We start from the raw sequence: 144,179 nt of genomic DNA on the forward strand, positions 1-144,179 counted from the left end.
GCTGCTGAAAACTTGTTCTTCTATTGGTTCAAATTCAGGGCTTATGGCCTCCCACTAATTTAGGACACTGCTCCTGGAAACAGGTCTGCTCTTTATTCTGCTCTGAGTAATGTGACCCACAACTGGATAGGGTGTGACAAAGCTTGCCAGGTAGCACCTATTCCCATCATGGTACCCCAGTATGGGTGGAGGACTTCCTCTCACCCAGGTGCATAGCCTTTTCTTTGTGCTGGAGTGCTCCTTGTGGCCATCTCCTGACCAGGTCCCTTCTCCAGTGTCCATAGATCTGTCTCCATACGTGGACCTGGGCTGGAAAAATGACTCACTGGTTCTTTCTTGGGCTTCCCCTCAGGATTCAGTTTGGTGCATTTTCTGGATATTTGTTTTGGCTGGGCACTCACTGTATTTCTTCCTGCTACTCCACCATCTTGGCTTTGCCTCCCTTGATAATAGATATTTCATGTTTCAGTGGGGGATGATTCAGAGTGTTTTAAAATGAAGTGGTAAAGGGGGAACTCATAGCAAATGGCTTCTCAAACTCCCACCCCTTAGATCCTAAGCTTCTGATTGGCAAGTATTCACTTTATGTTGCTCAGACTCACTTCCCAGACACCTCCATACCATGTTACCTACCACTCACCCATTCTCCCTTCCTTTCCTAACTGTAGCTAGTTCTGAGAATAGTAATATCAACCTTGTTGCTCAGTCGTGTTTGACTATGTGACCCCATGGACAAAAGTCCATGGGGTTTTATTAGTAAAGATTATTAGAGTGTTTTTTCATTTTCTTCTCTGGTGTGCCCCCATTTGACAGATGAAGAATTGAGGCAAATAGGAGTTAAATGACTTGTCCAGGGTTACACAGTGTCAGAGGCTGGATTTGAACTTGGATTTTCCTGACTCCAAGCCCAGTGCTTTATCCACCGTATTACTTAATATCAACCTCACCATTTCTTTTTTTGGGGGGCTTTTTTTTTTAATTTTGAAATTTTTTTTCCCAATTACATGTAAAAATAATTTTTAACATTAGTTTTTTAAAATTTTGAGTCCCAAATTCTCTCCCTCCCTCCCTCCCCTTCTCTAAGACTGAACAATTTGATATACGTTATACACTTGCAATCATGCAAAACATTTCTATTAGTCATATTGTGAAAGAAAACACAGACAAAAAAAACCACAAAAAGAAAGTAAAGAAAGTGAAAAATAGTATGTTTCCATCTCCATTCAGACTGCATCAGTTCTTTCTCTGGAGGTGGATAGCATTTTTCATCAGTCCTTTGGAACTGTCTTGGATCACCGTATTGCCGAGTATAGCTGTTATTCATAGTTGATCATTGTACAATATTGCTGTTACTGTGTACGATCTTCTTGTTCTGCTCACTTCACTCTGTATCAGTTCATGCAAGTTTTTCCAGGTTTTTCTGAAAGCATCCTTCTTGTCATTTCTTATAGCACAACAGTATTCCATGACAATCATACACCACAACAACTTCACCATTTCTAAAAAATAGGACAATTGATCAGTTGCCTTACGACCATTTCCCTCCTCCCCGGCCACCTGTCTTCCCCATCACCCCTAGATTTTGTTTTTCCTATTAGAATGTAAGCTCCTTGAGGGCAGGGAGCACTTCCTCAGTGCTTGGCATACAATAAATGCTTAATAATGCCTTTTCACCTATTCATTCTATTTCATTATAGTGTTGAGTATCTTGTTGACTTAATTAGGCTTGTGATATTAAAAGTAATAAGTCAGCTCACCTTCAAATACCAAAAACATTTATTTAGGAACACTTTCCCCCTTTTCCCCAGCACATATACACGCAAATATATACACATATATATACACATGCAAACACACAGCCACATGGGCTTACAGTAAAACAAGTTGGCATTAGAAAGATACTCTTCATTGAGGACTGTAAGGTGGGTGCTCTCAAATTTGGCCTGATGGTCTGTGTTCTGAGGTGAAGCTATCCAGGCCAGAAATTACACAGACTGGAGATCACTGGCTGAACAACTTCAAGAAGCTGCTATAAAGCTGAGTGTACATAGTGCTCAAGGAGGCTGTGACAATTCTTAATCGATCCTTCAAAACATTGCAGTTTTCACCATTTGTTGAAACAGAACAACCTGACCCTGAAGAATCCTAATGCAGGTAATGTAGGATTCCTGGTTGATGGGGGATAGGGCTGTTTATAAGAGGGGAGTGATGGATAAATGACTGAATGGAATTTCCCCATTGGCCAAATTGAGTATATGAATGTTACAAGCATTACATCAATAGAATGTACATGACAACCTTTGATTATTATCACAGTCCCAATTAGAGTTACCTACTCACTACAATGAGACAGAGCTCTTCATGTAACAGGCAATTATTGAGATCTATTAACCTAGACACTAAGGATAAATGTCCTAAGAGAATATTGCCATCATGAGTTCAAAGAGGCCACTGGAGAATTCAGATTCACAGGTGATGAGAGAAACAAACACTTAAGCACAATTGCATTATTGTCCAATTTATAAATTAGATCATACATGTTTTAGGATATGAACCATACTCATTTGGAGGAAGAGCAGTTAGTTCTTAGAATCATAAGTCTTCCACTAAAGGTTTTAAGATCCTTAGAATTATGATTCTTAATGGCTTAAGTCCCATTGGCATTTGTAGTGCCTAATGCTATGCACACAATGGGCATATTTGTCGATAATAATGTAATAATTCAAAATTGAGTATAGTATCATAGGTGAAGAAGAAAAACTCTCTTGATAATTACCTTTTGCCCTTCTTCCTCCTGTTGAATTTCTGAAGGCCATCATAGTGTATGGTTTTTCATTTGAATAATTTTTATTACAAATACAAATATAAGCTTTATCCTTCAATAGTTTTTTGGAGATCCATCAAGAATAAGCATAGTTGAATAAATATCATATACTGGCAGGTTAACACTTAGAAAATAAATTCAAGAATGACTGGAAGATACAGGTTGGTGAGTACAAATGCAAAGAGTAAAAATTCTCATCAGCTTCCCACTCTTGCTGCAGACTGACAATTGGCAGCAGACACTTAAACAAATATTTAAGTAGCCATGAATACTTTTTTTCATAAAAACAAAAAAAGACTTGGTGCTGACATCTTAAGAAGTGAAGTATTCATATGTAACATGATAATTAGCATTTCTTCTTCATTCAGTGGAAGAGATAACAGAAGCTTTTTTTTTGTACTTATCTACAGCTTCTTTAATATTTTCCAAGAAATCTTCAGCAATGAATTCTTCACACTCTTTGTCTACTTTAACAATCTGATCCTCAAGATGCTTCTAGAAGAAAAAAAAATTAAAATTGTCAATAATCTAAAACAATAAACGAACAAAAGAAAAGCAAATTATATCCCTAAAAAAGATGCAGTGAAACTTTTACTAATATCTTCAGTTATAATGGGGGAAGACAATACCCAAAAGGGAGGTGAAAAGACAGGGGAAGGTGAAGTCAAAAGCCCAGTTGGGAGGGGAATGAAGGATGGCTGGCCTGGGTTTCTCTACAAAATAAAGGCTCTAGAAGGAAATCAGTTTTTCCTTTTTTGTTTCATCCTTGAAGATACACAAGTTGTAGGAGTCTTACTGATACACATTTTGTCTTGTAGAACAATCAGTTAAAACATGTTCTCCAGGACAGAAGGAGAAATGGAGCCTGGTGTGTAAAATCATATATAGAGGCACAGTGTGCTATGCAGCCTGGGCCAAGAAGGAAGAGACATTAGGGGCTATATACAGTTTAGAGAAATATGTTTTACTTTAGAAGACAAAAATCTTCCTTGAAGAAACAAAGTCTTAGATTAACTCTAGTTAGATTCCATATAGGTCAATGAAAAAAATATTTCCTAATAGGCTTTAGAAATTTATTTTGCATTGGTAACTTTTACAAAATATGTCTATGTATACTGGTTGGTCAACCTTGGACCACTCATGTTGATTTCACAAAACCACAGCATTGGTGGTTTAAGGCTACCTAGTCTAACTTGTATCTGAACAAGAAAACACACTACAACCACCTACCCAAGAGTTCATTGGACCATGGCTTGAAGACTGCTAATGGGGTGGGGATGGAGAATCTCTACTACCTCCAAGGCAGCCCAACTTCTAGGAATTTTAATGCATAATTCTGCTTTCTATGGGTAAAGCAGAATAGTCAGATCCCTCTTTCAGGTAATAGCCCTTTAAATACTTGAATGGTGGACATATTCCTCATTTTTTTTTCCTTTCCCAGATGAAATGTCTTCTATTTCTTCAAATGATACAATTCTCTAGATGTCCTCCACTTGAACAATGTTGTTCATAAGAAGTTATGTGCCAGGAACTAAACATCATACTCTAGCTTTGGTTTGATTGAGACAGAGAATAGAGGAATTATTTCTTCCCCAATCCCATATTCCATGCCTGTTTTAAAGCAATTTAAGATCATAATTTTTTTTTTGGCTCCTTATTACACTTTTGCCGCAGAGTAAATTTTTAGTTCGCTAAAACTTCCAGATATTTTCAGATGAACTCTTATCTAGCCATGCTTATGCCTATTTCTGTATTTCAGTAAAAACAGTAAGTTCACAAATGAGGCTTTATTACAATCTTACTAGACTTTGTCACTAAAGCCCTTCCTTATAAGCTGATAATGAACCATCAGTGACAGTTCACTGATTCCAGACATTCAAACCCTTTTGAACCTACTTAACTGTATGACTGCTTAGGAGATAGTTCTATATTTTATCCTTAAGAATAGTATAAGGTGGGGACAGCTAGGTGGCGCAGTGGATAGAGCACTGGCCCTGAAGTCAGGAGGACCTGAGTTCAAATCCGCCTTTGGACCAAACACTTGACACCTACTAGGTGTGTGACCCTGGGCAAGTCACTTAACCCCAATTGCCTTAAAAAAAAATAGTATAAGGTGGCCTCAGACACTTGACACTTATTAGCTGTGTGACTCTGGGCAAGTCACTTAACCCCATTGCCTAGGCCCCTCCCCCCCCAAAAAAGAAAAAAAAAAGAATAGTATTAGGGAGTTTGCCAAAGGCTGCATTAAAATCTAAGTAAAGTATATTTACAGTTTTCTTGGGACCTACTAGTCTAGTAACCTAGCTTTTTTTTTTTTAAAGGAAAATGGGTTTAATTGGAAATAATGTTTCTGAATGAAGACATAGTTCGTAGTTAACTATTTTTATCCTTAGTTTGTTCTTTCTCAATAAACTTAGGATATATGGATGATCTCAAAAGATTTGAAATTCATGCATTTAATTCAGCATTAATTAGTAAAACCCCTAAAAGTTAAATTATCTTTATATACTAAAACCCAGTGATCTGCTACTGCTGGATGTTGTTTTTGATGCCTATCATCGTGCAGAGAGATTATTTTGAAAATGTCTGTAATGTTTATGATTACATTTAAAGCCACAGACATGCACAGAATCTAATCTAATTAGTGTAGAACAAAATTTTTGCAGAAGATTAAAAATTAGTTTTAAGTGTTTTTAAAATAGGAAAATAGAGCTTTAGCTGAAGGAATTTAAAATTAAGAAAGATCTCAGTGTTTCTAACAAATTTTTACTTACTTCAACAGATCCAACATGGGTTGCAACCATTTCTAGGAGATGCTGCAAGTTATTGCTCACTTTTCGTCTTTCTTCAGTTGTCCTTTGTAACACCAGCTGGTATCTGTGGAGTAAAATTTTTGCTTAATTCATCTAAGAATTTTCACCAGTTCCTTGGAGGATGTAAGGACTTAAATGGATAGTTTGAATCAACAAAATAAAAATGATGCTCCCTAAATAAAGTTATTCTGTGTCAATTTTTAGTTATTTTGTGCCAATTAAAATCCCAAAAGAATATTTTACAGAGCTAGAAAAATAATTTAAAAATTAAAGTGGAAGAACAAAAGGTCATGAATCTCAAGGTGTAAAAACATAGCAATTAATATTTCCTTTGAATTCTACTGTACTGATTTTACAATGTAATTGATTTTATGCTGTATTGATTTTTATAATGGCTGGCATCTGCCTCAACTTACCCAGCTCAAATACGCGGCCTCTCTCAGTCTGAATTGGCTTAAAGGGGTGGTTGAAAGGTAGTGTAGCTAGAAGCTCCTGGAACTAGGTCCTAGGACATCATTTGCTAATCAGTTTAATTTGGGACTTCTGTAAACAACTGATCAGCTTAAACTGGAGCCCCTCCCCCAAAGACAAGTCTTCTATCCTCACTAGCCCTTGGGTAATTAGGGAAGGTTTGATCTTCCCCAAGGGGACAACTAACCTGGTGGTCCTGATTTAGGCAATTCTAATGCTAGTCTGGAGTTGGGTGAGTCCCATAAAGTGAAGAACGTTCCTTTAGGTCAGCGTAGGGCATGAATAGCCACACCTGAAGGCCAACCCACTTTCCCCAGCTTCAGCCAATCAGAAGCCTCCCCAACTACTTTCTAACCACTCCTTTCCTACAAATGCCGTTTTCCTTCTCATGAGGGTCGCTGGACTGCCTGAGGGGGCCAGTCTGACCCACTTTATTAACAGTATGTGGCACTATTAATAAGCTGATCTTGCTTAAAGATAGGTGCTTCAGTTTCCCTCTTACTGCATTTTACTCCCAAAAGAGGGAAAAAATGGGGAAAAAAGAGTGAGGAGGAAGGAGGTTTATCAGTACCATATCTTAAACTGTATTAAAAAGCAGTAACCATTAAAAGGACTTGATTTGGTACACGTTAAAAATTTGGGAATTTTTTTTGCCAGACTATGTAGATAATGAATTGAGGGATTTTTTTTTTCAGGTTTGTTTTTATATTTTAATTTGCTTAACAGAAGACAGCAGTGGGACAGATTCATAAAAAATATTTGTTACTTGAAAAAAAAAGGGAGGAACTCATATCAGTATAGAGAAAAGGTAGAGTGATACCTTCAAATGCCCTTTTAAAAATTATATTTTCATATTGGCTTCCATTATAATTTATTAGATTCTTTCTACAGAAATAAATTTAGCCATATCATATAATAAAACCACACAAATATTCACTTTTGATTCTATTAAAGGGATATGTATGTATATGTGTGTATATTCTGTGGATACACACACACACACACACACACACACACACAAAACTGGTTTTGTTGGTTTACTTGTGCAAAGCTTTTTAATTTTATGTAATCAAAGTAGCTAATTTTACTAAATCATTTGTTGGTGATAGATGCATCCCCTAGCTATAACTGAGAAATTAATGAGCCATTTTCTTTCTAACAATTTTTGGCTTTAATATAGCTAAAAGAGTTTTATCAATAACTTTTATTTTAATATCACAGTGATTTCCATATTTTACCTCCAAATCCCATAGTGAGCCTTCCCTTGAAGCAAAGAGTTAAGTAAAATCAAATGACATGATGATACCATTTCTCTTAACTTTTTAACAGTATGACTTTTTATATGAACATTCATCTATTTGGAGTTGGGGTATGTGATGTGAAAATTATATTCTGAACTTAATATTTGCCAGATTGCTATCCAGGTTTTCTGGCAGTTTTTGCTGAACAAAAAAGTCCTTTACCATTATCAAAGAGTTGACAGCATATCTATTTCTTTCTAAGTCTTGTTCATCTCTGTTTCACTGATAAACTTTTCTTTTTATCTAGTAATAAACAATTTTATAATTGCTGTTTTATAAGATCTAGTAACAGAAAAGATATTTCATTTGTATTCCTTTTCTATTTTTCTCTATATAGTCTTGACCTTTTGTACCTCCCAAATTAATTTTGCCTCCTTTGCATTTAATGTCTATCCTGTTAATTTCTTTTCTTGATTTATTGCTAAATTCATCTATAGTAGTATGTTAAAAAGTAATGATGATAGTGGCAATCCTTCCTTCTCTTTATCTTACTGAGAAAGTTTCTAGTTCTTCTGCATTATAAATAATGCTACTTCTTGGTTTTAGATAAAATTTTTTTGGCTTACACAGCTACGATTGTGCTATAAGAATTTATATTTTTTCTCATTTATGCAGTCCTTTAAGGGTTTGCAAAGCTCTTTACAAGAGCTACCTTATGGAGTAGCTAAGTGACCCTGAAGTCAGGTGGACCTGAGTTCAAGTCCGATCTCAGACAGTAGCTGTGTGACCCTGGGTAAGTCAATAAATCCCAAATGCCTGAAAAAAACAACCCCCCCCAATACTATCTCATTTGACTGTCACAACAATCCTTGGACTTAGGTGTTATTAATATTCCCATTTTACAGATGAAGAAACTGAGGCAGATGGCAATTAAGTTACTTGTTTATGGTCATATAGCTAGAAAATGTCTTAGGTAGGATTTGAATTCAGGTGTACTTATATTCCTGCTATATTTTTCAGCACATTTATTTCACACACACATTTATTTGAGCACACATATTTCAGCACATTTCACAGGGATTATTTCCAGTTTCTCTTCTATTTGGTCAATTCTCATGTTTGTCTTCAAGAATTTTCCTTTGCTGTACCAAGGTGATCTTTTCAATCTTCCTTAAGTTCAGGAAGATTTGAGTTCAAATGTGACTTCAGACATTTACTAGCTGTGTAACCCTGGACAAGTGACTTAACTTCTCTCAGCCTCAGTCTCCTCAAATGTAAAATGAGGATAATAACACCACCTATTTCCTGGGGTTATTATGAACATCAAATGAGATAACATTTGTAAAGCACAGCAGGTGCTTAATAAATGCTTGTTTCCTTCCTTCCAAAACTTCTCCAACCTTCCCATACCACCCATTCTCATCCCTGTAGCCTCTCAGCTGAGGATCTTATTTATTTATTTCTTTAACTGAGAATAGAGGCCATTAAGTGTTAGAACTTTGTTTTTGGCATCTCCAACCTCCAGGACTCTATTCCTCTTTTCTTTTCTTTTACTTCAGTAAATCAACAAGTATATATACTTCTTAAACATTTGCTATATGCGAGGCATTGTGATAAACTGGGGCAGAGAAAGACAAAAGCATAAAACAGTCCCTGCCCTCAAGGATCTTGTATTCTAACAAGAGTTATGCAGAAGATGCATGCAAAGTGAAACTAGGTAATCTACAGGGAAGATTAGAAATCTCTGATAAAGAGATGGCTCTACTTGCCTAGACCAGTCCCATTAAATGTACCCATGATTCTATCCCCTCCATTTTCTCCAGCAGATTGTCACCTCAGTTATCTTTCCCTCTATCTATTCCTCCCCCCTTTCGTATTTACTAGTTCCTAATTCCTTCAAATATGCATGTCTTCCCTATTCTTAAAAAGTAAACAAACCAAAAAAACCCCTCGATATCAGACCATCCTCCAAGCTATAATCCTCTATCTCTTCTCCCTTTTTTAGCCAAAGTGCTAGAGAATGTTATCTACAAAGCTACCTCAATGGCTTCTTCTCACTTTCAAACCTTTGTAATGTAGCTTCTAACCTCATCACTCCACTGAAATAGTTCTCTCCAAAGTTATCATAGAATCTCTCATATGCCAAGTCTGATGGCTTAGCTTAGCTCTTAGCTCTCTTTCTCCTTGGTACCTTTGAAGAGCTACTGACCACTTTTTCCTTGCTTCTCAGGGTTTTCATTACATGACTTTCTCCTGGAGTTCTCCACCTACCTGTCTTATGCCTCTTTCTCATCTCAGTTTTCTTTGCTATCTTATCATCCATATCATGCCATTTAATTGTTAGTACACTTAATTCTCTACACTTCTTGCTTGGGGACTTCATCAGTTCTGAAGAGTCAAAAATCCAGAAATGCCTCCTCCTTGGCTCCCCAAAAGTTTCAACTCCACCAAAAATTAAGTCCATGCTCTATATTCCCTTTTTCAGACAACAAGCCTATTTGACTTCATTTTATATACAATACTAGAAAGTCTCATCTTCTCAGCAGCATTGTTGGGGTATCCCTGGTAGACTGAGTTTTTGTAGATAACCTTTTTATATGATTAAACTTTTAATTGCTTTTTATGACAAACCTTTTTTTTTTTTGGTAAGGCAATCAGGGTTAAGTCACTTGCCCAGGTTCACACAGCTAGTAAGTACCAAGTGTCTGAAGTTGGATTTGAATTCAGGTCTTCCTGACTCCAAGGCCAGAGCTCTATCCACAGCGCCACCTAGCTGCCCCAATAACAAACTTTTAATGTTATATACTTTTTTTTTTTTGCTAGGCAATGGGGTTAAGTGACTTGCCCAGGGTCACACAGCTAGTAAGTGTTATGTGTCTGAGGCCGGATTTGAACTCAGGTACTCCTGAATCCAGGGCTGGTGCTCTATCCACTGTGCCACCTAGCTACCCCCAATGTTATATACTTCTTGATGGATGGACAGTCATTATGGTCATCACTAATACTTTGCTTATGATAGTGATGTCTTAAGAAGGCTGTTGAGGTATGTAAGATTATCTGCCCTTATATTTGGTGGTCTGCCCCAGGCTTCTGAGCAGTTCTGAAACCTAGGACTATCTGTTTTACAGTTATATAAACATGTTCTTGTACAATATAGTAAGGCGTCTGTGTCTAGGTTGTAGATGAATCTTTTTTTGGTGACCATACTGTACTCCATAGATACTTCACACACTGTTTCAGCTTCTGTAGTTTCAATTTCCCCTAAATAATTTCTATTTCCTTGATGGAAAAAGAAGACAACTGAAAGTTGCCAGATGACTCCAGATGAAGAGAACAGCAGAAGAGGGAGTTCACACCGAATGACCTCAATTTTCTCAGTAAAGTAGGAGGTGGGGCCTCCATTGGAGAGAGAGAAAGAAGAGGTGGGAGGCTTGAGGAGAGAAGGTTTTGTAGGGAGTGAGATAGGGAAGTAATTAGTGGAAAATTAAAAAGATAATTTTGATGCAGTGAGGCCCCAGACAAAACTGAATAACATTTATACTTGGAATGTCTTACCTCCACCTTGTTATCTACACTCCCTTGTTTACTGGAAAAATTAGCTCAAAAACTACCTTTTACATTAAGTCTTTCCTGATTCTCCTAACTAACTGCTAATGCCTTCCCTCTTGAAATTACCTTGCATTTTGTACGTATGTATGTATGTATGATCTTGTCTCCACCGGCAGACTCTAAGCTCCATGATGACACAGAATGTTTCATTTCTGTCTTTGCATCTCCAGTGCATTGGACATATGATGTTTTGCTTTGAGGTGTTTTATTATCTCTTATTGTGATTCTAAAATACATTAGAAGACTTTGTGGTAAATGCCCAATTGTCTCCCAGCAGTGTAGTTCTTTCCTTCTAGAGACTGCTTCTTGCTCTTTATTCATTATATTAGAGTCTTTTTTGCTTATCCATTTTGTCAGTTTTTCTTTCAGTATTGCTGAGGGTTTTTCTTCTTGCATATGTCATTACTCCACCAGTTTAACAGAAATGGCTGGTGTAACTAAATTTTTACTCATTAATAATTTAAATTGTTTTAATTAAATGAAAATTCTCACATTATGCTTAGATACCATGAGTTATCTAAGAAATAATTAGATATTTTTTCTTGACAAATATCCTGATAGTAGTAAGTAGGAAAGCCAGCCCAAATGCTAAATAAATGGGTTTAATATTACATTTTCAATACTTTGCTTGTTACAAGTTTCCTGCCCCCCCTTCATATCCATGCTATTTATCAATTTAAAAAGGTTAAAAGCTTCATGCAAATTTGAATCCTTGTCTCAAAAAACTCATTTGAATAAAAGGTGAACTTACTGCTGTTGAACGTCATCCAATTCACTCAAGGCTTCGCTGAGGCCCTCATTAACTCCACTTTCAAGTAAATGTTTATGTTTATCCAGGGACTCCACCTCAGTGGTACATTTTCTGTCTTTCTCTTCAGCTTCCTTCAAGGACAAAGTCATAATTACAGTGTTTTAAATTGACAGGCATTTTACATATCTATTCCAAGTAATTCTTTTAAAGAATTAAAGACTTACAGAAATAAAAATATTTCCCTCGTGCCTGCCCCGGTTATATATTGTTATGCTTTTGATAATGTTGCACATATAGGAAATCAAACTTTCTGCTGGGAATTCTACATTCTAGAAGACTAGACATCTGATCCTGGTATTTCATTATAGCAGGACTGTCTAATATTTATTCAGTGGTAAGTCCAGTTTCTAATACTAGGAAATTGTGTGATACTTGATCTAGAAGTTAGATGTTTAATTTTCATTTGCAGATGATGGAGTCCTATTCCACATAGAAATTATTTAAATAAAAATTATAGGGTCTTAAATGTAAAAATATCAGATATGGGAAGCAGTTTGCAAAGTATACTACACTTGAACTCAGAAATTCCAGAATTTGAATTTAATACTTATTAGTTATGGGACCCCCTGGGTAAGTCACAAGCCCCTTGACCTTTATTTAATCTATTCAATTTTCAAAGTGTCATGTCCATGGCTATTCCTGCATCTGACCTTACAATACACTGTCTTTCATGACTATATTTTCTAGTATGTCATATTGTACTCTCACCTTGGGTACTGAAATTCCTGGCTGAGTTAGGTAGATATTATTTCAAATTAATATTAGAAATCAGAATATGAAAACATAATAGTATTGGCATAGCAACAACTGGGATAACAAGCTTAGTTTTAACATCTATTTCTATTAATTAAGGTAAAGAAGAAGCTATGTATTAATGTTTACTCCCTAGACTAGTGATATTGCAGATTCTAAGCCTGGCTCCCACCGGTGAAATATAAGACTTGCAGAAAGAAAAATATATAATCAATGCACTAGTGGCCTCTACTCAAGAAAAAGTCTCCAATTTCATATGGAAAACTAATGGAAACGATTAACAAAGGATTAACAAAGGTAGCACTGCAATGGATGTGCAAGTATGGATGTCTTGGGATTTGCATTTCTGAAATGAAGACTTGCATTGATGAGATCAAAGATCCATATACATAGATCTACATATGTAGATATGTGTATATATACTTATACATGTATACCTACATGTGAATCTATGTTGATATCTCTATCTATAGAAATAGAAAGACAGAAAAGTAACATAAGTTTACTATGTTTTTATTTTCTAATTTACTTTTCAGGTACTAACATATATCTAGCCAGCCAACTATAACCTAATTTTGAGTGACAGGGACTGAGCTTGTGATTTCAATGATATGGGGAATTCCCAGATGAGGAAATTCCCTGTACCCATGCAGAATTTTAGGGAATTGTCCAAAGCACTGAGAAGTTAAGTGCCTTGCTCAGGGTTGCATAGCGAGTATGTGGAAGAGGTCTGCCTGCCTCAAAGGCCAACTCTATCCACTGCTCTATGCTGCCTCTGTTTTGAACAAAGTCTCTCTAAACAGAATGGGACATTTGTTCTTACCTTAATTTTTTGTTGTTTAAGATCCTTCAGCTTTTGGACTTCGTCGTTTAACATTTTTGTACTCCTCTTTACTTCTGTCACCATTGTGTTCACCTTGAAGAATAAATCTTGGGTTTAAAAATTATCAGAACTACCACCACAAGATGCTAACAATTAAAATTTTTTTAAATGATTAACCAGTTAACCAGACAATTTCTGTCAAAGGTACCACCATCCTTCAGTCTCCCAGGTTTGCCCTCAATTCTTCACTCTCCCTCACCTCGTATACCTAATCAGTGATCAAATCTTGCCATTTCCACTACCACAACATCTCTTTGCATCTGACCCCTTCTCTCTACTCATATTACCTGAAAGTACAACAGGCTGCTTCAAGAAGTGTCACAGTGGGGATTCCTTTTTGTGGACGAGTTAGACTAGATGGCTGCTCTCTCAAATTCTGTGATTTTCTGACTGTTCTATAGCCATGTTTTCTCCCATCCTTTGGATCACCTTTTTCCCCTGCCCCACCAACATGTAATTTTCTATTCTGGGGTAAAAACTTCTAGTTTGCTAACTCTCTGATACTTCCCTGCCTGTGATGTCAGGGGTGGGAAATTGGACCTACTAGAACAGCATAGCGTCCCTCCTCCTGACACACCTGAGCTGCTCTGATCTCAGAGCTGCAATAGTGCCCAGGCTACTCTCAGGAATGGACTCAGGAGGTCTATATCACCATAGACTCGCTCTTCTTGCCATATATGACCTGAAGCCAGTTTTGCTAGAGGTTCCCTGGCAATAGCCCAGGCTGTATCTCTTTCTAGTTTTGATTTGTATCTGTTAGTTCTAGTCTGTGTGTGTAAAGTGAGGCGGGAGCAGTTGTTGGTGGCCTGTCCGATTCTGGAGGTGTAAATCCCAACCCCAGTGAGAGGGTCTCCCCGGGTAGCTACACTCATATCCTTCACTTATTCCTCCTGTGTCATGTTTCTTGGTGTCTCCTGTTAAGCCACATGGTCTTCCTGCTTAGGTCCTTCTTTAAATATGCCAAATAAAATGGCCTGTTGCTTTCAGTGTAAGAGGAAGTGTGGATTGAGAGCCAGGGAGACCTGGGTTCAAGTTCTTCCTCTAGGTAAGTCACTATATCAGACTCAGGCCACATTATAACTGGTTAACACTCCTGAGTACTGCTTGAAACAGATTAAAATATAATTGGGAAACATTTAACAAAAGACATAAAAATACAGTAACACACAGATAATAGTAACTTGCAGTTTTCTATGCTATTTTTCTTTTGAGTTTGACACTACTGCTCTAAAATGATAATTTATGTAAGAGGTGATGATATGCATTGGTGGAGAACATTTTCTCACCCTTTACCAATGTCATTAGGGACATGGTTAAAAAAAATTACTTTCAGAATTAACTAACTTGTTTAATCATTCATTTGAAGCCTTTTCTATTTCCAGCAACTGACATCCCAACCTCACAGGTTTGTAGTAAGTAAAGTAATTTGTAAGGCTTAAAGTGCAATACAGATATGAATTATTGCTATTATTTCTGAAGTCTTATCTTCTTAACTTACTTGTTCAAGGGTCTCTTCTGAACCCATTTTTTTATGTAGAACTTTGCTTATTCCTTCTTCATATTGGTTTAAGAATTCCTTAAGTGGTATCTATAAAACATGTGAAAAATGGCGTCTTTATCAAGTATGATTACAAAGGCATCAGGAAATTTCATTTTTGGTGTCTGTGGCAATCAGTGTCATTACTTTTAAGTGACATTGTGTCTATGGAAAAGCTGTTAACTGCTCAATATGTTAAACTCCAGAAACGTAGCATATTACAATACCCTCTTAAGCTAATCAGATTAATTTAAAATTGAGAAGTTTTTAATTTTATCACTTATTTTTTCAAACATAAGTTTATTTGAAAGGATTTGCTATGTATGCTAAAAAGTCATCCAAATTTATATGCTTGGGATGAAGAGTGACCTATTGCATTTCTCTACTTTTTCTTCTGCAGAAGAAATAAAGGTAAATTTATGCTAATAGTGTGAGAGTGTGTGAACTGAGAGTACAAACACCCTTAAACCAAACAGAAATAAAAAAGCCATTAAAAATCAAAACTAAGTAGAATTTTTATTTGAATAGTTATTGCCTTTATCCAAATAAACATTTCTGTACCAGAACTAGTCTATGCCAAGTGTAGTATCTGTTGAATAAAGAATGAATATTCTCATAAATGAACTAACCAAAATCCATTAATAATCATTGGGGTAGATAGGAAAACATTCTTTAGATACCATTTGAAGATTAAGGTATAACCAGGGGAAAAACTTTCTCTGACATTCACAGATAAAGTAAAATTCTTCATTTTTTAAAAAAGGGTCATTACGAATCTCAATTAAAAAAAAGTGTTAAAAGTTAGTATATAAAATTTAAAAATCTTACATGATCCATACAAATATCAATACTCACATAGATTTGTGTTCTGTATTTGACATGATAGTTTGTCCCGGCTTCAGGATTAAATTTAATTTCAAAGTCATGACCTTTGGAATTCTCTGCACTCTTTGGAATGAGTTTTACTTTTCTAGCAAGTTTGTGGTATTCTGCCAGTTGTGCTTCAATCTAGAAGCAAAGCAACAATGTAACACAAAACAGCATCAAAATCAGCATTCTCTTTTCTTTTTTTCTTGCAAGACAATGGGGTTAAGTGACTTGCCCAGGGTCAAACAGCTAGTAAGTGTCAAGTGTTGGAGGTCAGATTTGAACTCAGATCCTCCTGACTCCAGGCACAGTGCTCTATCAACTGTGCCACCTAGCTGCCCCTAAAATCACCAATCTCTTAACTGGCTTGTAACTGCCACTCTGTTACGAGCCTTTTAACTCAAATAAGTAAATAAAAGTGCCACCAGCTACAAAAATACCCACGGCAAGAATCTACAATCATTTAAACCCATTCATGGATACTTTCACTACAATTATTAGTGAACAAATAATGTCTTTGCCTTCTTCAGTACTCTTATTATTTTAGTTTGCTGTCATATAATAGAAACTTCATTGAATGCCTATAATATACAAGTATTTATGTAATAATGAATGATCCTAAAAGGAAAACCATGCTAGAGAACTGTTTTTAGATGATTCATTAGCATCTCAAATGTATCAATGAAAAATTGTAATTTTTACCTTCTCTAAGTGCATTTTCCTGATAACTTTTTATGTACCAAAATTTTAAGCTGTTTTTGACAAAAAATTTAATCCTACACTTACCTGCCTTAACAAAAGTAATAATTTGCTGTAGCTATTTTGCTTAATCATCACTGTCTAATGAACTTATATTTCACTTCTTGTTAACTTTACCCATTATTTAGAACACTGAACATGTTAAAGCAGATAAAAGCAACATGTCAAGACCCACCCTTGGACTAGATTCTAGGAACATAGTACATCATAAAAGTAAATAGTTTTGTGATAGTAAAGAATTTGAAACAAAGTAGATGCCCATCAATTGGGAATGGCTAAACAAATAATAGTATGTGAAAGTAATGGAATAATACTGTTCTGTAAGAAATGACCTATTGATATGGATACAGGGGAACATGAAAAAACTTGTATGGGCTGATGCAAAGTGAAGTAAGCTAAGCCAAGAAAACAATACACACAGTAACTACAAAATTATAAATGGAAGAACCACACACCAGAAAATTAAGAGTGAACAAAACAAAATTATAAAGATCAAGTATAACTCAGATGAAAATATATGAAAACATCCTCCAACCCATTCCCTTCGTGGAGGTTGGAAGTCCATAGGTGTTACACCTTGCATATATTTTTTGACTTTTTCCCAATGTATTGATCGGTTGTGCTGACTTTTTTTTCCTACTTTAAAAAAAATCCTATTTGTTACATGGGATGGCTCTCCTGGAAGAGGAGAAAGGATACTGGGGATAACTATGGTGACATAAGAAAAAGAAGCCATCAATAACAATTTATTTAAAAACCAAAAAAGTGACTAGTATACTGTTTTATAACAGTGACACTCTCAGGGATATGAAGGTTTTTATAACTTTTACATAAGTTTAGACTTCTGTACTGTTCTAGTTGTTTGTCCTATGACTTCCTTTGTGGTAGCCTCAGTAATCTGCTGTCATTTCTTAGCTTATAAAAATAAACAACAACAACAACAAAAATAAACAACTATTACAAAGAACATGCCTTTGACTCCTTAGTGCCCCTCTCAAGGATGGGCCCTAGAAAAGCAGCAAACTGGGACACATGTGGTTTGGACCCAGTACTGCTCCCCTTTTTATAATCTTCCTTTATTCCCTTCACAGTTTTCATGTTAGTCTGTGACTGCCCAAAACTTTACCTTCCCCTGCATATGCCAAAATTGCCTTCTGCCAATCAAAAGTCTAATAGCTAAAATGTAAATAATCCTAGGTTGATAGAATAATAGAATTTGCATGCTAGCAAGGACTTTAGAAGTCATCCAATCTAACTCTTTACTTTTTATAAATGAGAAAATTCAGGCCCAGAGAGGTTAACTTGAAAAAAATCACATGGCTAATTTGAAGCCAAAACAAGAACCCAGGTGTCCTTATTCCCAGTCCAATTATTATTAGCTCCTTACTGCTCCTAGGGGGATCTGCATTTAAAAAAATAGTTGTTACCTAAATAAAATCAACTAGTGGAATAAATAATGTTAAACAGTATGTAGAAGAGATTGTTTGGGTAAGGAAGGGTGCCTTCCAATCTCTTAATGTGAATCTTTATTTTTTCAGATTCCTGAGTCTATCACAGACCCTAAAATCAACACATCAAGGCTCCTGTCTGTTTCAGGGTCTGTGCACAAAGTACAACTAACTTAAGTTTATACATAATCCTTGGTTATTAGGATTCCTTTGGCAACTTTCAGTTCTGTCTTCTGTTACTTTTAAGGAGGTAAATAATAGAAACATTTTGGGGAAAAATGAAACTACAGATGCAAAACCAGAAAGGAAATATCTATAGATAGAGATGGCCACAAAGATTCATCCACACCTACACAAAGACACCTTCCTATATTGTACAGGAACATATTTATACTCGTGGAAAATACAAAGAAGTAGGTGTCAGAACTGTCTGATAGCCACCGAGGATGAGCGTAAATAGCTTTATATACCTAGACAGCCTCCTTGAGACATTACTATGTGACAAGCCAAGTATTAATAATGATCATAATGATTATCTTTAGCTATCAAGAAAAGAATTATTATTCTCTCTCTCCATCCTATTTCCTAAAGCAGGGACTTAGTTTGTCATTAAAAAAAAAACTAAAAGTTTAAGCATATAAAAAACACAAATACAAAAAAAAATTCAGTACTTTAACAGTGCTGGAAAATGAGGTTTTCTAGTGTTGTATAATAAGTGAAGTTAGAGAGCCTACTGTCTGAAAAAAGAAGCTTTTATCCTTAACAAGTGTGGAGCTCTCCATTTTTGGTTTAGTTCTGGGCTTTTGGCTACTCAGAAGTTTGAGTTTTATCAATGGAAAAGTGAAATATTAGACGATAGTTCAGGGCAAAATGTAATTTCATGTATTTCCATGCTAAAGAGCTCTACCTGTATAACAAACTTATTTTAGTAGGGCAACCCCTTTCCACTGGAGAGCCTGGAAAGAGCAATTTACCCTCTCAAGGCCCTTCTAATTAGCTGCCAATTAGCAATAGTGTGACATACCGCCTCTTTGCTTCTAGCATATTTTAATTCTTCATTCCATAACTGCTTTTGTTCTGTCTCTAGTTCTGCGGTTAATTTTTTGATGGTTTGCTGGAATTCATTTCTTTCGTGATGTATTCTCTCGATGTCAGCAGTTGAATACTTTTGGATATCAATAATACTTTGCAGCCGGGCATTCTCTTGCTTTACTGCTTCTAATTCCAGTTCTGTATTAAGGAAAATATTGGTTAACTTTCCTGGATTCACCAATTAATAATGTCACTACTTACTCCAACTGGCACAATTCTCCATTTAGAGATATCTACAATTTCAAGCTGTATTTGCCCCTCACCAATGAAAAGAGCAGAAGAAAATGACTTCATTTTATGAGTCAGAAAGTGATGAAAACCTGGGTATCAAGCAAATACTTACGTACATATTGAACCATATCTTTCTACTCACTTTCAGAATAAAAATAATTGGTTCATACCTAATTAATTATACTTGAAAGGTCATGTGGCATGGTAGATTGAGAGCTGGCTTCAGATTCAGGAAAACCTGGGTTCAAAATATGCCTCTCCTACATACTGGTTGTGAGACCCTGAGCATGTCACTTAACTTCTTAGTGCCCTGGGTAACTCTCTAAGACTAAGATGCATCGAAGGTGCCAACTTATACTTGTAGAGTTTCCTCATCCAGGAGTTCCCAATAGCAGCGGAATCATAGGTCTAGTGCATCTCCCTAACATTATACATAAGCATTCTAATGTCTAAAAGGTATTCTGTATGCAAAGAAGTGCAGCTTAATGGAAAGAATATTGGGCTTGGAGTCAGGAGGGGCATGGTTTTGAATCTTGCCTTTAGCACTTTCTAGCTGTAATCATGGCCATGTGTGTGAAGCCCTGTAAACATTAGGTCTTCAGCTGGAAAAATGGGATCCCATCTCAGACATGGGGTTGGGAGCTAATGAAATAAGACATGTACATTGATTTGCAAACTTTAAAGTGTCTATCCTATGGTCAAGGCACTGGGGATACAAAAATAAGAATGAAACAGTCTCTGCCCTGATGGGGCTTATGATCTACAGTACCATAACCCTCTGTAATAAGTCAAATGGATAGCCTGTATACTCTTTTCACATTTAAATCAGAGAATTATTTCTCATTTCATTGAATTTTCATTGATTCCTTAGGCAGCTACACTGTTTAGACTCTTAATGTGTCAACTGACTAGGAGTCAGTTACACAAGACTTAGATAAGACAAGTCATAAGTGACCTATCTCTCATTTACTTCTAAGCTCCTTGTAATCGGACTTCCCTTCTCTACTGAAATTGCTGTTATTAAAATATTAAAGAGCTGTAAATTGCTAAATATGACTGAGTTTTCCAGTCTTTATCTTTCTGCATGATCCTCTTCATGACCCCTTATCCTTGCTTGTTCCTGGATACTCTCTTCTATTTAGCTTCCATGCTCGTTCCTTAGTTCTAGGCCTACTTGTCTGACTGCTTCTTCTTCTTACTCTCCTCTGCTGGTTTATCATCTAATCTCCTGTCTCTTAAGTTTGTGTCCCTTCGAGCTTTCTTTGATCCACCTCTTGTTCCTCTACTCTCTATCCCTTGGGGATATCATACGTTCCTATGGGTCCAATCATTAACTGTGTGATTCCCCAAACAGATATTTTCAGCCCTAGTCTCTATACTGAACCCTCTTCCTGCATCTCTAATAGCTTACTGGCATGTCCATCTGGATGTCCTATAAGCACTTCAGATTTAACAGGTCTAACTCAAAACAATTTCAGTCAGAAGGAGCCTCAGAGACCACATGGCTCAATCAGTACCTGACCAATAATTCTTTCTACAATATTCCAAACAAGTGGTCATTTGGGCTTCACTTGAAAACCATTAATGAGGGAGAACTCATGTCTCCAGAGTCCGAACATTTGACTTTTGGATAATTCTAATTGTTAGGAAGTTTTTCTTGTATCAAGTTTAAATATACCTCTGTTGACACTTTTAAACCTTACTCCTAGTTTTGCCCTGTGGGGCCAAGTTGAAAATCCTAATCCCTCTTCCACAACATAGGCCTCCAAATATGTGAAGATGGCAACCATCTCCTTCCTAAGTGTTCTTTTTTTTCCCACCCCAAGCTCAAGATTCCTCCTTTCTTGAATGGGTCCTTATACAGTACGATCTTCAAGCCCTTTACAATGTGTCATGGACTCCTTTAGCAGTCCAGTGAAGTCTCTGGATTCCTTCTCAGAATAACGCTTTTAAATGTATAAAATAAAGAGGATTACAAAGGAAACAAATTAGATGATATTAAAGTTTATAGCTGTTAGGTTTATAACTCCTGCTTTAGAAATCCTTTAGTTTATCAATTTCCTTCCCAAAACGTGGCACCTAGAACAGACTACAACATTATGTGTGATCTGACTAGAGACAGGGTAAAAAGAACTTTCTCCTCTCTCAACTGAATTCTCCACCTTCCCTTCTAAATTTACCCCTCTTCCCAATCACCCAGGCTTGAGACTTCAGTCATTTTGACTCTTCTCTACCCTTCAGCCCTTATATCCAGTCACTTGCCAAGGTTAGTCAATGTTACCTATAAACATCTTGTGTTTGTTCCCTTCTTTACACCCCACCCCCACCCCCACAGCAACACCACCACTACCACCACTCTAGTCAAGGTATCTGTCTGTCTCTTTTTTCCCCCCACAGTCTGGTTCCAACCTATATTTCTAGTTGTATTTCATATATCAATACCCTCCATAAATTCTATGTTTCAATCAAATTGAACTATCAGGTGGCACAATGGATAGAGCAGTGGGCCTGCAGTCAGGAAGACATGAGTTCAAATCTGACATCAGATATTCTCCTTGACACGAGAGCTCTGGAATTTGGCTATACTAATCCTGGGAGTTTTCATTTAGGGATATTTCAGGAGATGATTGGTGGATTCTTTCAATTTCTACTTTACCCTATGGTTTTAGGATATCAGGGTAGTTTTCCTTGATAATTTCTTGAAATATGATGTATAGGCTCTTCTTTTGATCATGGTTTTCAGGTAGTCCAATAATTCTTAAATTATCTCTCCTTGTTCTATTTCCTAGGTCAGTTGTTTTTCCAGTGAAATAGTTCACATTTTCTTCTATTTTGTCATTCTTTTGATTTTGTTCAATTGTTTCTTGATGTCTCACGGAGTCATTAGCTTTTCACTTGACCAATTATATATATATGTATATTTTTTCGCTTTTTGGTGAGGCAATTGGAAGTGATTTGCCCAGGGTCACACAGCTATTATGTGTCAAGTGTCTGAGGCTGGATTTGAACTCAGGTCCTCCTGACTCCAAGGCCAGAGCTCTATCCACTGTGCCACCTCGCTGCCCCTCCCAATTCTAATTTTCAAGGAATTATTTTCTTCATTGAGCTTTTGTACCTCCTTTTCCATTTGGCTAATTCTAATTTTCAAGGAGTTTTTTTTTTTTTTTGGTGAGGCAATTGGGGTTGACTTGCCCAGGGTCACACAGCTACTAAGTGTCAAGTGTCTGAGGTTGGATTTGAACTCAGGTCCTCCTGACTCCAAGGCTGGGGCTTTATCCACTGTGCCATCTAGCTGTCCTAAGGAGTTCTTTTTTTCATTTAATTTTTGTACATCTTTTTTTTTTGGCTTTTTAAAGGAGTTTTTCCTCTTAAGTGAATTTTTATGTCTCTTTTACCATTTGGCCTATTTTGATTTTTAAGGTGTTATTTTCTTTAGTAATTTTTTTGTACTTCTTTTACCAAGCTGTTGACTCTTCTGGCATCACTCTCATTTTATTCCCTCATTTTTTCCTCTACCTCTTTCATTTGGGCTTTTAAATATTTTTTGAGTTCTTCTAGGAGTTCTTTGTGGTCCTGAGACGAATTCACATTTTTCTTTGAGGCTTAGCATGTAGCTCCTTTCATTTTGTTGTCCTCTGAGTTTGTGTTTTGAGCTTCCCTGTCACCATAATAACTTTCTATGGTCAAGATCTTATTTTGTTGTTTGCTCATTTTTCTTGCTTATTTTTTGACTTTTGACTTTATATATATGTAAGTTGGGTTCTGCTCCTGGGGTGGAGAGGGCACTGATGAAAGCTTCAGGTTTTTTTGCTGCTGTTTTCAGAGCTAGTTCTGGGGTTTTATAAGTTTTCAGTTCTTCCAAAGTAGTATGATCTAAGGAGAGGTGTGTTTACTATTCTCCTGGCCTGTGCAATGGTCTGTGAGCAACCATAAATACTCTTTTCGGCCCTGTAACTGTGACCTGGGTCCCTGTTCCCCTGTGGCTGCCAGCTCTAGGATGCTAGCACTATTCTTCACCCTGGGACTACGACCTGGAACCACACATGGGAAATGCCACAGAGTCCCACACCCAGTGCCAGAAAAGGGTCTTTTTGAACAGTTCTCTGACCCCCTCACCATCTGTGGGCTGAGAGCTCTGGAAGCTGCTGCTATGGATTCAGTAGCCCCAAAGCTTGCCTATGGGGCACGGCCTGTGCTGGACTGCGCTCCACTCTCACCCCAGTGAGACACTCTAAATTGTCTTGGGCTGGAAATTGTTTCACCCTGTCCTTGTGTTGGTTTTGCCACTCCAGAATTCATTTTGAGATATTTTATCAAGTCAATTCCCTAACACTGACATGTATGACCTAAAACTGCTAACAGTATACCATGATGTTGGCCTCCATGTATTCTGAGTAAAAATCAAACACTGAACCTCATATTTATAGCAGAGAAGAACCAACAAGATATTAAATAAGTTGGGTTCTATACTAATTTAAAGAAATCATTTATTGGTATAGCACTTTATGTATAAATTACATGTCTCATCACTTAGTAACGTTGGCTGTATCTTGATTCCTGCTGTGAAATACAAAACATTTTTATTTATTCTTTGTCACTGATAGCCTTGAGTAAGTATTTCTGGGAAGTATTTAAAATGATGAAATATTTTTTTAAAAAACCTTGAAGACAGAGCTATAGAATTAAAATACTATTGATGTTGTTTAGTTGTTTTCAGTTATATCCAATTCTTTGGGACTCCTTTTGGGTTTTTCTTGGCAAAGATATTGGAGTGGTTTGCTATTTTCTTCTCCAGCTCATTTTTATAGATGAGAGAACTCAAGGCAAACAGGTTAAGTGACTTGCTGAGGGTCACAGTGTCTGAGGCTGCATTTGAACTCAGGTATTCCTGCCTCTAGGCCTGGCAACCTATCCACTGCACCACCCAGCTGCCCTCAATTAAAATATGAGTGGATCTCAAAACATAGACTACTTCAGTAGCGCAAATGACCCTCAAAGTCTATCTAAGCTACATGGCTCCTCTCTGCAAATAAATGCTCACCAAAATAATAGGAAGAATGGTATTATTTTTGAGATACCAATAAGGGATATGATTAAAATATGCATGCCAAAAAAGTATAGATATTTTTACAATAAGCTTCATACTGACTTAAGAAAACAAAATTACCAAGTGAGCTAGTATGTCATATCAAGAGTGATTAGCAGCTTTTCAGATTCAGTGAATAACAAATACTCCAGAGAGGTCATTCTTATATGCATAAATACCATTCCAGTCATTTCTTCTTCTTCTTCTTCTTTTTTTTTTTTTGTGAGGTCACTGGGGTTAAGTGACTTGCCCAGAGTCACACAGCTAGTGTTACGTGTCAGAGGCCAGATTTGAACTCCCTCCTGACTCCAGGGCTGGTGCTCTATCCGCTGCGCCACCTAGCTGCCCTTCTAGCCATTTCTTAAAAGGAACAGTCTATCCTTAACCCACTACAAAGGGGCCTAAAAGAACACAGCTGGAAAGTAAGAATCAGCAACAATGGAGTGACAGCCCAGCATGGCTTTTTGTTCCTCAACCCTCAGCAAGTATTTGTACCCTTTGGCTTCTCTCCTCTGCCTTACTTCTGGAACTGAAGGAGCAGGAGATAAGTATGTTGTCTCTGCATCTCACTTTCCACTTCCTTTCCAGTCTGCTGCCTGTGACAACAGGACAAGAATAAGAATACACACTTTCAGGCACCAGGATACAGGTGTCCACCCACCTGCCAAGGGCCATTACAAGTGCTGTTCTTTGTCTTGTTCTGCCCTGTGCTCAGGGACCTGAAATGGTTGGGAAGCAGTGGTAGCAGAACCTGAAACACCAGTTACTGCAGTATAAGAGAGGTGGATAGTCAGCAGGAAATCAGCCAGATAGAAGGAAAAATATGTTGGCCAAAAGAAAGCTACATTCCTGGACTGGAGTCTTGTCACTGAAAGAGTGAATACTTGAGTATTCACTAATTTGGTTACCTGTGGCGTCTAATTTGTGACCTTACCTCCAGCAGGAGCTTCTTCATTGAGACCACTTAATTTCTGGTCAAGAATGACGGAATGAGACTCCAAATTGTTCATATATGCCTGGTACTTCTGAACATCTGCTTTTAAAGATGCCTTCACTTTTCTTAGAGATATCAGACGATTCTTTAGGAAAAAAGAATATTAAATGTGTGAACAGAAGAGAGTTTATCTTAGTCCAAAATGATTTCAAATACGAATACTCAAAAGCACTGATTTTTGTCGGGGTAGAGGACCCCAGTGTGGGAACTTCAATCACTAAGGCAGATCACAACTTATTTAAGACTCAGGAGATGCCTACTAGAGCCTACTACCTGAGGCACAAAGAAAAGGAAGATGAATTCAACTTGGGTCTTCCTGTCTCTATATCCAACAGTATATATTATGCCAATATCAAAGTAATCATGCTTAAATCTATTGCTAGAAATAAGCAAATGTTGTGATGTTATAGAGTTATTTAGGAGAAGGATTTCTTAATAAGTAAATAATAAGATGAGGAACTTAAAAGTCAGGGAGAAATCATTTGAAAGTACTAATTTCCTTGGCACTTGAGAACTATATTATTTTTGTGAAGTCCATAGCCTAATTTTAACCTGAAAAATGTCTTGACTAGAAAGTTAAATACACACATTACAACTATCTAGATTAAGGTATCAAATTGTAATTATGTAATGCTTTTAATTTATATAAAGTATCCAGTATACAAAGTGTGATATTAAACAAAAAATAAATTCTTTTATTACTTCTTTTCCCAACAACCATCAAGGACCTCCAAACTGAGACGTGAGACTTATTTTTGGCCTTATGTAAATGTACATGAATCTTGCATCAGGTGACAGATCTCACTAGTTTAAGCTACATCACACAAGGGATAAACAGATTCCAGAGAAAATGAAACAACTTGCTTCACAAGAGGTTCAACCTTATGGTAATGAAAACTTTACAAATAAAATTTCTTATAAACACATCTCTTTATGAAAAAGACAAAGCACCAAATCAGGTGAAAAGGAATTGAGAGACTAAAAGAGTTTTTTGGCTCAAATTCCCAAGTGTACAATCTCACTAGAGACAGACATGTTTACCAACCGGTTCATTTTCTTTCTCTCGTTCCAGCCTTGCAATTTCTTCAGTTAGTCTTTTGTTTTCTGAAGCTAAAGATTCCAGCTTGGCATCATCTATATTAAATAAGTCCTCTGAAAGGAAATAAAGCCCCCCAAATGTAGTTAATATGAACCATTATTTATTCAAAAATCATTATTACATTTCGTATTAAATTGTCCTTATAGTATATCTACTAGGACATTAACTGCTCCCTACTCCCCATCCTTTCAGTAAATACTTTTCAAAATGATCTAGCTTGCTTTCTTCCCCACGTGAAGCAGTTGGCATAACCAGCCCAATGGCCAGGAAAGTATCTCTCCCAAGAGCAAGTCACTGTGAAATGGTTTCATCATTTTTCAAGAGTTTACCTGCTTGCTGAAGGAAACTTCTGGCATTCAGATTTATATTTGCCCTCTACATAAACTGGTTTTTCAACATAAGTAATGATAGCAAGTAAAAGAAAGTCACCGAACCTTTATAATAAACATTGTGGACTGAGTTTTATGGGAGTAAAAACAGACTTTTATGGGAGAAAAACAGACTAAGTCAGGGAACTTATGTTTTTATTTGCCAGAGAATATGTGAAAGACTTTGGGCAACTTACTTAATTATAACTCAGGGCATGAGGATACCATCTGTCCCCCAAGGGAAAGCATGAAGATCAATGGATAAGGTACTTTTAAAAAGTGAAATCTCTACACAAATAAGATGTATTATGATGGTATATTTATAATTTAAAAAGTTTTATTATTTCAGTATTTAGTACAAGGCAGCAAAATTTAACATATTAGAAATGAAGAATACTTACTTAGCTTTGAGTGTAACTCTGTATCTAAATCTTCAAAAGAATCAGCACCAGTCATGAAATTTTCATAGCATTTTACGGTATAGTCCAAAAACAACTGGAAAAGAGGGAAGTAGATTTTTTTAAGTCACAATTTCTTAGCTAGCTATTTTACTATTTTCCTTTGTGAAAAAAGTATCAATTTAAATTAATAAAATAAAATAGCAAATACACTAATTGGAACTTAAGAATACATAAAGAAAATTCATGTATTTCATCCATTTTATAGATTTACTCATACTTATGTGCTTTGATTTCTTAGTATAAAACGATACCAAAAGCAAGAATATGTTCCTTTGATTTAGTCCTTGGAATAATGGTCAAAGAAATGGAAGGTCATTAAGAAGTATGAAATGCTGAAGGGTAATTGTGTTAAAATGGACACACAGGGCAGGTAGGCCATGAGAAGGGAGGGGAAGAAGCATTTGCTAAGCACCTACTATGTGCTAGGTACTGGGCTAAGAGCAGCATACTTTGATCACCATCTCTCTTCAGACTTGATAGGGTTAGCCCAGGACTTGGAATGTAAGAGCCCTGGGAATACTGATATTAAAGAAGAGGCATTAACATTTGCTTTGCTAGGGGGCAGCAAAGTAGCGCGGTGGATGGAGCACTGGCTGAAGTCAGAAGGACCTGAGTTCAAATCTGTCTTCACACACTTGACACTTACTAGCTGTGTGACCCTGGGCAAGTCACTTAACTCCACTACTTAACCCAAAAAACCCCCCCAAAATATTTGCTTTGCTACTGAATCCTAAGGGGCATGGGACTTTTCCATCTGACTTGTACATAAAATTTTCCATGTGTTTCCCTTATTAGAATGTGAGCTGCTAAAAGCAGGGGCTATCTACTTTTCTTTTTGTATCCTCAGTGTTTAGCACAGTATTTTGCACACAGTTAATTGCTGCATTCATTCATTGAGTTTAGTATGGATTCAAAAGCAGGAAGTCTGAGCTCTTTAGGACAAGTCAGTGATATCTTGCAGGAATCAATACTAGATTAAGTATTTTTTTTTAAGGCAATTGGGGTTAAATGACTTGCCCAGGGTCATAACGCTAGTAAGTGCCGCCTAGCTGCCCTGATTAAGTATCTTTTTAACATGCTATTGGAACACATGCTTTATCTTTTATACGCAAAACTAAGGAAACTCTTTTGTTTTGTTTTTTGGATCCATAGTAATGGTGAGTTAAACTGTGCTATACTCCCCTGGTGACCATTGCCATATAAGATGCCCAGTTAGAATTAGAAATAGATACAGAACAATACTTCCCTTTAATTAAGGTAACTAGTGAGCCTGGCCTCATTACAGCTATATTGTGACCATTAAAGTAGATTCACTGAATTTGATGTGCAAAATGTAGGAAACAGTCTGTTATGATAGTGTTGATTAGGGCCACATTAAAATAGCAAAGCTAGTACTGGGTCTTGTCACTTTAAAATATGTAAAGATAATAAAAATATTTTCTAGTACCTAAACCATCATGTAAGCTTTTTGTGGTATATGGGAAAGAACAATGGAACAAGAGCCATGAGACTCTTTGAGTCTTGAATTTGAGCAAATCTGTGGAACATTACTTAACTTTGTGGCCATGTTTGGTAAGTTGTTTAACTATTTTGAGTTTAGGTTCTTATTTAATAATAACAAAACCTAACATTTATGTAGCATGCACTACGTGCCAGGCACTGTGTTAGATTCTTTAATTACATCTTTTTTTTTTAGTTTAATTACATCTTAATTTAATGTACATACATCAGAACTTCAGAAAGAACACAAATCCCATATTTACATTAATTTTTATGTGATGACACATTCAGTTCATTAACATCATGCCAACTCAAAAATAAAAAAAATTCTGTGAGGTTAGGGTACCTTATTATGCATTATTCCATCTTCACTCTCTCCTCCCCAGGGTTGTCCATCGTCAAATGAAGGTGAACTTTGTTTGCAGGCAAAAATGAGCTAAATAGCACATGGTAAAATATTTAGCTGCTCTCAAACACATTCCCTACTAACTGATGTATCTCTTTAAATTTTTTTCTGAAACAAAGTATCATATCTAAAAATACATTTATTCTAACATCGCTCTTTTCAGAGTACACTATGAGAAGAGGACTAAATTCATAACCCTGGCTTTATTTGCAATATTTTAATTAGTTACACATAATTATAAGAATTACTATCTTAACAAGGAATCCAGTGTAATTAAAGAAATATTACTAACAAGGGATAATTCACTAAATACCATGATTAACAAACAGAAACTCCCAGGTATGGAAAGATTCCTTAAAACATAATGTATATTTGCAACTTTCACTGAATAATTGTTTATTACTCATGCATCAAAGCACAATTAAAAATTTTAGCTTACTATCTCCTTCCCAACATTTTAGGAAATAACAACCAGCTAATGACCTAAAGGTGGCTAGTATTTGCAAATTTTTCATGTTCTTAACAACATAATTAAATAGAAGAGAATATATTCCCATATTTCTTCTCATTTACTTTTAGTGCCCCAAGTGATTAGCATTTTGTAGGAAATCCTTTTGAACTTTGTTTTAAAAAGTTAAGTTTTACCTGATACCTGTCTAGGATAGGTATCAGTGCATATTAATATTTTATGTTGATAACAGAATTTTCTCCTACATTATCAAACTTGAACATCTTTAAGCAATAAATGGAATGTATTAACACTAATGGAAGTCAAAAGCAATTGAAAGGATAACATAGTTCTAGGAAAATATTAATCATAGTAGCTTCTGGATTATAATCTGGATCTCTTGATTCAGTACAATCTTTTATCTACAAGATAACTTTCTTAATTTAAGATTTTTATTAAGCTACCAAGCATTTCTTTTCCATCCCTTTTTCTTTATTTTTAAAATTTTTTTATTAATTAATTAATTTTGATTTATCAATCATCACTTCCATAAGCTTTTGAGTTTTAAATTTTTCTCCCTCTCCCTCCCCAAGACGGCATGCAATCTGATATAGGGTATACATATACATTCCTACTAAACCTATTTTCACAGTATCCATCTCCTTGTTTAATTCATCATTTTTATCATGTCTCCTAATTATAGGTGTTCCCCAAGACTCTGTCTTAGGTTTCTGTTCTTCTCTGTTTATATTTTCTCTCTTGGGGCAGCTAGAAGGTGTGATGGATAGAGCACAGGGGCTAGAGTAAGTAGACCTGAGTTAAAATATGGTGTCAGACACTCACTAGCTGTGTGACCCTGGGGAAGTCACTTAACCTCTGTTTGTCTGTTTTCTCATCTATAAAATGGGGATAATAATAGCAGCTAACTTCTAGAGTTGTGAGCATCAAATAAGATAATAATTGTAAAGCACTTAGCACAGTCCCTGGTACGTAGTTAGTGATGTATAAATGTTAGCTGTTATTATTACTGGTGACCTAATTAGCTCCCATGGGCTAATTTTCATCTCTATGCTGATGACTCACAGATCTATATATCTAGCCTCAGTCTCTTCGAAGCTTCAATCACCACTGGACAGTTCAAACTGGATGTCCCAGAGATATCTCAAATTTAACAAGTCTAAAATGAGGCATTATCCACCCCCCAAACTCACTCCTCTTCCAAAATTTCCTGTTTCTGTTGAAGGTACCACCATTCTTCTAGTCTCCCAAATTCATAAATTTAGCATTATTTGCAACTCCTTTGCTCCTTCATTTCATATATCCAATGAACTGCCAAATCTGTTTCTACCTCTATAACGTTGCTCACACTTGACCCCTTCTTACATGGCTACCACCTTAGTTCAGGCCCTTCCCACCTCTTGTCTAGACTATTTCAATGGCCTCCTAACTGGTCTTCCTGTAATTTTCATTAAGGGCAGATCTGAAGATGTGACTCTGTTAATCAACTAAGTTCCTAGGGTGACTCTAGGATAAAATATACAGTTCTTTGGTCAGCTTTCAGAGCACTACAGAAACTGGCCCTAACTCATCTTTCTATTTTCATTGTACATTACTCCTCTTCCTCTGTGATCCTGACAAACTGGCCTTCTTTCTTTTCCTCGTACAGGACACTGTCTTTCCTTTGTTTTATTTATCTTACTTGTGTACTTAGCATGTAGCAGAGTGCCTGGCACAGAGAGGGTGCTTTGTAAGTACGTGGTTGATCATGTTGTAATGTTAACTTTATAATTTAGATAATTGATAACACTTGATAATTTAGGCAAAGTCAGTAATCTAGAACTCTTTTTGAAATTATAACTCTAAAATCAGAACCTGAGCCACTTCTCCAAATAATTTTTTCAATGATAATATATTTTAATGCAATGCTATATTTCTGTACAAAGTAGTGGGACTGAGCTTACAAAAATTTTGTTTAGGGGCAGCCAGGTGGCAGTGGATAGAGCACCGGGTCTGAAGTCAGGAGGACCTCAGTTCAAATCCGGCCTCAGACCAAACACTTGACACTTACTAGCTGTGTGACCCTAAAAATTGAAAAAAAAAAAAGTTTAAAAAAAAATTTTCTTTAGATGGATGACCTTGTCACTTGACTCAAGATACAATTTAATCGAACTATCTAGTTGAGAACTAAAAACCAGATTGAATTACAATATAAAAATCTTGACAACTTTTGGAGATATTAATCAGTTTGATAACATAATATATATAATTTTGAGTGGAAAATTACAGCAAATTTTCATTTAGGGCTTATAACTGTAACTTATTTTTATCCTTGGACATTTCATTTTCAGGGCACTAATTGTGGTCCTCCACTGAGGTCCTACTTCATAATAGCCAGGGATGGGATAGGGCAGAGGCGGGGAGGGTGGGAGGTGGGAAAGGGGAAACACTCAAGGCTTCCAGCCTATGAACAGACTCTGTATGTTCCCTGAGGATCAGAATTTGTGGTTAGTAACCACAAATAAGGTAAGGTTTGCAAAGCACTTCACATGCTATTTCATTAAATCTCCACAACAACCCTGTGAAGTACGTGGTAATATCATATCTATTTTACACATGAAGAAACTGAGGCTGAGAGAAGTTTTGATTTGCCTATGGTCACAGAGCTAGGTGAGACAGGATATGAACTTAGGTCTTTTGAAGACTCCAAGTCCAGCTCCTTGTCCACTCTGTTGCCTAGCTGCTGAAGTGCTAAGAGATTAATCGCCATAAGACTGGCCACCAGAAGACGATTTTTTCAGGAAATCATGAAACACAGAGAGATTGAGATATGGATCTATATAAGGAGTTCCCTCTGAATGAAACGACATGTCTATTAAAGTACTGATGTAAAGGAATTTCTTTTCCTCCCTAACATAAAGTTTATGTCACAATAACTCAGAAAAATTTAGTTAAGTATAACCTTTTAAACATGAAAATGAGAGAAATAGCAAGTTTTAAAAATATTTTGATGTTTAAAAAACTTATATTTTCCTTTTTTTTTTTTTTTTTTACAATTTTACAAAACTATTTACTATTAAAATAAATTACTCATTTGTGTAACTTCAAATTATGGTACCTATACATCTAGGTGGAAAATATTAGTTACTGTTACAGTAAAATAATTCACTTCTCGTAGATAAAGTTTAAATTATGTTTTTTGACAAGAGAATTTTGGAATAGAAGACTTTATAGGAAAAAAAATTAGTCATCTCAACTAAATGAGATGTGCCTTTTCTATTTAGTTTTAATTTACTTTTTTGGGGGCCTAAGCAGTGGGGTTAAGTGACTTGCCCAGGGTCACACAGCTAGGAAGTGTCAAGTGTCTGAGGTCAGATTTGAACTCAGGTCCTCCTGACTCCAGGGCTGTTACTTTATCCACTTTACCACCTAGCTGCCCCTTAATTCACTTTTAAATGAAAGACTTTTTTATTTTAATTTGGAATGAAAATTTTGTGATGCCCCTTGAGGTAATTAAAAATACTTCATGCTGAGGCATTGTGAAACTACAGTTGTGAATTTCTGCTTTACTTATTTATTTTTAGGCAATTGGGGTTAAGTGACTTGCCCAGGGTCACACAGCTAGTAAGAGTCAAGGATTTGGTCCGAGGCCAGATTTGAACTCAGGTCCTCCTGACTTCAGGACCGGTGCTCTATCCACTGCGCCACCTAGCTGCCCCTGCTTTATTTATTTTGGGGTGCAAAACATCCCTATATTTTTAAAAGCAAATGTTTTAATCTTACTTTATTCAAATCAGACAATACCTTAACACAGTCTATAAGCCAGTTCAAACCTGCCACAACATGAGGCCATGTGTGAGGTGCTCCCACTGTATACATGGAGCTTTTTGGTAAAGTAAACGGATACCTATAAAAGCAACAATAATATAGTTAATATATTAAACATAAGAGTGGATAAAATAAGCATCTCATAAAAAAATCAATTAATGAACAAGTATTTGTTAAGTGCCTACTATGTGCTAGGTACTGAGGATATAAACATAAAGAATTAACAATCTTTACTTACAAGTAGCTTGCTTTCTCATAGGTGAGACAAGGTTGCATGAAAATATATACAGTATAAAAATACAATAAATAAAATATAAATATATACAAAGTAGTTAAACACAAGAGAGTTTTAGAGGGAAGGTGCTAGCAGTTGTGGGTTTTAGGAAAAGCTTCATATAAAAGATTGTGTTTGAACTGTGTCAAAAAGGAAGAGAGGAATCTATGAGGTGGAGGTAGACGAGGAGTGTTTTAGAAATGGGGGCTGGGCAGTGCAGAGGCACAGAGAGAAAAGATATATGTTAGGAACAGAGAGATTGCCATTTTAGCTTAATCATAAAACGCTGTATAATGTATAGGGGCAAGGTTGCATATGGTAAGTTATACAGAGGATTTTATTTATTTTTTTTTATTTTGGAGGCAATAGGGGTTAAGTGACTTGCCCAGGGTCACACAGCTAGCTAGAAAGTGTTAGAGGTCAAATTTGAACTCAGGTCCTCCTGACTCCAGGGCTGGTGCTCTATCCACTGTACCATCTAGCTGCCCTCTACAGAGGATTTTATATTTAGATTTGGATGAGTGAAGAAATAACATAGTAAGAACTTCACTTAAGGAAAACCACTCTGGTAGAAGTGTGTATGATGGCCTAGACAGGTGAGAAAATTAAGAAAGGGAGATTAAGGGGCAGCTAGGTGGCGCAGTTGATAGAGCACTGGCCCTAAAGTCAGGAGGACCTGAGTTCAGATTGGACCTCAGACCAAACACTTGACACTTACTTGCTGTGTGACCCTGGGCAAGTCACTTAACCCCAACTGCCTTAAAAAAAAAAATTCTAAAAAAAGAAAGGGAGATTAATTTGAGAGGCCATCGCGATAGTTTAGGCAAGAGGAGATGAGGGCTTCAACTAAGGTGGTACCTGTGTGAGTAGAGAGAAGTCAAATGTGAGAGATGTAGAAACAAAATCTGGCAACTTATTGTTTCGGTATATGAGGTGAGGGAGACTGAGATTTGAGGAGATGAATCCCAAAAATGGGTGACAAGAAGATCAGGAGTATCATAATAAGCTCTGCTTTGGACATGGAGAGTTTAAGATGTCTCTGGTACATCCAGTTTGAAATGTTAATTAGTAATTTGGCAGTGAGCCCATGGGGAGAGGAGTTACAGAATCACTGGGATAAAGGTGGGAGGAGGTGGGTTCAGTACACTAGAACTACCATAATTTGGACTGAATGACTAATCAGCCACAAGCTTCCTTGTTTCTCGAATTAATTATTTGTTCTTTACTCAAATCCTCTTTATTGTCAAAAACTAATTTGAATAGATTAGCAGAGCAGAGTAAATACTATACCAATATATACAATGTAGTTTTAGGTAGAGGATGCTAGTAGCTTGTGGGTATTAGGAAAAGCTTCATGAGGAGGATTTTGTTTGAGTTGTATCAGAAAGGAAGAGAGGAACTTTATAAGGTGGAGGTTAAGAGGGGAGAAGAATCTTGGCAAATTATGGAAGCATCATGGTCAGCTCTGCAACCTCCTTTTGACCAAAAAATTATAATAGTATGGCATTATACTGCCCAAAACCATGAGGGTAAGCTGAATACAAGATAATTGTTGTAATTTCATCAATGTAAGGGACTCCCAGTACGAGAACTCTCTCTGCTGAGATAGTTATGTTTTTATTCCAGTTGCCCTGGATATGGAGAGATTAAACAATTTGCCCATGGTTATAAAGATCCAGGATGTTAACCGTAGTCTCAGATAAAAGCCCCCTCCCATCTACTACGCCTCATTCATAATTTACTTTGGTAAAAATTTTCTTTTCAACATTCCCATAGACTAACTATGTAATGATGTTTTGCAGCCCGATTTATTTTCATATTCTTAAGCTTTTATACTCTTTGGGTGCAAACGTATGCTCTATTTCTCACTCTTATATTTTTAGGCCCATGAAAAATTTAACATACAAACCCGAGATCTTTCAAGATTCTTGGAATCTCCTCTTCAAACTTACTATCAGGAAGCTCATAAGAAGGCGATAAGAAGTCAAAAATAAAAGTGAAGATCTTTAGGAAGTCTTTAACAGATGGACTTTGTAGAGATTTCATGTTTACACTGAAGGCATAGCCATTTTCTGTAAGAAACTATAAGAATTATTATTATTTTTTAATAGGATCAACTATTTGCTGACTGAAAATCTCCTAAGCTAACAGCTGGAACTTAAAACATCAATTGGCGGAATACCTCACAGAGTTGTCGAATATACTGTTGAATGAATGCTTTGTCATTAAGTGGTCTAGGGTCTTTGATTTTTTCAACACCTCCAAATATACCAAGCAGACTGTTCCGGGATCCAGGTCCACTAGTTCTGGAAATAAATAAAAGTAGTGAAAATAGTCTTTTCTTTTCCTCTACATGTATACTACCTTAGCCAAATCTAGATTATTAGAAGTTTACTTTGACCTTTAAAACTATTTCAAAAAGGAAAAAGTACAATTTTACTTTATTCTTTAGAAAAGGAATGGGAAGAGAGGTGTTTTCTTATATTTATAATTTCACAGCACTGTTTCAATTCCTTGGTGGTAGTTATTTTTTGTTTGTGCTGTTGCAGCCATAATACCGATTGTTTTCTTGGTTCTGCTAACTTCATTTTGCAGCAGTTAGTATGAGACCTGCCATGCTTTCCCATACTCACCATGCTCATTGATTATAATGGGATATTACTGTGCTGTAGGAAATGATATAGCAAAATCGCTTTAGCCATTTCCAAACAATAGATATCTACTTTGTTTCCAGTTCTCTGCTACCACAAAAAGTGCTACTATAAATATTTTGTTGTCTGTAGAGCCTTTCTTTTTTGTCAATGACCACTTAGCAGTAGAATAGCTAAGTCCAAGTATATGAACATTTTAGTCACTTTATTTTTAAAATTCCAAATTCATTATTAAAGAATGGTTGGACTAATTCACAACCCCACCAACAATGTACATACATACATACATACACACATACATACAAATGTATGTTAATCTGTCCACAACCTTCCATATTGACTATTTTCCTGTTTTGTAATTTTTGCCAATTTACTGAGTATGAGGTGAAACTTGAGGGTTGTTTTGATATGCTTTTCTCTTATTTTTATTGACTTGGAGTATTCTTTCACAGGGTTAATAGTCTGCTTTTATTTTTAGAATTACTTGTTTACATTCTTCAACTACTCTATTGGAGAATGATTTTTGGTTCTATATATCTTGGATATCAAACCCTCATGAGATATTTTGACAAAAAGATTTTTTTCCCCAGTCAACTACTTCCCTTCTTATCCTAGATCCTTTCTGTTTGTACACAAGTTTTTAAATTTAATTTAAACAAAATGATCTCTTTTATCTTTTGTAATTGCTCACATTTTGTTTATTTTCTGCATAAAACTCCACGACAGTTTTTTTTCTCAAATCAAAAGAGTTGGGTTGGCACTAAAATTATTATATTACTCCTCTTAAATCCTTTTTCCCCCTCCTAATCTCTGAAAATGTTTGTTTTTTTGACGAAGCATTTTGCAGTAGAATGGCTGAAGATTACTTTTTAGCCATTCTAGCAAACTCTACTTTCTTAATTGGCCAGAGATTTTAAAAAGAAGACAAACTCCCTATTGTTGAACCTCTTAAATATAATATTAGCTAACATTTTTATGGTGTTTTATGGTTTACAAAACACTTTACTCATATTGTATCTAATTTTATTTTTCTAACAATCCTGTACGGTAGGTACTATTATGATCCTCATTTTTAAATATGAAGAAACTGAGGCTGAGAAAGGTTAAGTGACTTTCAGTAAGCATCTATGATGGGATTTGAACTTGGGTTTCCTGACTTTAAATCAAATGTCATTATGACCATCATAATTATTACTATTATCATTATTAATAATAGCTAGAGTTTATATAGCACTTTAAGGTTTGCAAAGCATGTTACAAATATTATCTCTTTTTATTCTCACAACAACCCTGAGAGTTAGATGCTATTATTATCCATATTTTACAGATGAGGAAACTGAGACAGTCAAAAACTGAGACTCTCCATAACTTTGAACTGGCTGCCCACAATGGCCAACGAACTCCCTCCTTACCTCTGTTTCCAAGGACTCATAGTTTATTTCAAGACTCAGCTCAGGCGCCACATCCTATACAAAGTCTTTTCTGATACACCCTTCTCCCCCTTCCTCCAGCTGTGAGTGCCATCTCAATTCTGAAATTGCCTAATATTTACTTATCTTTGTTGATGTTGGTTCACCCTTGGACTGCTTTGTTTTTGACTTTGTATCCCTAGCACTTAGCTCAGTGCTTTACAGTCACTTAACAAATGTCTGTTGAATTGTTTTTTGAAGCTAATTTTTAGTTGAAAGTAATTTTATCCCTCATTTTCACTTGCTGCCACCTACCTTTCAGATATTATAGAATCAAAGTGTTTTAGAATTTTGGAAGGACCTTAGAAAGATGCAGTTTAGCATCCAGATTTTACTGATGTGGAAATTGAGAGGTTAATGACTTATCTAAAGTTATATTATGAGTAATAAAACTTGAACTAGAACCCAGATCTTATTCAGTCTGTCGTTATTTTCACTACAGTATAAATTCCCTTTTGTGCTCTTTCCTCTATTTGATCTCTTCTAAGTATCAATGAATATTCAAGTTTTTTTCTGTGTGCTACAAATAATACATTTCTTTCAGTAATATATACCAATACTTTAAATGAATTAATAAGCCAGTAATTTAAATTCTCAATTCCCAAAGAACTAAAAAATGAATTAGCTCTCTAGAAAACCAATAACAGATCTCTCTTATCTAGGATCCAATTCAAAAATTTCATGGAAGGCAAAACGTATTTCTTATTTCAAATAATTTTTTGAAACATACGATCACCCCCTCACAATAAAAAAAAAAAATTAAATGTCCTTTTATGAAAAACCATTATAACTTTGTTTAGACGCTACTATCTTTCATGCACTTACTGACATACTAGATAGGCAGCTAGGTAGTATAATAGATAAAGTGCTCAATGTGCAGCCTGAAAAGCCTTGGTTCAAATTCTGCTTTAGATACTTACCATCTATGTTTCTCTGGGCAAATCACTTAATTAATTAGTCACTTAATTATTAAATTAAGTAATTTAATCTCTTAGCCTCAGTTTCCTTATCTGTAAAATGGAATAATATCACCCTCTTCAGGGTTGTTTTGAGTTAGTATATGTTAAAGGGTTTTGCAAACCTTAAAGAGCTATACAAATGTTAGCTATTAACTACGGTCTCTGATCATTCTCTCTATTTTGGTCATTTTCAATTTCTCCTTATCCACTGCCTCTACCTTTGCTTTGTATAAATATGCTCAAGTATCATCTATCAAGAAAACAAAAACCAAAACTTTGCGACCTTACCACACTTTTAAGCTGTTCTCTACCTTTCCTCATTTCTGCAGCCAAAAGGCTGTTGACACTCATTTCCTTATTTCTTCACTTTCTACTCTTTAGCTCTTTGAAATCAAGTTTCTATTGTCTTCAAGTTTACCAGCAATCTCTTTTAATGATAAATCTAATGGCTTTTTCTTAGTTCCAATACTCTTAGAGACTTCAGCATTTCTGGCTTGCCAACCCCTATCCTGAATACTCTTATCTTTTCCCCGTATTTTTCATGATGCTATTCTCTTGGTTCTCTTCTTATCTGTTAAGAGTTTCTCCCAAGTTTCTGTTTTAGGGCCTCTTTTGCTTCTACACTCTCTTGGTGATTTCATTAGCTACCATGGTTTTAATTACTCTCTACATAGACAACCGGTAAAGCTGTATATCCAGTTTTAATTTCTCTCCTGAACTCCAGCCCTGTGTTACTGCTTGCTGATATCTCTGTCTGCATGTTGTGCAGGTTATCTCAAACCCAACATGTCCAAAGCATAACTAATTATATATTCCCCGCATCCCATTTCTCCTCCTTCTTTTTGGTTCTGTTGATGGGTATCACCCACCATCTTTCTAGTTACCCAAAGTTGCAACCTTGGACTTTTCCTTCTCTCAACATTCATGTCTAATGTGCCATTTATTGTAGATTCTACCTTTTCAATACCTCTCACCTCTACCCCTCTTTACTTACACAAGTTTCTTCCCTAGTTTAGGAATATATCATTTCAGTCCTAGACTGGCACAACAGCTTAATGCTATTTAGGCTCCCTGCTTTCAGTCTCTCTCCTTTCTTTTTCTTTTTGGTAGGCAACGGGTTAAGTGACTTGCCCAGGGTCACACAGCTAGTAAATGTCAAGTGTCTGAGGCCATTTTTGAACTCAGGTCCTCCTGACTCCAGGGCCAGTGCTCTATCCACTGTGGCACCTAGCTGCCCCATATCTCTCTCCTTTCTAACCCAAATTCTACATAGCTGTCACATTAATATTCCTAAATTGCAGGTCACTCTCATAGTCAACTTTCATGATCTCTGAACTGCCTTTTCAGTTTGAGATTTAAAGGCCTCCATAGTCTCGCTGCAATCCACCTTTTTAGACTTATACTGTAGGTTCCAGCTTAACTGTCTACAGAGGCTGTGTCTTATACTGCTTTTGGATCCTCAAAACCACAATACAGTGCCTGGCATGTGGAACATATTCAATAAATATTTTTTTGCTGGATTGTAAAGAAAAAAGCCAATATTAATATCACCTTTTACCAAAGAAGCTGATTTTCCTTTCAGAAGTGGATGTGCCAGGTGTAAGTCTACTTGTATTTAACTTCCCAAAGGTTGGTCTTTCTTTCCTTTAAGAAAAAAGAAATTATAACTCTATAAAACAAAATTCTCTAGAAATAAATGCAATTTCACTATTTATTATGATGCAACTGTTTTTACTTAAGAACACACAACAGACTGTCAAAAAGAAATTACATTAGCCACTTTTTCATTTCTGATATAATTTCAAGTTTTGTCTTTTGGAGGAACCTGTATTAGTTTTAAAATGACCAAAGTTTTGTTAAGAAGTTTTTTGCAACAGCAAACTCTAAAATAGCCAGAAGTATAGAAATTCTAAATGGGGAAAACAGAAAGTAAAACTTAAGACTGAATTAAAACAATCAATAACAAGTGAAGCTTAGTGTGAAGTACCATTTATCCTTAAGTGTTTGTATATAAAATACTTGTGAAAAGAAAGAATTTGGAGAAGGATTTTAAGTTTATACACACATATATATGCGTGTGCGTGTGTGTGTGTATGTAAACACATATATGTGAGTGTGTTTAATCAATATTTCTATTGCTTAGATCAGTGCTATTTTAGAGGTAGCTAAGTGGTGCAGTACATAAGAACTAGGCCTGGAGTCAGGAAGACAAGAGTTCAAATCTGGCCTCCGACACTCACTAGCCATGTGACCCTAGGGCAAGTCACTTAACTTCTGTTTGCCTCAGTTCCCTCAAATGTAAAATGAGGATAACAGCACCTATCCTGCAGGGTTGTTGTGAGGATCAAATGAAATACTTTTTGTCAAGGGCTTAGTATAGTGCCTAGCACATAGTAGGGGCTATACAAATTTTTATTCCCTTCCCCTTTCCTATTCTAATGCTGCATGGAAGCCATAGTGGATTCTTGAAGGCTCTGCAAACTTCGGTAAATTAGAAAAGCTTGAATACAGCCAAGAGACACACTGTGCTGTTGTTGTTGTTTGCCCTTTGTTCTTGAAGACGGACCATGACATTAGGGAGGTGATGCTATAACTTGCAAGTGAATTGGATTTAAATGAGGGAGAGCTGTGCAAGGTCACCAGACTCACTTTCTTCTCTAGAGCCCTCTGGGTCTAGTGAAAAGACATAGATCAGGGTGACTGGAGATGGCCCCTGATATACAGTGCTAGTGCTTTGAGAGATAGCCTAGCTAAGTTTGAAAAAAAACCTCATACCAGAATTTTGGCCTCCTGGTGAGTTTACAGCAATTTTTGCAGTTATGGCAACTTGTGAAGACTACTGTGGAAAACTATGATGAAAGGAACACCTATACTTATGAAACTATGGATCCTTAAAGGATTGAAGCTGAATAAGCTGAAAAAGCATTTTATACTAAATCATATATTCAGACAGCACTTTACAGTTATAATTGGACAATGGAAGTATTATCCTCATTTTTCTTTTTTCATCCTGAACGTAATGATATCTCCATTTCTCCTCTCACCCACCTCTCCTCCTCCTCCACAGTTTCTGCCTAATTTCCTTCTGAATTTGATGTTTTTTCCACACCAGATTTTGTGTTTGTTCAATACTCTTTTGCACAATTTAGGTGAAAGCAAGGTTTATATTAGGGTACAGGGAAGGGAATAAACATTTACATAGAGGCTATATGTGCCAGGCACTGTGCTAAACACTACAAATATGATCTCATTTGATCCTCACAACAGCCCTGGGATATAAGGGCTCTTTTTAACCCCCACTTTACAGTTGAGGAAAATGAGGCAAACTGAGGTTAAATAACTTGCCCTGGGTCACATAGCTGTTAAGTGTCTGAGGCTGGATTTGAACTCAGGTCTTCTAGACTACAGGTTCAGTACTCTGTCCACTGAGCCACCTAGCTGCCTGTTATACCCACTTCCTCCACTGTCTTCTTTCATACACCCGAATTATATGAAATAGCAAGTTCCATCTCCTGAGTGTATTTCCTATTCCTCTTATTTTATTTAAGATCACCCAAACTGAATAAAACCACAAGGCCCCTTGTTTTATCGAACACTCTGACCCTTGAAGACATCAGGATTTTGAGGGGACACTTGTCCCTTTCCTGCATATTAGAACGTGAATGCTTCAACATATAGTCCTTTCCAACTGATCCAATTATTTGCCTTTCTAGTTTTCTCTTGGCTCTTGTATTTGCATTTTAAATATTCTATTTAACTCTTGGCTTTTTAAAAATCAGGAATGCTTCAAGTTCTGTATTTCAAGGTTCACCCAATTCCTCCTTTGCCCCCCTAGTCTTGCAGAATAAGTTATTTTTGGCTGTAAGACTGTATCTTTTGCCTTTTGGAATACTTTATTTCAAGCTCTCCTGTCCTTTAAAATGGTAGCTGCCAAGTAGTATATGAACCTGACCATAGTTCCTTGGTATTTCAAAGCTGTCTGCAGACAATATTTTTCTTTAACTTGGAAGTTTTGGATTTTGATTATGGTTCCCATGATATTCCCGAAGTTTTTTTCCAGCATGAATTCTATTTTCATTTTGCCTTCCGATTTTAATAGCTCTGAGCAAATTGTTTTTTTTTTTTTTATATGAGGCAAATGGGGTTAAGTGACTTGCCCAGAGTCACACAGCCAGTGAGTGTTATGTGTCTAAGGCCGGATTTGAACTCAGGTCCTCCTGATTTGGGGGCCAGTGCTCTAGCCACTTCACCACCTAGCTGCCCCTCTGAGCAATTTTCTTTTATGATTTGTTAGAATATGATATCGAACATTTTTTTCTGATACATCTGATTATTCTTAGATTGCTACTCCTTGACTGGTTTTCTAGATCAGTTGTTTTTGATCAGAGATACCTTACACTTTCTTCTATTTTTTGTCTTTTGATTTCAATAATTCTTACTTTTTAACTGAATCACGTATTTTATTTATTTATCCATTCCTTTATTTATTTTAGCTCATTCTCAGGGAGTCTTTTACTCGGGTAAGAATTTGTGCCTCCTCTACTAAACTGTTTCTTCTCCTTCTAATTCTATCTTCTAGAGCAGAGGTGTCAAACCTGCAAGCCAACGAAGAGGCCTTCAGGAAACCAGATTAAAAAGTAACTGGGAAATGTTTAGCAAAATAAAAATGTAACAGAACACAGATGTTAATAAGTGATTTTCTAAGTCAATATGCAGCCACAGAAATCTGTTTCTATTTGAGTTTGACACCACCACTCTAGAGCTCTCATTTCATTTATAAGATTATAAGGTCCTTTTTTATCTTCTTTCATCTCTTCTAGGAATTCTAATAGACCTTAGGGGCAAACTATCTGTAGCTCTGCCAATCAGTACTATGCAGTGACTGCCTTGTAGGCTTGTGTCTTAGACATCTGTTTACTCATATTTCAAGTTTTGTTGCTATCTCCCTCCCTCCCCCACCCCAAGTGAGGGATTTTGTCAGGGCTAGGCTGCAACTGGCTCCATGCTAGGATGCAACGTAGGCTCTGTTTAGCTTTGATTCATATAGTCTGAGGTTCTGTCAGTGGCTCAACCCTCCAAAGGGACCTGCTTTGCATAAAGTACTGGTGGGTCCCAGGTTTACAATATCCTTTGGATACAGAGCACTATATCCGGAGCACTAAGCTCTTTGAGTTTGTCAGGGTTGGTTTTGTTCTGGAGCTGAAAACTTTTAGAATGCACACGAACCCCTGCCTTTTTCCTAGGAGTTTTGCTAGCTATTTTATTTACCACCCCTCCCCACACCCCTTCCCCACTAGAGTGCTCCTGTCTTCTGGCTAGGCATGCTTGATTGTCCTGGGGTCAACCAGGCCCAAGGGACCAAAGGGGACACTCAGAAGCCTCAGAAGAGGATCCCAGGCAAAATAAGTGGAATGAGGCAAGAGCAGCACTAAGAGGATTCCTTGAGGCTGTGGGAATTGGGATATTTAAATAACTTACTCTGCAAGACTTTCCTAGTGCTGTGCTTGCCTCATTCTAGTTCTTTTGTCTGGGTTCTCCTTCTTAGGCTTCTTCATGTCCTCTTTTGTGAACTGTGGTTGGATGACTATTTCTAATCATTATTTCGTTTGGCATACTTTTGTACTTTCTGTGGTACTTATATGGAAACTGGGCTGATCTGCTACCTTTTACTCTACCATGTTGACCAAAGTCCCCTGTCATTCCTATTTTAAAGATGAAGAAATAAATAAGTAAGTAAATTACTGAAGGTTACCCAGGTAGTAAGCGGTTGAGATAAATTCCATGGTGAATGACTATTAGAACTATTGTCATTGCTTTTCATCCTGGTCTGATTGTCAAATATGTTGATATGAAAAGTGTGCTAAATGAAAGCATGCCAATTTATTGCAGACCATATGAAAAAGGTTATCTAATAATTGAATGTAATATTGTCACAAGCCAAGTTTTCTAACTCCGGTGATCATATTTTTATAGAAAAGCAATAAAGAATGGTGTGATAAATAACTGAGATACTACTAACCAAGCTTGCAGAGTGGACTACTAATCAAAATTCAAGACATCCTCACTCACCTGGTGGCAGCTTTAGGAATTACAGGCATAACACTTAGGAGGACATAGGTAGTTTTTCTATGACAGCAAATTCCAGGTCTACCTTATAATAATCTAAGTGACATGGTACATAATTTTCTGATAAATTGCATCTTAGCAGGCCTTCTAATCCTGTGTCCCTGCCACTCATCACAATATAATCTTCACTTTCAGAATCTTCCAACTGTACAGATTTCTTTTCCTCCAACACTAACACAGACAAGGATCAATGTCAGTAATACTTACGTTTGTGGGGTATAAAGGCCTTGTTTATTGAAGTCCTGTGATCTCAAGGCCTGCAAAGACTGGCGGCCAGCAGCACCAGTGGAAACAGAACTGCGCTTCATCCCTGTGAGCTGAGTAAATGAAATTAATGTTATTGGGGCAAGGGGGCAAAGTAATAAGTATGGAAGCAATTACTAACCTTCTTAAAAAAAATAGAAAGGTCACTGCTTCTGTCAATGAGACTTTTATTTACCTAGACTCTCATGCATAAAACCTCCATCTAATTTTTCTTTCCTACTTCCCTTTATCAAGGACTCTTTTAAGATATTAAGCGCTGTTCGTTCGACTTCTGTAATGTCTCACCCTTGATCCCTCAGTGCTACCACTTTAGTTCTGGTGCTTATTGTTCTGGATTTGAGTTACTGCAACAACCTTCTAACTGCTGATAAGCGTGTCCCACTTCAATCTGTTCCCGATACTGCTGACTTTTTGCCTTCTTTAGGAAGAGATTTCAGATGCTTTTTTGGTCTAAATTCCTTAGCCAGGCATTCAAAGCTCTTTCCAGTATGGCACCTTTAGTCATACTATGTTTCCCCACATACTCTATGTCAACAGTTCTTTACCTAGGGTCTACAGATCCTCAAAGGCTGTGCCACCTAGCTACCCCAATTATCAGCTTCATAAGAAACACCATGTCCCTAGAATTGTGCTGAGCGGTGAGGATGATACAAAGATGGATAAGGCAAAATCCTGCCTTTGAAGAATAACATTAACTGACAGCTATATAGCACTTGAAAATTTACAGAGTTTACACACATTATTTCATTGGCTCCTTGCTTAGTACAGTCTAGTAGGAATTAAGAAACCTACTGTAACAGTTAAAATTAAGATAGACTGAGGCACAAACTTCCAAGCATAATCAATTTATTAATAAAGCACAAATTTACCAATAAATAGGATCTCAGCTTCCTGAGCAAAGCTAAGACCCTGAATGAGGGGACAGCTCTTCTTTCTGAAGCTCACCTTAAATCTCACAGGATTCCCTAGATATAAGTGCTCCCTTCTCTCAATTTACCTAATTTTTTTTTTTAAATGGCAGCTGGATGGTACAATGGTTAGAAGGCTGGACATGGCGTCAGGAAGACCTGAGTTCAGATTTGGATCCAGTTACTTATTAGCTAAGTGATCCTCACCCTTTGCTTCAGATTCCTCATCTGCAAAATGGGGATAACAATAGGGTTGTTGGAATGAGGTATTTGTAAAGAATTTTGCAACCCTTAAGGTGTTATATAAAAACCAGCTATCATTTTTATTAACATGGTGTTTATCCCAATAGAATGTAAGCTCCCTGGCACTCTCATTTGTCTCTGTATCCCCAGTGCCTAGGATCTAGAAAGATTTAAGAAATGATTGCTGAATGAGCATATGACAAGTCCAGTACTCTATCCACCACATAATTCTGCGTCCCAAGGTCTAGTCCCAGCTGACCACTGAACTTCCTTTGCCACCTTCATCACTTCTCACAGAGTCTCATGCAATAACCTCCTAATTGGTCTCCCTGTCTCAAGTCTGTCCTCTTTCCAAGTGGCCTTTAAACAGTAGCCAGAATGATTTTCCTAAAGTACAGACTATGTCACTCTGCTACTCAATAAATAAAATGCACTGCCTCCAGTACAAAATATAGATTCCTATTTGGTATTTAAAGCCCTTCACAGCATGCCTTCAATTTATCTTTACTCCCTTTACACATTACTCCCATTCTCTTACACACTAGTTATGCTAAACTGGCCTTCGTGTTCCTCCTTACACATAATACTCCATCTCCTATCGCAGTGCCTTTGCATTGGCTGTGCCCCTATGCTTGGAATGCACTCCACTCTCACCTTAACTCTAAGACCCCCTCCCTTCCAAAGTGCCACCATCTACATGAAACCCTTCCTGATCCCCTCCAGTTGCTAGTGCCTTTCCCACAAAATTAACTTGCATTTTGTATCTACTTATATAAGTTCTCACTGTCTCCCTCACTTAAACAATAAACTCAGGGAGTAGTGACAGTTTCAATTTTGCCTTTGTGTACCTAGGGTATTAATAGTAGGTACTTAATAAGATATTTGACAATTGATTAGTATTAATAATGTTCACTTAAATATTAGTTGAATAAAGCAAAAATACTTTTAGCGTTAGTTGTATTTAGCATTAGTATTTAATTTAGTATTAGCTGAATAAAGCAAAAAGACTTTTTCTAGTCTCCAGTTCTGAAAAGACTTTGTTCCATTTCCCTGGTTAACTAGGTAACAAATTTTCGACTAAGCTAACTCCCTTTTCTCACTTACTGTCCTGTGTTCTACTTTGAGGCGTTTGGTGAGAGCCAGAAAGCCTTGCAGCAGAGCTCGAAGAGACAGTGGTGATCACGTCGTCAAGACTCATCATGCACGGTGCAGAATAGGAAGCTGAGACTCAGGCAGGTGAAGCTCCAACGGGTAGTAAGTGGCAGATCAGAACTTGGACCCGGAGACAGAACACCTCTGGCTGCAGAATGCAATGGTCTTTCCCTTCCATCTGGGCCAAAAAAGCATCCATGCCCCCTGCAATCCATCCCCCCTCCCCCAGCTGTCTAAGTGACTTTCCTAAAGCACAGTTCTGACTCTATTGCTCCCCTTCTCAATAAATCTCAGTGGCTCCCTATTACCCCCAGGATCAAATATAAAATCTGCTTGGCTTTTAAAAGCCTTCCTACCTTTCCAGTCTTCTTGCACCTTAAGAGTAAGACAGACACCGGGGCTCGGAACGAGGAGGGCAGGGGCCGGGAAGGGTCCTAGAGCCGCCCAAAGCCAGGACCACTGCAACACCCCGCCTCCAGCGCGGCCACCGCCTACCCGCTTCGAATTTTTAAAATAACCGCGGCATCTTTCGTCATCACGTCACGACGTGCGCGCTCTACGTGCGTGCGTTCTCCACCCACTCTACGCTCAAGGGCCAAAGGGCGCGCTCGCCTAGTCCCGGTCGCGCCCCCGCAGACGAGCTCCTCTGCCACGCCCAATTAAGCAGGATCCATGAAATGCGTGCGGAGAGCCGGAAAAGGCCCCGGAAATAGCCTTTCCGTACAGCAACATGGCTGCGCCCATGATTAAAGGAAGAGAAAGAAATCTCTCGTCTTTGCTGTGAAGGGGGTGTTTGATTCTTTTCTCCGACTCCATTGTACGGTGATGCAGATTTCCTGAGAGAATTTAGAGGAGGATTATCGCCTTTTCTGGAGGGAGGAGAGAACGGGTGGTCCGATGGTATGGCCGCGCTCATGTTGACTTGAGGTTTAGGGGCTTGGAACTGTGATAGGTGGCGCCAATTTGTGTGTGTGTGTGTGTGTGTGTGTGTGTGTGTGTGTGTCTGTGTGTCTGTGTGTCTGTGTCTGTCTGTGTGTCTGTCTGTCTGTCTGTCTGTCTACACCGGGAGTGGGAGTCCATTACGGAGGCCAGGGTGGGGTGGGTGACAGGCGATTTACTCTCTGAAGGAGAAAGAAGATTGGGCCAGAGGCAGGTCGCCATACGACGCCGGGAGTTTCAGAGGCCACAGGACCCTTAGAGCACACTTGCACCAGTGTCTTCCCCAGCGCACCCGCTCAAATTCAGGACCACTCGAGATATTAGCATGTTTCACCCGAGGTGTCTCCTAGCAGGGAAAGAAAGGCAGGGGTGATGCAAATGCAAAGAACCTTGATTTGGGATTATGGGAGCCTATATTTAGAGCTAGGAGTGAGTTTAGAGAGATTGCAGTCCAACCTTTTTTTACGGATGAGGAAGGATCAGTGAGTCAGTCATTCGATAAACATTTATTAAGCGCCTACTATGTGCTGGACGTTATGCCAAGCCCTGGGGACACAACATAAAGTAGGAGACTTCCTGCCCTCAAGGAGCTCACAATCTAATAGGGAAGACTATGCAAACAGCTATGAACAAACTAGATACATAAGGAGAAAATTTGAAATAATCAACAGATGGAAGGTACTAGCATTAAGGGGAATCAGGAAAGGAGGTATTTTAGCTGGGATTTGGAGGAAGTCAGGGAAGCCAGGAGGCAGAGATGAGGAGGGAGAGCATTCCCTGCATCAGGAACAGCCAAAATGCCACGGGTCAGGAGAGGAAGTGTTTTATGTGAAGAACAGCAGGGAGGCCAGTATTAGTGGACTGCAGACTAAAGTGAGGGTAAGTAAGGTGTAAGAAGACTGGAGAGGTAGGAAGGGGCAGGTTATGCAGGGCTTTGAATGCCAAAAAATTTTCTATTTGATTCGGGAGGTGATAAGACTCCACTAGAGTTTTTTGGGGAAGGGGTTGTGTGGTGGTGGTATGCCATAATCAGACGTGTGTATTAGGAAGATCACAGACAGCTGAGTGGAGGAGGGACTGGAATGTGAAGGGAATATTTGCAGACAGACCAACCAGCAGGCTTTTGCAATAGACCAGGCTTGACCTGATAAAAGCCCTGAATCAGGGTGGTGGCAGTATCAGAGAAGAGGAAGAGAAAGAGAAGAGAAGGGAGCAAAAACATCTGTTAATCACCTACTATCTGCTGGGCATTCTATTTATTGCTTTACAAAAATCTCATTTGATTCTCATAATAACCCTGGGAGGTAGGTGCCATTATCCCCATTTTACAGAGGAAACTGAAGCAGATAGAGGTTGAATAACTTGCTGGGGGCCACAGAACTAGTAAGTGTCTGAGATCAGATTTGAAACTCCTGACTCCAGGCCCAACACACTATCCATTGTACCACCTTGATGTCTAGATGGCAGTGGGAAAAGGACAGTGTAGCTAGTGATAGCCTGGGAGAGAATTGAGGACTTGAGAGATTGGAGGTCATGAGGTGGATGAAGAATAAGATTTGGGATTGCAAAGAAGAAGAAAAGGTGGAATGACAATAGAGTGATCAGATAAAGGAATTTCAGAGTTCATGAACATGGAAATGGAGCTTTTATGAATTTGTAGGTGATGCAAGATCAAGGGTATCATCATCTTTGTGTGTGGCTGAGTTGGGGTGGAGTAGTAGACCATGTGAAATTAGCAGACTGAGGAATTATTGTATTTTATGCTACTTGAGGCAGTATCTATATGTTGAAGTCCTCTAGTGTGAGGTCAGGTGTTGGGGAAGAGAGGAAGGCTGTGAGCCAAGCACTGAACTCATTGAGGAAAGAAGGGAAGTGGCCTGGCAGTCTGTTGATAATCGCTATCAGAGTTTGATTGGGTGGTAAATAAGACTGAATGAACCTCCAAGGAGCTGAGGTTACTGATCGATGGGGTTAGAGGGAAAGCCTGAAAGCAGTGGGGAGCAAGGAGAATTCCAATACTCCAACCTAGACCAGTGAGCCAAGGGGGAATGAGTGAAGAAGGTACATCCAGTGTTGAAAAGGGAAGCCAAGGAGGCTGTCATCAGGAGAGAGCCTGATTTCAGTGAGAGCTGGAGGATGGAGGAAATTGACAAAAGATTTAAGATGAAAGCAAGTTTGTTGCCTATAGAGCAAGTGTTCCAGAGGGTTCAGTGGTAAAGGTTGGTAGTTTTAGAGTGGTATATTGGGGAAGAGGTATGTTGAGGGTAATGAGAATAAGAGATCAGATAGTGGGAGTGTGGGAATGGGGTTTGAGTAATGATCACTAGAGGTTCAGGATCTCTGGGATGGGGAGAATATGACTAGGGGATAGTTTGTTAATTATTGAGGAAAGAATTTAGATAGATATTCATTGTCTATTGGGGTTTGGCCTCAAGGTGAAGTCCTCTCTGGGCCTCACCAGAAAAGGCGAAGTCACTCACCTAAGATCACACAGGTAGATACTTGCAGTGGACTCCAAATGGAAGGATGCTCTCTCTATGCCATACTGCAGGAGAACTGAGTTCTAGTCTTAGCCTTCTTATTAGTTAGCAATGTGATCCAGAGCAAGCTGTCTGCCTTCCCTGGGAAGTCCTTTTCCTCATATATAAAATGAGGAAGATTAGGTGACTTTTTAAGTAGGAATCAAATGATTTGGTTGTTGGCACCTACCCCAAAGTTTAGGAAGTATTTTTAGGGAAAGAAAAAAATAGCATGTTGCTTGAGGACATTGGTTCCTAAATTTGGGTCATAAAAGGTTTACAAAAGGATCTTGAAAAGAGCACATCTAGCAAGTGCAGTTCCTAGATAGTATATATAAGGGATCAACTGTCAGTCAACAAGCACTTATTTTATTTTTTAAATTAACATTTTTTTCTCCCTCCCAGCTCGTCCTTTTCTCTCCTTCCCTCCAAAGAAAGACAAAGCCCTTGTAACAAATATGCATAGTTGAGCAAAATAAATATTTAAAAACAAACAAACCAAAAAAATCTACCTTGCCTCAGATCTATACCTTGGGCCTTATTATCTTTCTATCAGGGGGTGGGTGGCATTCTTTATCATGCCCCTCTGTAATCATGTTTGATAATTATCACAACCAAAGTTCTTAAGTCTTTCAAAATTGTTCCTTTTTTACAATTATGTTATTGTGGAAATTGCTCTTTGTTCTGCGTGATTTATTCTGCATCAGTTCATACAAGGTTTCCCAGATTTCTCTGAAATTGTCCCCTTCATCACTTCTTATGGCACAATAATATTTCATTACATTCATATCATCATTTTTTTTGGCCATTCCATGATTGACTGGCACTCTCTTTGTTTGTAGTTTTTTTTCCACTACAAAAATAATTACTATACACATTTTTGCATGTATAGGACTTTTTCCTCTTTCTTTGCTCTCTTTGGGGATTATAGTGTTATTGCTAGGTCAGAAGGTATGCACAGTTTAATAATTTTTTGAGCATATTTATAAGTTGCTTTCAGAATGGCTGAACCAATTCATAGGTCCACCTAGAGTGAATCAACGTACCTGCTTTCTAGCAGCCTCTCCAATATTTGTCATTTTCCTTTTCTGTCATTTTTGATAATCTAGTCAGTGTGAGGTGGAATCTTAGAGTTGTTTATTATGCATTTCTCTAACTTATTAGTGATTTGGAGCATTCTTTCCATGGCTATAGATGGAATTTCTACTCTTGAGAACTGCTTGTTTATATCTTTTAACCATTTCTTAATTGGGAAATGATTCTTATAAATTTGAATTAGTTCCTTATATATCTTAGAAATGAGACTTTTATCAGAGAAATTTACTATGAAGTTTTTCCCCCCAGTATTTCTTTCTTTTCTAGTTTTAATTTCATTGGCTTTGTTTGTACAAAAACTCTTAAATTTTAATATTATCAAAATTATCCTTTTTATCTTTTATGAACCTCTCTATCCATTGTTTAGTCCTTCCCCTACCCATAGATCTGAAATGTAATTTCTTCCTTGCCCTTCTAATTTTTTATGATATAACCATTTTTAATCTGGGTTATTTATCCATTTGGAGCTTATCTAGGTATATTGTGTGAAGTTCAACAAGCATTCAGAAAGTGCTTATAACGTGCTAGGCATTATGCTAAGTGTTGAAGATAGAAGAAGGGAAAGGAAAAGAAGAGAAGGGAGGAGAAGAAGCATTTATATAGAGCCTACTATATGCCAGACACTTAAAAATATCTCATTTGCTTCTTTCAGCAACCCTGTGGAGTAGGTGCTATTATTATCCTCATTTTACAGTTGAGAAAACTGAGACAAAGTGACTGGCCCAGGATAACACAACTAGTAAGTATCCGAGACTGTATTTGAGCTCAGGTCTTCCTGACTCCAGGCCCAGTGCTCTGTCCACTATGCCACCTAGCAAAAATTTCATCCTCAGCCTGAAGGTGTTACTCCCATTCTGATGAGGAAGATAGCATGTTAAAAAAAAACAAAACAAAACAAAAAAAAAAACTATGTAGATGCAAGATATGTACAGTCAAATTTAGTAAAGGTCCATTTCAGGGTAGAAATGTCACGAGTCTAAAAAATAGTCCTTCAGGATGATAGAATCTTAGAGTTGGAAGAGATCCCAGAGGCCATCTGGTCTAACCCATAAATAACTGAGAATCCCCTGTGACATCCTTCACAAGTGTTCATCCAGTCTCCATTGCTTGAAGACCTCTAGCCAGGAAATGTCTCCTAAAGCAGCTCATTCCATTTTTGGATAGCTCAAATTCTTGTTTTCCTTCATATTGAGTCTGAATCTCCTTCTCCACAACTTTAACCCATCATTCCTATTTCTACCTTCTGGAGTCAATGAGAATTATTCCTTTTCCAGTTCATATACTTGGACATATACTTCATATGCTTGGACAGTTATCATGGTCCACCTAGATCTTGAGAAAGGGCCATCAAATTTGACAGTTAAGAGATCATTGGTAGTTTTGAAGACAGAGGTTTCATTTGAATGGAGTCAAGGATAATGAGGAGTTTAAGAACCTAGGAGACTAGAAAGGTGGTGGTGGTGGTGGTGATAAAAAAAATTAGGGGTAGAGAGAGATGTAAATAGGGATGTTCAGAAGAAGAGGGGGAGTTTTTTGTTTTGCATTTTTTTGGGAGAAAACCAGGGTAATGAGACCTGTGGTGCATATTACAGCCTATTCATGTTTGTTCATCCAGTGCTACTCTCTCTTTCCTACTGAAAAAACCTCTCAAAACATGTGTGTGTGTCGTGAGTGGGGGGTTGTTAGGAGATCAGTCTGGTATCTTCATAAAGCCATACCAACCTTCTATAATCACTGTTTACTTTTCTTAAAAAAAAATTAATAGCTTTTGTTTTTTACTCACTTTCATTTGTGAATATGTCCCTCCCCACTTCCATACCGAGGAGACATTCCTTATAAAAGAATGAAAAAGAAAAGTGTTTCTTTTTCTGGAATAGGGATTCTTTTAACTTTTTTTTTTTTTTGGTGTCATGGTCTCCTTTAACACTCTAATGAAGCCTATGAACCCCTTCTCAGAATAATGTTTTTCAATGCATAAAATGAAATATATTATATTACAAAGCAAACCAATTACATTGAAATAGTTATTAAAATACTTAAAACACAGACCTTAGGTTAAAAATCTCTGTTCCAGACTGCTATTAACTATACCTTTAATAAATCCTAGAATTTTTCAAGGAATCAAAGTTAAGTTCATTGACTTATGGAAAAGAATCAACTTTGCCTTTTTTAAAGAAAATTCCCATAAAATCAATCTCTGTAAGTCCAATTCTAGTCACCAGAATAATGGCCATTGTACCACTGAAACTCTGCCTTTTTTTTTTAAAGGGGAAAAAAGGTGCTAAATACTGAACCATTGTGGAGGAAAACTCCGTACTTTGTGTCTATATGAGTCTGCTAGAAATAATTTTGTTAATTCAGATTAAACTAATTCTTAACATTTCTTCTTAGACAGAGATCCAAAGATGGATAGAATTACTACATACTGCTAGAAGAGTCTCTAACACAACCCATTTTGGAGTTGAAATTTGGGTGAGTTGGTGAGCTCCGATTGCTCCTTCCCTGTATTCCTGTGTTGCCCTCCATCTTTTAGGGTTAGATTCCCCACTATCTCTTCTCCACAACCCCCACCTTCCCATCCCTGCCCCCAATCTGCTAAGGCTAGCCCTTCCTTTTCACAGATCAAAAGGAGAATTCCAAAGAAGGGAAGTTATTAACTGGGAAAAAGAAATCTTTGTGTCATTTTTTTTAAAGCTTCTTTATATGCCTTCACAATTGCATTCTACTTTACCTTTACCACATGGTCATTGAAAATCAAAGATTAGGGGACTTTTCAGTGGGATGAGAGGTAGCAAGATGGAGTGGGAAACACTATTCTTAGAATCATGAGACTTGAGTTTGAATTTTGGCTCTGATATTTACTAGCTGTTTGACCTTGGGAAAGTTATTAACCTATATGAACTTCAATTTAATACAGTTATTTAATTTTTAAAATTAAATTTAATTTTACTTTCAGATCTGAATTCTCTCTGGTCCTCTCCCCTCCCCCACTCATAGAGAAAGTAAGAAAAACAATACTAATTACAAATATGTATATCCTGCATTAGTGAAGTCCAAAAAAGAGAAAAAAAGGAATGAAGCAAAAAAAAAAAATTAGCTTCAATCTGTACTCTGAGTCCATCAGCTTTCTGTGTGAAGGTGAATAGCATAGTCCTTTGGAATTGTGGTTGGTCATTGTATTGATTAGATGAATAGCAACCTTCTCATCTATAAAGTGAGTATAGTAATACTTTTACTATATGCTTCACAAGTTTGTTAAAGAAAGTACTTTGTAAACCTTAAAGTACTATAACAATAGGGAACTTATTAATATTTTTGTTTGAGAATGGGTTTGTCTTTTGGGATCTAGGATGGGGACTGAAGTGATGGAGAGATGAAGAAGATGGATCTCTAGAAATGGGGTGGAATGTGGCTTATAAAAGGAGGTTTTAAACAACCCTACATAGAATATGACTGAAAAACTTAGAATTAGTGAGTTGATAGGAAACTTTGGTATCAGTGGGATAGAGTTTGTAAGCATTAACTTGAAAGTTTTCCTTAGAATCTGCCACATGTGATAGTTTAATTTCAAATTTTCTTTTGGGTAGAGATATAATTTCTATACCATCATATTAAATTATCTCATATAAAATGATTTTTATATTTTTATTGAAATTCAGGAACTTTATAATTTTGATCTGAAAAATTATTTTTGAACTTTAGTTCTTCATTTCTAAAAGCCTTTCATAAGAAGAGACTATGTCTGTTGTGCACCAGCTGTCATCTGGATGGTTACTGGATCATCTTGCTTTCATCAATAACATTGATTACCAACTCTGCCAGCAGCTTGAACCAGCTTCCAGTAATGCTGTGTCCCTCTCATCTCCCCACTGTGATTCTCTTACTGTAACTTCTACATCTTCTATTGAACTTTCTGCTACATTGATGGCCTCTGAGACTGCCGCAAAACCAGAGACTGATGAAAGAGAAAAGAATAAAGCGTTACTGCAAAAATATACATTTCGAGCGGAACTGTTTTATGTTACTAAACCCCATGTGACTACAACTGATTGCACAGCATTCCAGCAAGAAAATAAAGTGGAGACTTCAAAGGATGGCAGTATCAATCATGAGAAACAAGAATGTGCTAAAGACCAAGGTTCTGTTTCGGCTGTTAGGAAGGTATAAAGTCTTCTAAGACAATGTGTTGTTTACACATTGAATAATTTACCATTCAAACAGCTCAAATAATTTCTTTTCACTCTCAAGAATAAATAAGCAAGGGAGAATAAAAGAAGCTAAGATGAGAAGTAGTGGAATACTGTGTAAAGAGGCCTGGATGTAAAATCAGATGACTATGTTTAACTCAAAAGCAACAAAGATTTAGTGCAGACTTTCAGAAAAGATTTCCTTCTTAATGAATTCAAATATCGAAGGCTTAGAAGTCTAACTTTTTTTTTTTTTTTTTGGTGAGGCAATTGGGGTTAAGTGACTTGCCCACAGTTACACAGCTAGTGAATATTATGTGTCTGAGGCCGGATTTGAACTCTGGTCCTCCTGACTCCATGGCCAGTGCTGTGCCACCTACCTGCCCCTAAACAGATTTTTCTTTTTTTCTTTTTTTGGCTAGGCTATTGGGGTTAAGTGACTTGCCCAGGGTCACACAGCTAGTAAGTGTTAAGTGCCTGAGGCTGGATTTGAATTCAGGTCCTCCTGACTCTAGGGCAGGTGCTCTTTCCACTGTGTCACCTAGCTGCTCCTAAACAGATTTTTCTTAGTAAGTTCTTTCAGGGCCTATCTTACTAATGAGGCAAAGTAGATACAATAATAAACATAAATAGTTTATTTGACTTTATTATAAAATCTCATTTATATTTCCAGCAAGGTGAGGTAGATTAGGATTGATAACTAGAATATTTTAGTGATACCAAGTGGGATTAGTATGTTGGATTTTATTAATATACATAATTTGTATGTAACTGTTAAACTAACAAATCGGGTCGTTCTGAAGCTCAAATTTTTCTTGATAGTGTTACTATGAAATTAAGTCTAGATATTTCATTGGCTGAGGAAAGAAGGAAGCTCAGTATAATGAAACTACATATGCTAATTGACAGGAAAGATTTGTGTTTGTTATAGTGCAATGCCTACTCTGCTTTATGCTTCTTCTAGTGCTGATATTGGTAAAAGAAATAGACTTATTGATTATTGCATTTTGTTAGGTACAATTTCTTAATTATATTTAAATATTTTATCTATACATCTATACATATATACATACATATAAAATGTCAGCTGGTGACACATTGGTACCTGTTTTTGATTTGTGCTATTGATTTTTATTCATTGGTTTTCTGTTTGAGGACAGCATACTTTAGCCCAAATTCTTTGCCTTTATTTAGCCTAAGTACATAGTTATTACCAGGATGGACTAAAATATACAATTGAAAAAAGGGAATGTGGCAACAGAAATTGCTTATACATTTTACAAGTCTAAGACATACTGATGCATTAGCTTAATTTTTTCTTGTTTTTGTTTTCTTTTTAGAAAGGCAAAAGATCTATTGCATTCAATCAAGGTGAATTGGATTCTATGGAATACCATGCAAAAGTAAGTTTCATATATTTAATAATCATAAAGGAAACTTTATGCAAAATAGACCAACAAATAGAAGAAGCATTTATTCTCCCAGAGTCAAGGATTCTGACCTGACCTGATTCTGAGTTGTCAGCCTAAATTTAGTAGAGTGACTCAATAACTACTTTGTAAAACATTCAAATGATGCTCTTCATTTCAGATTATATTAGTATTTGTGAATATTTATTACTATAGCATGAATGAAATGAAGCTATGTTAGTTGAATTACAACTCTGTTCTTTATTTTCTAAATCAGGAAATATTTGAGCAGAGGTTGGATGACCATTTCTCAACGATATTATAGAATGAATTCTTACATGGGTTAGAAGGTTAAACTAATGACCTCTAACGCCTCTTATACTTGAAATTATTCTTCAAGTATAGCTTGAATCTATACTTGAGCTTAATATTTCCCTTCCTCCTCGCTATTTACTTTCCTGACCAAAGTGCCTCTCCCTGTTTTCTATTCTCCTTTATATGTAGAAGGTAGAAGGCAGGTGGACTATGGTAGAATTTGGGGAATGCGTAGGGGAACACTTAGTATGTGTCCTCTCTGACAGATAAGGTAACTTTTCCCTCGTCCTCCTCTGTTCTTTCTATGGCCTTTTTATGTAAGTGATAATTAAATGAAGTACTGCAGTGTATCTTAGGAAAAAATTCTTATCTTGGTAACCATCACCAGAAACAAACAGTAAATAGATAAATAATAACTGACATTATATATAATGTCATTTATGACATTTATGTAACAGTTTGCAAAAGCTTGCAAAGTGCTTTACATTTGTTATCTCATTTACTCATCATAGTCCTGTGAGGAAAGTCCTCCCCTGGTAGAATCTTTTTTTGATAGGTGAGAAATCTGAGGCTTCAAGTAGCTAAGGGACTTGTCCATGGTCAGACAAGTAATAGGTGTTATAGGTAAGATTTGAACTCATATCTTCCCAGCTTGAGTTCACCATTTTGTTCATTACTCCAAATGGCTTCAAACAAAATTTAAAAGTTTACATAAAACTATAAATATAAATTATTAAAAATTTGTTTTAACAATCCCATGACCTTTTTGCTATGTATCCTCTTCTTATCTTTTTCTACAGTGTTTTTTTTTTTTTTCTTTTTAAGTTGCCACTAGTCTCAAGGGCCATAAAATGATCAAGGAGAATGAGAAGAGAGAAAACCAATTATTGAGTACTTACTATAAGCCCTTAGTTATGCTAGGTACTGTAGAAGATAAAGACATGTTTAAAGCCTTGCCTTTGTCTTCAGGGAGCATAAGAAGATAGCACTAATAGATAAAGCAATTAGAAAATAATTAAATATTAAACTATAGAGGACAGGTCCTGGACGTGGTTTTATTGGTATAGGGAACTCCTAGGTGAGAAACAAAATAAAACAAAACAACTCTACCAAAGCAGGTTAATATTTTCCTCTGCAATTTAGTCTTAGAGAGTAACCTAGTAACTTGCCTAGGATCACCTCCCATGCATTAGGGATAGCATTTGACCCTGGTTCTTCCTGGCTTTGAGGCCAGCTTTCTGAACGCTACATCTTGGTGAGTATAAAAGGCTATTGAATTTGTATAATGAAAACGGTTAGTGACCTTTATGCGGAAAGCACTTCCAGTATGTGTTCAGAGCAGAAACCACATTATAAAGAATTTGGAGACGCATGTGGTAGTAATGAAGTGGAAGTATTGAGGAGAGACCACTTGTTTGAGAGGTCTGGCAAAGGAATTAAAGAAAGAGAAGACCTCTTTAACTAAGCTAAAAGTATTTTCTCATTTGTTTTAGAGCCTACCCTGTTGCCTAGAAACTCTGCTGTGGAGACCAAAAAGCAGAAAGAGGTGGTAATGCAATACAGTCAGTGCATCATCCCATCAAACCTATTTTTAAGATTTTGTTTATAAAATATGGAAAAAATGCTAAATGAATAATCATAACAAATAATGTAGTTAGATGTTATAATTTCTTTGATTTTTGTCTTGTAGACAGTATTGCACAGGAGTATCAAATGAATTTAAGTAACTGATTCTCAATAATAAATGTGAATACCACAGTTACAAAACATGCCATGATTATAGAAATTTTCCATAAAAGGAAAAAGAGGGATATAGTTATAATAAGGAGAAGATGCTCCTCTAGCTCTGTGTTAATTACAGGCAAGAGTAGGCAGCCATTGTATTGACAGGATGTCACTGCCAGGCTCAGAATTAACCAGGTGGAAACTGAGCCAAGAGGGTCCTACCTTAGTCTTCCCAAGTCCTGTCCCGTGCCCTGTCTTCCCCCTGTATTCCCCAGGGCAGATATCTACTTACTGGTAGCAGTTCATAGATGTCACTCCCATTGGGCTGCTGGCATTATGGTTCATTGACTTAATGACATTTCCTGATGATCATACCTGGAATCAGACTAAGAATAATATCAATTATAGTCCCACAAGATTTAACCTTAAACAGCAGTTTCACTAATCATCGCTTAAGGCTGGATTAAGTTATTATTACTCCCATATTGTTGAGAATAAAAGTATTGCATTGTTTCTTGTTGTTTTAGTCATTTCAAGTCACTTCGTGTTGGTTTTCTTGGTGTTTTCTTGGCAGAGATGCTGGGCTAATTTGCCATTTCCTTCTCCAGCTCATTTTACAGATGAGGAAATTAAGGGAAACAGGGTGAAGTGACTTGCCCAGGGTCACCCAGCTAGTATGTGTCTGAGGCCAGATTTGAACTCAGGAAGATGAGTCTTCCTGATTCCAGGCCCAGCTCCCTATACCTCTCACACTACCTAAAGATCCTGATCAAGTCCTTGTCCTCCCACCCCTCTTACTTGTTCCTAGGGGGAGAGGTAGGGGAGAGGATACAGGAGGCAGCTCCTCGCTCCCCTCCCGTGTCCTAGCTTCCTCCTGTCTGTGGAACCTGGGAATGACCTGCTGCCAAATCTTATTACTCTAGTTTTTATCCCCAAAAAATAAGCACACAAAGTTCCCCATATCCTTCTTATTTCTACCAATATTTAGTAAGTACAAACATTTACAATATAAAAACATAGATGGAATTTAACTGTTGTAGAAATAACATCATTGTAAAAATCTGCTTCCTTAACATATTTTTATTATTCCCTTTCAGGTCAGGGGGCTGATTTTGGATGGCACCACACAGTTAGTTCAAGAAGGCCTGAAAAGTGGTTTTCTTTGCTCATTTTCAGAAAAACTGGACGATGGTAACAGGACTACTACTGTGGGATTTGATAGCTGTGGTTTGGCTGAACTATGTGACATGGCTAAACAGTTGCCTTTGGTGAATGAAAATGAACTTGATACAGTACAGTTGATAGATGCAGATATGTCTGTTCCAGAAAAGGATGTATTTTCACGAATTACTCAAAACAGCTCAAATTTTACAAAGATGATAATTCTGATGGGACAGAAATACCTATTGCCACCAAAAAGCAGCTTCCTCTTGTCTGATCTTTCTTGTATGCGGCCACTTCTGAATTGTAAGTACATGTATGGTCTTTTCTGAAAGGGATATCTCCTCCATTTTGTGATAGAATACAATAGCTTACAAGTTGAATTATAGCTTATAAAGTGGTCTACTTTGCATGAGATTGAATAAACGTCAACATTTGTGAAAAAGTAGGACCACAAGTATTTTTCCCCATTTTGAATTTTTCCTTTAAACTTGTTCTGAAGTTCTATAGGTAGAAACTTGAAAATTTTGATAGTTTCAGATGGTAGTTTCTGTTATTTTGGACAGCGTTACAAAGATTCTAAAAGAGTAAACTTCTCCCGTAAAAGCTGGTATTGAGTATAAATGATTATAAACAAGTGACTTTACTAAACTTTATTTTATAAGAGATAGAAATATTTTCAGTATTATTTGCTAAGCTAATAATCACCTTTTATATATAACTTTTAAATTTTTTTGTATTTTCTTTTGAAGCATTGGGGTTAAGTGACTTGCCAAATAGTCCGGTTTTGAACTCAGGTCCTCTTGACTCCAGGGTAGGTGCTGTATCCACTGCGCCACCTAGCTGCCCCTTATTTTCTTTATTTAAATAAAAACATTGTCATTTATTTTTTTTCCCCTCTCATGTTCCCCACTCCTGCTGGAAAAAAAAAACCCTCAAAACAAAAACACATGCGTAGACGAGCAAAACACATTTTTATATTGGCCATATCAAAAAATGTATATGTCATTTAATCCATCACCTCTCTATTAAGAAGTGGGTTGCATTTTATCATTGGTTCTCTGGAATTATGGCTAATCAGAATTCTTAATTATTTCAAATTTTTTCATTTTTACAGTGTTGCTGTAACTTGTAAATTAGTGATTAAGCAGTTGCTTTGAATTTCTTGAGGTGTTTCTGCATAGAGCAAAGAGTCTGGATTTTAAACAGCATTGTTTGAAAGTGATGGGTTTAGGAGCCAGCTGGAACTGAGTCTTATACATATTTATTTTTTCATTTGGCCATTTTAGAGGTAAAATTCTAAGTTATAAAGCAACTAGCACTTAGCCAAATAATTAAGATCTTTTCAAAATGCCAATTGGCAGTCTGATGTGCGCTTAATAATCTTACAAAGTCTGAGAGTTAAATTACAAAGGCAGTTTACTATGTATTTTAAATTGAAGTGACTATGCCATAACACTGCTGCTGAAACTAATGGGCCATCTAGAAATCACAAAGAAAGCAGACACTGGTCTGAGTCACTGGGTTATCAGCAGCAAAAAAAAAATCTTAGCAAAAGAGTATTTTTCTTCCTCTCCCTTATTTTCAATTCAGTAAAAAACGGAAAGTAGTATAACATCTCAGAGAGCATAACTGTGTAAAGTAACCATTGGCTTTTTAGATAAATTGTTCTTATTGTAGTTTATTAGATTAAGTGCTATAATACCTTTTCTGTTATATTTCTGTCTAGTTGAATGTGCGTCAGCTTGAGTATGACATTTGGCTTTCATGTTTATAATCTGTGATTACCACACAGGAGCTTTTCTCCTAAAGATGTGCTTTTGCTTTCAGATGGGAAAAAATATGATGTAATTGTGATCGATCCACCATGGCAGAACAAATCCGTTAAAAGAAGCAAAAGGTATATTGTACAAATTTATTTATCAAATTTACTGTTAAGATCATTTCAAGGCTTTAAAAAAAGTTAGTTATTATTTACTAATAGTAGTGAATATCTTTTCAAACTTTTATTCTTATTTATGCTTTTAGACTTGTCACTTTTTTGTATTTTGAATTTGTAATTTCATCAGAGTGGATACTCGTTTAAAGGATACACACCAGAATCCTTCCATATATCTGCTCATAGGATGTGATTCTTATTTATGCATTTTTTATAGTTCCTCCATAGAAGATCTAGTCAGTGTGCTGGAGCCCTTTCTTTTTTTGGTATCTCTGGGTTACTAGTTTGCCAATCAGATTTTCCATTTTTGTTTCATTTTCCTTACATAATCAGCCTACCTCCTTTTTCAGGTAGAGTCATCTTCCAAAATGCCTTCTTTGCCACTTCTTAGTTCCAAGTTGTCATTGATAATGTGTTTATGTCCATAATGCATTTTCCATAGCCTTTTGGATTATTTATAATTTTAATTCTTTTGAGAATTAAGGAGGTGCACCCTACTACAGTGGAAAGATCATTATTTTTAGAGTTGGAAGGGTTTGATTCCCATCTCTTTTTACTGCTTATGAATAAGTCATTGTCTCTCTGGATTTCAGTTTCCTTATCTATAAAATAACCTCTAAGATCCTTGCAAGCTCTAAATATACTATCTTATGATCCTATGACATTATGGTATTCCATGATTCACAGACATATATAATGAGAGAATATTGGAATTGAAATTAATTTCATGGAGTAGGTAGGGAATTTGCAGGTGGGAGAAATGTGTAAAAAATGACATGTGCACTGAACCTTGAAGGAAAGTAAGAATGAAAGAGAAGGAGGTGAGGAAAGAGTACATTCCAAGCATGGGAGTGGATGGGTGGGGGGAGATAGCCTGTGCAAAAGCACAAAGGTAGGCTATAGGATGCCATGTATAAGGGAAAAGTAAGTCAGTCTGCCTAGAATATAGAATACATCAGAAGGAGGACCATATATTGTTTCAGATGGTAGGTTGGACCCAGACCGGGAGTGGTTTTAGAAGCCAAAGAAAGAAGCTGTATTTTGTATTGTCTAAAGGTAATAGGGAGCCACTAGAGTATTTTGAGCAGGGAAGTGATTTGGTCAGACCTATGTTTTAGGAATATCAGTTTGGAAGCTATATGGAGGATGAATTGGAGAGCAAAAGCTGGAAGCTTGGAGACCAGTTAGGAACCTATTGCACAAGTTCAGGTGAGAGGTACTGAGGGCCTTAAGTAGAGTGGTGGCTATATTAATGAAGAGAAGGGGATGGATTTGAGAGATGTTGTGGAGGTAGGTAGGTGGTGCAAACTAGGCCTAGAGTCAGGAACACTCATCTTCCTGAGTTCAAATCTGGCCTCAGACGTTTACTAGGTGTATGACCCTGGGCGAGTCATTTAACCTTGTTTGCCTCAGTTTCCTCATCTGTAAAATGAACTGGAGAAGGAAATTTTAAACCACTCCAGGATAAACCTCAAATGGGGTCAGGGAGAGTTGGACATGACTGAAAATGAGTGAACAACAACAAATGTGGTTATAAGTACCAAGACTTAGCAACTTATTTGCATATGGATATAGAGAGAGGAAGGGCAGCCAGGTGGTGCAGTGGGTAGAGCTCTGGGCTTGGAGTCAGGAAGAGTTGAGTTTAAATTTGGCCTCAGACATTTGCTAGCTACGTGATCCTGGGCAAATCACTTATCCTCTTTCTGTCTCAGTGTTCTCAGCTACAAAATGAGCTGGAGATGGAAATGGCAAACCACTCCAGTATCTTTTCCAAGAAAACTGCAAATGGGGTCAAGAAGAGTTGGACACAACTGAAATGACTGAACAACAACAATTATAAAACTAGCATTGGCCTAGCCATTATGGAGTACAAAAGAACTATAATGTGTGGGCCTTATTTGAAAGAATCTTAGAATCTAGGTATGATTTTTGCTAGGTATGAGGAAAAGACATACATATATAAAATGGTGAATAAGACAGTATATTTAATAAAATCTTAAATTGAACTGTACAGACAACTAGAAGATAGGAAAATATGTAGTAAAGTAGGTCACATTTTATAAAGCACTTAGCATAGTACCTAGAACATAATAGGCACTTCATAAATGCTTATTTTCATCCCCTTTCCTTAATTTGCCCAATGTGCATAAGAGGTAAAGGAATTAGAAACAAGAGAGATTGATGTAGAGGATTTATTGGGGTAACCCCTCATGGAGGAGGAAGTAGGACTTGAACTGCGTAGAATATGCTTAGGCAGAGAAGAGGGGTAAGGGTTTTCTAGATGGAGAAAAACCACAATTGGTGATAGCATGGAGGCCAGGGTCAGAATGAGAGCGATTTTGCTGAAGTAGTTTTGTGTGGGGATATAGGAGGATATTACCCAGAATAGGCGCAAATTTTTTGAGGGCCTTGAAAGCCAAGTGAAAGAGTTTAGATTCAGTATTGTATAGTAGAATGTAATTGATAGTTCTGGAACAAGAAAGGCCAAAACCATAAAAGTGGTATGTGGGATTAATTGGAAGGAGGACCAGTGAGAGGCAGAAAAACTAGCTAGGAGACAAATGCAGTAGTTCAGGTGATAAAAGTTTGGCCTAGGGTGGTAATGGTACATACTGAAAGTCTAACAAGAGTTACAAAAGGAAAAGCAAAATTGATAGATATTTCAAAGGAAGACAAGATAGAACTTTGTGACTGATTGGATTTAATGGAGTGAATGAAAAGGAAGAGTGAAAAATGGTTCCAGTTTTTCCAGCTTGGGAGGCTGAGAATGAGTGTAGTTGTGACATTACCCTGAGTAAAAATTGCAAGATATTTTAAACTAGTTTATCCTTGTAAGAACAAGGGCATTAGTATTTTTTAAAAGTGCCTTTTATATGTTTCAGTAAAATTATTACAGTAGTTTTAGAAGAGATGCTTGCAACGAAGCCTGTCTATATTAAAAGGAAAGTGGATAAAAATTGTTATCTCTGGAATGTGTGTGTCCACTGGATGTCACTGTTGATTCATACTTAGCACCTAGAAGCCTTCTTTTAGATAGGCATAATTCTATACAGAGCTCCCTGTTTAATTCTTGTTTTTCACTTCCTACCAAATTTTCCTTTATTTGCAGAAATATGTATCTTTTTATTATATGTAGGTACAATTATTTATCTTCTTGGCAAATAAAACAAATACCTGTCCCCAAACTGGCTGCTCCAAACTGTCTTGTGATCACTTGGGTCACCAATCGACAGAAGCACCTACAGTTTGTAAAAGATGAGCTTTATCCCTATTGGTCTGTGGAAACACTTACTGAATGGCACTGGGTGAAAGTAAGTTCTAAAGTTGCTTGATAATTTATTTACTCAGGTGGCATCTTGACGATCATCACCAGTTATTTGTTGTCTCATTTAACTCATTTAACATTGTCTCGTTAAAACCTATTCATTTCTCAGTCTCTGGGTGATGGCAGATGTAGAGGGAGGATTGTGATAGTACCTCTCCCCCTTCCAGTCCCTTTTCATTTCAAGGCTTTCCTTGGTGCTAGGGAAGGTGGTGGTAGGGGGTGGAGGTAGGGAGGATGGTGGTGTAAGTGAAGTTGCTGGTGGAGGGAGGATGAGAAAAGAGACGAAGAAATGGCTAGATTTTTAAAAGTTCATGCTTTTGAAACCCTCTTCATTAAAATCCTTAAGAAGGACTTAAGATGTTGATTTTAAAAGTCAAAATAATGCACCCAAATAATTTCCCTAATCCCTTCTATATTCTAAGGCAAGTGAAGCGGTTTCTAATTATTTAATTATAGTTAACTTATTAATTTTAGATCAGTAAAATTATGATATATTTTATTTTTTATGTGCTAAATGCACGCTTTATAATATATTCAATCAATTTTGCCATTTTGAATTTTTTTGGAGGTTCGCAAGTTTGCTTTTGTATTGTTGGTCATTTCTATAATTTATTTGATCATGAGTTTTTAATCAGAAGTGAAATTATAATTGTTCCTAAGAGGAAAATATTATTAATTTTCAGATATTTTGCTTTAAGATTCAGTTTCTAGAAACTCATTGCCATAAAAAATAGAAACTATGTATGCCAGATTGTGGTCCTTTGGACTAACTATTTAGAAAATACTCATTTTTCTTTCCAGTACCAGAAAACATTTGTGGATTTATTTGACTTTTTTATTCTTTTATATCAGATCACCAGGTCTGGAGAATTTGTATTCCCGTTAGATTCTCCACACAAAAAGCCTTATGAAGGTTTAGTACTGGGGAGAATTCAAGGAAAAACTGTTTTGCCAGTAAGGTATGAGAAAAGTATTTTTCAAAGTTGGTATAGTATAAGTTTCTTATTAAGCAAAAGTCAATCTCACTCTTCATTTGTACATATTTGAAAACCTGGAAATTGAGAATGAGTAGAATAGATAACTTTCTGTTATAGTTTTCTGTCACATGTACTCTTATCATATTTGTTTTCTCCTGAGTCTAACTGTCCTTAAGTTCTACATTCTTGATACTTAAATATTTAATTGAAGATTTTCCTTAAATTTATTCTTCAGAGTAAAAATATTATCAATTCATTTCAGTCAGTCAGTAAACATTTATTAGACACCTACTATGTGCTAGGTATACAAAGAAAGCCAAAAGATGGTCTCTTCTCAAACAATTGTGTACAAACAAGCTCTGGAAAGAACAAATTAGAAATAATCAAGTGAGGGAAGGCACAAGAATTAAGGGGTGTGGGAACCAGGGAAAGATTCTTGTAAAAGGTACTAAGATTAATTGTGAACTGTTCCCTTCCCGAATCCTTTTAAACACACCCCTCAAGCTAAATTTTTATGATTTTTCTTCTCCATCAAGGCTGCCCTTGGTGGTAGTAGTGCTGCTGCAGCAAGGGGAGTCATTGGGGAGCCCACAAAAAAAAAATGAAAAAAACATGATGCCTATAATTTGTACATATAATCATCAGACTTGGTGATGTAACTTATTTTTAAATTCTCTTAAAAATAGGAACCCGGAGGTGAAAGTACTTCCAATTCCAGACCACAAATTAATTGTCAGTGTGCCCTGTACCCTTCATTCACACAAACCACCTCTTACAGGTATGTTTATATTATTCTTGTTATACTGTTTGGGCTTTCCTTAAATTCATAAATCACAAGTGGGCATTTAAATGGTTCAAAGATTTAAAAGTATTTAAAAATACTTTATTTAAAGTATTTAAATATTTAAAAATTTAAAAATAGGATAGGTTATGGTATAGTGGAGCATTGCATTTGGCCTCAGGGAACTTGGGTTTATAGTCCTGTTCTGGTAGTTACTACCAGGGTTGTCTGAGGGCCCCTTTAAATTCTAAAGACTTGCCCAGTGTCAAACATGTATTAAGAAGCAAAGTCAGGATTTGAACCCAAGTTTTCTGACTCAGAATCCAGCACAGTTTCTCCCATACCATGATCCTATGAGTAAACCCAATACTAAAAAGTCTGCAGATGGAGAGTTGATAAAATAGGGTCTGAAGGGACTTTAGGTCTTGCCTTTGTCTCTGAAGGCTGAATTTGAAATGTACTCAAAATAGCCACTAGAGAGGTGGCCAGAGTTGTCTAAATGTTCTGTAGAAGCTTTGGGTTTTACTTATTTTATTTACTGATTTTGAGAGACGACAGTTTTCTTGAGGTGCCTTTAACTGAATTGCTGCTATGGACTGTAGTCCCTAGTGGTCATAATGCTGCTGTGGGTTTATGATAATCTCTTTACCACTAAACTATAATTTACCAACATTTTTCTGTTCAGGCCATTGAGAGAAAAATAGCAATGCATTTCTGATTTTATACTTCAGATTACTTGGGAGAATGGGATTCAATCCACGACATTGTGCTTTACAGTTTTTTTTTCATGGAAACATATTTAACGAATTTTGAGGATATCTGTGCTGTAAAACAACTCGAGAGAAAACCTTACTAGGGGTTTGCATAATATTTAGTTCCTTGCATAGAGGGTTCTTTATGTATTACCAGGTTGCTTTTGAGATATAAACAGGTGACATCTGTCTGATTGTTCCAAACTAACATTGAGATTTTTTTCTGTGTATAATTAATTGCCTTCCTTTTTTCAGGTGATATAGGTTCCTCCCCTTCCCCCAACCCCCCTCCCCAAACACATACCTATGTGACTTAAAATGAAGAATAACTTAAAATGTATGGAGAATTTGATACAGATTTTTGTATTCAACCTAAAGAAATCTGATAAGTAGTTACCTCCTTTGGACTTTTTCCCTTAGTGGACGCTGGGAGTTTTGTGGTATATTTCCTACAGTTACAGTTTTACAAAATGAAAACTGCTGTGCTTTTTAAAAAAATCTGATATTTCTGAATCACTAAAGTAGTTATTAGTTTTAAAAAGTGAGCGATTGTAACTAAAAGTTTTAGGAGACTTAAAAATAGGGTATGCAGGTTAGTAATATAAAAAAAGTATCAAAAATCTCTGTGATGGCGAGGGATATAAGTAATACAGTGTTTCAGTGTTTCCAGTAGAGGGCAGCAGAACCACACTGATTTTTGAAAGCCTTCTAAAGTTGAAAGTTTTGTAACAATATCTGGATGACTCATATAGATTATATTTTGTTTAAGTAGTCACAATGACAAAAACATTAGTATTTATGGCTACTTAACTTATTTCGAGCTACTCGTAAAAGTACACATGTTAGTGTGTAAGTACTGATTTTAAGGATTTATTCTTCTGGTGAAGGTGCAAATTAAAGTAAGTCATCAAAAAGCAACATTCAGTTTCCTGCAGAGCATTTAACTATAGAATCATGACTGTAAGGTTTTGGATGATACGTGTTCCGTGTTTAGTGCTCACAGATTTAATATGTCATTGAAATGTACCTAAACTGTTTTATGCAAATTCGTAAAATGAAATTTTCTCACTCCAGGTTTTGATTCAACTAACAGCAGGTTTTTCTTTTAGTTTAATTCGTGATATCTTCCTTGAAATGGTAAAGATACATTTTCTTCTACAGGAGAATTGGCAGAATATTCTGTTTCACATGGAATACTTTTACTGTATTCTCAAGATTGGAATGTTTTCTTCTCATAGATTTAAAGATATCATGAATATGAAATATGAAAATGGTATTATAAATGCATTTTAGAAAACTTAGCAACCTTTTTAATCTACAGTAAAAAGTTTACATTGTTAAAAAAATTTGAATCACAAATATTTTTACTATTCACATTCTCCCTTATTTATGATGCTATATGCTTGATGATCATTTCCTCCTGAAAATGTTAAAAAAAATTAGATGAGGTATTAATTCAAAATGTGATAGGATTTATAATAGTATTAGATTTTATGTTACTTAAAACCAAATCATGGTTTAGTCTTTTGAGCTGGCAGTATGGCATACAATAGTGGAACTTAGGAGGGAGTAGACTTTGTTATCTGTTAAAATGTGAATTAATTGGGAAAACGTGGTTCTATATATGAAGTTTAGCTTTTCAGTCAGCTTGTCTAGAACGCATCTATTCTATACATTTAGAAATGTTTGTTCTTTCAAATGAGATCAGTTCTTTCTGTTCTGGAGTGTGCTACCCCAACCAGCAAGAGAATTTAGTCTACTGGTAAAGATACTTAGTTAACCCAGAGGGCTGAAGAAGATAAAGGTCACTGAGACCCTTGGGAGCTGCATAGTAACTATCATTGGGACTGACTAGTAATCCTTCAAGTGGCTTCTCTCATGCTTTCCTGTTTATAGTTTAAATGCCTTCTGGCCTTTTAAAATAATGGTAGCAAATAATTTATTATCATTTGTCAATTAAGGTCTAGTGTTTTCTCTACATTGTTTTTGTCTTGTTTGTTTTTCACCTGAGTTTAGAGCAAGCCAACAGAATAAAGAGTATGGAAGATGATGAGATAGACAGGCAGATCATGGAGTGAGCAGAGATGAGGACAGAGAAGACCTTCATTTTTTTCTCTGCCTCTAAGTACATTTCCAGCTAGAAATGAAGGAAGATGATTAGCTATTTGGGGATTATCTGTTAACTTTATAAGTATAGCCAACCAGAAGCATCTTGATTTTTTCCCCCCAAATGGTGCCATTTTGTAACTATGAATTTAGAATTTGAACATTTGAACTAAAGTTATATATTTCTATTAATTTTTCCTAATTTCTTCACAAAATTCTTAATGAAGTAAAAGACATGGCATAATAGCATCTGAATACTGTTCCTTATTATTTTTTTCTTATTTCCTATTGTAATGGAAAGGAAAAAAACAAAACAAAATTGTAGATGTGTTCAAAATGCAATATTGCCTAGTGGTCCAGGTGAGGGCCTGGGTGAATACTAAGTGGTTCATAGATTCTGATTGTGAGTATTTTTCCTTTCTAAGATCAGGTCTCCTTTCTCAAGTAGATTTTCAGCTTTTTGATGACCTGAGACTTTTGGTTCCTCACCTGCTCTCTTGACTTCTGGTGCAGGGTTCTTCACTCCATTGGATTCTCAGTTTAGTAAATGTGTAGACCGACTGACTCTGAGAAGATTTTGGGTTTTATTCTATCTTTGTACGAAAGAAAAAACCAAAAGGCCTGCTTCTTTCAGTATAACCTTAGACCACATTAAAGGTGACTGGGGACTGATAGGGCAAGGAATCCATGGGAAAGAAAATGAAAGAATGATAGTGTTATTGTCTTCTAGGCCTCTGGGGAAATCTCTTCTGAGGACAGCAGCATTTAATTGTTTATTTATGAAGAGACTAGAATTCTGCAAACCAACCCTTGCTAGATTGTCCTGAAACTTGAATCTCAGTTAAATCATACTCTAGGTATCTTCAACCTTGATTTAATATTTAATAGCCAGTGCTCAACCAATATCCCTCTCCCTATCCCCCAAACACTCTGACTCATACATCATGATATAGCAATTGGAAAAAACATACAACTTAAAAATCATTGCTATGTTGTTTTTAAAGGCTCAGATATCCCCAGAGTTACCAAGGGGATGCATAATCCTTTAACATAATTTCGTGTGTGTGTGTGTGCGCGCGCACGTGCATGGATGTAAGTACATATGCACATGTAGGCAGCTAGGTGACACAGTGGACAGAGTTCTGGACCTGGAGTTGGGAAGACCTGAGTTCAAATTTGGCCCTAAATACTTACTTAGCTGTATAACCTTGGCAAGTCATTTGACCTCTGTTTGCCTCAGTTTCTGTAAAAGGGGGTTAGTGATAGCACCTGCCTCCCAGGGTTGCCGTGAGGATCAAATACGATCATAATTGTAAAGTGTATTGCACAGTGCCTGGCACATTGTTAAGCACAATTATAAATGTCTTCTCTTCCACCTTATTCTCTTCTTTCATTCTTCTTTCTATTACTTCTCTTCCTTCTCTTCTTCGTATTGTGTGTCATTTAGTTGCTTGTATAGATTGTCTTCAAAGGCTTTCCCCACTTTTTCCCCCTTGTATGAAATTTGTTGATTAAAAAATAAATTGGCCTATATTCAGGAGATGTTGGGTTGACAATATTGAAAAATTTATTTTTTAAAATTTTTTAAAATTTATTTATTTTGATTTATAAATAATCACTTCCATATACTTTTGAGTTTAAAGTTTTTCTCCCCCTTCCTCCCCACCACTCTCCCCAAGACAGCACACAATCTGATATAGGCTATACATTTACATTCATATTAAACATATTTTCACATTAGTGATGTCGTAAGTAGAAATTAAAACCAATAGAACCATCAGAAAGAGGAAACAAAACTCAACAGAAGAGAAAAAAAATAACAATTCGGCTTCCATAGTTCTTTCTTTGGGTGTAGATAGCATTTTCCATCACAAGGCCTCTGGAGATGAATTAGATCCTTGTATTGCCAGGAAGGGTTAAGTTTATCAATATTAGTCATCGTGCAATGTGGCTGTTATTGTGTACAAGGTTCTCTTGGCTGCTTACTTCAGTTAGCATCAGACTGTACAAGTCTTTCCAGGTTTTTCTGAAGTCAGCCTGTTCTTCGTTTCTTATAGCACAATAGCATTCCATCACATTCATATACCACAACTTGCTCAGTCATTCCCCAATTGATGGGCATCCTCTTGACAATATTGAAAAATTTAAAAGTCACCTGTGTAGGCATTGAAATCTTCATTTCTCATCCCTCAAATGAAAGCCGATAAGTCAGGATTATTGAAGGCTCTGATGGTGTTGTCCCCAATCTCAAGGGCACTGTTTTCCAGTGACTTTCCAGCTATAAATAGTAAAGCCTATTGATGAAATTCTAGAAATTAATTTACTGTCCTTTAAAAAAATGAAACATTCTCTTATTTTCTTTTTTTTAACAGCTGAAAGGAAATTGATTTTTTCCCCCTGTAATCATCTTTGGCTCTTTTTTTTTTTTTTAAACAGAAGTTCTAAAAGACTATATAATGCCAGATGCCGAATGTTTGGAATTATTTGCTCGAAACTTACAGCCTGGATGGACTAGCTGGGGAAATGAAGTTCTTAAATTTCAGCATATTGATTATTTCATTACTCCACAGATTAGAAACTGAGAATAATCTTCTGACGAAAGTAATCATTCTCCTTGTCTCCTCCACCATTCCTTAATGTGGCCTACTTCATTGTGCCTTTTACTACCAGTTGTACACTCGGATATTTAAATAGGACTCAGTTGTTTTATAACAAAATCCACTGTAGTGACCAGCCTTTGTATTCATTGAGGGTGAGTTTAACTTCCACTTTTAACTCTGCAGATAACAGATTAAGAAGGAAAAAAGTGGGTTACTAATAACCTCATGATCTGTTAAAAAACAAAACTGTGGACACTTATCTCTGGGATACAATTATACTCTGAAAAGTGTTTTAAGAACTGCCAAATGCATTGAGGTTTATGTAATATTCTTTGTGGGTTAGATTGCATGTCAGGATCGCTTGTCAGTGCTTCTTTCTTTGGACTTATTTTAAGAAATATTTGCTTTTCAGAAAATAATAAACATGTTTTTAAAGAAAGTCTATGTCATGTATTTTTTTCAAAGCATAGAAAGAACACTGGAGTTGAGACAGAAGACCTGTATTCAGATTCGGCCCTTAGACACTTAATAGATGTGTCCCCTCTGGCAAATCACTTAACATCTTGGTACCTTAGTTTCCTGATTTATAAAATGAAGGGTAGCCTCTTGGATTCCTTCAAAATCTAAATCTGTGATTTAGATCTGTGAACTTTGCTCAGTTTCCTCATCTATAAAAATGGGACGAATAACATACCTGCCCTTCCTGTCAACCTCACAGGGTTGTTTTGAGGATCAAATGAAGTGAAGTGCCTTACAAACAAATGTAAGTTGATTTTAGTACTCTGTTCTATCTATTAACTAAAAACAGTGGGGGGTCCAGTGTTACAGAATTAAACAATATCTCAGAATTAGAAGGGCAGCTGGGTGACTCAGTAGATAGAGTGCCAGGCCTAGATGAGTCAGGAAGAGTTCAAATCTGGCCTCAGGCACTTACTGTCTATGTAAGACACGTCACTCAACTCTGTTTGCCTCAGTTTCCTCATCTGTACACAGTAAGCTGGAGAAGGAAATGGCAAGCCACTCCAGTATCTTTGCCAAGAAAACCCCAAATGGGGTCATGAATAGTCGGATATGACTAAAAAACAACTGAACAATGACCACATTCAGAATTGGAAAGGGTCTTTGGAGGTCATTGAGCCCAACATAGACCTGAATGACAAGTCTTCTGCAGAAAAGAGCCTCTCTTTTGATTACCTTCATACAGTGAGAGGACCCCCTACCCCCCCCCCCCCCCCCACTCCTAAGGCAGCCTATTCAACTTTTGAATAGATTTAGCTCTTATGGAAAATTTTCTTAAATCAGGCTAAGAGCACTTGAAGACATATGGCATTTCCTCTTTATTTCTTCTCTTCTTAAGGCTAAATGTCTTCAGTTGCTTCAACCAGCCCCCATATGTAATGACTTCTAATCCTCTAAGAATCCATCCTGTAAGAGTCCATTGGGACACCTCTTTGGTGTCCCAAAATATTTATTGACTGACTTACTGACTGGGCCTGCTTCAGGTCTCCCCCTACTGCAATCTATTGTCCACACAGATGCAAAAGTGATTTTCCTAAATTACAGTTCTGACCATGTCACTTCCCTACTCAGTAAATTCCAGTAGTAACTCCATATTAACTCTAGGATTAAATATGATTGCATCCTTTTAAAATGACTGTTTTTGTAAGTGTACCTAATTTTTAGCATAGTGGTACATGTGTACAACTTAAAAGCAAGAAATATATATATATTTTGGGGGCTGTGTGTTCAAATGTTTTTTTTTAACCAACGGGTATATATGATCAAAAGAGTTTAAGCAGAGACCGCTCATCTGATTCAACATCTTCATTTTACGTGATCTTAGATCTCACTTGACCTTTTTTCCCTGTAGCTAATCTTTACCCCACAGAGGCAGCATAGTAGAGCAGGAAGGTCAAGGCCACCTAGATTGTGAAAGAGGCAGAATTTGAATCCAGTTCCTCTAACTTCAAATTCAGTACTCTCTGTTACTTTTCCAGGCTGCTAAAACATCTCAAATGGCATGATCCTTATCTTTGCCTTTCCAGGTCTAAACAGAAGGGAAGCAGTTCCTTCAAGGGCAGGATTAGGGAGGATGTTTGGTGTAGTATTCCCAAATAGTAAATACTAAAACCAGCTTGAGTCAGGTTTTAGAACCCACCCACTGCCCCCTCCCAAACTCCATCATCGCAGATTTGGGTTGCTTTTCCCTGCTAAAACTCAGAGGATAATAGAGAATTTCTTCAAGAACTTCTGGATTTATGACTTTCTAACTTTCACTTTATAGTATCCTTTCTACCACAGTGTCTGTCAATACAATGTGACAAAAGTCACTGTAGAGACTTCTGAATAAACTTAAGGTATAATTCTTATGTTGCTTATTTTACTTTTTTTTTTTTTTTGCAACGCAATTGGGGTTAAGTGACTTGCCCAGGGTCACATAGCTAGTAAGTGTCAAGTGTCTGGTCTGAGGCCGGATTTGAACTCAGGTCGTCCTGACTCCAGGGCCGGTGTTCTATCCACTGCTCCACCTAGCTGCCCCCTATTTTACTTGATCTGACTAGAAGCATTGCTGAGTCTTTGCTAGGTCCTCCCTGGTTCCTTTCACTCCTCACAAACTCTCAGCTTCTCCCGTAACCTCCAGCTTCTTTTTTTGTTAGTTCACCGTTACCTTATTCATTAGTTTCAATTTGTTCCCTTCAGCTCTATTACTTATTATTGTAGGAGCCTGGTTCTTTCCATAGCTCTGGCACTCAACTAGCAATGTGGACAATGGTCAAATCACTTCCCTGAGCCTCAGTTTCCTTAAATGTAAAGGGGAGGGGTTTACTCTTGTAGTATCTGCCTCAGGGTTGTTACGAGAACTAAAAGAGATTAGGTGTGTAAAGCACTTTATAAACCTTATAGTGCTGTATAAATATCAACTAGTAGACTGATGATCTCTTCATCAAGTCTGCACTTATCTTTTTTGTTCATTTTCTCTAGGAAGTGAGTAATGGCTCATTTAAATATTATAATTTCCCAGCCCATTTACATTCTTCATTTAAAAATTATAAAGGTGAAATCAAGGCAGTTTAGATCATTGAGACTTTAATGAGATCTATAAAGGATTACAGAGTCAATTAAGGAAGGCTTAAAACTCCTGAATTTTAGAAAAGCTGAAGTATTCTCTCCTATATGAACAAACCTTAAAATAAATTTCTTTATTGAAAAGGCAACTAGGTAGTAAAATGAATTAGAGTTCTGGGCCTGGATCAGAAAGACATAAGTTAAAATATAGTCTCAAAAACTTCCTAGCTGTGTAAACCCTGGGCAAGTCATTTAACATTTGCCTGCCTTGGTTTACTCATTTGTAAAATGGATATAATAAAAGCACCTACCTCCCAGCATTGTGTGTATAGAGTGAGATAATATTTATAAAGAGCTTTGCAACCCTTAAAGTACTACGTAAATGCTAGCTCTTATTATTATTACTGTTAGATTAACAAACCACCTATGTGGAGACAACCTGATCCTTTCCATCGTTGACAAAGAACTGCTTAAAATGTGAGGTTTCAGTAATGTCTTCCTTTTTAACCTCTTATTGTGCAAAAACCTCGTTTTCAAAGCAATGCAGCTAAAAGTTTTCATACATGTCACTTGTATCAATACCACAACTATCCAGAAGATTTTTATCCAACTGATTGAACCCCGAGGCAACTTGACAGTTTCATTAACTTATCATTGAAATAGTCTTCATGGAAACTGCTCTGCAGATATAGATGTTACATGAGATAGTTTGGGTGACTGATAATGTAATTTTAGCATTAGTCAGTACATAGATTCAAAAGCTGCATTCTAAAATTAGTTTGGATAGAGAGTGCCAATTGTAGTATGAAAAATGAGCAGGTATTCCAAAGGTCTGTGGTACTTTAATAGTTTGGTGACCTACAGGTCTACACTAATTCATTCCACAGATATTTATTGAGTGTTTGTTAGATAGAAGATCCTGTGGTAGGATTTCTGATCACTCTGGGTCAAGAACTAAATGTAATAGGTATATCATATCTTGTTCTGTCATAACTAAAGGCAGGCCCATCAATTGAGGCAGCTAGGTAGTGCAATAGATAAGAACCTTGGATCTCAGATCAAATCCTACCTCAGACCCTTACTAGCTATGTGACTTTTGGCAAATCAGTTATCTTTTCTCAGACTCAGTTTCCTCATCTGTAAAATGGGGATAATAGCATCTACCACATAGGTAGTCAGTAAGTTAGGGCTCACTATATATCAGGCACTGTTCAAGTACTGGGAATAAAAATACAACCAGAAAGACAGTCCCTGCCCTCAAGGAGCTTACCCTGTAATGGGGGAAGAAAAGGAAGTAGAAAGGGGCATGGTAGAAAAAGTCTGACATGTAACCTGAAGAGGAATGAGAAGTGGCTGGCTTGGGCACCCTCCTTAATGGAGTTTCTGGGAGAAGCCATCCAATCAGAAGGAGAGGCCTCAGTGGTAAAGGGTACTTCCAATGTGTAAATTCCAGGGCTAGTATAAGCTTGTTATTGTAAACTTTTATCAATGCTAGCTATTTATGATTATTATTACCCTTCCATTTATCAACCCACCAGTCTACTAGTCTAATTTCTGACCTACCTTCTCTCTTCAATACGTTTTAGTAATTCTAGTTATAAATACATATTTCTGTGAATTGCTTATTTAGTCTCATTTTTTCCTGTGAGGCTATAAACCTGAAGGGCAAGGACAATATTTTTAATATGTTTCCTGCCTATTGTACAAAGCTATTTACTCTATTATTTTCATTGGTGAAGCGAGGCTCCAGTGAGTAGCTTTCTCTACCACTTCAGATTGGCATTTTCTCTGTAACTTCAAGACTTAAAGAGTTGCCTGGGAAACAGAAGGCAGTATGTGTCGGAGGTGGAACTTGAATCCAAGTTTTACTGATTCCAAGGTGAATTCCATCCCCTAAGTCACCCACTAAGTTGGGTATAAGTTGTATACCCAACATATGTGCTTGTTGACCCACTCATCATTCTTAGACAGCTATTTTAGCTTTTACATTTCTTTACCTTCTCCATTCTTTCATCCAAAGCCACTAAAAACTAAATGAAAATAAGATGTTAGAAAAGTGTGAAGGGTTAAAAAGAACCACAAACCTCACTCTCACTTCATGTTCTGAGACTTTTATAAGTTATTTTTATTTCTCAATTAACCAACAAGTATTATTGATTACTATGTGCCCTACTGGGTGCTCAATCTACAAATCCAACATGTTCCAAAAGTAACATTATCTTTACCATTGAAATGATCAGACTGAATTTTTAAAATTAATCCTATTTACAGTTAATTGATTTTGTCCTGTAACTGACCAAGTTACTGTTTTGTGTCTAAACTTAGTTCAGAATTCAGCTGGCCTATAATGAATTAGGTTTAGAAATCCATTTCTCTTGTTAATCACTGTTCTATTTTTTGTGTCAAGGATGTTTGGTTTGTTATCCAAAGAAGTCTGGTTCACTATCTCTAACTTTGTGGGTGAACTCAAATAATGAGCATTTTTTAGTCAAAGGAGGGAAGGAGAGAGTTGTTGCTAGCCCCTCATACCCAATTTCCAACCAATCATATTGTCCCCCACACCTCAATACTATAACCAATCATACTGATTTCGCCATCCATGATGTTGAGCTCTTTTAGCCAATCATAACTTGTTCTCTGCCTCTGAAGTCCTATTCTTTGTTTTATACTCCCCAAGACTATAAAAGAGAGCTGTCCCCCTCACTTGGGGTCTTAGCTTTGCTGAGGAAGCTGAGATTCTATTTATTGGTAAAAATTATACTTTACTAATAAATTGATCATGCTTGGAACTTTGTGCCTCAGTTTACTTTATTTTGACTATAACGCCATTAGATATATTTTGTGAACTATTCTTTTTGTCAAATGAAATTGGGTTATTAAGTTCTATTGTTTCTGATCTTTCCTTAGCCAGTCTGTTCCACTGATCTGCTTTTCTTTTTTAAAATTAGTGCCAAATAGTTTTGATGATTATTACTTTTTAAAATTTTATTCAGAACTTAAGAGATAAAACAAGCAGTTCCATAGCATAGTAGAATAGAAAAAAAAGATGATTGCACATGAAATTGCAAATCTATTAAGTACAACTTGCTAGTCCTTTTAAACACGTAGTAAAATCATCATGTAACTTTGTCCCCCCCTTTTTTTTCCTTGCCCCCTCCCTCCCCCCAACCCTGACTGTGGAGAGGGCTACCACTAGACACAAGTTTTATATATATATTCACACACACATATGTAAAACCATTCTTCTATACTTTTTTTTATCAGTACTTCTTATCAGTATTTACCATATTTCTAGTATCTTCCTTCATAGGTCCCTTGTAGTTAATTTGGGTATTTGTAATAATCAAAATGACTTAGTCACTCAAAGTTGTTCTTAAAACAATATTGCTGTTACAACGTTACAGTTAGCTGTTACAACGTTCACTTGGTTCTGCTCATTTCACTCTTCATTATTTCATGCAAGTCTATCCATGGTTTTCTAAGATCATCAAGCTCATTATTTCTTATAGAACAGTAGGATGTCGTCACAATCATATGCCACAACTTGTTCAGCCATTCAGTTCTTTGCCACCACAAAGAGAGCCTATATAAACATTTCAAAATATATATATATATTCTTCTCCTTTTTCTCTGATCATATTGGGAAACAGACCTAGCAGTGGTATTGCTGGGTGAAAGGGTATATAGGCAGTATAATAACTCTTTGGGCCTAATTCTAGATTGTTTTCCGAAATGGTTGGATTAGTTCACAGTTCCACCAATAGTAAATTAATGTCCCCATTTTTCTAATCCTCTCCAACATTTTTTGCTTTCCTGTTCAATCATTTTAGCCAATGTGATAGTTGTAAAATATCTCAAGTTTGTTTTAATTTGCATTTTTCTAATCAATAATGATTTAGAGCATATTTGCATATGACTATAAATTGTTTTGATTTTGTCACTGGAAAACTGCCTGTTTATATCCTTTGACCATTTATCAATTGGAAGATAACTCAGATTATTTTAGATTTTACAAAGTTCTTTATATATTTGAGATATGAGACATTTATCTAAGAAACTATCTCTAAAATTTCGCCTCCCCTCCACCCCAATTTTCTGCTTTCCTTCTGATCTTGACTACATTTGTTTTATTTGTATAAAAACTTTTAAATTTAATATAATTGTAATTATCCATTTTACACCTTACACTGCTATGTAACTCTTGTTTATTCATAAATTGTTTGCTTATCTATGAGTCTGATAGGTAATATGTTCCACGTTCTTCAAGTTTTCTTGTAATCTCTCTTTATGTCTAGGTCATGTATTCTTTTTGACCTTATCTTGGTAAATGGTATAAGATATTGGTCTATGCCCAGTTTTTGCCAGACTGCTTTCCAGCTTTTCCAACGGTTTTTTACCAAATCATGAATTCTTGTCCAAGGCTTAATTCTATACACTTGTCAAACAAAAGGTCACTATAGTCATTTGCTGCTGTAAATTGTATGTCTGCTCTGTTCCACTGATCTGCCTTTCTGTTTCTTAGCTAGTACCAGATAGGCGGTTTAGAAATACCAGATATTAAAGGTAGTAATTATCAAAACTATCTAGTATTGGCTAGGAGATGATTACTACTTTATTATATGGCTTAAGTACTGGAAAAGCTATTCCCTCTTCATTCCTCCTTTTCTTTACATTATCTCTCTTGCGATTTTAGATCCTTTGTTCCTCCAAATGAATTCTGATATTTTTTCCTCCTAGCCCTCTAAAGTAACCTCTTCTTAGTTTAATTGGCAGAACACTAAATCTGTAAATTAATTTGGGTAGTATCATCACTTTTATTGTATTGATACAATCAGGCCACAAGCAGTGAACATTCTTCCAATTTTTTATCTCATTCTTTAAAGAGCATTTTAAAAAATAGATATTTATTGATATATTTTGTTTTTACATTGCCTAGATTTCCCCCTGTATTCTTCCTTTTTTCCCTCCCAGAGAGTTATGCTTTTTAACATAGAATTTTTTTTTAAAAAAGGAAAAATAAAAAAAATTCATCAAGACTAATCCATTAAAAAAATCCAACATTAATTATATTGTTCAGTCCAGTGAATCCCCCATCTTGTCAGAGGAGCACAGGGAGGTGTTTTTTCATATCTCTTCTTGAGGGAAACTAATTCTTTAAAATTTTTAAATGTTCATTTTTAATTGTTTTTGATTTTTAGTTTTTTCCTTGTTTGTTGTAGTAGTCATTATGTCTATTGTTTTCTTGGCTCTGCTTACTTTACAGAGACATAGTAACTTCTTCTAAGTGCTTCCATGCTTCAAGGAGTGTTTTTAAATTGTATTTATATGTGTTGAAAGTGTCTTGGTAGATTGACTATTGCATATTTTATGCTTTTTCTAGTTATTTTGCATGAGATTTCTCCTGCTTTTTGTTGTTGCTGTATAGAAATGTTGATAATTTATCCTTGTATTTCTGCTGCTTTCCTGATGAATACATGAATGAATGAAAAAGTGTTTATTAAGTGCTTATTATGTGCAAAGCACCATGCTAAGTGCTTGGGTTACCAAAAGAAAAGTGAGGCAGTCCCTGCTCTCAAGAAGCTCACATTCTAATGGGGGAGACAACGAATAATAATAGGGGGTTTCAGCTGCAATTCAGATGGAAAGCCCCCAGAGTCCTTCCCGTTCAGCAGCAAGGCAGATGGTAGTACAACTCCTTTAATTTTTATTTCCACTGATAAAACCAGATCAGTTTCTGATGTTGGAGTATTTTACAGTGCTGTTGGCTAGATCTATCTTGTCTGATTCTCCAGTAGCTATGACTTCTGATAAGGCAGGGGCTCCAGCACTGTCAGAAATAGTTGCTGAGTTACATCTTCATAAGGATTGTTTTTGTGGATGATGGCTGTGAGGCCCAGGCTGAAAGAAAGGCTGGTGGTCTGAGGGATACTGCTACATCCTGGGCTATTTCCATTAGGGTTTGAAAAGAAGTGGAGGTCAAGGTGATGGCCTTGCCTATCACATATTGATTCTTGTCTGTCTCTCAGGGTGCCTTGCTTCTTTGACTAGGTTGGCTGGCTCCTTCTTCACAGTGGTTGCTTTCCTGGATAATGGCATTAATGGTTGGTTCAAATACATGGCCAGTAGTCTGGGAGAGAGGGTTGCTATTTCTAGGGCTCTCAGACTTATGGGGCTGCCCATTGCTAGCAGTTCAGTGGTTAGTCGGTTGTGGTGAGGATAGTGGTCCATGTATAAAGAGATTGATCCATTCAATGATGGCTTCAGGGGCCAATCTGGAAACAAGGCTATTCTCAAGGCTCTTGGGCTCAGTATCTTGGACTATTTCCATTAGGGTTTGGGGGTAGAGGATGGTTAAGGCCTTGGCAGTGTTTTGATTTATTTGGTAGAAACCAGCTTTTGTCTCTCCCTCAGAGTGTTTTACCTTGTTGCTATTCATTCTCCAAATCAGTTTCTTTATTGATTCTTTGGGATTTTCTAAATAATCCATCCTGTCACCTACAAATAGGTATAATTTCATTACTCCTTTGCCTATGTTTGTGTTTTTTATTTCTTTTTCTTATCTTACTGCTACTGCTAGCATTAACTATGTTAATTAGTTAACTAATTTAACTATGTCAAATAATAGTAATGTAAGGTAATATTCTTACTTTACTCCTGAATTTATTGGAAAAACTTCTAATATTCCCCCAATGCATGCACACACACACACACACACACACACACACACACACATATGATGACCTTTCCATGTCTATACTTTCTAGGTTTTTTTGTGTGTGTTTAAATATATATGTGTGTTACATAACATAAAATAATATGTATATACACACATGTATAAAGGCCTTTGACAAAATAAACACATTATTTTGTATATGTAAAATATATAAATGTTAAAATTATATATTTCTTTCCTATTACATATATAATATAAAATAGTTGTATGTTTTATATATAATCATGTGGTTTTGGTTGATTCTGTCTATTGCTAATCCATTCCCACCCCTCCATCATCTCCCTTAACAGTCATTTTACACTTTTTTTCATTATGGCCAAATAACTCATTACCTCATAGGCAGTCTCTGGTGACTATTGGTGATCACTCTTACTATAATTCCCGTCAGTTGATCCTAATTCCATCCTCTAGAAACACACAGGACAAATCTACTTTCTCTTCCACATGACAACTCCTAAGATGTTTTACAATGCCTATTCTTCTTTTTGGTCTTCTCATCCACAGTCTAAACTTTTCTAGTTTCTTCAACTGTAACTCCTATGACCTGGTTTCTGCTCTTCAGTGTAGCATAGTAGAGGCAGCACTGAAATTGGAGTCAGAGGATCTGGGTTCAAATCCTAGGTCACCTATATACTTTCTATCTCTATGACCTTAGGCAAGTCACTTAATCTCAATAGACCTCAGTTTTTGCATTGGTAAAATAAGACTTAGACAATTTCTAAAGTGTCTTCTGGCTCAGTTTTCTCTGATCCAGAATGGCTGAGCTAATCCACATCTTCACCAACAGTGCATTGGTGTTTCTTTCCTCCCACTGCAACTCCACAATTGTTATTTTCCTTTAATTTTTCAGTGATTCTCTCTATCCTGTGTTTGGACAAGAACTCGCTTCCGGCCCTCTTCATAGTTGTGAAACAGATCTCCTTCCCTGTTCCTCTAATTTGGTTATCATATGACTTTTTATGTCTAGATTGTGTATTAATTTGGAGCTCATTTTGGTTTGTGGTATGAGATGTTGATCTAAACCCTTGATTTCCAGTTTTCCCAGCAGCTTTGTTGAGTAGTGAATCCATTTGTTATATGTTCATATACTTCGACCCATCATCTATTGGGAACAGGATGTTGCTGTTGTATTGATACTTTATGAATTTTTGAGACTAAGTTTTTAACATATACATTGCAAATATTTTCCCCAAACTGGTATTTTTCTTTTTATCTTGCTTTCCCGACTTCTTTTAAGTTTCAGCTAAAACCACATTTTTTAAGAGAAACCTTTCCTGATCCTTCTTAATTCTATTGCCTTCTCTCTGTTGATTATCTCAAATTTCTTCTGTATAAATCTTGTTTGTACGTAATTATTAACATATTGTCTTGTACCATTAGACTGCAAGCTCTTCAAGAGTTGGAATGATCTTTTTCTTTTCTTTTTATTTCCAGCACTTAGCATTGTGCCTGGAACATAGTAATTATTTAAATTACTAATGCTAAGTAATTGATTCATTTGATTTTATTACTTTTTTTTAATGTGCATCTACCTAGTTGGTAGCAGTTTTTTTTTTTTTTGCTTTTTGGTGAGGCAAAAAATTGGGGTTAAGTAACTTGCCCAGAGTCACACAGCTACAAAGTGTCAAGTGTCTGAGGCTGGATTTGAACTCAGGTCCTCCTGACTCCAAGGCCAGAGCTCTATCCACTATGCCACCTACGCCCCTAATTTCTTCTTTCTACCCTCCAAAACTGAGATAAACATATTATTCCATTCTCTCTTAATTTTTATGAGTTTATTTTTAACTTTAGTTCTGTGATCCAGTTAGAATTTATTATAATGTCAGTTAAGGCTATCCATTTATTTTTCATCATGTTTCTAACTAGAGTTCTCAACATGTATTAAATAATGGGTCACCTTGTACACTTATTCTTTCCATGGGTTTGTCAAATAATAACTTTTGGTACACATTTGCTTCTACTTATGGGATCTTTATTCTATTTCCTTGGTGAATTTTTCTCTTTTTTGCCAAGTTATGTTTTATGTATTGGTAGTATGTAATAATAATAATAATAATAATAATAACATCAATAAAAACGATAGCTAGCATTTATGTAGTACTTTAAGGTTAGCAAAGTGCTTTATATGTATTATATCTTTTGATCGTTACAACAATTCTGTGAGGCAGGTGCTATTATTAACCCCATTTTATAGATAAGGAAACTGAGGCCAAAAGTGAAATGACTTGTCCCAGGGTCACACAGGTAGTAAGTGTTTGATGCCATATTTGAACTCAAATCTTCTTGATTCTAAGTCCAGCACTATGCATTACATTTTCTCCTTGCCTCTAATAATGTGAATGATTTTTGTGAGTTACCCTTAAATCTTGCAACCTTGCTGAACTCCTTTATTATTTCAATTAAATTTTTTTGTGTGCAGAGCAATAGATTACCTTGGTAAACAGGTCATGTCGTCCTCAAATAACATCTGTCTTTTTATTTTTGTATTTTAATAATTTTTATTTAATTTCCCCTTCTAATTGTGATTGCTGAGTAGAAAAGTGGTAGAGTGGATACAGGGCTGACCTTGGTGTCAGAAAGACCTGATTTAAGTCTTGACTCTAACCACACTGGTTTGTGACCCTGGGAAAGTAACTTTATCTTTTGGCTCCATAGACAACTCTCTGAGATTGTATTAGAGATGAGTTGCCAATCTACATAGTTAAAGATAGTTTGCTCACCAGGAGTTCCTTAGACTGATGAAATCATAGTTCTGGACCACACTTGCTTTCCTTCTCCTCTATGTCACTAATAAGATTGGCCTAAATTTTTTGTGATTTTTATGCGTAGTTGAAAAAAAAAGGTGCATTTTCTAGTTTTCTTCATAGATCAGTTGTAGCATATTAAAATGGGAGTTCATAGCAATAGTTTATTTGTTGCTGATCTTTTTTTTTTACTAGTTTAATAATATTCTGATAATGGAATATTAAATTCTCCTACTATTGTATATTTTATTTCTTCTAGGAATGCTACTCACCTTTCATTCATAAATTAAGCTAAAATATAATTTGTTGTATATAAATGAAATATTGCTATTGAATATTCCTTTCATGAAATTATTCTTGTTTGCTTCTTTTGATGTTTTCTGCTTAAATTTGACTTTCTCTATGTAAATCATGTGATTCCTGATATTTTGAACTTTCAGTTTCATGATATATTTTAGAACAACCTATTGATTTTCACATGTACATATCCTTTCACTTTAAATGTTTCCAGTACACAATATGTTGACAGATTTTTTTTTAGTCTATTCTTTAACTTTAAATTTTTTTTAATAGAACTCAGGTCACTCATTTAATTTTAGATATTACATTTCTTCTAGCATTTCATGAATTTTTTTGTTCTTAATGTTACTAAAGGAATTGAAATCAATCTTATTTTTCTATGACTATTTTTTACTAGTGAAACTATTTCATGAACCAAATTTTTGTCTTTTAAACTGTTAACTATGTGGTTTTTTTTTTGGCTAGGCAATGGGGTTAGGTGACTTGCCCAGGGTCAGACAGCTAGTTAAGTGTTAATGTGTCTGAGGCTGGATTTGAGTTCAGGTCCTCCTGAATCCAGGGCCAGTGCCCTATCCACTGAGCCACCTAGCCGCTCCTTCAACTGTGTTAAACATAAAAACCTCACTTTTCTTATTTTCCTTTCTTCTTTTATCTTTTTATTATTATTATTTTTGGCAATTGGGGTTAAGCGACTTGCCCAGGGTCACACAGCTAGTAAGTGTCAAGTGTTTGGTTTGAGGCTGGATTTGAACTCAGGTCCTCCTGACTTCAGGGCCAGTGCTCTATCCACTGTACCACCTAGCTGCCCCTGTGGAAATATATTTCTTTTTTGCAAGGCAATTGGGGTTAAGTAACTTGCCCAGGGTCACACAGCTAGTGAGTATTATGTGTCTGAGGCCGGATTTGAACTCAGGTCGTCCTGACTCCAGGGCCGGTGCTCTATCCACTGTGCCACCTAGCTGCCCCCTTTTAATTATTTAAAACAGATTTTACATGCCTTTTAAAATTTATGGCCTAAACATATTCTTTCTCTTTTTCCATTCATCCACATAATGTATTTTAATCTAATGTCCTAACTATTTATTTTGCAAAAAGATCATACACTTTTCTTTATATTTTTAATCACAGATAACAGGTGACTTTTATTGGGAACTGATCTGGATTTTTCCCATGAGTTTTGGAATCTTTTAACTGCGGGCTTTTATCAATAAATGATTTGATGCCTTTTTGGTTTTTAAATGTCATTCTCTGCCTTCAAATAAAATGTTCAAGTTTAGAAGGTGTGTAATTTTTAGAGCCAATCCTTTTAAAATAAATACACTTTTAATCAACTTTGATATCTTTTTCATGTTATCAGTGAAAAATCTTAGGACATTCTTACTGGAACTTTATGACATATACTTTCTTATCTTTTTCTTGAAGCCTTGAGAATTTTTTTTTTTTGTCTTTAACATTTTGAAGCTGGTTAATTATGTGTCTTGGAGATTCAAATTTTAGATGTCTTCATGCCAGGGTCCTGTAAATTCTTTTTACATTAATCTTAACCCTATTCTTGTTCATCTGGGAAATTATCCAACTATTCCTTCTAATGTTGTCTTTTTTTCTTTTTCTACATCTTCTGAACCCCAATTACTCTTATATTTGAATTTCAGTATCTGTATTCCAAGTGTATTACTTTTATCCTTCATTGCAACTATTTTTTTCCTCGATGACATTCTGGGCTTGTTCTTCAGTTTTTCCCCACATTATTTGTGGATCCTCAATTCACTACTTTTATGCTACTTCCATTTATGTGTTTAATTTTTTTTATGTTGCTTTGCATTTATGCAAGTTGTTTTTTTTAATTTCTTCTCTATTCTTTTTATTGCATTGGAATCTTTTTTTAATCTAATTTACTTTATCTTTTGGTATTTCTTCCATTACATCTGGTACTCATTCAATTTGCATTTTGTATTAGTTTTGCTCCTTGACTTTTTTTAATTGTAGAATTTCTTTATTAAATTAGAATTTGTCTTTTTCTTTTTCATTATCTATCATACCCCATTAGTTGTTTCTGTGGATCCTTGCCAACTCCCCCTGCCCCAGGTGCCTTAATATCTTGAGAACAGAAGCTTACAGATTTAGGATGAATCCCTCTTCCTATTCCTACAGAGGAAAAATGGAGGGAAAGAGTACTCTAAGCATTCCTGATGAAAAGACCAGAGTTGCATAGGAACTTTGAAGTTCAAACACAGGAATTAAGAGAAACATAAAAAGGTAAAGGTAAACATACATGAACAATCATAAGGGACTAAATAAGGTAAACTGTTTACATTGTATTATAGGGAAATGATTCACATGTCCCCCCCCCCCCTTTTTTTTGAGGTGATTGGGGCAGTGACTTGCCCAGAGTCACACAGCTGGTAATGTGTCTGAGGCTGGATATGAATTCAGGTCTTCCCGACTCCAGGGCCGGTGCTTTATCCACTTCGCCACCTAGCTGCCCCACATGTCCCTTCTTAACCATCTCAGAGGTAGGTCCTAGAGAAAGTCTTATTAGACAGGGAGTCTGGGAGTGGTTCTGTTATGTTTTGGTGTTCATGAAAGAGGAATGGAAATGGAGGGAAATAGGAATATTCTAGGTGAGGAAAAGGGAGAGGAAGGATGGGAAAATTATCTCAAAGAATCGAGGTACACAAGTAGGCATCCACATAAGCAAGTAGGAAGAGGGGGAACAAGTTACACGAACCTCATTCTCACCCGAACTGGTAGAAGGAGAGAAAAATACACACACATACACATTTGGTTATAGAAATACATCTGATTCCACAGGGAAACAGGAGGGAAAGGGGAGAAGGGAGAGGGAGAATAAAAGCGAAGGTAGATTAAAGGAGGTTTGGTCTTATGCAAAACAAACTAAGGATTTATGAAAATATTTCTAATGGTTCTCTTTTTGTTTTGGAAATGGTATATAAATGATGGTGATATGTAAATGGTATGTAAATGTGATGGACTACTATTTTGCTGTAAAAAATAGTGAAGGGGATGGTTTCAGAGGAACCTGGGAAGACTTGTATTAAATAATGAAGAGTAAAGTGAGAAGAACCAGGACAGTCTATACAATGACAACAGTATTGTAAAAATAAACAACTTGGAAAAACTTGGAAACTTTGATCAGTGAAATGACCAAGCACCATTCCAGTGAACTCAAAGTAACATGTTACCTGCCTCCTGATAGAGAGGTGATAGACTCAGAGTATAGATTGAGACATGATTTTTTGGGAATGGATAATTTGTTTTGTTTGACTATACATGTTGGTAAAGGGGACTGTGTTTTTCTTTTTTTCTTGGTTGGGGTGGAGGTGGGAAACAGAGAAGGTGAATTTTTGTCGACTAAAATTTTAGATTTAATTGAAAAATAAAAAAATTATGCAGTTCACAAATATGAGAGAGAATGTACTGTATTTATTACCTTCATTGTCTAACCATTTATGAAATGCTAACCCAGTGAAAATAGACTTATTTTCATTTAGAATCTTGGTACAAGATATTTATCTTGAGACTCAGCTGTGAGACGTGTATTTCCTGCCTTGATGCTAGACATGTGAATAAAGAAGCAATCTAATTAATTTCCTCTTAAGGAGCAGTCTGAAGCTTTCTTATTTAAGAATCAATAAGATGGCAAGATGCAGAATACAGTTAGGGCATCTGTAAAATCAGCTAACTAGCACCAATGTTATAGAAAATTTCAGTCTCCAACTAGATATAGTTACAGGGAGTTACCTTAGCAACATTTTATTTTATTTGTAAAAATCTTAATATTTTATTTTTCCCCAGTACATGTAAAAGCAATTTTAACATTTTTTTCAAATTTTGAGTTCCAAATTGTCTCTCTCCCTCCCCTCGCTCCTCATTGATAAGTTAAGCAATTTGACATAGGTTATACATATGTAGTCATGCAAAACACATTTCCATGTAAGTCATTCTGTGAAAGGAAACACAGACAACCCTCCACACCGCCCCCCCCCTCCAGGAAAACTAAAGAAAATAAAGAAAAAATATCGTTGATCTGCATTTGGATTCCACCAGTTCTTTCTCTGGAGATGGACAGCATTTTCCATCATAAGTCCTACAGAATTGTCTTGGATCATTGCTGAGACTAGCTAAGTTATTCATAGTAGATCATCATACAATATTGCTATTGCTGTGTACAATATTCTCCTAGTTCTGCTCATTTCACTTCGAATCAGTTCATGTAAAACTATCTTTTCATGGTTTTCTGAAATCAAGCTCATAATTTCTTCTTTTGGCTAGGCAATGGGGTTAAGTGACTTGCCCAGGGTCACACATCTAGTAAATGTTATGTGTCTGAGGCCGGATTTGAACTCAGGTCCTCCTGAATCCAGGACCTGTGCTCTATTCCCCAAGCTCATAATTTCTTAAAGCACAATAGTATTCCATCATAATCACATACAACAGCTTGTTCAGCCATTCCCCAATTGATGGGCATCCCCTCGATTTCCAATTCTTTGCCACCATTAAAAGAGCTGCTTTAAATATTTTTATACTCATAGGTCCTTTTCCTTTTTTTTTTAATTTCTTTTGGATATAGACCTAGTAGTGGTATTGCTTAGTCAAAGGGTATGCATGGTTTTATAGCCCTTTGGGTATAGTTCCAAATTACTCTCTAGCATGGTTGAATCAGTATACAACTTCATCAAAGTACATTAGTGTTTTAATTTTCCCACACCCCCTCCAACATTTGTCATTTTCATTTTCTGTCATATTAGCCAATCTAACAGGTATGAGGTAGTAGCTCAGAGATGTTTTAATGTGTATTTCTCTCATCAATAGTAATTTAGAGCATTTTTTTCATGACTATAGATAGCTTTGATTACTTTATCTGGAAACTCCCCATTCATATACTTTGACCATTTATCAATTGAGGAATGGCTGTAATTTCTTTAAATTTGACTCAGTTTTCTATATGTTTGAGAAATGAAATCTTTATCAGAGAAACTCCTTGTAAATTTTTTTCACAGCAGTGATTACCAACTATATATTTCCCTCCATCCTATGTTTGCCCTGTTTATCCTACTCTTTCTCTCCTTTTACTCTGTCAAAAGTATTTCGCTTCTGACTTTTACCTCCCCTAAAGTCATCAGCTCCCCTCACCCGCACCACATTCTGTTATCCCTTTCCTTTCTCACTTTCCTGTATGGTAAGATAGATTTCTACATCCAACAGGGTGCATATCATTCCCTCTTTGAGCCAATTCTGGTGAGAGTAAGGTTCATGTGCATTACTCCCTGCTTCCCCCATTTTCTCCTCCAATGTAAAATCTCTTTCAGACTTCTTTTATGACAGATAATTTATCCCATTCTATCTCTCTTTTTCCCCTTCTCCCAGTGCATTCTTTTTTCTTATCCCTTAATTTTCTTTTTTTTAGATAATCATACCATCACATTTATCTCACACTTTTGCTTTCTTTCTATGTATACTCCTTCTAACTGCCCTAATAATGAGAAAGTTTTTAGGAGTTGTAAATAACATTTTCCCTTGTAGGAATACAAACAGTTTAACCTTGTTGAATCCCTTATGATTTCTTTTTCCTGTTTACCTTTTTGTGCTTCTTTTGTATCTTGCATTTGAAAGTCAAATTTTCTTTTCAGCTTTGGTCTTTTCATCAGGAATGCTTGAACGTCCTCTATTTCATTGAATGTCCATTATACCGAAGAATTATACTGAGTTTTGCTGGGTAGGTGATTCTTGGTTGTAATCCTAGCTCTTTTGCCCTCTGGAATATCATACTCCAAGCCCTCTGATCCTTTAATGTAGAAGCTGCTAAATCTTGTGTTATCCTGACTATGGCTCCACTATACTTGAATTGTTTCTTTTTGGCTGCTTTGAGTATTTTCTCCTTGATCTGGGAGGTCTGGAATTTGGCTATAATATTCCTGGGAGTTTTCATTTTGAGATCTCTTTCAGGAGGTAATCAGTGGATTCTTTCAATTTGTGTTTTCCCCTCTGGTTCTAGAATATCAGGGCAGTTTTCCTTGATAATTTCTTGAAAGGTGATGTCGAGGCTCTTTTTTTGATCATTACTTTCAAGTAGTCCAACAATTCTTAAATTATCTCTCCACGATCTATTTTCTAGGTCAGTTGCTTTTCCAATGAGATATTTCACCTTTTCTTCTCTTTTTTCATACTTTTGAGTTTGTTTGATTGTTTCTTGATATCTCATAAAGTCATTAGCCTCCACTTCCCCAGTTCAAACTTTTAAGGAATTAGTTTCTTCAGTGAGTTTTTGTATCTCCTTTCCCAAATGGTCATTCTACTTTTTAAGAAGTTCTTTTCAGTGAATTTTTGTATATTTTTTTCCATTTGGTCAATTTTGTTTTTCAAGGCATTATTCTCTTAATTGGATTTTTGTGTCTCTTTTACCATTTGGCCTATTCTGGTTTTTTTTTTTTTTTTTGGTTTGTGTGTGTGTGTGTGTGTGTGTGTGTGAGGCAATTGGGGTTAAGTGACTTGCCCAGAGTCACACAGCTAGTGAGTGTTATGTATCTGAGGTTGAATTTGAACTCAGGCTCTCCTGAGTCCAAGGCTGGTGCTCTATCCACTGCGCCACCTAGCTGCCACTCTATTCTGTTTTCTTAAGGTGTTATTTTCTTCAGTATTTTTTTTTTTGTATGTGTCTCCTTTACCAAGATGTTGACTCTTTTTTCTTGATTTTCTTGAATCACTGTCATTTCTCTTCCTAATTTTTCCTCTGCCTCTCTTATTTGATTTTTAAAATCCCTTTTGAGCTCTCCCATGGCCTGAGATCAATTCAATTTTTCTTGGAGGCTTTGGATGCAGGAATTTTGGCTTCGTTGTCTTCTTCTGAGTGTGGTTTTGATCTTCCTTGTCACCATAGTAACTTTCTATGATCAGAATTATTTTCTGTTGTTTACTCATTTTCCAGTCTATTTCTTGACTTTTAACTTTATGCTAGAGTGGGCCTCTGCTTCCCAAGTGGAGGGTGCACTCTCCCAAGCTTCAGGTTTTTTGTGCAGCTGTTTTCAGAGGTAATTATTCCATGTTGGGCTGCCATACAGAAAAATATATGCAAGATAAATGCAACATGCCCTCTGCTGCTACTCTGTTCTTGCACTCAAACTTATGGTTTGGGGTCATTAAAGGGTAGCTTATTACTACTCCTCTAACCCTGAAGGGCTAGGGTTTTTAGTACATAGCTCCTGGTTACTGGAAGTACTTTTTTCTTTTTGTGGAATCATCAGGAAGTTTCTCTAAGGATAGCTCTCTGATGGGCTCTGAAGTCTGCTACCATCGTGAGATTCTGAAGTTTCTTGCTTTGGTGTGTCTCATTTGTCTTTGGTGTGTCTTTCAGCTCATGAGACAAGTGTTAGGAGCAGCTAGGTAGTGCAGCGGATAGAGCTCTGGCCTTGGAGTCAGGAGGACCTGAGTTCAAATCCGGCCTCAGACATTTAACACTTACTAGCTGTGTGACCCTGGGCAAGTCACTTAACCCCGGTTGCCTCATCAAAAAAAAAAAGAGAAAGAGAGACAAGTGTTGCCATCAGCCACTGCTGCTCCAAGGACACTGCTACTAGTTTTGTGGACACTGGTGGACAAAAGGACCTTTGGGTGTTCTGACTTTTCAAAGTTCACAAGGTCATAACCTGGTCAATTCTGTCTCTGGATATTTGATTGCCTTTTCTTGGGAGACCTTTTCTTTGTGCTTAGCATGTTTCCCTTTCTATTCCCAAATGGATACTTCGTCTTCTACTAGTGAAGACTGTCTAGTAACATGGTGAATTTTTTTCAGGTGGGGAAAAGGAAAGGAAGGTAACTAGATGGTGCAGTGGATAGAGTGCCAGGCCTGGAGACAGGAAGTCTCATCTTCCTGAGTTCAAATCTGGCTCCAGATACTTACTGTGTGACTCTGGGCAAGTCACTTAACCCTGTTTGCCTCAATTTCCTCATCTGTAAAGTGAGCTGGCGAAGGAATGGCAAACCACTCCAGTGTCTTTACCGAGAAAACCCCAAATGGGGTCATGAAGGGTCTGAACCAAACTGAACAACTGAAAGCAATTGAACAACACCCGCTCCCCCCAAGTTAGAAATTACCTTTGTGTCCCCTGACCTCTCACTGTTTTTTTTGAATCTCTCATGCACTTGTCACATTTAACCTTGATAAGACATAAGGAAGACATAGGAATTTGTGTCTCATCTTTCATACTAGTCTGCAAGCTTCTTGAGAGCAGGGATCAGATTGAACTACCCTCTATGTCCTTCTCAGGGTCTAATAGAGTGCCTTACACAAGTAGGTGTTTGGTAAATGTCTGCTGAGAAAATAAATTCCTCCTAGGGCTAAATTATTTCCCAGTGGTTTGGGCTTTGAAGGCAGTTATAATGGATGCAGACAGCTACCCTCTTTTTCTCACTTGAAAGTCACCTGTAACAAGCCACGGTAAGCAGAAGTCCAGCTGTTGGTCCTTCTGTCGCATGTGAGGTTGTGTTCCATTTTCTCAAGATTGGCTGGGTGATTTATGTTCTTCTTTGTGCTGCCTACTGTAAGTGCTATAATAACATTGGTGCAAGTGGAAATCTGGCTGAGTAAACTTGCTGTATGTGGAGACATGACCACATTTACGTGCTCCCAAATCTGCAGCCTAAGAGTGTCCCTCAAGGTGATAATGTCTACATAAGTAAATGAAATAAATTACTTTGCATAATTAAAATGGATGCTAATGACAATCAGGAGAATTATGTTGTATGGATATCTGTTTAACTCATTTAAGTCTGTAGAACAACAATGTGGTCTAGACTAGACCCAGCAACACGTTGTGGTCCACTTATCCATTTCAGGATCTCTGTAGTATTCACAAGCTGAAAGCAGCTATTTCTTGAAGACCAAGCACACACACCCTTAATTTTTAATGAACGCTTCTGGTTAATGGCTGACTTGTTTTCTTCAATTCACTTTTATGTTTATCTTTAGGCCTTCATTTGCATTTGATTGTTTTCCTTTAATTATAACAACACTTAAAAAGAAATCTATGCATGGTAAATAGTACAGGATTGAGAAGAATAATGTAGTAGTATAGGAATAATTTGCTTGGTGGTCTTTTAACTCTCATAAAATTCATTCATTCATTCATTTGTTCATTCTTCTAACAGGTACTTATTGAGTGTCTTAGATGTGTCTAATGCTGAGGAGGATTCAGACAGAAATATAAGGATACATCTGTAACTAAAGCTGTCTTTATAGGATCATAGATTGACTGGGAAGGCATTTAGAGGCAATCTAGCCCAACCCTTTCTTTTACAGAGGAGGACATTGAGGTTCAGAAAGGTAAGCATCTTACTGTTTAGGTAGTAAAGCAGCAGATTTGGAGTTTGAATCAAGGAACACCTAGTATAAATTCAAATCTATTCATTATACTACACTGTGTATTGAACCATATCTTTAAAAATATTTTATTTTAGAAATGGAATGAGTTTGCTCTTGCTGCACTCAATGCAGGCCAGCTATACCTTCCTCTCGGAGTTCTAGGTATTCTAAGGGATTTGGAAGTGTCTCTTCTCAAATATCTTTAAGTATCTCTTCTCTCTCTGATTCCTTGAACCCCTACTATTGTTATCCCCCAGGAGGGATTAGATTAGCGCTTCAGTTCCATCTGACCACTTAATATCAATTAGCTTTTACAAATGTATATTTCCTTTGAAATCTAATAAGAACTAAAGTACGAACATTTCCCCTACCCAGCACCTCAGAGGTATATTCTCCTTATCCCAGACTGGTCTCTGGAGAGCATGGATTCAAACTTAGTTTGCTTCCTACATAGCACTGGTTGCACCAAAATTCATATCCAATGGGCATTGCTGCTGGATGAATACTTGTCTCAGATAATGGTGGGCTGTCCTGAAATTTACTCCTGAAAGTAACTTTTTGCTCTTTGAGGCATTGATGCTATGTAACTACAGGCTACAGAACTCGCACTTTTGGAATCCAGGAATCACTCAAAACTACTCTTTTGACCTTTTGAAACTCATGAAGCCAGAGCCTCCAGATTAATCTCTTTCATCTAAAATGGAAGAACAAATGCTGAGACAGATAAAGAACCAAAGCCTGTTTTCTTGGAGCCTCAAGGCCTCAGAGACAAGAAGGTCCAAGGCTTCTCCTTGTATAGCATTGCTTCTCACCAGACAGTGTCAGTGAAGAAATCAGATCAAGAGAAAGCATTTTAAGACAGTGGCTCTCAAAACTTTTTGGCCTCTGGACTCTTTTATGCTCTTAAAAATTATTGAGGACTCCAGAGAGCTTTTGTTTATGTTGGTTATATCTATTGATATTTGTCATATTAGAAATTAAAACTGATAAATTATAAAAATATTTAGTAATTCATTTAAAAATAACCACAATAAACCCATTTCACGTTAACATACTATATTTTTTCATTAAATATGACTATTTTTCACAATAAAAATTTGGTGAGGAGAGTGACAAAGTTTAATATATTTTAGCAAATGTCTTTAATGTCTAACTTAATAGGTTAATAGCTGGATTCTCATATCTGCATTCAATTTGTTGAGATATGTTATTTTGGTTGATGCATACAGAGATATGTAGTTAGAAAAGGAGCAATATTTTAACAGGTCAATAATGTTTTAATATTATTATGAAAATGGCTTTGACCTCAAAGATGCCTCAAGGGGACTTGGGGACCTCCAGGGATGCTCAGACCACACTTTGAGAACTGCTATACTAAGAGAAAAAGGCAAAGGTCAATTAAGACCTTTTGAAGGTAGCTTTAGTCCTGGTTATAGAATTGTACCAATCAAAAAGGCTTCCCCTAACCATGTGGTTAGCAGACTGGAACCAAAATGTCTATGCTGCTCTGGTCTCTCCAAGGCACTTCCATTATACATTATCATGACTTTTCCAGGAGCAAGGTCCCTCCCCTCTTCCACATGGCAAATATCACAGATGTTCTGTACCCATGTCAGAATTCTATTACAGAAATATAAACAGAAATGTTGCCATTAGGGGTACCATTTCTCCCTTACTCCATGGTTGGGATTTGGTTGAGGAATAATGAGACAGCTATAGGGGCAGAAAGGGGGCCATGATCAGGTTAGAGAGATAAAGGGCAATTGTGGTAGCAAGCATCTCCTTGCTTAGGGCCAGAACTAGTTATGAATATGTAGAGTTTACTTCCAGTAATAGGATGGCTAGAATTGAGAGCAACACTGGCCATAGGAATATCTGTCTTTTCCTGAGTCAATATGAGTCAACAAGGATCCCAAGTTCCATTCCCCAAGTCATAAGTCTCAGGTTCGGAGTTTATTCAGAATTTGTGTGTCTTCATCTAAAGACCAACCCTATGAGAAACACACATTGATGTTAAGGGGACACTCTTTTTGTCTGCTTCTGGAGGGAGGAAGGGTGCAACTGTGAACTAAAACTCAAACTCAAACTCCTAGGTTTCAAGCAACTGTGGAACTTTTGGAGACTTCTGAAGAATGGTGAACTTGAAGCTTCTTGGTAGATGGTTATTATGCACTTTCTCTTATTAGCATGTACTATTTATATACTGATTGATATCATGATAAGAATAAGTGCTTTATATAGTATCCAAGTATGTTTGACTACTTCTGGGGAATCCTGGTTCCATTGGCTCAAGGTCACAAGACTGAAATGTAGAAAGGAGGTGGAGTTTATTAGTAGGTGGGTCTACAGAGCAGAATTCTAATTGGGTAAATTCACACCCTTCTTTCTGGCATCACTTTGCAGAAAGAGGCAGAGCCAAAGGACAGAACATTTACTGCCATCCTAGTAACTTTAGAGAGCTTGTACTCAGTACTTCTACTCAACAAGGCCCATGCAAATTATCAGTTTGAGAGTAGGAATTCCCCAGACCCTGATCGGCAGAGCTGGAAGGAGATTAGGTGAGTGACCATCAATGCCACCTTGTGGTTATATGTATTTCATAAACTATGAATACTATATATAATTTAGATACTGTAATTAAGGTATGTAGTCATACATTTTTAGTCTATAATGTCTATGAAATATAGTAGAGGCTCATAGTATGAAAAATGAAAATTCACTTTAGTTATTGCGTTCTCCTCCTGTAAGACCTGGCCCCTGATTTCCAGGATTTATTACCTGGTTGGAGAGATAAGAATACATACATAAAGCAGTTATGCAAACATAACTGTGAATGAGAGGTGACCTTGTTCCAGAGAAGACTTTAGTTCAGTACCTGATTAAGTGCTAAAATGAGTAGTACAGAAAGAAAACACAATAGGAGCTCAGGGAAGGGGATGTTTCTACCTCTACCTCATCACTGGAATGTACCCTCTTCCTACCACTCACAAAGCACGGATCTACCTAGTTTAGGCCTTTCTCACCTCTCACCTGGACTATTGCCAACGTCTCCTCATTGCTCTCATTGCTTCAAGCCTTTTCCTCTTCCACCTTAATTCTACCCAGCTGTCAGTGATTTTCCTTAAGTATGCATCTGACTCGTCACTCCACTACTTGATGAACCTCAGTGGCTTCCTATTGCCACAAAGAATAAAATATAAACTCATATTTTGGGCATTTAAACACCTTAACAAGGGGTTTAAAAGATACAGTATCTTACTCCCCTTTCTCCCCTTCCATTATTCTATAATCACAGATTGGGTGTTTTGCTGTTCCTCATATGTGGCACTACTGCCTTTGCTTTGGTCGTCCCTTGTACCTAGAACATGTTCCTTCCTCATCTCCACCTCTTAGAATCCCTTATTTCCTTCAAGACTTGGATTAAAAAAAAAACCACTCTCCACATGAAGCTTTTTTTTTTGATCCCATCAGATGGGATCAGAAGGCTACTAGTGACTTCTCAAACTCTCTGGTGTGCATTTTGTATAAATTCTGTATGTGCTTAGCACCATAGGATCATAGCTATTGAGCTCCAGGGGAACTCAGAAACAATTTGGTACAACAGATGAGGAGATGGAGGCCTAGGGATGTTAAGTGGCTTGCCCCAGGTCACAGATAGACTGTAACTTTAAAATTTTTTTTAAATTTTATTTTTTTCCAATTACATGTAAAAATACTTTTTTCACCTTTGATTTTTACAATTTTGAGTTCCGAATTCTCTCCCACCCTCCTTCCCCTGACCCTTCATTGAAGAGGCAAGCAATTTGATAAAGGTTATACATGAATAGTCATATAAAACATATTTCTATGTTAGTCATGTTGTAAAAGAAAATACAGACAAAAAAATCCAAGAAAAATAAAGAAAGTAAAAAAGCAGTATGCTTCATTCTGCATTCAGATTCCATCAGTTCTTTCTCTGGAGGAGGATAGTATTTTTCATCATAGGTCCTTCAGAACTGTCTTGGATTTTTGTATTGCAGGAATAGCTAATAGACTGTAAACTTCTTGAAGTCAGAGACTTTTTTATTTTTGTCTTTGTATTCTCAGCATCTAGTGCAGTGTCTCGTCCAATAAGTGGCCCTTCATAAATGCTTGTTAATTGTTATGAAACAAGATTTCTGAGATGTGAAGTGAGAAAATTAGAAAAAAATCATACTCTACAGTTTTGTTTAGTTTTCTTGGTTACTAAGAAACCAGACCAAGATCAAAAAAATCAATCTCAGCAGCTGCCAACATTTTATTTTTATAGATTGATCAACTTTTTCTAAAACCTAAGTTTTTTTTCCTTACCCTGATTTCCTTATTTTATATTAGAAGGTTGTGAGATCAGTGGATCTCTGGGAAGGCGTTTTGGTCCCCTGGTGTTGGAAATGTGAGTTTGTTGAAGGTATCCTAAAGTGCCCAACAGCTGAACTGGTTAAGGAGTAGTTCTCTGGGAAATGTTCTTTATTATTCTTTCAAGTCTTGCACTCAAAGCTATCTATGTAAGATTGCAACGGGAGACAAAATACACTGGACAGAATTTCTTTTCTCATACCAGGCACTGAGGGTTTCTTTTCTTTTCTTTGAAATAAAATACAACTAAGCATAAAAAGTACTTTTAAACCTAAAAATTGTTATTGATAACAAACTTGCAATAATCAAGGGAACTTGACATATACTAATGATAATATATTTATATTTCATGGCAATTAGGCAAAAATGACATGCAGTTCACATAAATGACTATAATTAATATTACTTTCCATATTCATAAAATCTTAGTGTTGGAGGGATGACCCCTGGCCACCTAAGTCAATGGATGTTTGACCGAGGATTTTTTTTTTTTTTAGTGAGGCAGTTGGGGTTAAGTGACTTGCCCAAGGTCACACAGCAAGTAAGTGTCAAGTGTTTGGTCTGAGGACCAATCTGAACTCAGGTCCTCCTGACTTCAGGGCTGGTGCTCTATCCACTGCGCCACCTAGCTGCCCCATTGACCAAAGATTTTGCCTCAGCAAATCACAATTTTTTCAGGTCTTCTCAGTTAGTTTTCCAGTACTTAAAAAGAGTCAGTGTCAATAGCTTTCATCTCATGCCTTATACAGTTTAACCTCAGCTTTGTTTATTTTTTCTTTCTCCCAAATATGCGTCCATTAATATATTATTAATATATTCTGAAAATTAATTTAGTCTATAAAAGACAGAGGATTTGGATTCAGCTCTCTAGCAGCTGGAGTTCATCATGTCTCTCCATTCCCCCCAACTCCCTTCTGAATGACCTGGCCTAGGACTGAATCTCATCTTCCCCATTGACCTTCTGGTCTTCTCACTCTCATTTATATTCCTCCTAGTTGAGGGGTTTGAGTAGCTGTCCAGCTGTTCTCTGTTTTGTACCCCCTGTCTCCATCTGGAAGGACCAGCCTGTAATGGACGTATAATCTGTGATACTTACATACAGGGACTGGCACAGAGCATATTGTCAAGAACACAGTTGTAGCTGATTTTGGGACAGATTCATTACCATTATCAGATGACATAAGCTGTCCCCAGGGAACACAAAGAACACAGGAGAAACATACCTATAGAAAAACAGGGAAAAATATCTTGGGACACCTAAACCTCTGATAACCTTTGGAAAGGTATCAAATACATTCACCTCCAACAATTTTGTGTAATAGATTTTCTTAGCAGTGGCTCTAACCTTCAGACCAGATTTATAGGCATCAGTGAGTTCAAGGACTGTCTGGAAAGAGGATGAACACTGCTCATAGTAGTTTAGATTTATTGCAACATTACAAAGGTAATTCAGACTTTCAGCAGTTCTCTTCAAAATGGTGGAAGAAGCCTTCCCTGGTCATGAGCCCTTATGGTATAGTTACTCACTGGCCAGCTTTCTTCTCAAGGGGATAAGTGCTTTTCAGGCATGAGACGACAGAAGACGCCTTCTACTCCTCATATTCTACTTTCTTTTCCAGAAGTGTGACAAACAGAGGTGGCAAGATCTGGAGTTCACAGTACCATATACCAGATAAAGACTTTTGTCCTCTCTCAGAGACTCAGAGCAGACAATGAGGAATAAAACTGGCCCAAGAAAAAGTTTTAAAATGTTATTAATACATTTTGTTTTTACATTATCTTCATTTCCCTACATTTCCCTTTTCCATTCGTGATCCAGAGTACCATCCTTTATAACAAAGAATAAAGAAGAGGGGGGAATGGAACAATTCAGCTAAACTAACCAGCACATTAACCAACTTAGACAGTACCTACAATCCTGGTCTTTCACCTCTGTAAAGAAGGGTCATAGGCTCATAGATTTAGAGCTGAAACAGACCTTGGAGGGCATCAATTCTAACTGCTTTGTTTACAGAAGAGGAAATTGAGCCCAGACAGTTGGAGTGACTTGTCTAGAATCACCTGGTTATTAAGTATCTGAGGCAAAAATTCAAATTCTGAAATTCCTGACTCCAAGTGCAGCACTATCCACTGTGCCACCAATGATGAAAGTGCATTCTCGTGTCTCCTCTTCCCCACTGAGCTTCATCATCGTGATTATACAGCATTCAGTTCTGATTTCTTTTTTGTTCTTGTTCTTGCTGTTTACATTGTTGTAGCTGCTGCATATGTTATTTTCTAGCTTTCCTTCACTTTTCATCACTTCCCATGCTTTTCAGTATTCTTCATATTTGTCATTTCTTAAAACTATGTTTTCTTAGTTTTTAGTGAGGTGCTGTAATACTAGATGGAGAAATGGCCTCAGATCTAAGAAGGCCTGAGTTCAAGGTCAACTTCTGACACATACTGACTTTTTGACCTTGGTCAAATCATGTAACCACTCAGTGTTCTAGAAAACTAGTGTCAAACTCAAATAGAACTAATCAATTAGTAAAACTGATCTTTACATAACAATCCATATGGCCACATATTGACTTAGAAAACTACATATAATATTATCTTTGTATTATTGTATTTTTAATTTATTTTGTTGTCCCCAAAATAAATTTTATTTATTTTGTTGGGGGCAACTAGGTGGTACAGTGGTTAGAGTGCTAGACTTGGAGACAGGAACACTCATCTCCCTGAGTTTAAATCTGGCCTCAGCACTTACTAGCTGTGTGACCCTGGGCAAGTCACTTAACCATGTTTGCCTCAGTTTCCTCATCTGTAAAATAAAGTGGGGAAGGAAATGGCAAATAATTCTAGTTTCTTTACCAAAAAAACCCCAAATGGGGTCACAGTCAGATATGACCAAAACAGCTGAATAACAAAATCGTAAATGTTAGTTATTATTATTGGAATTGTGCTTCTATTCTGGAACGTGACGATTCAACTAGCATTTATTTAGTATCTACTATGTACAAGGCACTTTTCTAAGGTCTGGGGATACTAAGACAAAATGGAAACTGCCCTTGCCTTCAAAGAGCGGCCACAAAGGCAATGACTAACCTAGTGTCACACACAGGAAATGGCAAATCTGGGTTTCTGAAATTTGATGCCAGCCTTCCTCTCCCCATCCCTTCCATCTCTGCCTGTGTTGTATTCTAATATGTTTACATTCTTCATTTCCAGGCCTGTGCCAATGTGCATCATTGCTTTAGTGTTTCATCTGAGAAAGCACTGTGAATGTTAATATTATCAATGAAAGATATGAATTTATTTTCATAATTAGAACCTTAGGGGACCAAGCATGGATTTGATAATGGGCCCTGGTGCTTAGGTATTTTCCAGCACACTGATTAGTACTGCCCTTTCAAGTGGAACCTAAGCGAGGGCAACCAGTCAGAGGTCTTCTTTCCAGAAAATTCATCTGAAATAATGTCATGTTGAAATCTGAGGCCTAAAGAAGGGGAGAGAAATATGCTGCAATTAAACTTGCCTTGTGAATTGAATTGCAGGTTGAGGCAGTGTATGATAAATATTTTGAAATAATTTTGAATATTTTATGCATGGCATATTTGTAATTAAAATAAATCCTGAGGGTAAGTGCATATTCTAATAAGATTATTTTAAAGTGGTGAAGTTACATTATTAAATATCTACAGGGCATAATGCTTATAAAGGATATTTAGACAGAAAATAAGAGATTAAAACTTGGATATTTCTCTTTCTGAACAGCTGGTTTTCAGGGATTAATGGCCAGGCACACCAACCAATGCAGCAAACTAAATTGATAAACAATAAATACTTAGACATATATTTATGGGGATCAATTAAGGGAAACATAACATTCCAACAATTTATAAACAATGTCTCCTATAAATAACTATGGTTTTATGTACTCAACATAATGATAAAAATCTATCCTATTTTTCAGTCTTGTGGAGTCTCTTTTGACCTCTAATACCTCTTCAATTACTCAAAGGCCATAGAAGCTTTAAAGGGAAAGATTCTACTTCTATAGAAGTGAGGTTCAGTTCAGGACTCAACTCTAGGCCCTGATTCTTTGGAGCAAAGGGATTGACACCTTTTTTGGTGTAGGGGGAGTCAGGAACCAAGAAGAAATTTTATAGCTTGATAACTTAGGGTATGAGGATGAGGGTATATGTAAGGAAAGAGAGGCAAAGGAAGGAGAAGTGAAATCAGTCAGTTATTCATTGGGACAAACCAAGCAACCAAATTAAAAGGGAGACTGGAAGGTGTGTGTATGTGTGTGTGTGTGTGTGTGTGTGTATGTATATACATACACATGCAATATGTATATAAATATAAATGTATAATTATATGTATATATATGTGTATATGTACATATATGTTTATATATATATGTATATATGAGTTCCAAATTTTTCTCCTTCCCCTCCTATCATCACAAAATGGTATGAAATTTGATATAGATTATACATGTGTTGTCATGTAAAACATATTTCCATTTTAGTCACATTTGTGACTAATGTGATCAAAAGGAAAAAAACCACAAAAAAAGAATAAAGTAAGTGAAAAGAGTATTCTTCAATCTATATTCAGAGTCCTTCAGTTTTTTGTCTGAATGTGGATAGCATTTTCTTTGGTGAATCCTTTGTATTTGTCTTAGACCATTGTGTTGCTGAGAAGAGTTGAGTCATTTATAGTTGATCATCACACAATGTTGCTAATACTGTGTTCAATGTTTTCTTGGTTCTGCTCATTTCACTGCATCAGTTTGTACAAGTCTTTCCAGGTTTTTCTGAAATCTGCCTATTCATCATTTCTTATTGCACAATAGTGTTCTATTACATTCATATACTACAGCTTGTTCAGCCATTCCCCAGTTGATGGGCATCCCCTCAGTTTCCAATATTTCGTCACTATGAAAAGTGCTGCTATAAATATTTTTGCACATATAGGTCCTTTCCCCTTTTTAATGCTCTCTTTGGGATACAGATCTAGTAGTGGTGTTGCTAGATCAAAGGGTATGTACAGTTTGGTTGGCTTTTGGGCATAGTTCCAAATTGCTCTCCGGAATGGTTGGATCAGTTCACAACTCCACCAACAGTGCATTAGTGTCCCAATTTTCCCACATCTTCTCCAACATTTATAATTTTCTTTTTTTTGTCATATTAGCAAATCTGATAGGTATGAGGTGGTACCTCAGAATTGTTTTAATTTGCATTTCTCTAATCAAAAGTGATTTAGAGCACTTCTTCATATGCCTATAGATAGCTTTGATTCCTTCCTCATATAAACTGCCTATTCATATCTTTTGACCATTTATCAATTGGGAATGGTATAAGATATTTTCTATGGGAAAAAATGAATTCTAGTTACAGACACCAGGAATATTCCTCCACATTTTGGCAGGAGCAATTGATATGTCAGATTGCTTCTAGTCATCAATAACTTGTAAAAATTCACTTCATCTATTTTCAGTCTCCTTAAGAGAAGGCTCTTGTGTAGGTTTGGAGCTTGCACTGTACGCCAATGACTTGGACTTCTCCACCTTTGTGTTTTGTTTTGGGTATTCATAAGTCAAGTACTGACTGTGCTGCTCATTTCTGGTTCTGCTCATTTCAAGTCAGGTACTGACTGTGTCCAGTGTGGTACTCTTATATAGAAATGCTGAACATTTGCTATATAGTTATTTCAAAGAAAGGTGACTATAGTTCTTGACAATCAAAACTATCATAGTAGGTTCCTATGCCAAAGGGAGGAGGTAGTGAATTCCTTCTCATTTATCCCCCTGATGCTATAATTTCTTCGCATCTTATCCAAGCGTGTCTCACAGTTGTGAATGGAATGAAGGTTCCCTTCAAGTGAAAAATAGGTATTTAACGTGGGAAAACTGGGATACTAATGCATTGTTGATGGAGTTGTGAACTGATCCAACCATTCTGGAGAGCAATTTGGAGCTATACCCAAAGGGCATTAAAACCATGCATATCCTTTGATACAACAATACCACTACCATATCTGTCCTTCCTTCCTTCCTTCCTTCCTTCCTTCCTTGCTTCCTTCCTTCTGTCCTTCCTTCTTTCCTTCCTTCCTTCCATCCTTCTTTCCTTCCTCTCTCTCTTTTTCTCTCTGTCTCTCTTTCTTTACTAGTCTTCTTGCACAAAATGACTGATATAGAAATGTTTTACATGATTGCATATGTATAACATATCAGATTGCTTACCATCTCAGAGAGAGGATGAGAAGAGAGAGGGATGGATAGAATTTGGAATTCAACAAATGTTGAAAATTGTTTTTACATGTAATTGGGGGAAAACAGTATATAATCATGAACAACCTGCCTGTTTATATCTTTTCATCATTTATCCACTGGGGAATGACATATTCTTATAAATTTGAATTAATTCTCTATATATTTGAGAAATGAGGCCTTTAACAGAGAATCTTGCTGTAAAAAAGTTCTCCCCAGTTTGCTATTTTTCTTCTAATCTTGGCTGCATTGGTTTTGTTTATACAAGACCTTTTTAATTTAATGAAATAAAAATTATCTATTTTATATCCTATAAAGTTCTCTATCTCTTGTTTGGTCATAAATTCTTCTCTTGTCAATAGATCTGACAGGAAACTATTCCATCCTCACTTAATTTGCTTATGTTATCACCCTTTATGTCTTAATTATGTAATCATTTTGACCTGATCTTGGCATATTATGTTATTATCTCATATATTTAGTTTTGGCCAAACTGCTTTCCAATTTTCCCAGCAGTTTTTGTTAAATGGTGAGTTCTTGTCCTAAAAGTCGGGATCTTTGTCTTTATTAAATACTGGATTACTCTGGTCGTTACCTGCTGTGTATTGTTCACCTAATCTAGTCTGCTGGTCCACCACTCTATTTCTTAGCCAATACCAGATTATTTTGATGATTACTGCTTTGTAATACAGTGTGAGATCTGGTACTGCTAGGCCGTTTTCCTTCACTTTTTTTTCCCATTAATTCCCTTGATATTCTTGACCTTTTGTTCTTTTAAATAAGTTTTGTTATTATTTTTTCTAACTCTATAAAATACTTTTTTGGAAGTTTGATTTGTATGGTAATGAATAAATAAATTAATTTAGGTAGAATTGACATTTTTTTCATATTGGTTTGGTCCACCTATGAGAAATTAATATTTTTTCCAGTTATTCAGATCTGATGTTATTTGTGTGAAAAGTGTTTTGTAACTGTGTTCATATAGTTCTTGGGTTTATCTTGGCATGTATGTTCCCAAATATTGTATATTATCTACAGTAAATGAAATTTCTCTTTCTATCTCTGCTATTAAACTTTGTTGGTAATATATGGAAATGCTGATGATTTATGTAGGTTTACTTCATATCCTCTAACTTTGCTAAAGTTGTTAATTACTTCAACTAGTTTTTTAGTTGATTCTCTAGGATTCTCCAAATATACCATCATATCATCTGCAAAGAGTGATAGTTTTATTTCCTTATTGCCTATTTTATTCCTTCAATTTCTTTTTCTTCTCTTATTGTTATAGCCAACATTTCAAGTATAATATTGAATAATAGTGGTGATAATGGATATCTTTACTTCAAGCCTGATCTTATTGGTAAGGCTTCTTGCTTATCTCCATTTTAAATATTGCTTGCTGATGGTTTTAGATAAATAGTACATATAATTTTAAGGAAAACTCCATTTATTCCTATGCTTTCTAATTTTTTTTAGTAGGAATGAGTGTTGTATTTTGTCAAAAGCCTTTTTCCTGCATCTATTGATACAATCATATGATTTTGTTGTTTTTATTATTGATATGGTCAATTACACTGATAGTTTTCCTAATATTGAACTAACCCTGTATTCCTCATATAAATCTCACCTGGTCATAGTGTATGATATTTGTGGAATATTGCTATCAACTTATTGTTTTTGGCCTCTTGTTCTAACTTGTAGAATCCTTTTTGGATCCTGAAAGCTCCAGACAAATTTGCTTTTAAAAATTTCTCTTTGCATCAAGGGAAAACGTTTCTAATCGATCAAGGAAGATACTTTTTGGGTAATACTGGTAAAGCTGAATTGTTTCATGAGGTTTTCTTTGATTATGATTCATGACATTTGTAGATTGATGTCAAATATTTGGATATTTGGTGCTGTAGGGTCCAAATATATGTGTGATGATTAATTAAAAAAATCTTTATAACTGATTATTTTGGGGCTGTGCAGTAAGTGTGTGTGCGTGTGTGTGTGTGTGTGTGTGTATGTGTGACACAATGAGATGGACAGACAAAGAGAGTAGGTGAGAAGAAATGTGATTCTTTTTTTCTTATTATAAATCTGGAGTTGCAAACAACACCACACAAGCATATACATTGAAACATTTTTCTTTCTTTTTGAAAAAGAGAGCTTATTAAAAATTCAGAAAATATAATATAAATTTAGAGTGGAAAAATGTAAAAGCCCTTCTATTTTCCCAACCTATCAAAAGAGATTTAAGAAAAAAATAATTTCCTTTCACATTATTTTCTTTTAAAGACGTCCTTTTTTTATTTTTAAATCCAGACCTTTAAAAGCTTTTTTTGGTTAAGGTGTTCCCAGGACAGGAAAAATGGTTATAAACAACACTTGTGGTATGTTTGTAGCAGAAACCGATATAGAATTTAGTGGGTGGAGGCTTTTAAGGATCAGTCAATATGCAGCTAAACAAATGTACTTACTTTCCTGAGAATATCAAGGGAACCTGAAAGGGGAGATATAAGTGGAGAGGGCCTCAAACAATGGAAACACAGGCCAAATTATGGTTGAGTAGCTTGTTGAGTGGCAAACACTAAGCTCTTTAATTAGGACTCAGCCTGTTACTTCTCATCGGGGAAGCAATGAAAACATTTTAAACAATAACTAAAGGGGAAGCCTTTGCCATGATTTATCTTTTTGTCCTAGGAAAAGGTTAAGAGTGTTTCTTGCAGAGCTCTAACTCTTTACACAGGTGGTTATCTATTAGTATATCCCAGAATCACATAGAGATGGAAGGGACTTTAGAGGTCATCTAGTCCAGCCTATATCTGAACAAGAATTGTCTCTGTAGTACCCCCAGAAAGAGATTGTCCAACCTCTGAATACCTTCAACGAGGAAAAACTCTTTATCTCTGGTGGCAGTCCATTCAACTTTTGGACAACACTCATTGTTAGGAAGTCTTGCCTTATATCAAGTCTAAATCTGCCTCTCTGTGATCTCCAGTTATTGTTTCTAGTCTGTCTTCTGGGCTCACAAATAACTGGTTTAATCCCTGTACTTCATGATGTCTTCTCAAATACTTAAAGACAGCTGTTACGTTTGCCCCTCCACACCACAAGTTTTCTCTTCACTAGGTTAAATATCCCTAGTTCCTTCAATCAGTCTTTGAGTGTCATGTCTTCTGTCCTCTCATTACTTGGTTGCTCTCTTCTGGACATGCTATAGCTAGTCTATGTCTTTTTTAAAATGCCCAGCTCTGAACATAGTATTTAGATAAGTCTGACCAGGTCAGAATATAATGGAACTATTAGATCCCTTACTCTGGACACTCTGACTCTCTTAATGCAGTCTAGGATGTTAGTAGCTATGTTGTTTGCCATGTCATTGTAACGACTGTGTAGTGGGAAAAATAAATTGCTTCCAAATGAAGCTTCCAAAATGTAACAGGTAGGGGTTGAGGAAAAAAGTCTCAGATGAGTAGCCCAAATAATGTGACAGTAAGGTGTGTGTGATGGCCACCCTCTCAATAGCAGTGCTTCTCACTCTACTCACTCTCAGGTTTGCTCACTTACTTTAACTTGTTTTCACACTAGCAGATCTAGGTTTCTAGAAATAGACTACTACCATGCAGTTACATTAAAATTCTTTCAGGGTTCTAGGGGATGAGCCTATTAAGGTAGAATACACTCTCTCTAGTCAGCACCTTAGGTTTTGAGCCCCCACTGGTGAGTTTCTATCTACACAAACTACTCATTCAGAATAATGACAATTTTAGATCTTAGACATAATCATTTACTTAGTAATAAGGCAAAAGGCAGGTAGTCATATGTGGGCACACTTGCAGGAACCTGGCAGCAAGGCATATGAAAGAGAAAAACTAATGTGCTTGGAATAACCTATAGCTCTGTTCTTTAGGTTTTGATGCCATTGATTCATCCAGGAACATCTTCACCAAACAAAATCATTTTCTGCTAGCTTCTTGTCCCTTATACTCATCATCCTCTGGCTTAACATATCCTCTTCTCTTCTATACTTGAACTGATGTTGCATTTACAAGTTCTTTCAATTTATTTAATTCACCCTTAAAAGAATGAATGCTTCTGTTAGCCCAGCCCAGCCCTGCCAATTTTTCACTTACCAGGCGCTCATGACAAATAGTTCAGACTGAGTCTTCAAGAAAGGAAAACAATCACAGTCAGCTCTTCACTCACCAGAATTCAGAGTATTGACCAATTAACATCTAGCATTAGTAAATCAGCTGTAAAACTTTTCCCCTCACTGCAATTCCTTTTTAAACCACAGGGAGTAGTAAATAGCAATGTGGTTTTTGAGAGGTTTCATCTAGGGGACCCATAAGAGTAATATATCAAATGGAATCTCTTGTCCAATGAGATTAAGCCTTTCTTCACCATCCAAGTATCACAGAATTGGAGCCTTCTTTCAACTGATCGCTCTTATGACTGTTTTGTTCAAACACACAGATCCAAAAGAGCTGCTTTTATGACCTCTTGCTATCTATTTTCTTTTCCATCAGGTTCTTCAATCTCTTGACCACACCAACCTCAGTCTTTGTCTCCTATACTTCCTATATATTTTTCAACAGCTTAACTCAGAACCTCCTATCTCTCAGTGACTCACCTTTTACTGAACAAGTAACAAATCACCAAATTCTTCCTAATAAAATGATAGTCCTTTTAAAATAATAATTCAGTCTCCAAATAGATATGATTTCTCATGTTTTTATGTGACCCTCTTTGATATTAAAATACTTATATGCAAATAAACTGAGAGTGCACATTTAATTATTCATTTTGTGTCTTCAAAATTTTTTTGTACTCAAGTTTTCCAACTTCATTAAATTAAAGTTTTTTCTCTTCCCATCAAAAAGGCATCATCTTATATCTTGCACAAAGTGATTTGTCTTTATTTTTATGCCACAGTTCATTTTCTTTCCCAAACTGTTCAAAATTCACTTGAAATCTATACTTTTTCATATACATATTCTAACAATTTAAAAAATTATTTTCCCACTCCTTTCAGGAATCAAAATGTTCATATTCCACAGTGACAATATCTTACATCTTTTTCCAATTGATTTTCTTGTATACAAAAGTACTTTTTTCTGCCTTTTCCAGCACTAAACTGTTTCATATGAAAAGGACCTAAAGTTCCTATTCAGTACCTTACATCATGTTGACTCATACTGAGCTTGCAGTCTACTGAAACCTCTTGATCTTTTTCATAGGAACTAACGTCTGGACACACCTTTCTCATCCTCTCCTTGTAAAATAATTTTTTAAACTCAAGTTTAGTACTTATAGTCGCTGCACTAGTTTGGTTCTGAAATTCAAAGAACAGAAATGTAACCATACCCATTTCTAATATAACTGTATTGTTTATTAATAGTATGCAAACTGCCAAAAGAATACTCATTCCCTAAAAAGGATGCAAAGAGGCATGAGATTCTGATTTATTGCCATCCTTCGGTCTTACTTTTGTTCTGGTTCAGGGGAAATTAAGGGGCGTATGTAACTGCAACTCAGTAAATTGGCTGTGTCCAGAATGATAGGCCAAATCAGAATGGACAGAGGTGAGTAGTAAGTAGACAGAGACCGGAGTGTTTTATAAATAGAAAAAGGGTTAGCAGATCCCAAGTACTTTTAAATATACCAATAAGTCAGAGAAGGACAGACATAGGAGTAGAATCCCATTAGTATCAGGGGATGTACTTGTGGCTTCATCAGTCATTGTAATGTTTTTGTTGATCTGTCCTTTACTTCCTTCTGTGGGAAGAGGCCTAGTATGGTGAACTTGCATCAGTCTTTATTAAGTTAAGTGACAAGAAAGATTGTCTCTCCCTCACCCCCTTACAAAAGGGAGCACACTAGACAGCTCTATGGCACAGTAGATAGAGTGCCAGGCCTGCAGTCAGGAAGACCTGAGTTCAAATGTGGATTCAGACACTTACTAGCTGTGTGACCCTGGGCAAATCATTTAACCTCTGTTTGCCTCAATTACATCATCTGTACAGTGGGGATAATAATAACACCTACTTCTCAGGGTTGTTGTGAGGACCAAATAAGATAATATTTGTAAAGAGCTTAGCACAGTGACAGTGACACATAGTGGGCAATTAATAAGTGCTTCTTTCCTTCCTTCCCTCCTTCTCTCCCTCTCTCCTTCTTTCCTTCCTTCCATCTCATTTGATCCTCACAACAACTCTGGGAGATAAGGGTTATTACTATCCCCATTTTAAAGATGAGGATACTGAGACTGAGAGAAGCTAAGTGCTCATGTTCACAGAGCTAGTTAGTGTCTGTTGAAACTCAAGTCTTCTGACTCCAAGTACAAGACTCTATCCACTATCTAACTTAACTGCCTCTATGAGGAAAGTCAGTGTGGAATAGTGGAAAGGGTACTAGACCTGGAATCAAGAAGATCTGGGTTCAAATCATGCCTCTGACACTTTGTGACCAGGGGAAATTAACCGTATCTCAGTTTCCTCATCTCCAAAATGAGCAGTTGGTCTCAGGGACCTCTAAGGTCCCTTATAGCTCTAATCTGGATCCTATGGATATTTACACTAACAACTTCAAAAGATTGTGTTGAGGAAAGGTGCTTTCCAAATCAACATTATATACAGGAATGTGAGTTTTGGTAATAATAACATTAGAGCAACAAAAATAATTCTTTATGTTTATAGTGCTTTGAAGTGCACAAACTATCTTTCTTGTATTTTCTCACTTGATCCTTTCAAATGTGCTCTTGTTGTCTCCATTTTATAGTTGCGGAGTCTGAGATAGAGAGATTAAATGAATCGCTCTAAGTCCCATAGCCAGTAAGGAGTAGGGTTGGATTAGAACTCAGACTTATTTATTCTGTGTTGGCCTCCAAGTCCAGTGTTTCGTCTGTTCCACTGATGCTGTGCTGGGCCCATGATGATCATGAAGGCGATAGGGGAATTTTATTTTGAGAAAATACTTACTCCTATTTTTTTTCTCTTATTCAAGTGCCTTTAGTTTGAGGACTCAAAGACCACAGGGCTTAAAAGTCTTATTATCATCCAATTTAGGGTTGAAGAAAAGAAAAGTCAGGCAGCACTGATCTGGAGGGATACAAAAGGATGTGAATGTCAACTAGCAGGTATGCTAGTTACTAGAACAACCTCCCATGACTCCCATCTGCTGCAATTGCATATAAGAGACAAGGTTCCTGTCTTTTTCTTAGTTTCATATATTCATATTCTTAGTTTAGTCTTCCTTTAATGTTTCTTTTATGCAATTGTATGTATTTAAGTAATAATATTACTGAACTCTATGAATGCATTTACATAATTAGGGTCTAATGGGAACAAGCATAAATTTAATGTGAATCTTAGTCTTTGAGTGTTTTTCAATTTACTGATTAATATTGTCCCCTCAAGTGGAACTTTGCCTGCCACAATGTGTTAGGGGGCCTCTTTTTGAGAGCATTCTATAGCTGGATTGATATAATTTTCAGTTCTGGAGGCTAAAGAGGAATAGATAAGTAATTCTAGTTAAAGCTATTTCCCAAATTGAATGAGATAGAAGTTTGGGCTTATGAATTTATGAAATCTTACAGTTTTCTACATCAATCTCCACATAAAGCCAAGCTTGCCAATTTTACCTTTAGGGCCATCCATTAGCCTAACTCAGCCCAATTGTCTATTTTGTCTCTATTTACTCCATTCCTTTCAGGCAAACCTTGCTACCCCCTTTATCATATTCTACCACTTTCACTCCCTTCTTCTTTTAATTCAGAAATGAGGAGCAGCTGGGTGGGGCAGGAGATGTTGGAGGAAAAGAGGAAAAATTCATTATAAAACTCCCAGTGTTATTGGTGACATGGTGAACCTGAAGCAACAGGGGACCCCAGAAGAAACGTTACTCTCACATATTTTGCTTGGAAGTCTTGATCAGAGCAGTGGAAAGAGTTGCTTTTTGTCTTTCAGCGTACTTTCATAACAATAACTTGCATTCATATAATGCTTTATGGTTACAAAGCAATTTTATTTTGAGCAAATGGAACCAGTTATGGCTCTTTAACTGATCTTACCAAGTGTTCTGAGTAGGCTGGCTTTGGATTGTTTTGGACACAAGGGAGAAAAAAAATGCCTCTTTTCATCTTCTCTTTCAATTCTCCAGCGTGTCTTGACATAATCCTTAAAAATGGAAAGTTTAGTAACAAGTTTAATGCGCTGTTCTTGGGGAAAAATTATGCAAGTATGGCAATGAGGACCGCCACCTCTCTACATGAAAATTCAGATGGCTTCCTGGGTCTACTTGCGGCAGTAGAGATGCAGTAAAGCCCTCACAGGAAGGCCATGCTCTGCCTATCTTTCAACCAAGGCAAAGTACTTCTGGGGCACTGAGGTATTGTTTAGATGCCTAAAATAGTTACTGCAGTTTCCAAAGGTGCCTGACTTGTGATCCATGAGTAAAATAGACCCTGAGAGAAGCTGGCTCAAAAATGAGTAACATGAATTACACAATAAAATTCCCTTCAGCTTTACATGGGGCAATGGTTTGGTACAAAATTAATTTAATATTTTCTGTAGTTAGGCACTTTAAATCCTTCTGAGCAGAGTACTTTTCTGGAGATCTATGTTTGTCAAAAGCAGATGGTTCAGTTAATTCCTTGCTCTAGGACAGATTTGTGTGTGTGTGTGTGTGTGTGTGTGTGTGTGTGTGTGTATGTGTGTGCATAAGGAATCCATGAAAAAGGAGACACTTCTATCTCAAAAGGCTGAATAACAAGTAATTAAGTAAAAACACTGGATGATGAATGTGTAGAAGTGAAAACATCCTGAATTTTGAAGAAAAAGCACCATATAAATCTCATGAGTAAATGTTTGCCAGAGGTATATAGGCTTAGTTCGGTAGAAAAGTCAAGCATAACTTTGCTATGAGTTCTCACAAGAGCCAAAGGCAATTTATCCACTCACCTCTATCCCCCTCAATTATTTGGTATATTTTTTGGCTGAGGTGCTATAAAGTCAAGTACTCACTGAATAATTAAATGAAGAGGTAATGGAAAATTTCTGACATCACCATCCAGTGTCTAGATTTTGGACTGGAAGTTAGGAATCTTATGCTTTTCCTTTTTCTAATAAAATTGGAAATTGGGAGGGTTAAACAAATAAGGATCTGCCAAGGGCATAGCTGGGGGAGGAAGAAGGGGAGTATGATTGGAGGCCCAACAAAGGGAACATTCTAATACTATTTTTTTATGAATACACGTAATTTTATGTCATGGGAATTCAAGCACAATATCCTATGACCCTGAATGGATGAGCGTGTAGAGCACTGAATTCTTATCTTAATGACTAATGGCAGGGGCAAGAATTCTTGCACACAAATTGCAGAGCACAGAGTCTAGTAAGTGAATGACCAAAGCTAGTTAATCATTAGATACTGTTGATTTTTTTGTTTTTTTACGCACCATTTATATGTACCCTATTGAAATTCTAGGAGTCCTTATGACAAATTTTACTTGTGCTTAAGTAGGTTGGGTCCCCAAATTGCTCCTTGCTATGTCTTCTCCTCTGAGTCCTAGAGGTACTGAGGGGTGTCTTTCTAATTTTATGGGTTCAAGCTTCCAATCATATTTATTTGCCCCAATATCAATCTTTAGTGACAGTTAGTATCTCCCCTATATTATTGACCCAGTAATTAACACCCAATATAATTTAACCAATTAACGTCAATTAGATTTTACAAAAGAATATTTACTAAGAAGAAAAGTCAAGAATCAAAGCACAAAAACATCTCCCCTGAACCAAGAGCACTCTGAATCCTATACCACCTTATTTCCTGGGAAGAGTAGACTCAAATGGAAAAAATTGCTACAAAGCATTCACTCCACCAAGCTCCTTTTGGGATAGCTGTTGGACAAGTTATTTTCTTGTTGCAGGATAAACTCTCTCAGCTGTCATGCTGACAAGCTCCTGGGGATGTGATGTTCTTCAGTGGGTGTGGCGGACTCCTGTTCCTGGGTTCTTGGTGGCTTTCCTGACCTTTTGAGGCTTGCAAGATCAGAGCCCTTTCTCCCCCATAGAGGGGGGGAGGACAGGGAAATGGGAAAAGAGGGAGTGGTGAAGAAAATTTGGAGAGTCAGAATGAGGCCCAGAGTGGAATGAAGACAGCGCTAAAGTTTGGGCGCTTTTCTTCAAACACAGATTCTGGGACAGATCTACTAATCAGAAGAAGGGGCTACTGGGATGGAGTGAACTTCCAGGGTAAGGAAACCACAGAGACAGAGTGAACTTCCAGTGTGAGAAGGCTGTTCTCGCATGGTGGAGAAAGTACAGAGAGTTAGCAGTGTAACTCAGAGAATAATGTCTTTACCTGAACACAGCCGAGGGGAGAGAGAGAGAGAGAGAGGCAGACAGAGACAGAGAGAGACAGACAGACGGAGAGAGAGAGAGAGAGAGACAGAGAGAGAGAGACAGAGACACGGAGAGAGACAGAAAGAGAGAGACAGAGAGACAGAGACAGAGACACACACAGAGACAGAGAGAGACAGAGACACACAGAGAGAGGCACAGAAAGACAGAGACAGACAGAGAGAGAGAGACAGAGACAGAGAGACAGAGATAGAGAGACAGAAAGAGATCCAATTTGGTTGGTTGAAGCTTTTTTTTATAAAAAGTCAGTTCTGGATTAGCAGCTAACCAAAAGGCCTTTTTTTTTTTTTTTACCATGTAGAAAGCAGACAGGAAACAGTTACTGAATACCAACACATACTTTGAAGTGGATAGCCAGACTCCTTCACTCCACAACATCATGAACTTGTAGAAGAGGCAAGCACACCTAGTCTTTATGTAGGGTATTGTATCAGGCCAAGAATGCTCCTGAGAACTGGAATCTCTTGGGCCATTTTCCCATTACATATATCTCAGCATAATATACTTACATACCTAGAACCAAAACATGCTAGAACTGAGAGGGACCTTAGAAATAATTTGGTTCAATGCTGTCATTTTACAAATGATAAATACAAGATCCTGATGCTGTGGTTTCATGGTGTGTTGTGGCGGCACCATCTCAAAGAATTCAGAGTCAGACCACCTCTACTCCAAGTTACCGGCATTTACACCCCTCAGAGGCGGGCTAGTTTTCAAGAAGAACCACAACTTCAGAGAAAGCAAGATGGATTTTTATAGGGTAAAGATGCAATTACATAACAGAAATTATGAATATTAAAAAGGTAGGAGAGGTTTGTCAAGGGATTAGGTAATAGGGGAAGGGTCCCTTCTATGGTTCAGTGGTCAAACATCCTCGTTGTGCTGCCCTCCAATGGGCTAGCTATTGTGGTCATGTCTGGTCAAGATGGATAGTTAGGTATTGTGGTCCTGTCTTGGACTAAATGGATGATGTGATTGTGGTTGAGTACAAGAATATACTTGTTCAAATATGTGAATTGGATTTGGGGGCAGTGGCTGTATTGAGTTGGGGACCTGTGGCATGGTTAAAGTTAGATTGTGTAGTTAAATAAGGTCATGCTTGCTGTTCAGTGGGACCCATAAAGAAGTTAAAATATTGGGGCTGGGGGCAGCTTTATTAGGATTCCTAGTTAGTTACAAATCTAGGATTAAACTCAGATCTTGAGCTCTACCCATCTAGCCCAATGCCATTTCCAAAGCACCTTGCATTGCAAATGGTATGCTGCCTCTCTGTATCATTTCCAGGTTTGCAGATTTTTTTTTAACCTTTAGAGTTTTCTGCTTTTCTCCTTTTTCCTTTAGTTCCCAATTTTATCATGGATTGCTTCTTTCGCCTTGAAATGTCCTTCCACATTTCTGACTCTTTTTCATTTTTACTTTTTCCTTTGCTAATCTGAGCATGTAGCAATGTCATTGACTCTGCCTGGCTCTCTGCTCTGCAGGAAGAGCATGAGTAGGAGGGAAGAAAGAAAATCAATCCTGGATATACTCTTGTGTCTTTGATGCTGTGAGAAGCCTTCCTTATGCTTGATTCTTAACTGATTATTTGCTTGAACCACAGCAGAGCATATAGGGCCTGGCAGTATTGCAGATAAGACCACGGTCTTTTCATCTGTCTAGCAGAATAAGGAGACAGGTAATACCAGCAGAAAGTGCATTTTGGAGAATGACTGAAGTGAAAGCTTACACATCTTTTTAGTTCTTAGGTAAGTAGGCTTTTTAAAATTGAGAAGTTGGCTTCTTATGCTGGGTATGTTCTTTCTCTAATGTACATTGTTCAGAAATGAGCTAATTTTTGCATTTATAAAGCTGGGATGGGGTCACTAGCAAGCATTAATCAAATGATAACAATAGGGAAGCCTCTTAAAAGTATAACCACCCAGAGGTTTCAGTTATAGCTAGGGTACTTGTATAGCAGTCTCTTGGGGAGCCCACACCCAAAGCCTTTCCTACTTGTAAAGACTTTTTAGAACCTACACTCCATGGGCATAGCCTTGGTCAATACAGAGGCATCTATGGACCATGCTGAGACATTGGAGGAGGACTTAGTAAATGCTAAATTTAATTGAATTTGATGGGGTCATCAGGAAAATCCTGCTGGCGGCATAGAATAATGGAATAAATACTGATTAGAATCAATAGTTCTTCATTCTAGTCTCTGCTCTTCTACTAACTAGATCTGTAACTTTGGGCAATAATTTCACCTCTCTGGGCCATGATTTCCACATATGCAAAATGAGAAGCAGCTAGATGGTGCAGAAGATAGAATGCTGGGCCTAAAGACAGGAGGACTCATCTTCCTGAGTTCAAATGAGGCCTCAGACACTTAGTAGCTGTGTGATTCTGGGCAAGTCACTTAGCCCTGTTTGCCTCAGTTTCCTTATCTGTAAAATGAACTGGAGAAGAAAATGGCAAACCACTCCAGTATCTTTGCCAAGAAACCCCTCAGTAGGGTCATGAAGAGTCAGACATGACTGAAATGACAATAACAACAACACAAAATGAAGAGCTGGTCAATACAGTCTCTAAATTCCCATCCAGCTTTAACATTTTTGGAGTCTTTGGGCCCTAAATGTAGTGACACTACCATCTGTCATCTTTCCATCATGACTTTATTCCTTTGATCCCTGTTGTTCTTCAAGGGTCCTTACTAAATGGGAAATACTTTGAGATGAGGTTGTTCCTTGAACCATTATCACTGCTAGATTAGCTATCTGTTGACATCTTAACAGGACTAATAGAAATGGAACACAGCATGTGGATTCTTGAAGTTGGATTTTGGGTTTGGTTTTGGAAAGCCAAGATGAAGGAAAGGGCCACTGGCAGAAATATAGGATGGGCCAAAGATAACTTTAACCATACTTTTTTTTTTTTTTACCAGCTCCCCATTCTGCCTCCAAGGCTGATTTGACTACATCATGCCCAAGTGAAATTCTAGGTCTTTGCCATACCTTTAGAGCTGTTGCTTCCCTTCCTCTGCTCCCATGATAATCTATAAGGACATCACCAGTCATGATGAGATGTTCTTTAACCCATATAAGATTGAGGTAAGGGGGAGGATAATGAACAGTCTGCACATGGAGGTAGAGGAAAGATGACTCGTAGTATCGATAGTTCACTTGTTGGAGGACATCACTCTCCTGAGATCACTGGCGTTGGCATAGTAATGAACTATTATCTCCAGCAAACTAGCTTCAGAAAAAAAACTCATAGAAAATATATCAAAGATGACGTGAAAGTGAGTCAAAGGCAAACTTAAAAAAAAAACAGAAGCCAGACCGTAAAACCTTTTATCGTGGGAGCTGGAAAAGAAATTAAATGTATCTCTGCTAATTGAAAGAGCAACAGCAACAACAACAAAATTAAATACTTATCAGTTAATAGATAAAAGCATGCATTCAGATAGCATAGAGGCAGGTAGGTGGCACAGTGGATAGAATGCCTGGACCTGGAGTTAGAAAGAGCTGAGTTCAAATGTGTCCTCACATACTTCCTAGATTTGTAATCATGGGCCAGTAATATACCTGGTCTCTTTGCCTCAGTTTCCTCATCTATAAAATAAGAAGAATAATAGCATCTACCTCCCAGGTTATCATGAGGATCAAATGAGAGGGATAATAATTATAAAGCATTTAGCACAGTACCTGGCACATAATAAGTGCTGTATAAATGTTATTATTATTATTAGTAGATTTCCCTGACTTTGGAGTGACCCTATTTATAATTTCACTTAAAGATAGTTAGAAAAGAGGAAGTACTAACAATTTTGACTACTTTGGTACATCTTTGTGCCCAAACTAGCAATTATGAATAATTGCTGCTTTCTGTTATTACTTTTCTCTACTGGGATAAATTGGATCATGTCATCTTAAGCCTTATTTATTAACTTTGACCTTGATTTGTTTGGAATATGGGCATTATTTTTTAAAAAAGCATGTAATGTTTGTTCTCTACAATAAAATGCCCCCCTTATAAATAATAATAATAATAAAAACTGTTTGCTCATATTACAATTTTGCCTAGGGCTGACCCTGCAACAAAGAAAGTAATTTCCAAAAGCATGATAAGATGATGGCACCGATGTCATTGGACATGGACCAACTCCAAGAATTGTAAAAATTTAAAAAGTAACTTGTTTGTATTTGTTAAAAACGCTGATCATCGAGAAAGCAGAAACCTGTTAATGCTCTTTTTAGAAAAAGTGAAAGTCTACGTATATGTGTATGAGTGCTTCTGTGTATGTTGAGAATGAACTTTTCAGAAAATGATTTAGCATCATGCCATGTGGCAGTTTCTATGGCAACAATGTATTTTTTATAGTTAGTGTTAACTGGTGGTACAACAACATGTAAATTAGGAGTGGAGGAAAATTATGGCTGCTTCTTTTGGGTCTCATTATGGTTTTTTCTCCAAGAAAGTTTGAGTGGATTCTCAATTATTAGAATTTTGTTTTTGAAAGCTAGAAAGGGTGGTAGAGAGGTCGAGCAACTTGCCCAAGGTCAGATAGCAGCAGAGCTTGTATTAGAACCTCGCTTTCCTTCTTTTATTTTTCTAACTATACCACAATGCCTTCCCCAGACACAATACTGCAAAATACTCATTTCATATACCTGTCAGAAATTTAAAAAGGAAATAACTTGCAAGGTTGCCATTAGTTGGCCATACTCAAGTTAATTTCTTAACTAATATTGATTTTTTAACCTAGGGATAACTGATTTCCAACTTAAATGAAAACATAATAAGCAGAGAACATTTCTGACCTTATACTCATTGCCTAGATTGACAAAACTCAGTGTGCTTAAAGGATTGTTAGAAGTAATATCAGTCATCTGCCTGAAAGCTATGTAGTATTAACAAAAATGAATATTGAATGAATGTTTTCTACTGAACCAAAAAGCAAAATGAAATAATTCCTCACTCCAAACAAAACAACAAAAATCCTCACCATAATCATTTTGGTATATATTAAAATGTAAGATTTTGGAAGGCAAGTTGTCTGTCTTGATCTCTTTTCAGTCCCTTGAGGTATGTATTCCTTAGGATTTTGTCCTTGTTCCTTTTCTCTTCCATTTTTACATGTTCTTCATTGGTGACCTCATCTACTCCCATAACTTTGGTTGTAATTTCTATACGGATGACTTCCAAGACCTCCAATTTCTCCCAGGTCCACTGTTAGATATCCAATTGCTTGCTAGATAGCTGTACATGGAGATCCTATTTGCATCTCAAATTTAATGTGTCTGAAATTTCCTATAAAACTTTCCCTTCCCTCTAACTTTTAAAAAAGCTCTTACAAAGGGATATTTACTGAGAAAGTAGATGAAGGACAGAAGCACAAAAACATTCACCCAAACTGGGGAGCTCATTTGCCCTTCGGAAGAATGAGCTCAAGCTTAAAATATTCGCTCAACACCAACACAGGGGGCTATTCCCTGGCCTTGGGAGTCCTCCCTTCATAGAGCCCCACTAAGTTTATTTCTGGGTGTAGCATAAACAGTTGCTACATGAGTTGCTTCAATGCTTGAAGGACATGGTGTCTCAGCTGCTTTGAAGAGTCATGCTGGTCTTGATCAAACAGGTTGGATAAGCAATCAGGACAAGCCTGGACAAAACAGTCAGGGTTTGCTCTTTACTGGACTTGGTGAATATGAGAGCTACTGGCAGAATTTCCTACTGCCTCCATTTTCTGGATCTCTGATGACTCTTTTGATATTTCAGAGTTCACATGGTTGAAACCTGGTCCATTCTGGCTCTGGATACTCATTCATCTTTCTAGGTTTCTCTTGACTTTTGTGTTTGCATTTCTATATTCCTATTCAACTTGCCTTTTCATCAGAAATGCTTGAAAGCCCTCTTTTAGTTTAAGGGTCTATTTTTTTTTCTCCTAGAGAATTATACTCAGCTTGCAAGGTAAAATATTATAAGCCTACATATTTTGCCATTTGGAATATTTATTCAAAATTTCTTCTCATTTTTGATAGAAGATGACAGGTCTTGTGTGATCCTGACTGTGATTGCTTCATATTTGAATTGATTCTTTCTGGATGCTTGTAGTATCTTTTCTTTAAAGTAGGACCTCTGGATGTTGACTGTGATTTGGAATTTTTCCTTTTGATACCCCTTTCAGGAAGTGTTCTGTGGATTCTTTCTAATTTCACTTTGCCTTCTGGTTCTAGTAGATCTGGGCAGTTTTAATTTATGATTTCCTGAAATATAGTATCCAGGTTTTTTTTTAGTCATGGTTTTAAGAGAGTCTGATGATTCTTAATCTAATGATTAGTCTAATGATGTCTCCCTTTTACCTGTTTTCCAAGTCAGTTTTTTTTTTACATCAGGTATACTATTATTTCTTTCTGTTTTTTAATCTTTTGACTTTTGATTTCTAGTATTTCTTGTTGTCTCATGGAATCATTGATTTCTATTTGGGCTATTCTAGTTTTCAGGCAGTCAGTTAACTTGGGTAAGGTTTACAACTTTCTCTTCTAAGCTATTTATTTTCCTTCCAAATCTTTCCTCAGGAGTTTTTACTTCTTTTTTTTAATCTCTTAATTAATTTCTTCTAGATATTCATTTAATTTTTGTGGAAAATCCAATTTTCTTTGAGACTTTGCTTGCAGTTATTATGGGTTTATTCTCTTTTTTGGAGTCATCCCTTCTATCTGGTCATTTTTCATCTCCTGTTGATTTTACTTTCACAATGTCCCATGAATTCATTTCCTTGTTTCCATTTTCTTGATAATCATCCTAGTTTGGCCCTTTATTTCTTTTCACTTGGACTCCATACAGGTCTTCCAGACTTCAGTATATCCTTTGTCTTACCCATTCTTCATTCTGTTATCTTCCTAATCTTCCTAATTCATTGTTCTGACCATTCCACTCCTCACTTAAATAACTCAACTTACCCTTCTTTATATATTGAATAAAGTATTAACTCTTGATCTTGATATTCAAGACTCTTTCTTTTTTAAAAAAAAAGTATCTCTGATGAAGTGAACACTTCTTTGGCTCTCCATAATCTAGCTCCAATCTACCATTTTAGCATTGTTTTATAGAACTCTCCTACCAGCCAATTTTCTATTCCAGTCAAACTGTACTTATTACTCATTCTCATCCTGTCCTCTCCTATGTTTCTTTGCCAAAGCCATCTACAATAACTAGAATGGATTACCTACTCCATCTTTTCATCTCCATCTTTTGAATTCCCTCCCTTCGATACTGGCCAACTTCTTCATCAAACCTTCTCTAACCCTTTTCTTCCTTTTCTCCCTTTAACCAACCTGAAAGTAATCTCTGACTTTTAAAATGTAATGCTTTGTCTACACTTCTCTTTGCAGTTATCAAATCCTCTTTTGTATAATAAGCACTTAATAAATGCTTGTTGATTGATTGATGATAGTTATTAGTACAAATATCATCCTACCACCCCATTTGATTGTAACCACCTCATGACCAGGATCTTTGTCACTTCTATTTTTGTATCTCCAGTGCTCAGCACCATGCCATCAACAGCAAGGCTTTGCACACAGTTGATACTTAACAAATATCTGTTGAATTGACTTGAATAATTTTATGTTAATGCTGATGGATTAATTCCAAAACCCACACATTTCTTCAGAGGATAGTGTCTTTAAGGAATAATTCTTTTATCTGAGTCTCCTTCCTAACATGACAGGGTTGGATATAGTTTAGAGATTTCCAATTCTGTGCTTCATTGCCTCTCACCCAGGTGGAACCTAGGAAATTCAATATCTGACAGTCCTCCTAAATATACCAGCAGCTCCTCTTACAAGACTTCAAGTTCACAAGGCTTCAAAATATTAATCAGCTTTAGTTGCACAATGAAGGATGCAGATGTAAGTTATATCTATGCCATAAAGAGTTGACTCTCTCCCCCACCACACCCTTTGCTCCTTCTTAACATTGCTGCTATCTATACTCTTCAAAGTTGTCGTAGGTCCTTTCAGCCATTGCTACTGTCTTCAGTTTTGTTTTACTGTTCCTGATTATTTGCCTTTTCTCTAGGTCAAACTAAGTACATCTTCTCCAAGTATCAGCACTAGGCTGCTAGCCTTCACAGATGGAGTCTCATCTGGCAGTGTTACAGTTCTTTCCTATCTCCAGGGCATTGAATGTCTCTGGCATACATCAAATTTTTGATTGCCCAGTATAAAAGACCTGCTCCACACAAAATGTCTCTAGATTGCTGTGGGAAAACATCTTTTTTGGTCCAATTGAATAGGTACATTTTTTCATTCAGGTTCAAGCTATCTTCTTCATCCCTCAGTGCTGGAATGGTGTTCTTCTTGTTTGTAGTAGCCTCTCCCAATGAACCTTTTAGAGTCAGGAAACTCAGAAAGTGAAGGGCAGCCATTCACTATATTTATATAAAAATTTAAAAAGCATTTTAAAATCTTTCCTTTCTATTGAGAGGAAAGAATATGAAAGGCAGTTGAAGAGAAATTGTACGATTTATTATTTTTTTTTTGAGGAAGATAATGTGGCTTGGTAGAAAAGAATTAGTCTGGGACCTAGAGTCTGTTTTCAGCTTCCTGATTCACTTTGGCACATAGCACTTGGAGACAAAAGAAATGGATTTGAATCCTAGCTTTGATACTTACTAAGCTATGTGGCCCTAAGAAATTCTCTTACCTTTTCTCACCCTTAGTTTATTCATCCATGAAATGGTGATGACAATAATGGCTATACTATCTTTTGGGGTTGTTATGAAGAAAGTTCTTTGGGAACTTTAAATAACTATAGAAATGGGGGCTATTTTTGTTGCTCTCAATGTACATTATGACTTCCTACTACCTCCTTCCATTCATTTCTCTATTAGTTGCTTCACCTCAAGTAGTTCTTTTGAGACTTCCTAAGTGAAATAACTCTTGAGGAAAAGTCTTGAAAAGAAGAGGAAGGCATTATATGGTATGAAATGAGGAAACAATTCTAGGAGAATGGCATGGGAGTATTTGAGGAAAAGCTAAAGGGGTTCCATTAGGGGAATCTGTCCAAATCAGGTAGGCACAAGGTCCCCCAGGGGTCAGAATAACATATTCTTGACTATGCTGAAGGATCTGAATGGAAGTGATAGAAATAAGAAATGTGGGCTAAGAAGAGGTTTTAAAAAGATTTTAAAAATCTGATCTAGAAGGCTAAGGGGATGAGGAAAGGGAGAGAGTGATGTGGTTAGGTTGTTTTATTGTTTTATTTATGGAAAATGGTTTTCTGTACCAAAGGAAATAAAAATATCAAATTTAGCTCTTTTAAAATTAAGACATATATATGTATATCTCAATATCTAGCTATATCTATGTACATATAACCAAATCTTTCCCCTAAAATGAGTCCTTACTCTATATTAAGCACAAGTTATGTATTAAATTGGGCTTATTTACTTGCTGTCTGAGAAAAAGACTGAGGGCTATTTACTGGGAGGAAAAAAAACCTGGAAAATTACATGTAGATACCGCTTTAGATGATAAAATGGTCTCTCCTTTCCTCAAAGATTTTCAGAACTGAGGCAGACCTAGGTACACACACAAAAATTTTTCCTTGACATTTTAAGTTAAAGGCAGCTTGGTAGAGTAGAAATCACAAGTAAAATCAAGACCTGGGATTTAGACTCCATTTCTGCTACTAAATACCTTTGTGATATTTAGTAGGGCACTTGAATTCTCTGGGTCTCAGTTTCTTCATCTGAGAGGGTTGAACTGTAGGCTTTCTAAGAGCTTTCCCAGCCTGAATATTCCATAGTTTTAATAATAAGATTCTGTCCTCCCAAGTCTCCAGAGCACCATTGCATATAACAAGTAGTGTCTTTTTAAAGACAAAAAAGTGAAAAATAAAGAGGAAAAAAAATCTGTGCAATGTACATTCATGTTTAAACATTCATGTTTAAAGTGAGGAGCATGTCTAAAACAAAGCTAGCTAATGTTATTTTTCCTTTTCAGAAAGTTTTTCATGATCAAAGAGAAGGTAAACATTCTTTTTTAAAAAATTAATTAATTTTTAGTTTTCAGCAATCACTTCCAAAAGCTTTTGAGTTTTAAATTTTCTCCCCCTCTCTCCCTGCCTCCCTCCCCAAGACAGTGTGAAATCTGATGTAAGCTCTACATGTACATTCCTATTAAACATATTTTCACATTAGTCATGTTGTAAAGAAGAATTAGAACCCATTAGAGGAAGCACAAGAAAGAAAAAACAAAATAAAACAGAAGAAAAACAAAGAGCAAATAGTATGCTTCGATCTGCATTCAAACTCCATAGTTCTTTCTCTGGATATGGATAGCATTTTCCATCATGAGACTTTTGGAGATGTCTTTGATTCTTGCATTGCTGAGAAGAGCTAAGTCTATCAAAGTTAGTCATTGCACAATGTGGATGTTACTACGTACAACGTTCTCCTGGTTCTGCTCACTTTACTCAGCATCAGTCCATACAAGTCTTTCCATGTTTTTCTGAAGTCCACCTCTCATTATTTCTTATAGCACAATAGCATTCTATTACATTCATATACCACAACTTGTTCAGCCATTCCCCAATTGATGGGCATCCCCTCAATTTCCAATTCTTGGCCACCATAGAAAGAGCTGCTATAAATATTTTTGTACATGTGGGTCCTTTTCCCATTTTTATGATCTCTTTGGGATACAGTCCTAGAAGTGCTATTGCTGGGTCAAAGGGTATGCACATTTTTATAGCCCTTCGGGCATAGTTCCAAATTGCTCTCCAGAATGGTTGGATCAGTTCACAACTCCACCAGCAATGCATTAATGTTCCAATTTTCCCACATCTTCTCCAACATTTATCATTTTCCTGTTTTGTCATGTTGGCCAATCTGATAGATGTGATGTGGTACCTCAGAGTTGTTTTGATTTGCATTTCTCTAATCAGTAATGATTTAGAGCATTTTTTCATATGACTATAGATAGTTTTAATTTCTTCATCTGAAAAGTGCCTGTTCATGTCCTTTGACCATTTATCAATTGGGGAATGACTTGTATTCTCACAAATCTGACTTAGTTCTCTATATATTTTAGAAATGAGACCCTTATCAGACAGACTGGTTGTAAAAATTCTTTCTCGGTTTTCTGTTTCCCTCCTAATCTTGGTTGCATTGGCTTTGTTTGTGCAAAAACTTTTCAATTTAATGTAATCAAAATTATCCATTTTGCATTTTGTAATGTTTTCTAACTCTTGTTTGGTCATATATTCTTCTGTTCTCCATAAATCTGACAGGTGAACTATTCCTTGCTCTCCCAGTTTACTTACAGTATCAGTCTTTATATCTAAATCGTGTATCCATTTTGACTTTATTTTGGTATATGGTATAAGATTTTGGCTTATGCCTAGTTTCTGTCATGCTTTTTTCCAGTTTTCCCAACAGTTTTTGTCAAATAGTGAGTTTTTATTCCAGAAGCCGGGGTGGGGGGTGGTCTTTGGGTTTATCAAAGTAGATTACTATAGTAATTGACTGCTGTTTCTTGTGTACCTAACCTATTCCACTGATCCACCACTCTATTTCTTAGCCAATACCAAGTAGTTTTGATGATTGCTGCTTTACAATGCAATTTAAGATCTGGAACAGTGAGGCCACTTTCCCTAGCATTTCTTTTTATTAGTTCCCTTGATATTCTGGACCTTTCGTTCTTCTAAATGAATCTTCCTGCGTTTTTTCTAGCTCTATAAAATAATTTTTTGGTAGTTTGATTGGTATGGCACTGAATAAGTAAATTAACTTAGGTAGAATTGTCATTTTTATTATATTAGCTCTGCCTAACAAGGTAAACATTCTTTATGTAGTTAATTCAGGACTTCTGAACAATTCACTTATAAATCAATTGTTTGTAATTTGGGATACATTTTCTCCACAGAGTAAATGTCAAGTAGTTAGGTTTCCAGGTTAGCCCACAAAAGTCTATTTGTTCATAATATAGCTGAAATATAGTACTATAGACATCACTAATAGTACTGTAGGCTTTAGCTGCCAAATATAAAAATGTTTCTAAGAGAAAACACATTCAGAGTTTAAACTTGGGAGTCCAGGAATACAGACTCTACGTGCCTTAAGCAATATTAGCCTAACCCCTAGGTAAAGCTGGGTAATCCTAGGAAATGCAAGGTCTCAGGCAGGCCTTTAATGGCATATCACTGTAAATAAGGGGGAAAGGGCCAGAGATCAAAGGAGTAGTCCTTCAGGGAAATCCAGAAGGCTGTTAGGAGCCTCTTAGCAGAAAAAGCCAAGGAATAATTAAAAGATTTATTCAGTTTTGTTTCAAAGGTACTGGCAAACTGACTGAAGTGTCATTCCATTTAGGAAAAGGCAAGAGCAGTTACCAGGATCAGCAAGTTTCCTCTAGCCTCTCTATTCTAGGGCCAGGCCAGCTACATCTCCCCCTTTAGGATTCTAGAGTACTCTGAGGCACTGCAATGTCTTTTCTCTACTGATAGTGACTAGAGACCCTATCAGCTATGCTCTTCCCATTTTCAGGAGGCTAGCCATTGTTCCTTAGTTCCATTTAACCACTTCACTTTAGCTTTCATAAAGGGATATTTACTTCCAAGGAATAGTAAGAACAAAGTATAGCTATTTCCCTCAATACTTTGGGGATATTATCCCCCTCACATGATTTAGGTGGGGACCCAACCTGCTAGTGTAGGAGAAGAAGTTAGGATAAAGATCCCCAGCTTCTATACGGGCTACATCACTTTTTCCCTTTAACTACATATCTCTTGGGCAATTGTTATTTTATATATTTGTTACTTCTTTTAAAAACGTACCTGATAGAGTTAGTCAGCAAGTGTACTATGCATCTTCTGTGTGCTAGGTTCTGTGCTAAGTGCTAGGGATACAAAGCAAAGCATGTAGTTCTTGATCTCAACATTACACTCCTTACTTCCCTGCCTCTGAAGGAAAATTTTGTGTAATATCCAGGACTAGAAAGTAGGTGTCTTGGATGTCAGTCCAAATGTTCTTTTCATTAGATTTTTGCTGCCAAAATAGCCTCACATTTAAGTGCAAAAACTCTTAAATAAATTTTTACTGCTTCCTCTCAAGACTGACATGTGGAATATTTCTCACTTATTAAAATATTTCACTTTCTATGTGGGTTGTTGGCATTGGTATTGACTTAAGTAGTGAAGGTTTGGGGTCTTGATGGCAAGTAGTGTTCTAATCCTTTTTTTAAAAGCTTTAATCTTATTTCTCTACTTCTGAATCATAATACGCCTCCCAGCATTTCCTTTTCTTCTTTTCTCTTGCTCTTCTCTTCTATGCTTCCATCCTTCTCCACAGTCCTTTTGGAAGATGGTCACAGTTCATGGAGCTGGGGAGGGAGAGTAGGAAGCAAAATCCATCCCAAATCCTTTTTCTGTAAGTGTCCAAATCTAGTTTCAAATACTATTCAGCTAATTACTTATAGCACTTGCATATTTTCATACGAATACAAGACCTTAGTCTTCTAGTCAAATTGGACCATTCATGGGCTTCTGTTCTTATCTTGTTCTTTTCCATAACTGGGCATCTGCTGGTCTTGCTCTTCATGCCTGGAATGGATCTCCTCCTCTTAATATTTATCTGTTGAAATCCTTCCCATTCTTCAATGCCCAATTCAGGGGCTACCTATTCCTGAGATCTTCACTTGTCCCCCTGATCAGAAGTGATCTCCCCCTTGTCAAAGTTCTTATAGCATTTTGCACTATTCCCTTTATATTGGTCACATTTGAATTTGAATTTGTCATTTTTCTGTATACCTTATCTCCACAAATGAGTGTAAAGCCTTTTGGGGGCAGGGACTTAATCCTTTTTCATCTTTGCAATTTTTAGCACTTAACACTGTACCTTGGACATAAATAGTCACTAAACAAATATTGTTGAATAGAACTGAATTGAGGAAATCAGGACCTAATGTTGTTAAGAAATAATGTGGCATAATAAGGAGTAAGATAGTATATGCCCTACCCATTTGTTGCCCTTAGAATGACATAGTAAGGATCCTCAGCTGACCTTGATCAACCTAATGATCTTGCCGCTAATCCTTAGGCTTCTCTCAAACTCTGCTCTATCTTTGTCCTTTTCATTTTAACCTTCCTATCCCCAACAATTTACGTCTTTGATTTTCCTCTAGTGATTTGCGTCACCAACACGGAGATACCCAGGTTATTTTATGACCTCAGGGATGTGAAAATGAGATCTTCCATTGGGGAAAGGGAGGGTGTTGCTGACATAGATGGGCAGTTTTCAGGTAGAGACAGTTTTTTTAAATCAAAGTATCTCTTCTCCAAGGTTGGCCCCAGGCAACATTCTGAAACAGGCAACATGAAAATTTGGTGTCAATTCTCTTTTCTCCTCCTTTGAGGCCTTCTCTGTTCCTCAACACCCTTAAGGCATTGAGCACTTTTTTTTTTAATAGCAAAACCTTTTAGGAAAACTTCTGTTCTTATAACATAAATTTACCTATGACTCTACATAAAAGCCACTTCTGTCTTTCTTAGGGGAATTTGCATTTTAAGTCTTATGTAACTGTAGATTATCAATAGCAATGAACAAGTACTTATTAAGCATCTACTGTATGCTAGGCATCATGTTAAGGGCTGAGGTAATGAGTCCAGGGAAGAAATGATCCTTATTTATGATGAGTTTACATTCTAATAGGAGAGACAAAAAGATATAAAATATATACACACATATAAAGATATATGTATGCACATATATGTATGTATCTATTCACATACATGTATATGTTATACACACATGCGTGTACATAGGTTATCCCAAAAGTCTTAGTAGTTTTGTTATTTAATAGCCAAAATAGCTGTTTAAGCTGTCTTTACTTTCAAAATATTTTATTTATTTAACAGTGCTATTATTGATTTAAAATACTTAATTGCTTAGATGTTACAGTTTTTATTTAAGTTTAATAGCTCTTACTTAATAGCTTTATTTATTTAAGTTATTTCATAGCTAAAATAGTTATTTAAGCTTTATATTTACTTAATATATTTTATTTAGTAACTTAATTATAAATTTATTTAAGTTTTAAAATAACTAATAGCTATTTAGTAGATTAAATAGCTATTTAAAACTTCAAAAGCTTAAAACTATACTAAGATTTTTGCAACTATATATACATGTATATGTAAATATACAAATATGTATATACATACATGTGTGTGTATACGAACATGTATTTATGTGTGTGCATATGCACACACACACACACACACACACACACACACACACACATATATATATATATACGTATGGTTTGTCCTCTGTTGAAAGAAAATTTTAGGCATCTAGATGGCAGGAAGAAAAGTTATAATATACTTAATCCATACTCATAAAGGAGAGACTTACTCAGACACCATTTCCCTGATCTTTTTCCCCCTGCTCTTTTTAGTATCCTCTCTCACTGCTTGTTCAAATAAAGATTTTCCTAGAACACTTTTCACTTAATCTCTAAGTTTGGAAAGCTATAGTACAAAAGTGTTCTGAAAGAATGGCTTTTGTTACTCCTCACCCTCAAAATCTAAGCAACTAATCAATCAATCAAATATTTATTATGTACCGTCTATGTGCCAGGCACTTTAGTCAGTGGTGTGTTTACATTCAGAGACTCTCTTTGCAAGAACTGGAAAGATTATATTTTGTGTTTTATTATGTTTCTTGTAGCAGCCAGTCTTCCCTATGGTCTTGACTTATTGACTATATCAGATCAGTATCAAAGCCTCAAAGAAAACGTTCCTTTATATGACATTTTACAGTCTTTTCAGAGAAGGTAAAAGTAGCTATTGTACTACTCCCTGACAGAAAGCAAAGAATTGCTCTTCTGAGTCAGTTGGACCATCACATCCTAATAGAAGAGTGGCAGTTTTTTCCTTAGGGAGAAATATAGGGAAAAAGAAGACTCAATTTTGTAATACTGATTTTGATTTTTTTTCAAGTCAAGTATTTTCTGTAAAGGATAAATAGTGGATAAACACGAAAATTCTTACAGACTATTCAATTCAGTTAATATAATTCAGTTTAATTCAGTTTAGTTTAATTTAACTCTTAAGCAAATATTGTATACCAAGAAGCACATGGCATAGTAGATAGAGTGCTACACTTGACAGGAAGATCCAGATTCAAATCCTGCCTTTATCATGACATGGGAATACTTGTAATACTGACCTTACAGGGTTGGTGTGGGACTCAAATGAAATGAAGTCTAAAATTCAAACTTTGAAATTCTATATAATCATCAGTTATTATTAAAGAGCACAGAGTTAGGTGGTGGTGGTGAAAATATTAAAAAAAGAAGACAATAGTTCCTGTCCTCATGAAGCATACATTCTAGTAGGGGTGTGGTGTGTTGAGAAGGGGAAAATAATACACCATTAGGAAATAAAAGGGGCCTTAGGTAATCTAGTCTGGCCCCTCTATTTTATTAATAATAATGTTCATTTTGGTCAAGTACTTTATGGTTTATGAGGCATTTGCAAACTTTTTGTTTGTAACTTTTCGTAAGGTCTGAGTTTTGAAATTGAAGGTAGAAATGGAAACCAGGTTGCTCCTACTCTCCTCTAATCCCTACCTTTAAAATCTGGGCATTACTGTGAAGTTCAGCCACTCTTCTCTTACCAGGCAGTTACTACTTGTGAATCATCACCACCTTGCTCCGCCCCAAGTTGGAGGGGGGAGTATCATCTGAGTAGGCACAGAAATAAAACAATGGGGAGAACAGCGTGAATCAGTAGCACCCATTCCCCATCATTCGGCAGCATTGGATAGCTTAAAGGCAAAGGAAAAACTTTAGATCCAGTTTTATTTTACTTGGGGATGTTTATCAAATATTAGTAACTCTAAACTCATTAAGATTCTCTCTCATTTCCTTGTATTCTGGAGCTAGGATAAAAATGTAAAACACCCATCCCCCCCAACTGTAGCCTTTTAGATGATAGGTCCCACCTCTGTCTCTTTCTGTACCAGTATCCCTTGAGATCTACCCTCTATTCATAAGCAGACAGGTGGCACAATGCCTGACCTGAAGTCGGGAAAACCTGAGGCAATACCTGGCCTCAGACACTCACTGGTTGTATGACCTTGGTCAAGTCACTTAACCTGTTTGCATCAGTTTCCTCATTATTATCTGGGGATAATAATAGTACCTACCTCCCAGGATTGCTATGAGATGCAAATGAAATAGTATTTGTAAAGCACTTAGCACAGTGTCTGAAACATAGTAGGTGCTATATACATGTTAGCTATTATTATTATTAAATAAAGTCATGCACCATTAACAAGTGCTTATGATTATGATCAGTCATAATTTTACATCTAGGATGAGCAGAGTTTAAGGTACTAATTACATCAGGAATAATGTAAAGACTTGAGGAACAAAAAAACTTTGGAAAAAATCTTTGCCATCACTGGCCAAGACAGAAAGAGGGAGGAGGGTTAAAGTATATTCTTATCCTCAGACTTTTTGGAGGCAAATGATTCAACAATGCCTTGGTTTGTTTCAGTAGTATCTCTGATCAGGATCCAAGCAAGCAGAGGCATGGCTGATAAAGCCAAGATGCCTCATTGTACAGTCTCTAGTCCCACCAATCTAATTTCCATTTCCTCTCCCTGCCAAACTTCTTTTTCCTTTCTCCATCCCCTCTAATCTAATGTACTATGTTTCAGTTCAAACTCCTCTGTTGTCAATAGCCAATAAACATTTATCTAATACTTACTCTATGCCAGGCACTGTGCTCAGCCCTGGGGATACAAAGGAACTTCCCTCAAGGAACTTACAATCTAATGGGGGAAGACAAAATAAAAGAGAAAAAGCTGAAATGTGTATGTGTGTGTAGGGGGATGAGAAGGTATGGGACTCTTGGGCATGATGAAGTGAGACATTGAAATCCCAAGGTAGTATAACCAGGTGAAAAGAGGCCTCTTTGTGAACCTCTTTGGCCTCCATTCAGACTCCAGGTTGCAAATTTTTTTTGATTTTCAGTTCCAATCCGAAAGGCCTTCAGTTTTGACTCCCACTACTTATGCTACTGCAATGCTTTCATTCAGAACTCCTCATACCTCTTACTGCCTTCCAGGAGAAGAAGAAAACAGCACTTTCCATCTGGGACTATATTTCCCAGAAACCCATGCAGCATTTACTTGCAGAAATCCATCTCTGAAAGCCTGATACATTCCTCCCCAGCATTTAGAATTTTCCAGTCCTTTGCAAAATCAGCTGTGGTACACTTGAAATCTGGAATTGTACATCATAGAATTAACATTTAAGAGAAAAAAGATGATTTACCCAGTATCCCAGGTAATCAATTTATGGTGCCATTTGTGGCAAATAAACATCAATAATACATGCAATAGACCTAGCCCAGTGTGAAGCATTGTTTGACAGGACACGTTGGTGACTACAGGTCTAAATTATATGCAGGACATTTCACATATGCATGTCACACTAGTACACGCATATCCATAGATCATAAGTGAATATGTATAACAAATAAAAGTAAAACAATAATAACATCAGTGGGCATGAAATAACAAAATATATAAAACCAGTTACACATACAGAAATAAATAGCAAAATTCTTCATAGTTAAGAGACTAATGTAGCATGATATTAACACAAAGCAAGAGGTTAAGTGATTTGCCCAGGGTTACATAGTTAGTAAGTATCGGAGGCAAGATTTGAACACTATATTCCTGACTTCAAAGTTCAATATTCTTTTCCACTGTGCCACCTAGCTGCCTAAGGATGAGTTGGTAAAACCTTTCTTTGATGTAATATCTGATAATTTTTTGTTGATATTGATAGCCATCAGGGCCAGCAAAATCAATTTCTTATTAATGCTGGGGTCTTTCTCTACTCATATATTTAAAATCATCATGTAGGACTTTCATGGCCATAGAGTAATGAACTTTGTGTAGTACTAATTGCTTCTTGGTATGCTGTGGGGGATCTACTGTAAAAGTCCAATACCATACTCCACTGCTCAGTTCTAAATTTTACCATTATCTCAACAGTAAAGTGTCTTGAAGGGACTGGCACTTGAGGCCTTTGGCATCACTGCCTTCTCTGCTCCTTGACTTTTATCACTTCTCGTGACCATTTGCTGGTTATCCATAGTCCACTGAGGCAAAGTGAAGTGAGGTTCACATATGCTGCTGGCATTCTATCTAGTGGAAGCCCTAACCTTTCAGATATATTGCCATTTGCTTGTTATCTAGCCCCTTGGATAGTACATATAGTGTTCACTCCTTCCTTAGTTTTCACCATAGCTCTGGTTATGTAGCCTTCAGAATAAGGTATCTTATCTATATTAGTCTGTCCTGACTTGTAGTCATACTGAATTTGTAATTGGCTAGTATTGTTACCCATCTCTGGCAAACAATGACTAATTTGGCCTTGGCCTGACTATGTCAATGAACTATTGTTGGTCTACACTTACAATTTTTCTCTATGTACATAGGCTTTGAATTTCTCAGACAGCCCATTTCAAAGTTAAGAACTCTAGTTGATGTATAGGGTAACAAATCTCACTGCTGCTCAAATCTCTCCTGGCAATTGCAACTGATTCCTGGTGATCATAACTCTCTTGGTATAGGACTGCTCCTATACCCCACCTCCCAAGTTACCGTCTTTATTCAAGACAAAAGGCTTGTTTGGAACTTACATAGCACCTTGCTCATATTAAGTGTTTAATAAATGCTTGTTCTCAGATTGCCTTGAGTTGCTAGTGTAGGCTCACATTGGTGTATGTATGAAGTGATTGACCAAGTCTTTAAAAGCTTGTTTACATCTGTCTATGGATTTCCCAAAGGGATTTGTGGGTTTTAAAACAACTTTGAATTTCTTGACCTTCTGCTTTTGTGCCTTTCCAATTATATGTAAATAAGGTCATTTAGTGGTTTAGCAAAAATATAATTTCTAGTAGTTTTGTGATAATAACTACCAAATCCTTGAAAAGTCCTTAGATCTTAGACATGGCCAAGTGAGGAGGGTTTCCATCTTTCCTGGGTTGGCGTTCGTATATTGTTGAAATATTATGTAGCACACATACTTGATGGAATGTTGTTGCTACAGTTTGCATAGTTTGATTGCCTTTCAGCATTGTTCCAACTTGCTCTCTAGAGTGGTTGGATCAGTTTACAACTCCACTAACGGTATATTAGTGTCCCAATTTTCCCACATCCTCTTCAGAATTTATCATTTTCCTTTTCTGTCATATTAGCCAATTCAATAGGTGTGAAGTGGTACCTTAGAGTTATTTTAATTTGCATTTCTCTAATTAGTAGTGATTTAGAGCATTTTTTCATTTGATTATAGATAACTTTGATTTTTTCTTCAGAAAATTGCCTGTTCATATCCTTTGATCATTTATCAATTGGGGAATGACTTGTATTTTTATAAATTTGAATCAATTCTCTATATATTTGAGAAATGAGGCCTTTATCAGAGACACTTCCTGTAAGAATTGTTTCCCAGCTTTCTACTTTCTTTCCAATCTAGGTTGCAACTGAAAACAAAGAGTTTTGAGAATGCCAGCTCTAAGAATTCTCTCCCATCTCCATCAATGAATTACTTCACCTTCATTAATACTTTCTTGAGGGCTAGACCCACATTATATCTTTTTTTTTTCAAAATGAACTCTACCCTCATATTTTATCAAAAGGGCAAACATCATGAATTAACCCAGCTGTTTACTTGAATTATACAAAAGTAACATTTTCAATATGAAAATAAGAAACTGTTTACAAATCTCTGATAGTAATAAGTCACAATATACAATGAATACAGGAGTCATACAGAGCAACAAACTCTTTTATAAAACAAAAATATTTTAATACATTTAAAATCTAATTTTTTTTCGTTGAAATCATTCATGAATAAAGATTCTCCAGTTGGAATTCACATCTCAATTAGTCAAGCATCAGGGAAGTTCCATTACAGCTATTTAAAATACAAAGAGACATTTCTCTTCTCCAAGGTGTTGTATGTAATGTCTCTGCTTTAGAACTGTCCACTTCTCTCCTGTCTTTCTATATTTTCAGTTCCAACTTTTCTTGAAATCATGAGAATTGAATTTGCTGAATACCAGAAATCTGTTGATACCCACATTATATCTTAAGCAAAGTATACACTAGGTCCCTGGAACAAGTCATGAGACTTTTCTAATTTAAAGAAACCCAAGTGCATCTTAAGACAAGAGAGTAGAATTGCAGTGTTATTAATTAGCTAATAGATGATACACTTAGCTCTGGTCCTGATCCTAGGAAAAAATAGTCTCCAGTCCATTTATTTTTCAGCAGGGAAACACAAAGGGCAGTTCCTTATTTTTTTTTTTTGCTCATTACCCTCTTTATTTAGCCCCACAGGAATACATCAAATACAACAAAAGAAGGGGAGGGAGAGAAAGAGGGAGCCCTGTTATTCACTCCCAATACTGTAACATAGCAACAAGAGATGAAGGGGAAGAGGTAGCCTTCATCAACTCTCAAGGAGTATTGCAGAGAGGGATAGGATGGGGATGAGATGATATAATCCACCTGTGGCTAGGTGGGCTATGGAGTGGGTGGCACTAGGGAGGACTTTGGAATGGGGGTAGACTCAGTCTCTCCTTGGCTCATCTCAAGTACGCAGATAACAGCTGTTATCTCTGGACAACACTGCCAAGTCAAGATGTGGACTGGGGCTGGCTGTGTCCAGACTGACATTGGGGGGGTGGGGCAAGAAGCTGCCTAGACGTCCTCAGAATCTGTTGGGGAGGTTGGGACAGGCAAATCGGAATCTGAGTAATGGAAGGCAAGAGAGGGTCGGAGAAAAAGAAATCTTCTGAGCAGAGAGATAGGAAACCTTTATCACTCTTGGGGCTCTCCCTATTCCTCTCTACTTCAGGTGGAGCTAGGGATTGGGTGAAATGGCCCAGGGCATCAAACAAGGCACAGAAGAATGGATGCTAGATGGTTCTGAAGGAGATTGAGTTACCAGATCCAGAATTCCCTGTCCTTTCATAACCAAACTTCCAGTGAGCTGGCTGACTACCCTCTTTGAGACTCTGGGTGAAAACTGGGGTCTGATCCCCCGGAAGTTGCTGACCAAAGTGAAGCATAGCATTTGGCAGCTGAATTTGGTCCCTATGGAGTTGAGGGGCTGAAGAGGACCAAGGCTGGGGGCTGTATGGTTGGGGGATCCCTGTGTCATCTAGGCTCTCTTATCCAGAACCACAGTTCTCTACTTGGTCACAGGGGTCCTTCGACAGTTATTTTTAATAACTTCCTTGGTATTCATTTTGGGTATTATGGTGAGAGGAAAGGAGCAAACTGCTCCTTGAAGCTATGCTATTGGCAGCAGTGGGACCCTGTCCTTCCCGTCCTGTTCCCAAGATCCTCAAGCATCCATCGGTACAGAAGGGAGGGGGAACAACAGAATGATAAAGAAGGCAGAGTCTAACATTTTTCCAATGCCAAACATTCCTGTTTTGCATGGGTCAAGCAGATACCATGAAAATGGTCTGAAAAGAACATCAGGATAACAGTTACTGACTAGTTTAGGAGAGAAGAGAGGATCAGAAGATGAGTATTTTATTATGAGTAGGTACGTAGTGGGACACAAGGTGCCTACAGCATGAAGCACTGACGACAATAGGAAGAGATGGAGGACACATGAGGGGGCAGATATTAGATAGGATAAAAGGATTTGAGACTATTTGTTCCCATTGATCTCCATTTCCTGCTACCCCCTCCTAACCTAACTTTACTGCTAGAGACACCATTCCAGAGTATGAATCTTGGATGCCTGAGGAGGATTAGAACAGAAAACTGTCTGCAAGGAACTTTTCAAATACATAAAAAGACATTTGCTAAAGCTATAGGGCTAGACAAAATTAGTGAATTCTTCAATGTTCTTCACTGTGGGAACAAGGGGGCCAATCAAATATAGGGAGCTGAGGTAGCTGGCAGAAGTTGCTTATATCCTCGAGGCTGCCAAACTTCCTGACTAGAAGGATTTAAGGAGTTCAGAATAGATAAAATTATTCCTTCAGATTTTTATAAGGGGGGAAGAGAAGTCTGGGGAATGCTTCATTCCTGTCTTAGCGTCCCTCTCATCTAGTACCCTGCCTTGCAAATAGTAGGCACTTAATGAGTAATTGTGGAATTGAATTGAGCCACGTAGAGATCAAGGATGTGTTTAGTGGGATGGAGTATTTATTAAGGGAGGCTACTGAGGAAAGAAGAGAAGGAAGAGAACTGAGGACCTCATCATATACATGAAGTTTTCTCCATGGGGATAGGGTTTAAACTGGATTATAAAGAAGGGTTGCTAACCCCATCTACTCCTGGTACAAAGAAGCTGGTTTTGTTGATGTAGCAACTAGGTCCCCCAGAAAGCTACCTCCAGGTTTGAGGCAATCTGCGGGACAGCACTTTTTCAAAACTATAATTTCTTAGGCCCTACTGATGTTACTTTTATCAGTCAACCGGAGAACACATTCAAAGTAAAACAAAATATTAAAAAACGAACTTATAGTAAAACAAATGACAAGACTCCTGTCATAAACCCATAGCGGGGTACCCTCTCACAGGTCACCGCACTACCAGGTGGGGAGGGAACACATAAGGAGAACATTCATGACCAGAAAACATGCAGAAAGGACAAATACACAAAGTACGTATGTAATCAGGGCTCGTCAGCGAAGGAATGTATATGTCAGGTACATGTATGTACTTTGTACTTCCAGGGCACATGCCTAGACAGCTCTTGTATAGGCCTGGACCAAGACAACTTACTCCTCCAGCACTTCAAAGCTACAGATGCCCCCTGGCAGTGTAATTGTCCTGTTTTCCAATGTGCATGCTATCTTCTTCATTTTCTGATGGGTGTCTCTGTTGGTCTTATGGATGCTGAACCTCTCTTTATTACCATCTTTAAGACTTTTAAGGGACAGTTGCTGCTCTCTGTTAACATATCTCAGAAAATAGGGGCTAATCAGTCTGCCTTCCTGGCAAACCTCTTTCAATTCCTTGAGTCTCGTTTTTTAAAATTTGAATTTTAAGTTCTTATACTTCTTTTGCCAGCAATTACTCCCAGAGATGTGCTTTAGAAAACTGCCAAAGATCTGGGTGAAGCTGTCAAGTCATGTAAACAAGCATTTATTAAGGATTGTGCTAGGTGCTGAGGATTACAATGAAAGGCAAAAATAGTACCTGCTCTCAAGGAGATTGAAATCTAATGGGGGTGATAACATGTGAACAACTATGTACAAACAAGATGTATACAGGATAAACTGGAGATGAATTCAGAGGTAAAGTACTCGCATTAAGGGGCATCAAGAAGAACTTTTTGTGTAAGGTGGGATTTTAACTGACACTTGAAGGAAGTGAGGGAAGGCAGTAGGCAGTGATGAGGAGGGAGAGCATTGTAAGCTTGGGGTATAGCTAGTGCAAATGTCCAGAGTCAAGATATGGAACAGCCAGGGAAAATGCCCAGAGTCTTGTGTGAGGAACAACAAGGAGTCCAGTGTCACTGGATTATAGAATATTCAGGGATCGGAGGTGTAATGTATTGGATGAGGTATATAAACTCACATGGAAAAATTTGACAATCTGCTCTTGAGCCTGTTTAAGCTGGTTCCGGGAGGAGACTGGAAAGGTAGAAATGAGGTCAAGTCATGAAGGGCTTTAAAAAACAAATGGAGGATTTTATATTTGATCTTGGAGCGAATAGAGAACCACTGGATTTTATTAAATGGAGGAGGATTTAGAGAGTGGATGATATGGTCAGACGTGCTTTAGGAAGATCCTTTTAATAGCTAATTAGAGGATGGATGAAGGTAGGCAAAGACTCAGGTCAGGGAGATTAACTGCAAGGCTTCTAAAATAGTCTAGACAAGAGATGATAAAAGCCTGTATCAAGCTTGTGGCAGTTCTGAGGATGGAAGGGGGCACATGTGAGAGATTTATGAAGAGTGAATTGACAGCACTTGGCAACACATTGGATATTGGGGGATGTAAGAGAAATTGAGGACGACGCTTAGGTTGTTAGCCTGGGTGACTGGGAGGATGGTGGTCCCCTGGACAGTAACAGGGAGGTTAAGAAGAGAAGAGGGTTTTAGGAGAAAGATGAGTTTTGCTTTAGATGTGTTGAATTTAAGATGGACTATGGTTGGGGAAATTCCATTCAGTCTGGTTTGGGTAGGGAATGCTTATTAGGGCTAGTGAGCTTTAAGAGGTGCAGGTGAGAAGAAAATGCATTCTAGGCATGTAGAACAACAGCCTGCGAAAAGGCAGAGGGATGGGAGATGGAACTACGAAAGTCACGGAACTCAGAAGCTTAATATACCATTTTGGCTGGATTATAGAGTGCATGAATCTCAGAATTTAGAGTTGGAAGGAATCTTGGTGTCTGTCTGGTCCAACCCATACCTGAAAAAGGATCCCCACCTATGACATACTCAGGGAGTGGTCACCCAGCTTCTGCTGAAGACCTCCAATGAAAGGGCACTGGGGTTTGCTGGAGCCAGCTGATTGTTAAATCTTCAGTGTAATCATTTATGGTTTATTAATTTGCCAATTCTGTATGGATCTATTGATTGTTTAGATTTAGGAAAATGACAGAGAAATTATCAATAATGTGAATTAAATGTAAACGTGTGTACATTTTTTTTCTTTCAGAAAGACAGTAGTTAAACATTTACCAGCACACCGCTGAGGGGAGAGGGACCCACTTCCTCCTGAGGCAGCCCATTCCCCTTTTGAATAGTTGTAAATGTTAAAAAGGTTTCCCCAATGATAAACTTAATTTAACACTGCAGCTCACACCTATTGCTCCTAGTTTTGCCTTCTAGGGACAAACAGAACAAGTCTAATCAGTCTTTCAAACACTTGAACACATCTATTGTGTCAGTTAATCAGTCAGTCAACTGACTTTTATTAAGTGCTTACTATGTGCCAGGCACCGTACTTAATCCTGGCAGTAGGCATTCAAGGAAGACTAGTACTGCTGGTGTGAGGGCTTACTGAGCCCTTTTCAGGTTTGTTCATTCACCTTTGATGTTTACCTGGCACTCAACTCTCACTCATGGCTTCAAGAAGCTGTAGCATGCAGATCAGCCACCAGGCTAAGGGTAACCCACTCATTGGTGAGCTGGGGGGTGTCTACCCCAAGCATGTGAAGACCTTCCCTGGTGGAATGGGTGGATGAGAACAATTCATTCCAATGTCCAGGAAGCTGGCTGAAGCAGGAGCTATGGAGCACTTAGAGTTTGGTCAGACATTGAGGCACCAAGGTCATCCACCGAATCCCAGCATATCACCAGTCAACCTGATTTTGTTTTACCACTGGACTCTGATGACTCTGAAAGAGAAAGTGAGGATGATGACTTTGTGCAACTCTGCCTCACTTAAATCCAGTTCACACAGAAATCAAGACATCACCCTGTAATATCATTGGTCCTCTTAGAAAACAAAGGACAAATGACAACTTAGTCCTAGATCTTTAAATCGTGTTTTCTAGGCTAACCATGAGCTTAGTCTATCATGGACTTGAGGCCTTTCACAATTCTGAATGCTCTTCTCTGAATGTTCTAAAACAGAAGTGACAAAGTGTAGGCCACAATACTCTATAGTGTGGCCAGAACCAGAATGAAATGTAACTGGGAAATATTAAAGAAAATAAATAAAAATGCAACAAAGCATAGAAAACATTACATTTTAAAACTAAGTGAGTATGCTACCTGCAGGAATCCTTACATATGAATTAGTGGCCCCCATTTCTGAGTTTGACAATATTGCTCTATAATTAAAATGTAGTGCCCAGAATCAAACCCAGAGTAGAATACAGCATGATTATCAGCTGCTAGGGCTATCTTAATGCATTCTAAGGCTGCATTCTCTTTTTAGGCTACTATAATACTATTTGGACCCACATTGAGCTTAATATTTCAGATCTTTTTTGGGCAAACTGCAGAAAAAGGTAATGTAGCCACACCACCCTTCTTCCTCTCCCCGCTCCCTTCACTATTTAATTTTGAATTCGAATTTTGAACCCAAGTGTAAGACTTAACATTTATGCCTATTAAATTTTACCTTATAGGATTTGACCCAGTGGTCCGGTAGGTAAAGATCTTTTTGGATAGTGACCCTGCCATCCAACATACTAAGTATCTCTTCCATCTTCCAGTATTATCTCTAAATGTGATATGTGGACCATCTATGCCTTTACTGTAGTGCCTAGTAAAAATATTAAAACAGTACAGGGCCAAACACATACCAACAAGATGACATTGAATCTATAATGATTTTTTTGAGTTTGGCCATTCTACTAGCTCTCAACTGTAATATCATTTAGCCCACATGCCTCTACCTTTTCCACAAGAATAATCTGTCATAGTGTGGGATAGTACACCTCACTGACTCTCTCATATTGCAGTTGTCCAGGTGAATTATGATGAGGGCCCAAATGAGGATGGTGGCTACGTGAG

The 144,179-nt window shown here is 36.9% G+C and overlaps 2 protein-coding genes and 1 pseudogene across 9 annotated transcripts; 1 reads left to right on the forward strand and 2 right to left on the reverse strand.

Annotated features, from left to right (window-relative positions):
* Positions 1-1,423: 1,423 nt before the first annotated feature.
* LOC114054088 (kinetochore protein NDC80 homolog) lies at positions 1,424-48,040 on the reverse strand. 3 transcript variants are annotated; one of them, XM_027877195.1, is made up of 18 exons: positions 47,929-48,040; positions 47,525-47,720; positions 45,213-45,322; positions 40,431-40,523; positions 35,983-36,106; positions 35,710-35,882; positions 33,503-33,605; positions 29,194-29,283; positions 27,288-27,381; positions 26,465-26,571; positions 25,360-25,504; positions 19,041-19,246; positions 15,798-15,950; positions 14,904-14,993; positions 13,346-13,438; positions 11,710-11,840; positions 5,599-5,701; positions 1,424-3,319 (listed from the first exon to the last, which is right to left on the reverse strand). In XM_027877195.1, exons 3-18 carry the CDS (start codon positions 45,311-45,313, stop codon positions 3,185-3,187), a joined length of 1,941 nt encoding a protein of 646 aa, XP_027732996.1. In that variant the 5' UTR covers positions 45,314-45,322; positions 47,525-47,720; positions 47,929-48,040; the 3' UTR covers positions 1,424-3,184. The 3 variants fall into 3 exon arrangements, with proteins under 3 accessions (XP_027732996.1, XP_027732995.1, XP_027732997.1); XM_027877194.1 differs by lacking the exon at positions 47,525-47,720; XM_027877196.1 differs by lacking the exons at positions 35,983-36,106; positions 45,213-45,322; positions 47,525-47,720; positions 47,929-48,040 and having other exon boundaries at positions 40,431-40,519.
* A 209-nt stretch (positions 48,041-48,249) lies between these two features.
* Positions 48,250-73,811, forward strand: LOC114054109 (methyltransferase-like protein 4). Of its 6 annotated transcripts, none has more exons than XM_027877223.1 (10): positions 48,250-48,472; positions 54,517-54,597; positions 55,882-56,286; positions 57,653-57,715; positions 60,859-61,228; positions 62,753-62,822; positions 65,998-66,172; positions 67,039-67,145; positions 67,850-67,941; positions 73,239-73,807. In XM_027877223.1, the coding sequence occupies exons 1-10, from the start codon at positions 48,470-48,472 to the stop codon at positions 73,382-73,384; spliced, it is 1,512 nt and encodes a 503-aa protein (XP_027733024.1). In that variant the 5' UTR covers positions 48,250-48,469; the 3' UTR covers positions 73,385-73,807. The 6 variants fall into 6 exon arrangements, with proteins under 6 accessions (XP_027733024.1, XP_027733026.1, XP_027733027.1 ...); XM_027877225.1 differs by having other exon boundaries at positions 48,250-48,389; positions 55,828-56,286; positions 73,239-73,806; XM_027877226.1 differs by having other exon boundaries at positions 48,250-48,389; positions 54,521-54,597; positions 55,828-56,286; positions 73,239-73,806.
* Positions 73,812-138,261: 64,450 nt separating this feature from the next.
* The window catches only part of LOC114053943, a 24,203-nt pseudogene continuing 18,285 nt past the window's right edge, over positions 138,262-144,179 (reverse strand).

This window comes from Vombatus ursinus, unplaced genomic scaffold, assembly GCF_900497805.2.
Source record: "Vombatus ursinus unplaced genomic scaffold, bare-nosed wombat genome assembly UNPS02014812.1, whole genome shotgun sequence".
NCBI lineage: Eukaryota > Metazoa > Chordata > Mammalia > Diprotodontia > Vombatidae > Vombatus > Vombatus ursinus.

Bases quoted from the DNA above. Each gene is read 5' to 3' on its own strand.
- LOC114054088 (XM_027877194.1), bottom strand. From the start codon at position 45,313: ATGAAGCGCAGTTCTGTTTCCACTGGTGCTGCTGGCCGCCAGTCTTTG. The intron at 14,994-15,797 runs GTGAGTATTGAT...CATGTTTTATAG, and splicing joins AATACAGAACACAAATCTAT to ATACCACTTAAGGAATTCTT. The intron at 11,841-13,345 runs GTAAGAACAAAT...TTGTCCTTGAAG, and splicing joins TTAAACAACAAAAAATTAAG to GAAGCTGAAGAGAAAGACAG.
- LOC114054109 (XM_027877223.1), top strand. The intron at 67,146-67,849 runs GTATGAGAAAAG...TCTTAAAAATAG, and splicing joins AAAACTGTTTTGCCAGTAAG to GAACCCGGAGGTGAAAGTAC. The intron at 67,942-73,238 runs GTATGTTTATAT...TTTTTTAAACAG, and splicing joins ACACAAACCACCTCTTACAG to AAGTTCTAAAAGACTATATA.